The following is a 144179-nucleotide window of genomic DNA, read 5'->3' on the forward strand; positions in this document are numbered from 1 at the left end:
CTGGAACACCTCGCTATTCAACGATAAAGTGACAATAAGAGCTTTCAGCTCATCTACACAGTGCTTATTAATGTTAAATTTTCAATTCAACTTCTCGCTTACGGCATACATTTCTGCTTGAGACACGTATGCCATTTTCAGACCGGGCCAGACAGATCGAACCTATACAATCTCTATTCGAACAGAGAGGATATCATTTCTAAAACAGGAAGATTTCTAATTTACATTTGAAGCGAATTTGCTTGTTCAGCTCAAGTGCGCATTTTATTGAAAGACCGTGTATGTTTCCACTACACTTGCGACTTCTGGACTTTTTTGGGGATGACTCTCTCTCCGTAATCCATTCTGCATTTTATTTCGCAACTGACGAATTACGATTAGAGCAAATGTTCGCGAGCTGAATGTTTTCCTCACCTCGCCGATACCCTAATTGGGTTTAGACGCCGGATACAGCTCGTGATCACAGAAGCTGAATGATAAGACCTTCTTCATAGACAATGAGGCGGGAGCGGGACAGACGGCAGAACTTTCGAGTACATGTGTTAGCCGTCACTGCAGCGGTAACAGCTGACTCCCATTCTCATGATCTTTTTTTCTGTCGGGACATTCTTATTTCGAATAAGGGTCAGCACGTTTTCGAGCAGGCCCAGGTGTGCAATATAAGTATCCTTCTATGTATATTGGTTGTTTACTGCTGCTACCGTGCGGCCTTTTCGATCAACGGGCCTTCGATAACGATGGTTTAGGTAGAGATGTCATCAACGATGGTGGCGGCGTCAGGAAAGCGCGCTCATAGAAATGCAAGCAGGTGTTTGATGAATACGTAGTCGTTCGAAAGGACTGCGAGGGGCTTAGCTATCAGCTCAGTGTCTAGGATTCCTTATAGTGCGGTCAACATTTTCCACTCGAGTTGGTTAGGTTTATTTTGTTCTGTTCTCGTACTGGTAGTTCAAGAAATCAATGTATAAAGAAATTATTTTTTCTCTGCTAATGTAAAAAATATTTGTCGATATTTAACTAGACAAATAAAGCATGCGGATAGAATCGGCCAGATATTGGCCGATGTTTAAAAATTGTTCCATGATTGAAAACCCTTTTCATTGCCGGACAAAACTCATTGGTGACAAAAGAATAACAATACGGTTTATTTCTCAGGAATAACGGACGACTCATGGGAAAAAGTCGACCTCGAAAAAAAGGCTGCTTGTATGAAGATTCAGGCAGCGATTGAAGCTGAGCTCCTAAAACGTAAGGAACAACAAGAGAATTCTGCCATAAGCAAAGCTGGCTCCAGCGACAGCAGCGCCACCCGTATAAACAATGCCGGTTGCTACAGCACCTCAACGGGATCGTCTGCTGCTGCGAAGATGGTAGGTACGAGCAGCGCGAACCATACCAAACGAGACCCCCAACAGCATCACAACAGGATTAGAAACAAGAATAGAATAGCGTCAAATTAGACGAAATGGCGCAAGACGCTAGGATAAATAAAGGAAAAACTCGCAGGCAGGCAAAGAGGTAAACGGATAGGGTCACTACGGAGGATTGAAGAATACTCAGGCCTATAGGCAAAAAGCAAGGATCGTCAGGATTTCCTGTCCGTGAACAAAGAAGGCGCCAGCGGTTCTGTAAATCAAGGCCACACGTCGACTGTTGATCAGGACACTTTGTGTCAGCGTGATATCAAATACATACGTATGGCCCATCAGAGATAAAACGTTTGATAAGCTTAGTAGTGATGTAATACTGTTACATCAATAGAAATAATTACCAATCGAATCACTCTTGTGAATACTAACCCGATTTGGGTGGAAAGACGTGGTTAAATAAAACATAGTTTATGTATACATAGGATATATTTGCTAACTACTATTATTTAGAGGTATATAATACAATATTATATTATACATACAAATATAGTGTTTACTTACACGTCAGCAGCAAGTACATTACTTTTTTATTGTTCATATGTAGCGTCGCCTATATGCACTATAAACTATACATTCAACTTGTGATATAAATAAAGATATTCTACATTAGCCGGTGTGGACATGCGAATACAGACCCGCACCACATAGCTGTAGCAAGACGTGTTATTGAAGTACCAGGAGGTCCTAACAAGTTTGCTCATTTCTCATCGGGAGCGATGACTTCACTGCAAATTATCTGCGCGAACGAATGATGCTCTTCAAAAATGCCGTAGTGATGGGGAAGGTGCTTTTTCCGGTTACGAATCAAATAAGAAATTTCAGAAGATGGCTTCAACTTACGGTCCATGCCATAATTCAGATTTTTTTATCGTGGTATACGATATTTGGGCACTCAGGATAGATTCTGGTAATTAGATACTGTTTGTTGGCCATATACATACATAAGTTGGTAGAGACGAAGAATATTGCATGAGCATGAACGGGTTATAGTGGTTACCGATAATTTTTACGTTCTCTTATTTTTTTATGGTTCTTTAAGCAAAGGAAAACTACATTTGCTCTTGCCACTTCGATCCTTGTCGTAGGAGCGTTTTCTCATGCTGTACAACCGTATGTGCACGATATAAATCCGGTACGACCAAACGAGCAATGGGTTATAATCACTTATTAATGGGGTGAAGTACAAAAAAAAGTTTAGTTTACCTATAATAGAAACCATTTGTTCCCTATTACTACAGATGGCTATTAGGCCCAAATGCAAAATTCTAATAGGTTGCGCTTTATGTATCCTAGACAACGTTGAGAAATCGAATGATCCCTTTACAGTATATAAATTGAAACCTTGGCTGGTTACGATCCGTGATTTGTCCTGTAATCAATGTGAACAGCCTCAACTTTTACAAAGGATACTGGTTCACTTGCTACGCTGTGGGGAAGGAAATAAAATTGTTGTCTCAATGTTCCACCCGCTCAGTTCATAAGATGTATATATACTATGTAAATAAAGTTAATGATAAAAAAACAGCGTTGAAATACTCACATGACAACGTTATACGTGTTTTTACTATACTAGTTCTACAGAAATCAAGAAAGAAGACGGGTCTAGAGTGTGAAAGTTAAGTACCCAGTCAAAATGAACTCAATTTCAACTTAGAGGTATGCTGAACAATGCAGAATTATAGGCTGTGAGACGGCTGTAAACAAATTGAACTCACTTTTAGGATACGTAAAATATATTCGATGAAGTCTCTTGCCGTGGGATGATGTGCCTGTCCAGTTTCGTGAGGTAATGTTCTGGGTTCAAAACTGCGTGTAAATATATTTCGTTGAGCGCTGAATTACAGGCTAATCGTTCGGACCAATATTTAAGTAACATTTTAGATGCGATTTAAGCTCTCTCTCCTTCACTCTAATATATGTGTATATATATATATATTAGAGAGAGAGAGAGAGAGAGAAAATTGAATAAATAAAATAGCATAGTAACGATTAGCGTACCCGTTTGAGTTGCTGCACAGAATTTCAGCTCAGCAAATATTCATGCAATATAGCGTTGTCTAAAAAGTCAGATCGGTGCTTTTTACGCAGACTTTTCGGTCACCTTTTCTAAGCTGCTGCTACTAACCGGAAAGTCGAAGCGCGATTGCTTTTCCATATCGTTTTATTTCCAAGTCAAAAACGCTGTAACAGTAGTTACAGCACAGGTAACTATGTAAAGCTATTGCAAGTCAGTACAATAGAATAAATGAGAAAATATTGATGAAATCGAAATTTTAATTTATTAATATTCCCTACGGAAAGAAATTTATACAAAATTTACAATGGCTTCCAACTTATATTAATCGGAATGAAAATATGATTCAGTGAAGGTACCCTTTCTCGAGCTGCTAGAACCCCTGGCATATATTGTACTCAATTAACAAGTTATGGAAGCATTTAGAGTTTTTATAAAAATCTCCCATAGAAGCAGTCATATACACAGTCACGAACCAGCATTTTCTAGGTATAGTCGAATCTTTCGGTTTCGTCATAAAATGTAACGTTTTGTAATTCAATTAAAAGAGTGGCTTAAAGCCCTATGCTACCATCACCTCTAGAAGTGAGGTCCAATGACCGTAAACGGGATCTACACATCAAGCCCTTGTGAAAAAGTAACATTCTAATCAAAGGACTATTTGGGAATGCCTATTGCACATATGCCCACAAGGCGTTGTCTACAGTTTTAGGCATCCGTCCGGTTAACGACTGGCGAGATATTCGATTTGCAGCGTGTTTTCGATCTTCCACAGTTCCTCCTTATCCTTAACTAACTGAAATCTCTCGCATTCAGTGAATCATCTACTGTTTGTATTGTTCTATATTCCGAACATGCCCGAAACTTATGACAACTCAAAAATTATACGCTAACTAGAAACGTCACTGGCAGACACGTTTCGTTCGATGTTAATGGTGAACCTGGGCGAGCTGTATCTAATTGCGTGTAAGCCTTTTCATTGAAGATAGGTATGCCAAGACGCCGCTTGCGCGCTCCTAAAACGGAGAAGATATCATTATCGCGGTTACCGTGACCTGGTCCTATTAAGATCTACGCGTCCTTATCGCTTATCCTTATCGTTCCATATAAAAAAGTTACGCGTTGAAACTGTCGTAAGTAGACACTCAATTCGGGTATGAGCACACCCAATTACGAACCGCGAGCGGTCTGAACGGTTAACAGAAATGGGTCAAACGTCCTTGAGATAACGGGTATTGGTCTCTGTCAGATCGATAAATGTTGAATTGTTTTCTAAAACATAAGCCCATTATACTGGTTGTCTACATACGATTATAATGGTAATTTTACCTGATTTCGAATTCGGTACCATGTTCTAATAGATGTCCAACTGCCGATCGTATTGTAAGCTGCCTGTTGTAGACATGTTGTCGTCAACAGTTTCAATCATTGGGTACGAGACTGGTGGGGTGGCGCAGTCCCCACTGGGGTGCTAGTTCGTTCCTGCGCCATCTGACGGTACACAAGGCAATCGAACACTACCTGGAGGTGCGGATCTTGACTTAGCACACCGTGTAGCTCTTCGCGTCTCCAGATTAGTATGATCGTGCTGGTACATACCGCGGTCAAATGGACTTCTTGACTTTGGCTTAACTCTTTAATAGGTGCAGGAGCAAAGTACGATGAAGGGTTGATAAACTCATATTGATAGTACTCTTTAACCGGTTTTTTGTTGCTGATCATTGCGATTTGTCCGCGAATCACTAAGCAGACTGCATTGGCAAAATACGACAGCTCGAACAGTTCCCCTTCGTTAAAATAGATTACCTCCGTGGCGGCATTGTACACGGGCTTAAATTCTTCTTTTGAAACCTTCAGAGGGGCAAACAGCTTCTCGTGGAGTCGTTCGATAACTGGTATAAAGCGAATTTTCCTCGGGAGCATTTGGTACGCAAGGTATATTTGTACCGCGTTCATGACGGTGAAGATGGCATTCCACATAAACGTATCCAGGGCGCATAACACAAGCCAGCCCCATAGAGCAAAGAACAAGGAGGCGAAAAATAGAACTACACGAAGGTACAATAAGCCTTGTATATCCGAGGGGACAGCGTACGAAAGAAACAAACAGACGTTGGCAAAATGGAATAGAATGTGATTCGTAGGCAACCAGCCAGCTTGACACGGTAAATTGTCCATGAAAGCCATCTTGAATAACCTCGCTTAAATCTCGACAAGAGCTAGCAGTTGAAAGACTGGTGATCGATTTCGTATCCCTGATGTATCACCTCATCCAGTACAGTTTTCTAGTCTTGGAGGTACCGCATACACTACGTTCGACGGATAAACTGTACTACACCGTATCACCATCGACCTCTGCTAGAAAAGAATATTTTTAAAGTAAGCCCATATTGAACCTGGCTCTTGATAATAAAGCGTTAGCGTTTGAGAGTTGAGTAAGAGTCTGGCGTCGAGCGAGGCGAATGTCGTTAAAGAAGAGGCAGGTGTGCTCCGCTAGCAGGAAAATAACATTAAAAGGGAAACAAGCGGATGCTCCAACGGGATGCGTAATAGCTGCTTAAACATACACTTCTTCGATACGGTAGTGAGCTACCGAATGGATGCGGACGCCGGTAACTTTCATATCTAGCGGACATTGAAGAGAATCACTTTGTCTTCGTTTAATTGTTGGTATACGCAGTAATTAACATAAATCATTTTGGTCGACGCAGTCTGTTTGTGATACGAAAGCTACTATATTCATTTGTGTGTTTTCTGAGAAGATGGTCTATAGAATTTTTCAAAAGAAGGTCACTATTATATGAATAAGATTTTGGAGCATTCTGCCGATAATTGATTCGGATAACAATAAAATTAATTTCATTAAATTGCAGTGCGTTCGGGTGTAATATATTTTGAATATAATTGTGTGAATATAATTTGTAAGCATTTGCGGTATATTGCGCGTTTGTTCATAATGATTTTGATTCGTGTAGACTAAATATGGTAGAAAAATAGAGTAAGTTTAGGTTCATTAAGCCAATTGTTTTATATCACTGAAAAATTGCTTGAGTTTTCATAACTAGGCCATAACGCGACGTAAACCCAAACCGCTAGTTAAATTTCGTAAAAGAACTTCTTAAATGACCGTTTACACTTGGGTGTCCCAGAGACGTTTAGCAACGTCAGAGATTACCGGAGCAAAATGAAATGGGACTCAACAGTTTTGGATTGAGAACTTAACCCTGTTTTTGGATCTGTATGCTTTCCACTTGTAAATAGGTCCGGTCCGTTTAATCTTTGAAACAAAAACCAATTGCGGTTACAGTTTAGCGGAGCTCGCATTAACCAAGATTCGTTGACGCTGAAAACGGTCAGATCTACGAGATCGGATAAGGCAGATATTTATTTAAAAGCAAGATATGTTGATAATACTGTTTTTGTAGTAGATCGGTAACATCCTTAGAGTAACTTAAAAGCATAGGGAAAGGTGCACTTATCACACCTGTATTAATTAGTAAGCCATACAGATATAGGTACAACTTTCAAATTGTTCATTTGACAGACTTATGGATCAAATCAATTTGTTATTTATTGGTCGGGCCGTTTGCCTCCAAGCTGATTAACCCCTTTAGCCGGCACGTCTCAGGTACTGCCTTGTGCGTGGAAAATATAAATTTAATACTGTCTCACCCCTTTGTATGTTTTATATAGAATAGTTACACTGTACGAAAATATAAACGATGTTTATACTGCTAATTATTTTTAGAAAGAATTTTCTCATACATTCTGAATTCAGATTTTCTATATAGAAAATCACTCGAAGATAATAAGGTATAGCAGGTAACATATATTCAGCTAATTTAAAAGGTGCTGTTCATAATAATGTAATTTAAAAGGTAGCAGGCTCAGTGCAAATTGGAACCAAGTCCCCCGTTTCCTCTGACGGTTAAAGACAGTAGTTCGCTACTCGCATTCTATTTGAGTACGATAAAGGTGTTGTCATATGAAAACGATCACGAATATATTACTGCATTAGGACACAATAGGCACAGTTGTATTATGCTTCATTTTCGACCTAATGTTCCAGTTTTTCGAGATCATTAAAAGAATGAACCTTGTAAAATGTCCTAAAAGCGTAAAGGAAGAAACACATAGAGGCGCAAAGCTGTATGTAAATATACTAAAGCGCAACTATTGTTTTAGCTGACGTGCGGCACTGTAGTGTCTGAGAGGGATATGGAGCTAACGTAGCTACGTTCATATATCAGTCATTTTGAAATATTGTTATGAATTAAATAGACGCAGTAGGCGTTCGATGTAATAGCACCGTCTGCTGACGTGTGACGGTTTACGGCCGGTTTACTGATGAATACCTCCCAGCGCTCAAAGCTCGCGTATTCTAAATGTATATTATGGTAGTTTAATAATCGTACGGTAGGAGATATATATGAGGCCGATGCTCACTGAGTGAGATGCTAGATTTCCATAGAAAGTGTCAGGGATCGTCCGTGTAGCGTTAGCTATAGGGAATCAGCATATAAACAGAAAATAGTATGTAAGCATGCCAAATGGCCAGATTGTTATTGTCAATTAAAGCAATACCGAAACAGTTTCAAGGCTTTACATTCTGACCTAGGGACATACGCGCCCTTAGTACTGGGAAGTGGCTCACCATACCCGGTTTTCAAGAGCGCATTAGCACGCTCGCGGCCACTCTCGTTGGAAATGGAAAGAAAAAAGCATAGCTGAATTGTTGCTTTTAAGGTAACAACTAATCTTAGCTAAGGCAAAACATTTGTACATAGATACAACTGGCCTAATCTGAAAGTTTCTTTCGTGTGTGGGCTGAATGCTAAATATACATGGTACTTTCATTCTCCATCCTTAAAGCAAGCAAAAAATTCCGAACATAGCAAATTAACACAAGTCGATGTAAACAATATTTTTTATTTATACAAATTGAGTGGCACTTATGTCTTCAGCGGGACTCAAAACAGCGACCCTGTCTTTATTCTATGACCAAATGTATATATAGTTCTGTCGATACTGTGGCTTGAAATGTCAAACCTCCTGCTGAAAGAGGTTAGGGCTCGCTGCGTCAAGCCCCGATAACGACACAGAACTAAACGATTCGTGTAAATGAAGACAGCTTATATATACACCTTAGTAGAAAAGTTAAAGCGAGATTTTTATGTGACCAGGACCCTTTGCAGCAAAAATGCATTTTTTAATATAACGTCACAATATGGCCTTCACTCTACGATTCTTGCATACTTCGTCTATTTTTTCAGCGCAGTTTATCCCGCCCGGTTAGGTTATTAAAGCAAATAAAAATTATCAACTGGCTACGAGCTCATGAAATTCGTATACTAACGCTATGGAATACGTTAACAATCACCTATACTCCAAAATCTCGAATACTTATCGCACAAAAAATGACTTTTCTAAAAAATTGAAAGTCCACGCTAATCTATTATTAATCTTTTATTCTCTGGACAGTCACAGTTTGAAGTGGGTTGTTGACTGTATCACTAATTGCTCAAATGCCGAGAGTGACTTGGCCTATTCATGGTAAACCGGCTCGACACAAACGAACGCTTACTTTCTTACCAGACCTAATGAAATATTTCCATTGATACGGTAACGCCACGTTTTCTATATTAATGACATGAGCCTTATTAGTCTTTTGAAGGTAAGTAACAGGGGCTTCGTAACGAAAGCTTCTTCAGAAGACTGAATTTTGCTAGTGACTACAAGGGTGTGGCATCTTCTAAGAACTCAACGAGGTCCATGCCATTAGACAAATTGTCCCCGGTTATCATTTTGTTAAGTTGTAAATATCGAGTTCATTAATATCCGTTTGGCTGCGTCCACCCTATATATATATAAAGGTCATGTAACAGGAGAATACAGGACTACGCAGATGTTTGTTGTCATTCAGGCCATCATCAGCGCTTAACTGTTATTTCGGTGCCCGACTGAAAACTAAGGCGTTCTCGATCTTTCAACAGCATCCGTTTTCAAATTACTTAAATGTATATTCTTTTTGACTGTTTGCGTCCAATACACATTACGAAAATACCCTTTGATTTATAGCTAGGATGTAATGCATTTACGTTTTTACGGTTTAGTTCTCATGAAAGTTAGTTACGTGTTGTGAAAGAGACAGGATGACGTGTAACCGATACATAGTGAAAGTAGAATTACTTAGTGAAGGATCGAGGGGACTACAGGTCACCCGAAAGCCGTCATATTTGTGCATTTATGACAGGGCCTTTTCGATATTCCTGTGATGGCGTAGTGGTAACTTATTTGTCTATTAAACTCAGGGACACTTAAGAAGGTAGTTTAAAGTCGAAACCTGGCTTAAACAAGATTAGCTTTATGGTACGATACGGGGCAGCCGTCCGAAGTAAATTCTGTAGCATCGGACGCAACACTCAAAAGAACTCTCTCGTAGGCACCCGAAAATGTTTCCGACGAAATCCGGTCACTTCTGACTGCGCAGTTCACTTATTCAGTATACGAAAAAATACTGCACACACATAAATTTTGTCACGCTATGCTAAAATTTTTAGGCAAACAAGCAAACACACCAGAGATTTTCTTGTATATGGTGAAATTTATTAATTAAGTATAAAATTACCTTAAATTTATAATCGCTCTTACTGTACATATAGTTACAATATAAAATTCTTGTTCAGGTTGTTTTAGCATCATTATGGCAAAATTGCGGCGAAGAACGTTCTTTGTTCTTAGCGGCTTTCGGTTTCCATATTATGTCGCATCCTTCTCACCCAATCTAACAATACTGCACAAGCTATTTTGTCATACAATCGTTATACCTCGTTTATTTGCCTACTACGTCGCGCATACGTATATATATATGGACTAGTTTTCCAAAAATTAAATCCAACTTAAAAATACGTGTGTTCCCATATGTTTCTCTAGGGTAAATGACATCATAAGCGTGCGCTGCATGGCCACTGTTCCTTTAACAGAAGAAAAAATCAGGTAGTTTGTCATAGCAAAACGAACCGCTATGGGAAAAACATAATTTTAACAAATCAACTGCGTCGTCCAATCGACTTGTCCTGTTATAAATGTCTATAATCTCTTCATTTCGTCATGTCTATTTAAATTAGCTTCTTCGACCTAACTTCCCCGCATTCGTTAATCTATTTGTCAGTCAATAGATTTACAAGTAATCATCAATGTCCAGTAAGACTTTCCCAAACGCCTACTTTTACTAACCTTAGCATGTTTTCTTCTTTGGCTGTTGACGCTTGTTCTATGTTCAGTTCTTCGTTTGAGCTAGCACGACAAAAGGAACTTGACGTGAAAAATTCTACAGCTTCTGGAAGATTGTTTGCTACTTGTCCCAATGTGTTGTTTGCATTGGCAGAATATTATCTTGCCATAAAAAATGAATCTTCTATGTATAGTTCACCTAGATTGTAATTAACATCGATAAAGCGCATGTGTATGATATCACCAACTCCTATAGAATCTCAGCTGTAAGATAGATATAATATGACTGGAATCGCATGTACTCTCGGTCGGTCCTGGCCACGAAGGGGAAAATGCATCTGGCCAATTATCTGGTTTATGTTTGATCGCAAGCCGTCACTTTATTTAAGATGTCGTCTTACGTATGTATCAGTACAACGTTATACTTAATCGAAATCCTTACGTCGCGGTCTGCCGAAGCCAAAGCCGTTCGACAAACTAAATGACCCAAGAGGCGCTGTAATTTTCTCTTGTAAAGAAATCAGTATACATTCATCTCGACTTTTCAGCAGGTACGTATACCTGTATTCGCCATATACAGGATCTGCACAGTATTTTCGAGTACCCGCATGATGATGGGTTGATTGATATTGGCATAGACCGCTGGGTCATTTAACTATGATATACTTCTGCTAGATACTAGTTAAATCTAGCTCATCCCTAAAGGCCGTCGCCACACTAGAAAACTCAAGGTAGCCCAAGATCGATGGGCAATTCTGGGGGCGGCTAATACTTGTACGACTCAATTTAACAACTTGATTTCCTAGATTGTTTACAGCTTTGTTTATTAACCACTTATCTTAACCTGGCCGTGTTACGTTGACGATCTCAAACGTCCATGGTTGCGGCGTCTCGACTCTGAACTAGGTTAGGGTTGTCCAATTTCCGCCGCTGACTCCGGCGCACAGCATCTGCGCGCACATATGGCTCGTTTTTGAGGTTGAGTAAAATATCTTCAAGAGCACCGTTGTACACTTCGTCTTGTTTAAGTAGCTTTTTCTCTTTAATCTGTTTCGTGCGGGATTTGATCTCGTTGATGACAGCGTCCTGATTCCGTTTCGAATCCTGGACATTATTATTGTTCGACAACGACTTCTGGCGTTGGGCCTCTTCGAGCATGCGTCGGCGCTCATTTTCGGTTTCGGCTTGCTGTGAATGTCATAATGAAAGAGTTGTAACTAGAGAGTATAAGTGGAACTACGTGATACTGCAGTAGCAACGTGTTTGCCAACTAAAATAAGGAACCCTTGATAATGTGGTCTGGGTCAAAACTGGGTCTATACATACCCAGCCAGAAGTCTAACGTAATGCTGAACTAAGGCGATAGAACGGGACAGGAAATTCGAAATATTTCAGGTACGACCAACGGTGAGAAAAGTGCTCTTAACATTGGTTGTATTGACAGACCTTTAGATTTTTGAAAAAGCGATGCAGCGTAGAGAAGAACGCGTTCGTGGTGACGGTGCGAGCGCTCTCACCGTAGAAGCTCACACAGTCTGCATAGGCTTCCTTTGCGACAGCCATATCGCTGACCAGCTTACGAAGCTTTTCGTCGTTCTGGCACAGGAACTCCTGTAGGACTTGATCCTTCTCCTTGCGAAGCGCTAGCTCCCTCCGGCACAACTCCATTCCCTGATCAAACAAGTGTGGATATCGCATATTAATCATTCCTCTAGCTAAATATACTGTTCTGCGCTAATATGTCTTTGACATATTTTCAAAGGCCAAGAATACAACAACTTTGCAATAGAGTATAAAATTAACCACTAAGCACTAGCATATTTGCCCGCGCAGAAGGTGATAAATACAACAGTATTTTACCTACTGTTTTGTGTCAATAATTTTACGATTTCGTCTACTATGAGCCATATATGTCGAACACTCAAGCATAGTAGGATACCAACTGAAACAGGCAGTCTCTATTTATTTCGTACCTTCTCGAGTTCGGTTTGATCGGTAAGAAGGTTCTCAAGTGACACCTGAGCAGCTTTCTCGGTGATTCGCAGCTCCTGGTCGATGCTAGCTGCTTCGGGAAATTCTTCCTTGAGCACGTCAACGATGAAGTGCAGTAGCGAACATTTCTTGTCGGCCGATTTCAGGTCCGGCAGGATATCGAGGGATTGAAGTTTAAAGCCGTATGCAGCACCTCGTTTCGCCCCGTTCATCATGTTACCGATCATCAAAATGAGCTCGAGCATTTGGCTGACCTTTTTCGATGACTTGATTGTGCGGGCCGCGTGTGTAACCGAATGTACTTGCTGAAATGTCAATAGTTATGGCGTAATCCTGTGAAAACAAATTCTACACAGAATGACAAAAAGCTAGTCTTTAACTAGCCTAATTAACCAATATAATCTCGACAAGTGTTGGACAGTGCGCTTACCGGGCTGATCGTAGATACAGTTTCCTGAAAAGTGGACATGTAATGCATGATATTGAGCTTCTGCTGAAGCCGCTCGACTTTCGTTAGCTGAAGCAAGAATTTGTCTTCATCGGTGAGGCCGTCAATGTTTTTGTGATCCTTCTCGTACTGCTTGAGCGCCTTCGACTGGAATCAACAAAAATACAACCGCATTACGTTCATGGCAATAACATCATAAACATTCACCGCAGTAGCTGTGGTATTATGCTAAGTTATAAGCTTTAGCTTCTGACCCCTATCGGAGCCATCAAATTCATCTAATGATTTGAGTATCCAATAGACATGTAAATTTGAAAACATATCGCTAATGTACTAAATTAGAACTTACTTCAGCTTCATTGGGCACCATACGCATCAGTGTCTCGAGTTGGTCATGGGACATCGTCTTTAAGTCGAGATTGTTGACAAGGCGAACAACGGCATCGGTTGCCAGGTCAAGCTTTCGCCGACATATGGCCATATTACGAAGTCGATTATGATCCAGCTGGGAAACCTTTTCAGGTCCTCGAAATTTCTTAATCGTATCATCAGGACGATCTGTTTTATCTGTACCAACTCCTCCGTTGGCAGGACCTAATTTGAACTGTTCCTCAAACCTATCCAAGCGTAACCTGTTCAGTCGGTTGTAGAGCTTCTCGTCGTCCAGATTGCTAAAGACAGTTCCTAAGAATTTACAATCGAAAAAGATCCACGCATTACAGACGCGGTGGACATTAAAACTGGGAGTAGAAAAGACTTCTATCTGCTCCCGAGGCTTTTTCTTCCTTTATTACAAATTTACCTCTACCACGACTACCGAACGCAACTTTCATGACCCCTTAAACTCATTGTCGCTGAGGCACTGCACTCACTCGGAATACTAACTCTAATTATGCCATAACGATCAAAGAGACACAAACCTTAAAAATAAATGTATATTTTTTATGTACCATGTACCATTTTCGAAACAGCTCCCCTCATCCGCTATTGAAGTGAATTTGAACAATGAGCTCAATGCCCACAGACTATAGAATTTTCTATAAATGCTCTACGAATTAGTATCATTGGTTACACACTACAGTTATCAGATATATCAGCTTCAACCCTCAAGGGTACACTTCACCTGTTTGACGAAACAAGCCTAATAGGCCTCACATACCATTGACTTCGGTCGGTCTTAGCGCAATCCAGTTAAGCGTGGGGAGCTTGTACTTCGTCTTCATTTTAGGGTGCCGAATCGTCATGAGTCCTGCTACCGGAAGCGGGGGTCCACTTCGCTCTCCAGTCATCGGCATAACTCCCGGATTCATCGGAGGGGGAGGGGGCGGTGGGACCTCGCCAGAAATCTTTGTCGGCATCGGAGGAGGTGGTGGAGCCATGACGGCGCCTCCAGGGGGCATCGGCGGCGGAGGCGGTGGGGGTGGCGGTACAGGCGTCGACGACGTCGATGAACCTCCACTCACGCTACCGTTTTCCAGCTGTTGAAGTTTATTTTCTAGGAACGAAGCTCGCTGAGTGTACTCTTTGTCCTTATCGCTGATTTTCTTACGGAGGGTATTGATTTCCTCAGTGGACTTCTCGCGCATCTCCTGTCGATGGGCGAGTCAGTGTGGATATTGACGGGCGCAAGTGAAGTCAGTTGAATAGCAGAATTATGTCAGAAATGAAACGATAGTGAGATATCGTTTGGAAGTACTGATTAAAATGGTACTGGGTAATGAGGTAAGTATATATGGTGGTATCATTAAACTGATATATATTCCTAACTAGACAAATATAGTGTATTATTATTCATTATATTGTTAGTAGTCAAAACATGCAACTAGGCTGTAAATGGTAATTTATAAAAAAAAAACACACTTCGTACCCAAGCCTATTTTTTAATACATATGCCAAATACATCATATATAAAACATCTTATACTTAATAAAAACCAGTACGACTATTACCAATGCGATTATCGAATATCTGCATCTAATAGATTACTAGAAACGAGGATAGGCGCTACGTAGAAATAAAATGAACCGCATGTTAAAATTGTTTTTAACAGACCATAAGCTCCTCGTTCATTCGCTGCAGTTTCAGGTTTTCTGTTTCGAGTTCGACGATCTTGGCCATAATTTCGTTCTCGACTTCGTGGCAACGGCTTAATTCGTGGTCGAGTTCGTTAACCCGTTCCAAGGCCAAAGCCCTCGTTTCGCTATCCTCCATCAAAGACTGAACGTCAAAGAAGTTGTCCCAGTATGCACTGATTTGTACCTGCAGCTCGTCTGACTCAGTCTGGCCAATCTTGTCAAGATACGCTTCGAGCCCTAATTGGGTGAACTCATACTGCAGATAGACGCGGAAGTTCATATCCTCTACCGAATGGACAACGATGTTGATGAATTGCATACATGCCACCTGGACATGTCGAGAGGTCAATCGGTGTTACAACAGATATAATAAGGGGCATATGGCTATTTTTATTAGCATGTTAAACAAGACCAGTTTATATTAACTGATATTTTGCAGCGCATTGTATTATTCAAAATTTGATAAAGCATCCGTTCAGAATTTATATAAGTGTGCACAGTAAGCGCAATCCACCGTAGCATTTCGATCAATAATTATCATTTTATATTTAAGTATGCCACAAAATCTCACCATAAAGTCGATGTTGTACTCAGTGAGATCTTTGAAGTACTCCATAAGCGTGAGGAATCGATACTGCTCGCCGCATACCGCCTTGAAGTTGTCAAACGCGTTCAGGATAATTGGGTGTCCTCCTTTCACGAGACAGATCGCCGCCAGCAACTCAAGAACAAGAGCTTTTGTCCGAAGTGATTTATGATTGAGAGACAATGCAATGCAGTTGATCGCCTGCGTATGCTCGATCACCATATTAAAGCCATACTAACGATAGGCGTGAGTAGAAACAGGATTGCCAGAGAGCGTTTCCACAACAAACACATCAATTAATTGTAATTGGCATAGAGCTCGGCTGAAAAAGCATTTTTTCCGCCCTGTTTTGCTTGATAAGTACGTCGACCAACGTACTGCATCAACCACAGATGTTCCTTAGTTCAACTTGCATGGATTTGTTAGCTAAATGGCAAGGTAGATTACGATTCTATAACTATACAGTTTCTGAAACGTTAACTGTTTTAGGTAAAGAAAACTAAAGATATACAGATCCTGGATTATATTTCTATTTCGTTGCTATTCAGTACTTTATACCTGCTAATATCGTTATCCTTTGTTGCCATTTATATCAGTAATTACCTTATTATTCATGATGGCCCTTATGCACATAATGCAGACATGGATGTCGTCCTCGGCTTCACCCATATTCAGCCGACTGAGCTGTTTATGTGTAGGCCGACGTCTCAAGCGGGGGGTTCCTCCGGTTGTGCTAGATTAACAGGAAAACCATCAAATTACCCAGGGCCGCCGTAGCCATCCGCCGATAAACGGGATAATACGGGACGTTTTGAAAATCTATCTAATGTTTTTTTTGCTTTTCTTGGAATCGAAATCTCAATTGGAACTATATCAGATAAATTGTTTTCTATTGGTAAGATAAGCTGTGCGTAGGAAACGATTGACTAGGATAATCATTCACCACTAAATGAAAAATCTACTCTGAAACAAATACGGTTTGAGACGAAAATCGGAGGTATCTATAGAAATGTACAACGATTTTGCGATATTACGCCTGCTGACAGACATATAATATTTATAACCTATATATACTATTCCTTTTACCCTCGCTACTAGCTACGAACTTATGCGGTCAGAAATACAAATACCAATTATACGTTTATTTTTTCTAAAATTCATAAACATTACAATATATTAAAAAATCGGTGTACATTCTTTTAATATGTTACCAGTTAAGTTATTAATAAGCAGACGAAAACCGAACGTCAAGTTATAACACATACAAGCAAATTCAGATCGTTCATCATTCAGATGGTTATAGCTCGCCAAGCACGGACGACTGGCATGCAACGGGGCATAACAGGTAAAAGCAGTTCAGACCAGTAAGGAAAACTCCGTCGGTAAAAAAATGTCACCCCGAAGCCGACTACATACACCGGCCCGATCCTGTTTATACAATACATGCAGTAACAAGGACAGCATCAGGCTGAAGCAGGCTCATTCAGATTCTACTAGACAGGATGGATGAGATACGATGCATGACTAAACATTACCGATAGACAGGTTATATATGGGGCCATTTCACTAACGATAAAGGCTTGTTCTCAACCACCCTTATGCTGTAAAGTGTATCGTAATAACGAATTATTACATCCAGCAATTGCGGTTGTGCGTAATTAACAATGGCCGATAAAACGCTACAAACAACGGACGCGAACGGTTCTGTAGGGTAAAGTATCTTTTTGTGCGGCTGGATAGAACTCAATTGTTTATCTCTAGTGCGCTGTTTAGCTAAATCCTAATCTCTAATTAAAGAATTATCTATGTATATCGTTCAAATTTGTTGCACTTGATATTCAATTGAAACTTCGCAAGGAAACAATATAGTATGCTCTGGACATGTTCGGAACGACGGAAAACAGTGTGAAATATCCGATTTTTTTTGAGATAACTAACGTATTTTTTTTTACCTATAAAGCGCCTCTAATTTTATGACCTGTTATTAACCTACCCGTTGTTTACCCCAATAACGTCTAAAGCGAAACATCGTTCGATAGTATTTGTATTTCTTAGATACGGCTATCCCAATTAACGCCAGCACTGCCTAATTTTTAGCAAATGATCTTTTTTTGCATAGGGATGCGCCCGGTAAGTGTCTAAGCGCATACATACGTTTAGTTTTATTCTAAACTATTCGTATAATCGTTATTCCAGGCTGATCGGAAGCCATTCAATGGCCAGATTGCACAAAAGCCAAACGAAAGCCAACCATTGTTAGCATACGCCAAAGCACGAAAACAGGACGAACGTCTGCTCAAAAATACCTTCGATAACCTCGCTGACTACGGCGATACGAGCGTCGCATTGTAGAGTTCCTCGAATCCTCAACCTCGCTCGACCTATGCTCATCACTTTGTGTTAATGAAGATGCAGTTGTACGGCAAAATCTATTCGACATTTGGCTCAAATGTGCTTTAGTATTGATTGAGTCAACAACACGAGAACTACACACTCTCGGCAAAAGAAAAAGCGGATCTTTCATTTCTTGCAGCATTGTTTTTCTATGTTTGATAGATCTAAACAGACAGTATATATGATTTTGTTCAGAAACGCCGGAGCACTGTCGTCAAAATGTGCCAGGTACCATCTGGAAGCTTCGCTTAAACTTTGCTGACTTTATTTAGCTTACAGAGCTATCGAAGTGGCCTTAGCTATGCAGCTTTATATAATTAGAAAACATTTTCGTTGAAACAAAGTACGTCACTAGAAACGGCGGACGTAATTTTCAGCAGGCGCCTCATCCCATATGAAGCATATTGGTTTGGCATGAACAGTTAAGACGATCGAGAAACTGGTGGGGCTACTATCCTCCCTGCGAAGGTAAGATCAGGGGGTCGAAAAGCGAACTATTTTTGCAGTATGCATTTTCATGTAAGTGTCGCACTATTTTCGTAGAGCAGACAGAAACCCGAGTTTGGCACTCGACGCGCTTGATTTGTAACGGTTTTCTAATAAAGCGCTGAAATCAACGCTAGCTAATCGCGGCATACGCTGAGGCCCGTACATTTTGTTGCTGCTATGAATACATGGGTTGCAGATATTATTAACAGATACTATACCCAACACCGTGTTACTTCTGCACCGATCCCAAAAACTGTTAATCATGCTGAGGAAAGTCCTACGCGTATTCATCGTTTACGGTCTATGTACATACGTATGTACAAGTAACATATATGTATATATATATATATATATACACACATATATATATCCACTATACACGACATCTACAATATTAGAACGTCCGAAGTTCCGATTGTAACACAGCCACGTATATTCATCAATGACAATCACCATGCATGCTACAAGTTGATGACACTTATTTCGGTTTCAACACTTGAGCAGGTAGCGTCTAGTCATGACGCCAACAGACTATAGATAGGTATTTAATATTGAAAACGCTCGACCGACACGTACAAACAAATAGCACTGAGAAATACAAGTTAAACAAAAATCCCAACGACCCAGGTAATTTAAGTTCAATAGGCATTGCACATACCAGTGAGTGTTTCAACTTATACCTCTGTCAAAAATCATTAAATCGTCAAGTTCGAACATCGAAGTTATTATGCATCTGCTCGTATTTAGTTATCATTATATCGGTAAAGGCAAAGAGGCTCGGTGCCGGAGAAACCTCATGAACAAGCATGCGTCTGTCTTGTCGTGTACAGTTGAGAATCTTACTCTGCAGGCATTCACGAGCAACGTGAAGCGATGCGCTAAGTTCCTATGACAAATGTTGAATAATGGAACTACTAACGTTCAAAAAAATCGAACCATCGCCCAGCTTTATTTGTTGGATAGATTACGCTTTTTTAACGTGGTTTGTGTTATTGCGATCTATTTGGACTCAGACGCTGACCAATGTGCCCCTTCTACAATAGCCAATACCTCCAAATATCGCGTGTGTGTGTGTGCATGACGTTATTAGTTATCTATGTCCACATGTGCGTGTTCTTATCAGTGTATGTATGCGCCTGTGTTTGTGTTTACCGATGACTCAGACGTCGTGATATTGATTTACCCGTCATAAGGCCCCAGTGACTTGGTTCTCTGGAGCATTGGCGCGCTGTTCTGCGAGGTGATCACGGCTGGAGATGAATACACAAGCGAGTGACCTCCACTGCTACCAATCCCGATCTGTTCATCTGCTAATCCTGTCCCGGAACCTACAGCATTGGGGCCGTCTATACAGCTTTTGCCTAACTCGAACCTATACAGAGATGATTCGTGAAAAAATATTGGCTTCAATATCTTGATCTGTATGGCTACCATTGACTAACGCCTAATCGAAATACTGCGATAGGGGAATGAGATGGCAAAGCGGGTACAGACTTCCTGTCGTATCTGCATAGAAACGGGTAAAAGGGTGCAAGAACCATCTTTGTAGAGCGACTGGCCAGACGTATACGTCGTTGCAGCTGATCTGGCTTTACTCGAACTTTAACCGGTTTGATATGGAAGCGCAGTCTACCAGTAGCACTAAGTTGCTAACGTGCGAGAGAGAGAGAGAGAGGGAAAGAGCCTTTGATCATCAGGCTGCCAACAAAAATGAACTTCCGGTCAGCGTCACATAAAACAGCCATCACCTGACAGCCAGTGTTACGCAGTATGCCTTGACCGTGGATTGTTAGCTAGGAGGACACTGTTCGATGCAGGCTGAAGGAGTACACTGCAAGATATGATTCTTTCTTATTGAGCTAACATCTAACTTGGTATATTCGATTTATGAGAGATATACGTTCTACAAATAGCCGCTGTCCCATGTTAGGTAATATGATTATACATACGGTACAGCTGCTTGACCGAATTACCTAGAGCACAGGCTCTTCATACCATTAAGACGGGTTCTAACAGATTAGTCCATTATTCATTATAATTGTCAAGTGAGTACATATGTGTACTACTAAGTAGTTCAAAAACAATGGACAATGTGCACAAATAAGAAAAAAAATCATAATGAATTTAGGTTAGGTATGAACGTCAAAGCAATCACGTCCTATTCACGCCAAACTGCCTAACTTCAGTTAGGTTAAAATTCATGCGGACAAACAACCCATCATCCTAAGTGGCTTCAAAATACTTGTTTCAGCTTTGTATAAGCTACACACAATGTAAGATTTATTTATAAATACCATGTCGGGCAAAAGATTGATGTTAGATTCAAGCCCGCTGTAGCGTTCACTTAGGATGTTGGGAACGATCTGATCACGACCAGATTCAAGCGATCGAATCCAAAATGCTGATAGGTCCTTGCGATATGTATATATATATATATATATATATATATATATATATATATATATATTCTCTTGGAAAGTAATCAAAAGAATAACAGTACAACCTACCGAAGCGGTGCAGTATTATCATTCGCTCCTTGTTGTCGACGAATTTAATGACAACAAAAGCAAATTATTATGCAACTGCTATTATATGATCAATCAGGTGTTGTTACTCACATGCCCGACATAAATAAACCTTTGGGTTTTCGGCATGCTGTGTGTCGCTTCGCATCATCCAAGTTGACAAAAGATTGATCTGAGTGCTAAATACTGATTGCGTCTTTAATCAATGTCGTCGACAATACTCAATCCTGACTATACGTAACACTACATGTAAAATATATAGGGGTCGCCCTTGTCAATACATCAGTACACAACGACACTGTACATGAGCGAGAACTTGCTAAAAGTCTACGACGCATTTATTATAACTGACGCAGCCTTATAACTGCCACCATTCGCAGACGCATGTTAAGATTAAAAGAGTAAAATACGCGCTATTGATGATGCATCAGCAGAAGCCTTACTCAAATATAACCCTGTAAGGTGAACCCATCATCCGCATTTTTGGATCGTTTGATTTAGGGCAGGCCTTTAGAAAAATGGTACTACATCGCTGAACAATTGTGAAATAATCCAATGACCCATTGAAAAGCAGTTTAAGGCAAATACGTAGAAAGAATATGAGTCGGCTCAGAATAAGGAAATAGCAGAGAGGTAGAGGTTTCAATTTACTAGAAACGAAAGAAGACAACGAGTAATGATAGTCTTGATGGCTTACTTGAGAATCTCGAGTTGAAAACTCAGGTACTCGATCAGAACTTCCAGGCCCTTGTTTTCTTCGTTAAGGAACTCGCGAACCCATCTGAAATATGCATGCGTTACCCGGTGGCTTTTTGATATTATTTGCATTTATTCATGTCTTATGTATTCGTATATCAAAAACATCCACAGTGGTCACAGGCCCAATTTGGAAAAATTGTCATAAATAGTCATATTTTTATATACTAATTAGGCGTTACTCTAACGACGCTGTATGGTCATGTCCCTCCCAGGTCACAGATCAATATCCTTTTTCGAGCAGTAACAACTAGGAGACAACGATAGCTAAATATTATGGAAGTCTAAAGGATACTGCGCGTATGCTTACTAATGAATATAACAGTCAAATTGATTTTAATATTATTCACTGTATAGCAAATGTAAACTATGGATGTTGAATCAGTGATAAATTAAAGACAATAAAATGTGCCCGTTCTTACTCTATGTTATTTGTCCGAAGTGAGATCTCCAAATCCCGAAGGACCTGTGTGGACTTCGAATTACCCAGTGTTCTCCGTCGCTAGAACGCGTTATAGAAAAATCGAAAAAAAAAAAAACACATTTTTAATAATAAATAATTCCTTTCTAGAAACTTGGAACTTCTTAGACCTAAACCTTGCACCTGTAGGTAGCTGCCGCTCGATGGCGAAAGAGCGCGATCGGTTTAACCTCTACCTGTTATTAGTATGCCTATCAAATACGCCAAACACCCTTTACAGATAGAAACACATTCCTACTTCCCATTAGCTCCATTAACTTAGACCATTCAATAGAGTAAAGCCTAGCCGTGAATCGCATACCCATTGCAAGCATAGAGAGACAAGCAAAAACGCGCAGGCAGGCAGACAGACAGGCAGGCAGGCAGACTTCGAAGAGAAGGACAACGTAAAAGGGAAAAGCAGGTTTAGGTTTAGCAGAAGTTGACCAAACTGTTGGGATCATCACGCAAACGATATGGATAAATAGGCATTGAAGTCCGGGAAAAGCATGGCATATACTCGGGCTTAGGCAACGCGGTCTTTGCAAATTGTTTACTTCGTTACTCAATCAGACACATTTTCAGGTGATTAGATACATAAACGAAAACGATCGCTATTGCACGACAGAAAATCATCCTTGTGCAGATCGTTCTCAAAGGCGGTATTGCACCTCCAGTACAAATAGATGGCGCTACCGGTACTGCAGCCACGAGCTGTAGATTCAATGGACTCGTTAATGCAACGGGAACTATTCAGTTGAATTATCATTGGAGAACTAGATCGAGTATTGGGATGATATTCAACTAGGGCCCAGAAATTTCATTAGAAATGTTTATTTGCCAGTCATATATTCAAGCCCTAAGGAGTTATGCCTCACCGCAATGATCATCCGTAGCGTTATATATAAAAAGCAGTTCGCAATCGAACTCAAAGAGTGCGTAGGAAACAAAAGCTAAAAGCAATTAATTCACTACGACCCAAAGGTAAACCATTGAAATTATTTCATTGTTAGTTAACCACTTATTGTTACTAAGTTATTCCGTAAACATTTTATGGGAGCTAAACACGTTACGAAAATGACCCAGTTATGAATTTACCGAAAAAAGACGATTCAATTGAGGAAAAAGAGCAATTAAAATCCCAGTGATATTTTATAGACCCATTTTAGCACACGTGCTAGTTATCTCACAGCCATTCAACTTGTTCAAATGACAAAGGTCGATCGCAGAAGTTCAGATAAGGTAAGAGAAGCAAGTGCAAGCCAATTGTGGCATATTCGGCAAGACATTGCGGATACGCCACCTTAGGTATCATTCGATGGGATTTTTAGCGTATTTTTTACACACTCAGATGAGTCGAATCAAAATCAGCAGGCCAGCAGCGAAGTACCTGCCATTTTATCTTACCAGATTTTCCGGTGCGAACTGCATCATGGGTACAAAGCATTCATTGCCTAAAGTGTAGTACATGGTTCGGTACTGGTAAGATCAGGGATATGCGTGGATCGTCGATTAGAAGCATCAAATAAATCGAATCAGTATCCGATTGGACAGAGTCGAATTAGCGATCCGACCAATCAGTCGGTGATTGAGGACGTCCAGTGGCGTAGCGTGCGAAAAAATCAGCCGCTTGTGAGTTATTTTTAGCGTCTTCCCGAAAAACTACGATTTGGTTAATGAATGTGTATCACTAACTGCTCACAGCAGATATTTGACGTTACGGACACATTAATTGTTTATCCGTAATTGTAATGGCATGTGTTTATAGGAGGGAACGGTTTAATTCAAACGGTTAGTGCTACTGCCAAAAGACAAGCCATGATAAGATAAATTCAACAGAACTGCGTCATCCTGTTTGCTGTTTCCGAAATTAACAGATGAATAGATGCCCCTCAGTGCTACAGTCACAATCATTGTTCTTTTTCGCTAATTTCCCACTGATCATCAAATGTCTGATGGGGAAACGTTTACCGAAATTCTTGATTCTGCTACTCTGATCTTCGTGTGGTTAACATAGTCGTGTGAGTCAAAGGACAGGACTGAAGCGAGGAAGAGGCTTATACCTGAGCGTGGAAAAAAGAGTAGAAAGCATCGGCGAAGGGTGCGGCCATTGAAGAGTCGAGACAGCCACTCCCCGAGTTACCCCCTGAGCAACTTGGGCCATCGGAACAGGAGCCAGATGACCCTGAATTTGAGCTTGATGTTACCTTAGTTGAGCGTGGCGCCTTTGGATCAAGATAGGTCGAGAGCTTCGAAAGGTAGAATGACGGGGCCTGTTTGGCGCTCATTTTCTCCTACGGAAATTCATAAACGTACCTTAGAGCTCTACAGGAAGATAGTGTAAATTGAGAAAAAATTATATATATATATATGTATTCAGAGGATCTTGTGAACCATCCGGTTGTACAGGTTAGCCATTTGTGAGCTGGAGAGCCTTTACCTATTTCTATGTTCACTATATCAAAAACCGCTGTTCTTTCAAGTGACTTTTTGCAGACTGCCAAAAGATCTACTCCCACCATGTGCATAAGCCCGGATAAAGGTTCGGCGTGTTTGATAAGTTAAATTGATTGCAAGGATGAGCTAAAATGATCACAGAAGTCTCTCCTGTTGCTGCTCCTTTTCCATAAGGCGTATAAGGAATGTTTGGTTACGGTATGTCGTATGAAACTGCAGAGCCCTTCTCAGTCTTGGTGAAACCAACCACTATTTAATTATAATAGCAATGTAAACTAAGTGGCATTAATTGGGGAATAGTTTCAGTGGCCTATTTCTTAGGTGGGTAATTCATCTAAAAATGTTAGGTTCATTTAATGGAATATTTACAATCTTATGTACTATAATCTAGATCCACCATAGCTTTTCTTTTTAACCTTTTGCGTCATTTATTCAAATGAACACCCTTTATTCTTAATGTTAAATTGTCCTTTGTATATATTTGTACGGTTGTAGCTTTGAGCTCGTGCTCATTTAAACTTCAGCAAAAATTTGTCCTTTTCATTCAGCGATGGCAAATAGTGGCCCTTAACGCCAAGCTGCATTTACTATATCGGTGGCTAAAAAATCATAAGTTTTTCTCGGAATGAAATCTTGGAATCGCAGTCAACTTGCCGGCGTGGACCAAGACACTTTAATAATCGGAGTTATATAGTTGGAATTAACGAATGTAAATAATATGACACTAACCTGATCACAAACGATTTCCCATTTCTTTTGATGATCGTAACTCCTCAGGAGCTTTGCTTTATCTGGCGGTAGATCCATCAAATTCTGTAAACAGAGACGGAAAGTACCGCATTAGCTACACAATAGATGCTGCCTTCACAGAACAAAGATACAACTGCGTAAAAGAATCGCGATCCACAAGGGCATCCCTTCAAAGGAATACACGAAATTCGCTATTTTACTATATGCGTTAGACTAAGCCCGTTACTAAAGAAGTTTTTTGTTTTCTTTGACAATTTAATACCAAGAAAGTTTTGAGCAAATATTTGAAATGAATTGACACAAATAAGACTCTATAATACATGCACGGTCGTTATAATTATATAAAATAGCCCCCCATTTTATATCTTTTATCTGTTTAAATTTGTTCCTTACCATAATCCTGTAAATACAACAAGCGAAAATCACTACTTCTCTCTATTCAGTTTGTTCTAGTATCACGAAAACAATATAATGTGGTTCAGACGTTGCCAGTCGTCGTAGACAACTATATAAAATATACTTCGGGACGACCGTCGTCCCTTCGCTTTCTCAAGCTTTCTTATTAATATATATTCCCAGAATTAATAAGAAATCAAAAAGACTCGGTGTTTTTATTAGACACTATCTATTTCGCCGTATCAGACCGGTTGAAAAAACGCTAACGATAAGACGCATCAAAAACGCGAAGAGTTTCAAGTTAAGCTAAGTTAGCGGGCTGCGAGACCCATGCATTTTGCAATAACATTTCATATGTCCAACGGCTGTTATAAACTGTCAGCGGGAGAAATGTCAAACTATTACAATAATGACAGCAAACAGCGTCTGCTCACAATCTGAATATAAGCAGTAACTTCTCTGCGCGTCTAATTGGTTCTGCTTTCGACGTCTGGCTGGCTTTTTAACCAAACGAGGACATACAAAGGGCCGTACAACTCTCTTGTTTTGAAAGCTTGCAAAGGTAAAACATTAGATACAAATTGACGGTCGATTTGCCGTGCTTTCTTTATTCAATTTAGGTTAATCATTCTCGGTCAGTTCGTGCGAGAAAGCTAAAGGATTTGACCACAGTTAGAATATAAACTTTATTTTTTTCTTACTGCTCCAATAAGTCAGAAGGTCCTGACGTTTCGTGAGACTTGAACAACCAAAATACAGTCTCGTATAACACAGCCGAATATAGGCAGCTGTCACTTCTGATACGAAGTGGGGCCACTTGATCATATCGGTTGTAACGGAGACATTTATTGTTTAATTATTAATTTACTAACATTTACTTAATAGTTGAATTTTATTTGAGACTGACTAGATGCCAAAAACTTGTCTCCCCTCAAATGGATAACCTCCCTCAATATTCTGTTTGCTTAAACCAAATTCTGAATTATCACTTAAACGCGTTCCGCTGTTTGCTGTATTACCCGGTACGGTATTTTTATTGGTTATTAACGGTTTTTATTGGTTATTAATAACTAACTGAGTACCCATACGAACCATTTAAATCAATTTAAACTCGGTAAAAGCTCTCAGTTACCGATAGACTGGATCCAAATTCTTTAAGGCAAACTTTTCAATTTTCCATCGTTTCGAACTAATACCTAATCACTAACTACGAAATAAAATAGAAAGCATCCAGACCCATATATATTTTCCTATGACAACTACAGTGCTCTGAGAAATATACGTGGTGTCATTTTCAGGTAACGAATCTGTGTGAGTACAATGGCTGCCGCCGATGCCACAAGAAGGTCGATAGAAGCGCTGCTTTAGGCGCGATTTTTTTTTTTTGGCAATTGTCATCTAGATAAAGAAAGGAGGCGGTTACCCTGCTTCACCTCTTTGTATAGTATGACGCATTTCTCTGCTCTTCATGCCTTATAGACGTCGCTTTAGGACCTTGATTGCGTCTATGAGCTGCAGGTCATCCGAGCATACATTGGCTGAGTACCTATAGGTTTAATCAGTGATAGGCATAAAAACTGATATTCTCGTGATGGCACAGTGGGTAATGTGTTCAACTGATAGACGCGAGAGACACGTCATGGTCTGGGCTTGAATCCGCGTGGACAGGACGACTGAGAAGCGTCAGCAGTACCTCATCAAAGAGTCCATTAGCAAGATGGCAGCACCGACAGCAACGGTATATGACGCAACATCAATATTGAGCATAGATTAAATTAGCCAAAGAAAATGCATGTTTGTACAATTACGAAAATCTATAAGAGATCATCTGCAGCAGTACCAGTCAAGGCAACAACGACAATGTGAGTTAAGAACAACGTCCCAAGACATGGGAACATCTGGATATCTCATATCCAAGCGATAGTGACTATCAAGTACCTGCACCAATCACTGACCAGCAAATGCAGCAACATTGACATGATTCTTACTGGCCGGGTGCAGTTGGCCAATAATGCCTTTCCTCTCTACCCTTATCTAAGCGTTGGCAGAGAGACTAAAGGTATTTATATACTGTGTAGGTAGCCAGCCAGTTTGGTAGTCAGTAAATTGTCGAGCGTTCTGTTAGCCGCGCAAATTCAAACTTCATAGGTATTAAACAACCATAAAGGAACGTACAGCAGACACGCCGACAGGGAAACATCAGTATGCAAATTCGCACCCGACTTCATTACAAAATTTCTTGCCGCTGAGAAAGACTACTCGCGGTTATCCGGCCAGGTGAACGAGAGTGCGCGAACGGTCTTATGATGGAAGAAGGCATTGGATGGATGAAGGAAGAGCCGGTTTATTATCAACTAGAAACGCCACTGCTAAATCCATTTGGCGACAATAGATGGTAGGCCGCTGCTGTGGATCCTGGTGGTGGTCGCAACCTTAAAAGTCCATAAAGGCTTAGTACAAAAAAGAGAACATAACCAGGCAGTGTTCAAAGAGACACCAAAAGGAAGAAACGGCTCAAATCAGATGAGTCGTACGCGTCCCATTAGCTCATATTGATTCCGCTCATACTGCCATAGATAACCCGCTGATATCATAAGTCATCTACGGAACTACCACTGATGCTTCTAAGCTTACCTCATCCTTCACCAGCCTGTTGCAGCTTTTTTACTCTTGCAGGCAGTCTACTTTTTAGCAACCAGAGATCACACAATGTCTCTGATGTATATACTTACCTTTTCCACTTGCTAATTGTATGCCAAATATTAGACAGGCAGGAGGTTGCCGATTCAAATTGGCCAATGGCCCACATTACTCGACAGATGTTATGAGATAAAAAAAAAAAACACAATGTACATTATGCATATTATAAATATTCGAAATAGTTCTACACTCTTAAACACGAAAATACATTTTCTCAAATGCAGGGTTTTTTAGTCAGCGGGTTTACTAGAATGATCAAAATCTGTTTTGTCACCTGCGGGATTATCTTAGACTGACACACTTACGGGGTGGAGAAAAGCTACGCTTGCAAAGTATACACGTATAGGTCTAGATATAGGAAAAAGGAAGATTCGCATTAGAAAATAGGTTTCCAGTTGATACGGCTATTGCAGACCTGTTTTTTTTTTCAACTGCAGTTTTAATATCTTCCTATTTGTATGTTTCAGTTGTGTTTAACCTTGAAGCTACGTTTACCCCATTCTGTGTATAGTCCTTAATTAATGTATATAACATAACTGCATAATCCCTGTCTCATATGCCAGCCCCATTTGTGCAAATAAAAATATTAGTAAATATTCAATTCAATATATATATAAACTTTTTTTAGCATTTTCTACATCGATTCCAGCCAGTCCGCTTTCAGTTTTAATGTTCTGTTTGGAATGTGAATAGTTTGTTTTTGCCAATCGCCGACACAGTACGTTCGAGTACGCGCTATAGCAATGGTCTTAGAGGAATATGATATTTAGTGTAGCAGTTATAACATAAAGATTTTACGGATATCCCCGTTGCAAATATTATGACTGGGTTCATGCTAGCTTAAACGGGTCCGGTTTAGTATGTTGGGGCTGCCCGATCGGTATAACTGACAGTCTCACGTTATAGATTTCATAGACGAGGAAAAATCCACCGGCACAAAAAAGATCACGCCCTTATATGGGCGTGATCTTTTTTTTTGTTGTCTACTTTGTACCCTTTCACGTTCTAAAGAAGCATCGTTCACTATGCCCCCACTAAGAAGCCACATTTGCGAGATCGCCTCGCCACTAGCTCATATAGTTAATATACAGGATATCATAAATAACGGCAAAAACAGATGGTGTAGTATACCTGTAGATTTGAGCAATTAGCAATAATAAACAGTCAACTTTTGTAATAATCCCACTAAATTGCTATTCCATGTACCACAGATATAATATATAATTCTTAGTATACTAGGTCGGTAGGACTGCATAGTAAATTAAACATTTCATGTACTACTGAGTTTCCTTCTCTAAATATACTCCCCTTCCACGCTTTTATCTCGTATCCTGCACGTGATTTATATACACGGGAAGGTCTCCATGAGATATGCTATTCTTCATTTGGATTTTATAATAGTGGTACATCCCTCTATTATAGTGTACCTTGCGAATTGCATTGAATATGCACCAGTTACTAGACAGAGTTACATACAGTGAACAGATAGTTCGCTACGACCCTGCCCATTGACCATTAACGATAACTCCTAAAAACGTGAAAAATAAGATGAACATCATCTTTTTGTCCGTTTACACCTCATCACCGATAAACGCAATGACCCTTAATGCTATCCGCACACCAATAAACATCACTAACAATAATAGTAGTCAACTTCAAGCCCCCAGCAGCAACATTCCGTCCTCTTTCTCTACGAACATTTCAGAATGACTATATTAATAACAGCTCATAGAACTCCCGCAGCAATACTATAAAAATGCGTTCATGCTCACGATGAACGTCTGTTATGCAAGGTAACAAGTAGCGTACGTGCACATATTAATGGAAGCATGTCGTCTAGTTATCCGTTTAAGCGGACAGCTAATCTCTCTCTGCTCAATGGGCACTATAACACTTCGCAGTCACTGCATACGAACTGCGTAGGCGTATATGTAAAATGGCGATGGGCCAGACGTATTCTGGTGATCCACGGTTGGCTGATTGGCGTGATCCGACTATCAATGAAAATAAATGGCCGCTGAAGATAAACGCACGCGAGAGAAATAAAGAAAGCGAGAATGTGTGTGTGTGTGTATGAGGGAGAGAGAATGAGAACGTACTTTATTAGAGACGTTACGGGATGCACATTGTAACGTCGGCACGTTCCAAGCTGGCTGAATACGCTTCATGAAGTGGTCGACTGAGGGGTATTCCGTACTATGGATGAATATGTATATGGATACGCAAGAAACTGTTGGTTCGTTTAGTTTGCTGGTGAGTGAACGGCAAATTACCTAATCTGGGCAATGAAAGGCAATATAATAAATCGATATACGTATATATAGATGAGATAATCTAATATTACGGCCTTAGAAAGTACAGTTAAATAACATGTCACGTAAAAATTAAAAAAAAATATTTTACTATGAGTACAAGATGAATAATTCCAAGTAGAAAAACAGAGTCATAAATATAAACTGTAAATGAATCGTAAACATCGATTTTCAGCATTTATCGCTTGAAAACTGGCATCTCCGATTTACTCGCTCAGACATATGAAGCTGTTCGTACCTTGTCTTGTCGAGTAGCATTAACTGTGATTCGGAGGTTGACAAGGTAAGACACAACGCAATCTAGATACGGATTAAGCCGAATATTCCCGTAGAATCTGACCACTTAACTATTTAGCTGCGATCCACAAAAGAGAGAGAGAGAGAGAGATATATACAGGGTCTTTATCATATAGGAGTGTTCCAGAGGCTCTTGCCAAAACTCTTTCTCCCTCAGTTTCGCCCGCAGGCCTCGGGGATTTATTTAGATCGCTTATTTCAGTCTATTAATGGTAATAGCACCTCGTCGACCACAGCTCGTGACTGTGAGTCCCACTGCGTCCCATAGCAACAGTAACAGTTATGCGTTCTCTATTCACGCCGTCTGGACTAATTTTTAGATACAGGGTGATCATAACTGACGATTAGGGCACAAGCAAGCTTATTTATACCTGTTCGTTAGACATATGTCTAAGTTGTAATAGATTTTCTTTTAAATATTAAAAATGTATAGTAATATAAAAATAGTAATGATATATATAAGGGGTTCGGGTTAAAAAGAATCGCAGATAAACCTGAAAATGAAGATACAACCCACTGTCGGACATAATTAGTTTTAATAAATATATTAGGGAATGTGATTGGCCCAAACGAACCATAGGGGCAACAGGGTAGCCTGACCTTAGCACAAGTTATTGCGTAGACTTGGCTGTAATAACTAACGATATGTGAATGAGGCAAATCGTTTGAATACAGGTTACAGCTGGATTAGTACATTGTATTTAGCTACCCCAGCCATATATCTCTTCAATGGCCTACAACGACTGCCTTATTTGTTAAGGCTTATAATTTACAAAGAATACACTGAAAGCGCTTATGTTGGATTCGCTTATTTCAATCGCCATAAAATTACTTGATTGATTACTGCTAAAAAGGGGTTACATAAACATCTGCACAGATCTAATTAAAGCACGGGTGCCACGCGGTTCTGTCTGAGATTCAAAAATTTGTGATAAACATTTCGTGGGCGCACCGCCATTCAAATAGGCAAAAAAAAAACACTGGTGTTTATATTTTCTGTGTCAATCATGGAGCCTTAACTCAATATACTAATAATAATAAACCGACGCTCAATTGTCTCCCTAAGGGCCGTTATATCAGTACAATGCAATCAGGAATCTAAATGAAAAAAATCAGTCTTGATCTGGTGTGCGTAAACACAATTACGTAAGTCTTCAACATGTTTATAAAAATCAAGGGCAAAATAAAGGCAGTTGATTTTATTAATAGCTAACATTGTCAGGTGTATGCATTCGCATTATATGCCTGCTTTCCATACTATATTTTTGCTTTTTTCCAACGCTATACGAGGTGATCTGCTGAGGATCTCGAATTTCGTAGCGTTTTCTTCTTCTAATCTAATGATTTAACTCATGATTGCAAAACTCATGTTATTATAACTATTCTGATCATTAGTAGTGTTATAAAAATCAAAATACTGTAATCTATAATAATAATAATAATAATATTATAATCAATAATAATAAAAAAGACACAAAAAGTCATGTTTTTAGTTTATGGTATATTATATCTGTACCGTAGCTCGTGTGACGTAAGAACATGTTCTTTCCTTTCGAGGAGATGGCTGTAACAATCGTTGAAACGATAACGCTCCGGTCCAGCAATGGTTACTAGTAAACAATTACATGTAATCCTCTCTAATAAAATGTCTGTTTGCCTGTTAATATATATTATATATGAATAGAATATATGGAATGACCTTTGATCCAAATCTCACCGCCATGAGGCAAAACGCTATTCATCTTGTGACGCTAACGACGATAAGGCGTACCTTTTCCGTGTTCTTTTTTTGCATGTAAACACACAAACATTCAACATGCATGCATGCATGTAGAAACAGATGTGTCACAATGAAAGCGAGGAGTGATCGTTGAAAGGTGGCTAAAAACTGAGTTATGATCAGGATCCTGCAACAGTAAATAGCTTCGACCTGGTGGCGTCCTCGTCGACGTTATCATCATGGCGATAATCATTAGCGTCGTCTGTTGTAATCGAAGAAACAACACCAGCTCCAAGTCCAAATTAGCGGACTTGGACGGAGTCCTACCAAGCGAAATCTATTGTTTTGTTGCAACAAATATAAAATTTGTTAGGTGGTTAGTAAATGATGGCTAGTGATAGTGTAACCGTTACACAATCGTATTTACAGAACAATAAACATTATGGGATAGAAACAGCGTACCAATAAGGGCCAAGCTAATAGTTAGTCATCCCTTCCCACCAAAAGTTACGTGACTGATTGTACTTACGAACATGTTGAAACGCGACGACGATACTAAATCACGATAATAGCACTAAATATCGTATCAAAGCTGCAGCAAGAAATATTGGATTAATTGCATCGTTACAAAACGGTAATGTTGTAGAAATACCATTTCAGCCACCGTCGTCAATGCGCAACGACGAAAATATCGCCCCTGGCCATGCTAAACTAGTAGCACGTTTTTGGGCTTCAAGTTGCCTTAACAGTTAGGACATCAGGACTGTCATTACGAGATTAGTTATTTTGGTTGCTTTGAATTTTTATTGATTCCATCAGTTTATTTCTGTAGAATAACGGCTAGCTAGGTAAACAAAAAATGAAAAAAAAACCAAGTCCATTCCTGTTTGTACCTCCTTTTTCTAATCATCCCCTAAGGTTTGTCGGCCAACCACCTTTGACTCGTTTTCTGCCTCAAATTTATGTGACGAAGACGTAAACCAAAGGAACTGGCGGGTCAAGTTTACCACCCCCCATGTGCCGAGACTCTTCTTTTACCAGTGCCTTACGAAAGGGAATCGATGCCAGCCATCAAGAAGTAGCTATTATAGTGTATTGCTGGGTCGTTTGCGGTATTCCTTCTTAGTTCTATGGTTAAAGCTTGACCTCCGCCAAATCCGCGTACTCCCACTACCGCCCATCCCCCGTTCCATAACGGCGCTAACCGGTGTTCTTCGGGAACGTAGCCTGGCAGCGAAACGGCATTTTGGTTGCCTGCAGCGCGCCAGCATGTCATCCATGAATGGCGACCTTGGCACAGCAAAATATTGATCATTTTTACTGGTTCGCTGTAGGAAAAACCAAGGAGCCGCTGTTGGTGCAGACGACAGCAGCAACAGTAATAACCAACAGTAATAATAGTTAGCTAAGAACAGTTAATCAAATATCCTACAAGAGCGGATACTTACCAAAGCGGAGAATTGTCATTGCTATAGCGAATTATCGCCAGCGTTTCAAGCACCCCCGAGCGAAATAATGCCGAAATGATATAGGCGGTCATTGCAAGTTGGCCAGTCAATTGATAAAGCAATAATCAAACATGTTCCATATAAACATTGTACTTTTTTGACTTCAGTTGGCTTTCAGGGGGGTTGGACATTACCAGCATGGCGCTTTGCTATGTTGTTATTATACTTCGGCGTCTGGCAGCAGACGAAACAAAAATAATAATAAGAACTATTATTATAAAGGTAGACAGGCGTATAGCGAAGGCGCAAGTAACGAAGATAACATCAAGCTTGCAGCAATGCTATTGTTGATCGTCTTGTTCGATCGACATTGCAAAAAAAACAACCCTATGGAGACCGAACTTTAATTGGACGCATTGTTAATCGGCAAGCGCTTCACGGAAAGCTACTGTACTGCGGTTGTGCTCGAAAAAGTTTCACACAAATGTAAACAAATGTGGATCCTTGCTGGCTTCATGTGTCGTGCTTCATGACATCGTAAATAGAATTACGAGGTATCTAGGCTCAGGATGCAGTTATCCACAGGTGACAGCCCTCACTTGGGGTTGTTAGGGAGCTTCGCGAGAAACTGCAGTAATTCCGAATATATCAATTCGAAATATCAAACGAATACATTCACTTGTCAAGCAGAATCCATTACGCTAGAAGGACATCGGCAATAACGGACAACGACGCTGAGCATCTTCGGCAAAACACCGTGACGCCTCAGATGTAAAATAAATAAGTGCATTGAATATTTGAAATAGAAATCGCAAAACAAAAAACACCTATTTCTTTGGTGTTATTTGGTGTGTGCCGTAAAGCTGCCGAGTAAGCCTGCGTAAAAGTAGAGGCTCCCTATAGCTCGACTGTTGACACATATAATGGGGGGGTTTGCCGAGTCGACCTCGTTAAAGTTTCAACAATTCTGTCTAATCAGATTATTTCGATTCAGCTGTAGACTTTTTGCCATACCTCCTGTAGAAATGGACGACCATACGTTAAAATACAATCGTCTCACCAAACATTGCAAGCTGGAAACGATACCATAACTTTAATAGTTTAACAAATTTCTTATATTTAATTTTTAATCGGTAGAGATGTTATTAATTTATAGCCGACCGCTGCCAGAACAGCCGATAACGACCTCGACAGAAAGCTGATTCGACAATACAACGATTGCTTACAAAAGAATCTTGCGATACTTGCGGACATTATGCCATAGCAATGCACTCGCAGTTGGAACTCATACCACGAGATCTCAACAGAAGAGCTGGCCACTGTGGCAAGCCCCTGCTTGCAAGCGGCTTCTACTCATTGTCTACTGGGCCAAGTGATCCCGCAGAGGGGTGATAATCTCATACCGATGAAAAACTGAAAAATGCTATTGAGATTGCTATAGACACAAAGATAACATCCCAATCTGACGCTTGACAATCTGGAAGGTAGCGTCGGGTCCGGGACAATGGAAAAGATCCGCAAAATGGATACTGTACGTTTCACAAATTTTCGAATTAATGCTTATACTAACGTTGAGCAGTTCCGCTGAACACTGATCATAGGAAAAGTCTGATCCATAGAGGATGTAGGATAATCCAATACGGGCCAATATTATATTATTTGTAAATCTAATTGAGCTCTTAATTAGTAATGAGCGTACAACTACGTACCTTTCATCCATGCTTTCGGATTTTTACGAAATTTTCCGAGACTTACGAAAATACGTAATGAGCCTAATAAAATATAATTAATATCCAAGAAAAATATGATAAGTAAATAGACTCGATGAAAGCACGCTGGAACCTAACCCATTAGGCGGTCCTATATTCACGCAATGATAACAGTGCAGTTTTCTTTGTGAAAAAGGATGACCTGATCAGGATTTAAGGATGCAGCAGTCAGCCATTGTCACTGTCAAACCGCGGAGAAAAAACATGTTTCGAAGCTTCTTCGCTTCTGCTTTCATCAAAAAATCATCAACGCCACCATGGCGATACCACGTACGACTAATTCAAGGGAAGCTACAATGAGCTACTACTTGATGTCTCTGAGTTGCGTCCATCGACATTCGTATATTCAATTCTAATGTTCCATACGAATTTGGGCTTCGCAAAAGAACGGAGTGGAGGGGAGAGTGCTAAATGAACATTGCAGCCAGAACCGCTCTTCTTGTGACGAAAGATTCCTGCTATGACACCGAGAAGTATCCTCAGACCGACAGGCACACACCCATATATATATATGGATAAGCTTCATAAGCGTATAAAGAGACTTATGGACTTGATAACATTTTTATTCCATCAAGATGACTTCTTCGCAAAGCGAAGTAACGATCGCAATTATATAATAATAATAATATCATCATAGTAATATAATGAGGTAGAAATGAAGATCTCGCAGATGACTTTGGTGCTCTGCTTATAGTGATGGTGCTCTGCGTATAGTGATGCTCAATGGGAGAAATGGCGACCCGCAATGATCAGAAGCTGGCTGCAAATGTTTCCACACAGCTATTGCTATCTTCATTATTATAATGCTTTGACAACAATTCATCGGACAATCGAATGGTGTCATGTTTTGTTTTGTTTTGTTTCTCTAGTTTATACCTAAATATAGTGAACATTTAACTACGGTTCGAATATGTTTTTATAAAATGCGCTAAATCGCTCTTTTAGCTGAGGCAGGTAGGCGGGAGGAAGAAACATACGGCTACCTATCATGATGAACATGGCTGAGTTCGATTTCCGATCGGCAGCGAACGAACTAATCTTTTTTTTCATCTCAACTTGTTACATACGAAGCTCTCTTCCAGCTACTCTAAAGCTCTGCGTTGTTGGGCCTCTTCAAGTCATTGTCCCATCTGCCGCCTGTTGTACCCGACAATCGGGCTGTTATTCGAACGAGTGCGATGAAGCTTTACTTGGCGCCGTGTCGCCTGGTCATCAGCTCGAGGGTCAACCGTCGATTGCACCGTATGCTGGCCACCTTGCCGGCAATCGTTTTGCTGATATCGGCACAACTTCGGACGAACTCTTCGGCACGGTTGAGGTTTTCAGCCACCCAAAAATACTGAGATCGACACCTGCTGTTGTGTGCGCGGCATTCGTCCGCTCACTACGCTGAAGCAGGAGCCACGAAACGACCATTTAACGATTATGTGAATTTAACCCAGTTAGCCAATCGAGTTAAACACGTATTCCCATAAAATACAGTGAATAGTATAATATCTGCATACGAATACCAAAAAGTTGGTGGTTTGCTCGGAAAAAATCGGTGGAAAAGCTCGGTTACACTCCACATAATTTCCTAACAGAGCGAACACTTTTGTCAGCATTGCCACCTCTAACGGTACGAGCTCAAACTACAGCAGCAACTGGTTATTCTACATAGTACCATGTACATATAGTATTAGAAACAAAAACACTCTACGAATCATTCTTCGTGCTTTGTGTGCCCACCTAACGTGATCTAAAGACGGATCAATTAGAATCTTGAAAAAGTCAACAACGTTCTACGAGGCGCAAATATAAACAGCGAGGCACAAAGAAGAAGGCTGTTATCCAGAGCTACTCGATGACTAGAAGCAGTAGAAGACACTTTAGGCAAATCACAATGATGAACAACATTATCATGATGATCAGGCAGCGGTTGACTTTAACATCGACGCCACGCAGCCTACTCACGACTGCGTCTTCATACCAATTCTAATATACGGCGACGGCCCTTGACGTCAAGTTCTGCCGCTATCTAGGCATCCAAATGTCCGTTAGCCCCTTTTTTGGTGGGACTAGGATGGTCATCAGGCATTATACCCTTTAGTTCGTGAACGCAATCGAGTAACGCGCCCGCAACAGGCCCTACTGCATCTACTGCCCTTCAATATGGTTGCTGCTCTAGTAAATAATCGAGAAGATTTAGGAGTGACAGCAGCTATGGTCACACAGACTACGAGAACAACGACGGTATCAACACCCAACAAAACAAAGGCTAGCGGTTACGGTCAGTCTGGGCTGCAACAGGAATCAAAACTAGCACTGACAGGAAGGCTGAGCCCAGTCCCATCGTCATAAATATGAACCTGGCCTGGTCAAAATGGCCGAAATTGGAAGGTTATGGTCAATGCTCATTCTACATCTACGACAGAAGTTGTTGATTAGAGATAGATGTATCAAGTATATGTAGCATATAAGTATTAGATAGAGATAGATTAACAACGGACCACATGTTCACATTAACAGTGGCGTTAGTGGTTTGTAGTAGTAGTTGATTTGGAACAGAAAAAGGTGTCGATTGCGATGAAACTATGAATTCGAAGAGACACAACCAAATGGCGGAATAAATTTCTAGCGGGAAAACGCAGGCAGAAGGAAGTCAGCCTAGGTGACCGGCAGCAGCCGCATTAACAAAAACAACGAATCTTAATCAAGACTAGGACATCTCTAACCAAAGGACAGTTCGATTAGAGCTGGCAGATAAATGATCCTTTCGACTAACTTAGAAGTGTACGGTGGCTGATGAATGTGAATAGGCCGTTTTGTACTATGAGAAAGATTAGTGCATACCTTGCGCTTAGGTATATAAATGTTCGCTACTTATTGCAGTAAAAAACTGCCGTACAATAGAAACAAATAACGATAAGCATTTATTGAACGCACTGGAAAAGCTGTTCTTATTTGCTACGATAGAAGCCTCCTCATTTCAATCTGTACTTATAATCGTAGTTTAGCAGTAATGAAATGAGAAAGAAATATATTATAAACGCAACGTAGCTGGCTTTATCAACCTGACGAAACCAACGACTTCATGGTAGGTATGGCATCCAAACACTGTCCTGATTAAGTAACTGAGTTAGATTTGTGTGTGAAGTGAAACATGTCCTGTTATGTTGGTAGAAACATAAAATATCACAGTTTCAATTGCATCCTACTATACTGTGTCTTTGCCTTGTGTCTTGATCATTCAACCGAGCAGATGAAGTCGGGCTAATTCAAATTTGAGTTTCACTTCCTTCACTTTACATCTCGTAAATTCCGATAGCGCTCCGTTTCCCTGAACCAGAATTTACTGCGCCTGACCTGTCTCTGAGTGCTATCGTATAACATGATGTGATCACTGTTGGCGCCGTCATGTTTGAAAAACCAGAGCTGACGGGAGGTGTCAAAAGGAATAACGTCATAACGGAACACATACCTAAATTTACATGTTTATCATATGCGCTTTATGTTTTAACATAGACGCTCGAATTTGTCACATCTATTCGGATAGCAGAAATCTGTCTTGTGGAACGATGTAACGGGTAACGCAGACTGTGGTGTAGTTTGAAGTCGCCGATTCGTTTCTATGCTCCGTCAGTGACTCAAAGATCAACCCATAGTGTGCGACACATAGCACATAACCGTGTCTGGAACACTCCCCATTCCACTGAGAAGCGATCACAAATGTCAATGAAAATGCAGGCGAAGACCACTTTCGTGATGCGTTTCCAGCGTAGCCTGTTTTGCTGTTGCTGCTGCTACTGTAGGGTTGTGTCGATCTTACTACTAGATCTGAGAGCACCGACTGAGCAAGACACTCTTTTCAACGAGTCCCACTTGATTCCCGTGTTATCGGCCGCCAGGTTGCTAACGAAACGAGTAGGTAGCAGAAACAGGCCGACGATTTTACGCAAAAGAAGATAGAACAACCCCGAAAAAAAGACGACGAAGTCGTCCGATGGCATCGCAAGTTACATCCCATTCGACTTCAAACGGCTGTAGACCCCCTATAACTTTAAGCAAGCAGTCAGAGTCAACCACTTTCTGCAAATACGTCTAGTGGTGGATAGAAGCTAGCTTGTAGATTGTTTTGTTGCGGCCGCGCCAATAATGGCGAGGAGAGATTTGCGGTTATGGTACGGCTATGCGCACTTCCTCTTCTTCAGGACACGTTTTCTTCGAGCGGCGAAGCGGCTCCGGGCGCGCAGATATATATACGCGCGACGGATGAGGCGGATTCTTTAGCGCTAGCGCCGTTGCTAAGGCCGACGCCGCCACCAAGTTCATCATTACGCCTCTTCATCGCTCAAGAAAATCGACATTTCGGCGGCTCGCTGGCAGCACCGCTGTTCGCTCGTCTTCTGCCCAAGTCGAAGTGGATAGTGCACTCGCTTAGCTTTCCTTTTTTCATTCTCTCTCGTTTCGTTAATCGTTCACGAATTCGTAATTTTCCGAAATTTGTCAACGCAGTTGCAACAATTCGTCATTTGCTAAGTTCCTTACTAGTCGTCTTCCAATAACTGGGTGCCTACTCCATCTCATCTCAACTATTATTATGGTAGGGATATGGTCGCCTACGACGAGTGAGGCACAGATACTCAACCACTCAGGAACGTATCTGTCTGTCCGTCCGTCAGCTACCCCCAAACATTTTACAAATACACAAATATATATATATATATATATAGAAAGGGGTACGATAATAATTGAAAAAATAACTAAATTTCGGCGCGACCAGCGACGCGACCCTCGCCCATTACGACGACGACTGAAAGAGTGGGCACGAAAAAAAGGGAAAATAAATCGATAAACAGCGCCACGGACGTATTCCAACGGAAATATAACATCTATATCATTTTAGTAGACCTCTTGTCTATCAACAGAGAGACGGTGGCGCTGTTGTCGCGTGTTTGTGGCCGCACGGAACGCAGCGAGAGGCAATAACAATAGTAAAAGTAAACGCCTGTCTCTGTTTACGCACTAATGTCACTAACCGACGGGAAAGCAAACAGCAGAGTGGAAAAAAAAACGTTCGCACTGCTTCTGGCGCACCACGCTAACCAATGGACGTTGTATGTACGGATGTGTGATAACATGTGAGCGAGCTTTAGCGCGTTATAGATCCTTTTATATTTGAACGATTACAATTAATTCAAAAGTTGAATAAAGTTGTGTTTGTTATATGCGCTCATATAATCGTTTATGCTAGAGAATCGCTTTCTTAGATATTTGCGTATGTATTGAAATGATCTCGCTCGATGCGCATGGAAACGGTGGTTTTCGTCGGCTTGAGAGTATAGGTAACTAGAAGTGGGCGATAACCGTCTGATCGTGTTCACCAAGACATATTTAAATTAACCAACGATCAGCTGGAAAATGCCCAAAATGAAAATAAGCAAGCTAATGCAGAAACGTTTTCAAGCTCGCAACAACAATCTTAGTTTGAAAGAAGCTCGTAAGTCTTAAGAAAATAATTGGCATTTATCGAGTTCGGGGCGCTAGTTATCTGAGCCATTGTCCTCATCACATACCCCGTATGTTACCTGCCAATAATCCAAGGAATCGCCAGTATATTGTACCATATTACTATATAAAACATATCAGAACTAACATGGTCGCTCCCGAAAAACACGGACTCTTTAAATAAGGAAAAACAACTTACAATGACGTTACCAGTCAGATATGACATTATCTTCAAACTGTGATAGATCGTAGTATAGCTTGATTCATTCTATTGCATAATGAAATGGTATTAAGAGGCACGTTCGAAAGGAGTCTACACCAGCACCCATTATTTCGGCGCCTCCGTGTTTGTGGCATTGCATTTTTTTTTTTTTTTTTTTTATCAAGAACTCGGCTTTAGGCGCTTGATAACAGTTTCGCTCGCAGCCAATGTACGCTTCGACCAACAACTCGCTCTGAAAGCCATCGCACTTACGCTATGGCTACTGGTGCTAGCGACTCGCGCATGTCCGGAAAATGGACTACGTTATTTTAATAATAGCATACGCTTTCGGGCTCCCAATGATCAACTGGCAAGAAGGTTGAGAAATGACCGTCGTCGCTACGAAGTTCAGTACGACTGTGCCTCGAACGACGTAATATTTCGAATGTCTCAGATCATGGTATCTTTGCCATGGACGAATGCTGGCGTCATCGTCTTGACGTGTGGTGCACAGTCACTATCCTGTACTGGCCATCCTATCCGAGAATTTCTAAGCCGCTGGCTATGAAAAAAAAGTTACTTTTACTTTTACAGGAAGAAGTCCAATGCACTTTTGGCTATAGACGAGAAACGACTGATTAGAGATTTATCGAACGCTCAATCCGACGACAACGACAGTTGATTACGACCGCGAATGTATAGAAATAGAAACACGGAAAGCCAGACGATCGGAAAATTGCGACGGAGAGAATGCCGAGTGATGTTTCTCTAAATGTTGTATGAAACGTGCCAGTAAATAAATTTAAACTTTCACGGGGCATGAAATATAGTGGCTATCGCGAATACTACATATAGGCAACCGGAACATGGATTGGATCTACTCCCCGATGAACCAATGGGTTCCATCAGGTGCATAATGGTGGTGGACGTACAATAGTTAATCGATGCCAAAAGTATGAAGGCAGATAGATTTCGCTAGCACGTGCTTTAATGTTTCCAGTTTGGTATTAGTTTTAAGAAAATCAAAGAAGATAATAGAGCGTTTAGCAAAGAATATGTTGCGACTCTGTTGAAAAATGAGATGAAACGATGTGTGTTCAAAGTGTACGATCACGGCTTCTGTTTCTGGTATTCTTGGTATATACGTCAGCGGTTGACGGAAAAGTGGGAAGAAACAGCGTATCTTTATTACGCAACACCAATGTACAGGTTATGACGAACAGCGTGACTAGTTTCGATATTAAGAGAGTTGATTCAGAAAAAAAACAACTCAGAAGTTAAAGTAATAGCTTCTGACTTGTTGTTTCTCCAGTTCCCACACAGATAGGAAAAAATGAGGAAAGTATTCCAAGGGTGGACGTTTATCTGCAGTGACCGGGCGTAGTCGGCCGACAGCAACAACATGATCCGATCGAAACTAAAATCAGCTTCAATAGCTTTTTTTGAATAAACAATATAAAAGTAAGGTTTTGAACCTTATACCATAATACGTGCTTAATCCCTGATTGCTTTTATATACACAGAGTGTCAAGATAGAATCTTCTTATGTAGTCCACTATTTTATTCTATTTACGATAACAAATACGTATAACGCCGTAAACGTAGCCGTGTCCGACAAGCAAGCCGAACAGCCTAAACAAAATACCCACTCAAATCGCGCCATCTCAAGTTTTCGATGAGTCGCAACTGGAGTCGCTGGTAACGAGGTGCAAATTTTTGCCTAGTCAACTGGCAAATCCGGCAATCACGGATGGCACAAATGCTGATGTCTATCGTCGTACTGAATAGTTCCATACATAGATCAACCGGCTCGGGTAAATTCAGGGTCGCCAGTTATATTAGAAAAGATTTTTTTGTTGTCTGTTCTTACACCTGACAAACAACGACCTCGAAAAAGTACTTTGTCGACGACAGTTGAACCAATTTTCTTCAATGAAAAATTGTTCTTCCGTCTTGTCGAGAATTCAAATTCGGCGAAAAGCTTCAACGAACAATGTAGATAGTGGTGGTAACGGCGCAAAGAACGAGTTGACACTTCGCAAAGGCTTCTAGAAATATTTACTGATGTGAAATAGCTGTACGTCCGTAGAATAGCAGAAGATATAATGACATCGTAAACGATAATAGGACGCTATGCACAGCATTTCGGTTAAACAGTAAAATAGCTATTTATATATATATATATATATATATATTCCTCTCCTATTTAAAAAAATATGTGAACATGCAGGGCCTACTAACAGTGCTTGTAAAGGCACAGATACGATTTGTCCATCTTCCTTACCGCTCTATGTAGCCGGTAATTAGAACAGTTACGAGACGTCGTCACCCCTGAATCATACTACAAATAGTATTAATAATATGAACTATAAGCTGTAATGTTAGTTATCGTTATAAAGGGGTATGTGCTACCGATACACAGTAACAATAAACTCTAATGTATTTTGCTTTTATAGTGAGTCATGTCGAATGCGTCTGCCTCGTGTACGGTTGTGCTTTTGGTCATAGCTGTTAAGCAAACGCTTTTTTTATCCGAACGTCCAACTTGCTCCTTCGATCGGGACGGAACATAAATGTCTACGGCTAGCCTTAACCGATCATACCGCTTGGTTGAAAAAATTAACAGTCAATCGTGTATGGCCTAACAGTAATGAAAATAGTTCCTTGTTCAGAACTTAGTCACCCATGGGAGTTTATAGCGTGCGTACTTTTAAGTCTATGTCTAATATGCAACGTCTGGACTCCATATATTTTATGATTTAGCAGTGAACGTCCGTAGTTAGTCGGCCTGATGTATATAGCTGTGTTCGTTTTCGGAAACTATCGTCCAAATTTATTTATCTTTTTTCTGCGTTAAAAATTAAATTTGTTTTTAGCATCCCTCTTCCGTTCTAACCTCTAACGTAGGTTCTCAATCACCCTCAAAGAATTGCAAATTTACCGGGTCAGCACAAACGTTGACCCAACCTAACCGGCCATTAATTGCTTGTTTAAGTAAATTCCCTATGTTAACAACGTCAATAACTATTATCGTGACGACAATTATTGATATAGGTAGAAAACAGTGATCGACTCGATCATTTCTGAGAAAGAAGCGCTGCGTTTATGGAGATTCGGCGAGTGTTGAAAAAACTTAGGGGTTAGCGTCGTTTCCTCACGCTGCCCTTGCTGGATTAGGAACACTCGCGATTGGAAACAGCACTGCCACCATCAACGCGCAAATCGATTTCGGAAACGTTAACGGGACGGAGTTTCCGGAGAAATTCATCACAGGTTTCGATTGTTCCGGGCATGGCCAAAAAAAGATAGATCGCCGGCCGGTGCAAAAAAAAGGTAACAACTTTCAGTGATCGATAGTAACAGCTCCCGTCTAAAACCGATGGCTTGTCGTGTTTGAGGGGCAACTGAGTGATTGAAAAGTTATCGCTCGCAAAATCAATGTTTCTAGTTCTAAGTTACCGAGTGACTCATTGTTCCAGACGGCTAGCTCTTTTCAGTTCCAGATCTAGCGTACACAGACGAACCGTCTGGGTACGCTAGGTCTGGAACCTAGACTTCGCCAGAACACCAGCTGCTTTAACTAGTTTGGTAAGCACACACGTTACCACTGCATCGTCACGTCGGGGACCTTACCCACGCGCGAATCGTCCTAACCATAGACAACAGGTAAAATCGCGTGAATTAAACGAAAATTTGTCCGCTAATCATGGTAGTTCTGGATTCGAAGCTACCAAAGAAATAGCCTTGTTTTATGCCTGAACTTACCCCTCACATTCCCCGTTACCCATAACCCTTCGTTAACCTGTTCACGACTCGTATCAGTGCCCTGCGATTAGTCCTGGCATCTTTGGCGGCGTCCACAGAACTCAATCTGACAGTAATCAGTATCCATCATACACATAGTGCAATAGATATGCCTGTTCGGTAACAGTTCGTTGTGTTCCTTTGAGCCGAGCAGTTCTACTAGCTTCGGTTTGTTTATCTGTTGCTTGCCATTTTTGTATACTTTTTCTGGCACATTTTCGTTTTACTTCGTTCGATCTTCCGCCTGTTCCCCGCCGCGCTCGCTATATTTAACTACCATCATCACTATATATACGTTTTCCGAACGTATATAGAACCTAAAAAGTAGATTTGTGGATTGCTTAGCCAACTACCCGAATTGACCTAGTCGCCCAGTTAGCTACATGGAAAGCACGCCAGTACACCTGCAAGCTACGGGCAGTACGTTGGATCGATCTAAGACTGCAGAACACCGAAATATCAATAGCGGTACTATGGACACATCCGTTTATGTACCGGAGTTAATGGATTCTGTTAGCAATGGCCGGATTTATGTCGAGAGCGGACGCGTGCGCGTAGTAAAAAAAGGGTCCAATGCTACAGTAGCTGTAACATAGCTGTAGTAACATGTCCGCAAGTAATGAACGTTCTTTTAGACAGACCCAGCAGCCGAATTCTATCGGGCAAACAACAACATCATCAGTCCTGACGACTCGCCCAAGGTTATAGAGTTGTGTATTTCTAGCTCAAGAACAAAAAAAAAAAAAGCCAGGTTTTGATTCGCTAATATTTCATCCAACTGCTCTATGGACGACATGACAACCTGATGGTGGTCGGGGAGGTCTGAAAACGGGTGTCGCTGCTCCGTCGTCCGAAGCTTATTCCTTCAGAGTTGCAGTTAAGCTAGATTAGTAGTGTCTGTTAGTAGTCAGCTTTCGAAAATTATTATATGATTAAAGTAAGATCGATTCCTCCACAGCACACTCAACGTGTTTATTATGGGAATTTGCGTTCTGCCAATAACAAACAAGAGACTTTTTTGTTACTGGATATGCTGTGTACATTAAAGTGCTTTTCTGGGCTGCACTTTGATCTCAAAGTAGTTATAAATACCCATGGATTGACACAGTTAAACACAAACCATTTTGCCGAGCTATCTATTTAAAGACAATAAAAACACATACAATTTTCTCCATACGTTTTATATTTCGTCTTACTAGAAGACATCAGTCTAGACAACATCTTCAATTCAGTTGAGATCTATATATTAGTATACAACTATCAAAATCCTCTACCTATTACATGTGTTGTACATTATGGTTGGTCTTGTACCAGCGTTAAGCAGTGTTTTTGCCTTGGACACGGGTCGACATATGCGCAGAGCGAGACCGTCCCAATGATTAACCTTCAGACCAAAACATCATTTCGACCATTTAACAAAAGCTACAAATACTGGTGATATACTGATAGAACAGTACATATAAGGATTTTTTTTGATAGCTACAGATTGAAGCTGCGGTTAGTGTTTTAACTGTAAGGAATTAGGTAACGCTAGTAATTTTTGAACGATTCTAGAGTAGTCACGAGGCATATTTTGAAGCCAAGGGCTTTACTATACCTGACTGCAGACTCCAAATACTCCAGCCGATAGTAAATATTAAATGCCACCCTCTCCACTCGACAGGGCTGAAAAAACCCAGGCGAACGTGAGCGAAATATTGCTATATCAGACTCCAAACTTTATTTTTACTTCAGCCAGGAATTAAGCCAAATAAGGTGAACAACAGAATAGGATTGGCATAAGCTTATCAAGTTGCATATTAAACTTTCGAGCTTGCGAAGGTTTCAAGAGTACCTTCAAATTTTATTCAATTTTTTGACGAATGTTTCGCTTAGCTAAACAAATGTTCATCTTCGCAGCTTCGTGCTTAGGTTAACCCCTTTCGATTTACCACCCCAAATTGTGCTGGGGCGCGTTAAAGCATCTCAAGTTGTTCTCAAATCTCCCACTCACACAATAGTTGAATCCTACTAACGACAAGTTCTACAATTTTTATTGAATCGTTATCACAAAGTACTCAGTGGAGCGCATCACTCTTACCTACTATAACAGAACATTACCGGCATATGTATAAACCGCTCTCTATCGTCTAATATTTATATAGCATTGTTCGTCGTGTGCAAGGTGTTGAAAAGCCCCCTTGGCGGTAGGTGTCATCGATCCATCTATAAACTTGGTTTCCCGCTGCCACAAGCGTCACCACGGTGTATATGTCGCCGGTTGCGCAGGCCAAACAAAAATCATGACAGCTATAAACGTACTGCTACCGTGACTCAGCGCCTTCTCACCGTCATTCCATTTACCTTCATCTTGTTGGGTGCAACAAAGTACTGAACCAAAAATATCTTAAATACTTATATTATTCGCTCAGAAGTGGCTGTTATGAAAGCATCGACATAGTTACGCGGCTAATAGAGGCCGTGGTAGCAGCGGTACTCGTGTCTATGCACCTATGGCGCGTACGCCTCAGACTAGTGCGCGTTTTGCTCGCCGGCGTTCTTTGGAGATAATAAAAACGACAAAAGAAACGAAATTACCCCCTTTATTCCTCCTCATTCGTTTTTTTGCCTATTGCTTCTCGAGCTTCCTTCTGCGGCAGTTTACTTCACCCGCGTAGGATCACACTGGCATTAAAAGACTGCGATAGTTTGATTAATCTATACGCCAGCTAATCATTAAGTAGCAACTATTGCTGCGTGACAGTTTACAGTGTACTAACAAACATGAATAAACGAAAGACTAAGGGGGCAGCATAAATATTTGATGAATTCCTGGTCCAAAGTACAGCAGTGGGGTTAGCCCTGTCTAAATTGGGCATACCGTTGACTGTTGATTAAGTGTTGCCAATGTTCAACGAACTGGGTATATACCAGAGGAGAAAAATGTCTAATAAAAACTAAGAGTTGTGGGTAGTAGCAGGTGGCGTTCGATAATGAGGTATGGAGAAATGATGGCTGGCGAGGAGTTTGGCGAGGTTTTGCTACGGCGAACGAAGTATAGACAGCATTTCTCATTCGATTTTGCATTTGTTGCGGAATACTTAGGTTCTGCGGCAGGTTCTGCTATTGCTTGGAGATTGTCGTTAGAAGACCGTGAGATAGACGTGCACTAACAAATACAGCTCTATATGTATTTCTGTCAGTCATCCGTTCAGTGATTGTTCTTCCCCTCTTCTCCTAATTCTTTTTTTGCCACCGCTTGACGCAGCGGAGTGATGTAACTTGAAGGCAAATTTCCCCACGACTTTTACGGTTAATTCAGTTCTATTTCTGCAAGTCGTTGAAAATCTCTTAGTCGTCGCTTTTCTCTTTCCTAGATACAAAGTAACCGGTAGAATCGTATATTATAAGGACCGCTCTCCATTTTTGGCTACTCTTCTTTACTAGTCCTTTCAATGCTATGCTTATTAACAGAATAAAATCACCGCGCATTTATCACAATATCTTCAACCGCTATGAATATTTCACGAATCAGCAATTTATTACCATCCTAAACGTCCGAGTTTGCGATGTGCTCTAGCACCTAGCTGCCTAGTAGTTGGTCCTTGTACACCTATGAAAGACTCACCAGCGTACGTAAATGTAGCTGTTCGTACGTAATCGCTGCCCTAAAAAAACGAAGCCCACTAAGCTCTATTAGCTGAATGTCCTGATCCGCATAAAGCTTTGCCCGTTCACTTTGCTGAAAAAAATCATAGTGTTCCTGCGATATATTACGAAGGCGCTTAATTACTGCTTTCTGTATCCACCCTCTTCTACACCCATGCGCACAAACACAAGCACTCCCATACACATACACGTACGACATGCCACAACCTCGTCCGCAGTTCAGCCACAAAAACAAACTCTTCATATCCTCTCTATGATCCATTACGCGCGGCTAAGGAGCCGTCCGCGATTGTTAATGAACTCCACAACGATTCAGTTATCACCTAACGCGTGACCAATTTCGAAAACAATATTGCCACGTAACCAATGTCACAGCGATCGCTCGCTGTGCCGACGCCATTGGTAAATGCCTCACTTACCACCATGAGTTCTTCGTTTTTTTTTCTAGTTAGTTAGCTAGCTAGCGTTCAATGACGGCATTTGCTACAGAACCAATGAACTAGCTAAGACTTCGACAGTCCACCTTTCCCCAACTATCAGCTACAATTGCGTTTTGTTTGTTTGTCTGAGGGCGATGGGGGCGACGATGGCGAAATTACCGGGCATAGTGACTCCAGGTTCATTGTAGCAACTTTTTCCGGTGATTTTTGCCTGTCGTAATGGGGATTCTGATGGTGACAGAAGTTTTCCCCCTGATGCTTCTAGCCGCTAATCCTTATTGGCTGTGCGTTTTGTACTCGTGACCGTTTGGTTGCACAGACTCGCTTTTTATTGTATCACTTTCGCTGGCGCTGCAGTTCGTTGCTGTTGTTAGCGCTACAACTTGTCGGGGCCTGCGGCAGAACAGGGCTTATAGTTAGAGCAGTGCGCCTACTGCGTGACACCGCAGTCAACGATAGTTAGCCGTCTAGTCGCTGCCAAAAACATTGTCACAGATCTACGTGCCGCTCTAATCGCTTTTGATTTTCTCCGACATACTGTTGCTGCTGCCGACTGCTTCTGCGAACAAAATGGCTTGCGACCTGTGCTTCTTCCGCGATAATACCCCGTCTCCTTTCGTTACTTTACCTACTAGCTATACAGCGCCAAGCAGTGGCAGGTCGCGGTACACACGGCCGAATCGCTTCACTGCTATGCCACACACAAACTGCGGCATTAGCAGCATCAGAAAATTTATTGCTGATGATCGGAGTGATAAACAGCGTCAGGCTGAGCTCGAGTTACCGTTGCAAGAGCGACAAAGCTATATGAGCTGTCATCAGAGCCAAAGACCGCTAACTCCTCCCGATTCGTTTAAAAGGATTGTGTATTTCTATGTTTGTACGCGTCTGGACGCGAACGTGTGCCGCATGCAACAGTAATCTGTTTCTTTCGTCTGTAGTCTGGTTCTATTGTATTTCAGCTGCCGCTGTCGATTGTTGAAATCGTTTGCGTTTGTCGTCTCGTGGTTGACTTGTTGGCTTGTTACGTTAGCTCGCCCGACGTCGTTCTCCCGCGTGCTTTCTCCCGCAGATAGTCCCGAAGTTGCTTGCCGCCCTTGCAACCATTGGACGAACAAGCTGATTGAGACAAACACACAAAAACGTAGACACAGAGAGATATAAACAGATAGGCGACCTGCGCATAGATGGAAAGAAATGACGGCGGACGCCGACGGAACAACTCGTACCGCGAAGTATATACGACTATTACCGCTGCTGTCACCGCAACAAAATCAACGAACTGTCGCTACATCAAACTACTCAGCGTCAGGCGACCGTCGATGCAATGGTAATGCGACGATGCTCGGCGCAACGTGAGAATCATTTCATTTAAAGCGCGCGCCTGCCTGCGCTTGCGACAGAATTGCTCTTGAAACGCAAGCGAAGCCGTTGAGAAATCAAAAGAATAGGACGTCAGTTGGCCGTTCGGTATTTGTTGATTCAGTAACGCTAATATAATATATTTATTTTCAACTAAATAGATACACTCACAATTAAGATGAGTGCGCGTATTAAATGTATGTCTGTCTACCCAACAGGGTACCTAATTTAAGACGAACTTTGCCGTGTTGCTGGCCGTAATGGGCATGTGTTCATACGCTGTTTCTTCCAAACCAATGAGCTCGTCATGGCTAATAACAATGTGTCGTGTTCAATATTTGGGCGAAGATCAACTGTCTTGCCTTTCCACGTTAAACGAACCCCTAAAATTACAAAAATTACTTTCTTTCGAAGTCGATGCTTTACGTTATTTCTAATTTTCACGCGGAAAGACTTAGGAGGCAGATAGGAAAGGTTGAGTTCATATTTGAAGTGCTCAAAATGCATCCAAGCTGCTCAAAAACCATTTTGATATACCCAGATTTTGCTTTAGGAATTAACAAATTCAGAATTTGGGATTTTTCGCCTGTTATCAGCCTAGATATCATTTGAAGCATGGTTACGATTAGAAAATTATTTGCTGATAAAAGAAGGAATATTTTGAGAACGGCTAGCTAGCAGTTCGGGTCCCGAATCGAATTTGGATTCCTACTGGATAATGTTTATATTAAATAAACGTGACCCCCCACGAATGGTACTTCCAGACACAGGCGGACGTTCACTTTGGTAATCCATAGGGAAGGTGCTATAGATTTGAAACGTTTAGTTACGTATTATATCAAATTCGGTAAATAAACTTTTGTGCTGCGAAATTATAGTTCACTCTTGGAACGGAGACAAATATTTTCATTCCACTTGATTGTTAGTTAGACCTTTAAGAAGGCGTCGGTTAAAGGCTTTCCCTTCTTGCCTTGACGCCCTCATAGATCACCTAAGAGCTGCGCGCAGACACCGAAATACTGTCTTTCACAAACCTGTCGATTCTACAGAGCCACTTTAACAACGCGTTTGGACCTATCTAATAAAAGAGACCTAATGTAAAAGAGAATAGTTGCTCAGCCTTGTCAAAGGTACAAGAGAGCAGGCAACGGATAGTGGCCCGAGTGCGCACTCTGTCCACAGACTGCATACGTATCACGAAGGAACGATGTCTTCCTTTTTCCACCAACAAGCACGAGTGTCTTAGGCACAATCTCAAGTACCACAATTAGGCATATTAAATTTGCATGATTCAGTCTACCACTAGAAAGTAAGCCTTATCATGGGTAACCAGAAATGGATTTCTTGAAGTTGATATGTTAGAGCCTCGCCGTTAAAATAATCATATGGGTTTTGAAAATTGACTAACAGAAGCAGTACACGAACGTGGGCGCCTTGGAACCTTAGCGATAATAAGCGGCGCTGTTCTAACGGTGACTTCTTAGAAAATCTGTGACAATTTGTCCATCTACCGCCGAGCAGGTTAGAATTATGCGGCAACTATAGAATAGACGTTTTGAGTGTTACGTTTACTGTTTTCGTGGTATGGGTTCGAAATTGGGCGTAGACATACCACCAAGGGCGCTGGAAGAAGTCAGCCTTGTGAAGTATTGGTTGAAAAGACTTTTGATAAAGACGGCCAATCAGTGATCTTTTTTTTCTTTTCTAATTCAATTAATGTGCGCTAAAAATAAGTTCTTCTTTCAACCATTTCACCAACATGTTTCAGGGTAACGATGACGATCATAAAGGGATGTGGATAGGCAGGTACAGCTGAGCTAACTCTACGGAGTAGAGGTACGTACAATCTTCCATCAACGAGGCATCGTTGCAAAAAGTGGTAAACAAGTAAGTAGTAATCAGACCCCAACGCACACAATGTTAACGCCTTATTTTCTTGACAAAATGAATACAATCGTAGGATATTCGAAAACCTTTCAACTGTTTCTCTGTCGGAATTAGATTCGCAGCTGTCTTGCCTTTCTCCTGAAGCTCGTTTCTGTGTGATTTGGCGCCAATTTTAACTAGAGGACAATTCAATGGCGCTTTGAAAGTTTCGCTTTTTCATCAAACGAACCAACAATCTCTATGATAGCATGACTTTATCACAGCCCATGTCGGCATAGACACATCCGGGCATCGCTGTTTTGCCCGCCTGATATATTACTCGCTTGCCAACTTGTACAAACAGCATGGCGCGCCTATTCATAGAACGCTTATTTAATAGAGGAGACAGGTTCCTCTTGATATCATAAATTGTTCATCTGTGTTCACGGTCAACATTATTGCTTATTGTTGTGATTCTAACTAATTAGGTCGAATAACAGGGCTAGTAGCAGGTCGACAGTGATCCTAATACGAACTTTGTTATACAACAACAAAAATAGTGAGATGAGCAACATCGACTGGTGACAGCAAAAAGATCTACAAAATGAAAAGATCTTTTCGTCACCGTAAACCAAACGCAGAGGTATACAAGGTGCAACAATGACCAGCTATTGCTTTTCTTCGCAACTAGATAAATATACACAATAAATTCACCGATTTCCGATAACTCCATTGACTAGTAGTAAATTAGCCATCTGTGTCAGTTGGTTGTGAGTTAGCCATTGGACACCCGGTCAAAAGCACAGCTGATCGATCGTGTACTTGTTTTCATATGTATATAAAGAGATGGATAGAAAGAGAGGCCTATATCTATTTTCTATTTAAGATTTAATTTATCTAAGAGGAGATATCTATTTTTTCGCATTCAATTAAACTTTCGTTGAACGACAGAGATAAAATAAGCAGCTCGTTATTCTGCCACAGTTCTGGCTGCCCCAGAGCTGCATTTTCAAAGGCAAACTGAAAGCAGGTTACGTTTAAAAGTTAATACATTGGATTATATTACATGATCACCCCGGTGGTTACATGAGACAGGGTCAAGTGGAGCTAGATGGGCCACCGCATTTCGAGCATATATAAAATCCGATGCAGATTACAGAGAAACTGAAAGATCTTTGAAGTACAACTTGGTTTAGAAAAAAATACGTATGTATGTGCGTATGCTGCGTCGCGTATAGTCGTTGTTAACGGCGCGTCACATGCGATTGCTTTTTAGGAAAATTTTGCATCGTTTGGACAAAACGACGCGATCACAATATGCACCATATGTCGAATAATCAGAATCATCGATCGGAATTTACCATCGGTAATTAACTATACGTAAATTGACATGCGCGTACAGTTACTGAGTCCCCTCAGTTCTTTGTAAATGTACCAGTACGTGCGTAGCAAAACCTCACGGGATCCTATGCTAGATAAATCATCATTTCCTTAACTTCTCTAACTCTGCAGCAAATTGTTATGAAACATCGGCTTCTCTGGCGGGAACCACAGCTCTTTCTGGGAAGAAAAATATTTTATCTTTATTTTTATGGAATGAGTAGTTTGTTTGCAGAAAATCATTAGTGGCACATATAATTCCACCTTTTTAGCCGCATATAAATGTAGTTGAGGCTATATGGCCAAAATTTGCTTGGTGCTATCGTTGAAAACCGCTGGTGGCACGGAAAAGAAAAGAATTTGACAGGGTGCATCCGTCAGCGAGTTTTCTACTACGTAACCGAAATGAGTTCATTGCAACTCACCCATTGCCAAGAAGATATGGATTAGAAGCATCTATTCCGTTGACCCATATAGTTCCACGAGCTACTGTTATGTGGATTACTAATGAGCTTGTGTGAAGAATTCGACGGACCTAAAGGAAAAATGCTTTTCTTTCTAGAAAAAATGGTGACCACGATTAAATAGGCCGGTGCTTTTTAATAAACGTCATTGAACGTGGGTTCACTTGGAATTCTGTCGTGCAGCATCCTCTGAGTGGTCCAGGTACTGACACATCCAAAGGCTGAATTGGTTCAAACAGCGGTGGGCGTAGTAATAGCTTCATTAAACTCTAGCCCATGTAACGTGATTCCGTATGATTCTATTATAATGAATTAAACACAGTACGTTCTAATCGACGATCATGACCGTTTCCAATAAGACGCATATTGTTATTTGGTTCGAATAATGTATTATATCAATAGGGTCGCTCATAAGTTTCGTTCAAACGCAGTCGCGTATGCCATGCCGTTGACGACGACGACGACGACATCTGGTGTGAGAAATACGAAACAACGATACGTTCGTCCGGTTTCCCATACACCCACATATACGCATATACGCATACTAAATTACACTGTACTCTAAAGTAGTTTATCATCATTGCATACGGTTTTATATAGGATCGAATTGCGCTGGCTTATATATAGAGCTTCGCTTCATTCAAGCTCATATAGCTGACATGCTTTCAGCTTGCCTTTGAAAATGTAGCTTTGGAAGAGGCAAAACTGCGGTAGAGACGTCAGGTGGTTGTTTGACTTTCCTATCGTTCGGTAAAATGCGGACAATATTTACAAATGACTTTTTCTTTTAGAATAGGAACATTTAGTATTGCATATTACATTGAACTTATTATCTGTATTTCTGCAAAATGTTCAATGTTCAATGGGATTAAAATTTCGAATTACCATTTCTTTACTAGGAAAAACAAACCAAATGGTCCATAGAGCCTCTACCCCATACAATGCCACTTTCTCCCATAAGCGAAATGGAACAAAGGTCAACTAACAGTTTCAATATCCTCCTTTTAGGTAGTAAAATTAGGAGGTAGTAAAAAGAATTAATTAACTAAGGATTCTTGAACTGTCAGGACTTTTCCTCCACCCTGGCGTATTCTCAATTTCGGCAGTTGTTTATTATATAATACTATTCTGTGGGAGTAATACTGACCAGAACCTGATTGAAGCGATGTTCCACCGTTGATGCGTCCGGCATTGGCTGCTTAACATCGTTCTTCCAGCGATCACCGCCACCGGCCTGTTGGCCGTGACTTGCACCGTGACCCATCGTGACGAGGGCCGGCGTTGTTAACTGCTGAAGAAAGGATTACGAACCGATCTCAAACCTTACCGGGATCTCCGCGGGTGGGAGCAGGCAAGATACCGTCGCGGACGCTTTACTTCTCGTTTTTTTTTCACCCAATTCGTTTTCGGTGTCGACTGCTTCTTCGCTTTTTTCATTTACAGAAAAAGAACGATCAATTCCAGAAGTGCAGCGTGGAGATGCTGAACTGGTCACTTCTATTCGCTTGGCTGGGTCATTTAATTTGGCGACAGCAACGCTGCCGTCTGTTTCACGAACAGCTGCGACTAGAACACGGTCGCCAATCAACACTTTTCCTTCTCTCGGCGACAACCGCGCGTCCGCATGCGCTCCTGCGTGAATCAGCTACGCGGGGAGACGGATCTTACAAAAAAATTTAATTGTAACACACCCATCTTACCGCTGCTCCAAAGTGATTAGCTGGGTACCGCGTGCTTCTAGCGCACTTCAAGTCGAGACCGTTTCTACGAGTGTATTACGTAAATGACTCGTATACGTCTAAAGAAATTTCTGTACAAGTTTACGTTGCCGGAGCATTGGTACGCCTTTTAGAGTTGCTGTATTCTTTCTCTCGTTGTAGTAGTAAACGCTTGCTGTTACGTTCCTGATTGCCGTCACAGAATCCAGTTACGCTTGAAATAAAATTTTCTAATGATTTCGGCGATTTCAGTTCTAAAGTATCGTGTATGTATCCAGTATATCGCTTAGGTACTGACATCACCCTACGCGACTGTCGTCTACGTTGACTACAACAACAATAACAACAACATCATCCTTGGAGGTCGCCGCATCGATTTTCACTTTCACATCAACACACGGCGCACGGTAATTCCAATTACGACTTTGCATGACATGGTCGTTCAAAAGCCTGATCTAACCCACATTGTATGCTTGCTGAAGTTACGACAGTCATAGGATACATTGGAAAGCGTCCTGTGTCATCATTGAAAATCTCCTGTTCGGGCTGTTCAGCAACTTCTGCACCAACCGTAGAAACAGTAGCTATGGCAGTCTCTCTTGTCAGAGGGGTTTTGCGTATTCTCGCTACAAGTTCAACCGCTGCTTATGAGAGCTGCTGTCATCAGTACTCCGGGTATAGACAATAACGACCATCTTCCCGCTCAGAACTAACTTTGCACTGTCAAATCGCCACCAGCCATAACAAGACTGGCGCGTTACCTGGGCACTGCCATCATTGATGGCCCTGTTTCTGCTGCTCCACTGCTGTTGCTGTGTTGTTTTTACTGCTGCTATTATTATAGCCGTACGTTTTCACGATTTCAACGCCTCAGTACTGGCTCAAACTGCCAGGATGATGTTGCTATAGTTCACAGCAGTGGCAAGTAGCGTTCAGACGAACTACTATCTTTTACTACTGACGTTACCGCTCGAACGGCTAGTGAATGGCGCAACCGCAAATACGATCACGATCTTCGCCACCTCCAGCGTTCGCTCGGAGCGCTGTCACCTTCACAATAGGGCGTTGCAGAGATGGCGATACTGTTCACTGTGAGGAAATACGGGCTCATGGATTCGGCGCGACGAACTAGCCGGCCGCCACCGGCTACAGGTTTCGCTTGAGCGCCGCCGCGGCTGTCACAGACTATGATGCCCCCACCTATAAAATATTATTCTCTGCTTTAACGACATGCTGTAGCGACAATAAGAGCTGATAGAGGTGAGTTGGAGGAACAGCACAACGAGACGGAGGCGGCTGATGCGAAGAGCAGGCGATGTGAAGACAACACTCTTCCACTACTTGGCTAGCTGAGTGTATGAGCAGCAAACAACACTGTTATGGACAGCAGCACAGGGCAGCAACAACAATGACGAATATCCGAGGAAAAGAAAACACCATTTACCATTTATAGCAGCTGCTATTAAGTTCCACCTGCGTTAACAGACATTACCATAGCCGGTGTTCAATGGAGCTCAGCAACCGCAGAGCCGCGCCTGCGTCCTTCTAGTAGACCGTATGCGCGTCGCTCGCGCCGCCGCGCGCTTCACCGCTAGAGGGCGCACGCTGTCAGCGAAGAGCGATCTTGGGCATCATCAGCTACTCGGCCCCAGCGACTGGTACAATCACCAGAGAGCTAAGCTCCGCCTACCAGCAGTGCCGGAAACTAGCAACAGAACGCTGGGCCCGCGAAAATTTGAATGAACAAACGGAAGCAAAAGTAGATTTTCTTCGTGAATATGGAGCAGGAACGTATTATAACGTAAACGGAGCTGGCGTACCGTAACTATCGAAGACAGACGCTGGCCAGTTGTGTAGCAATCAGCGGAATCGATTGAGTTAGTAGCGCTGGAAATGAACAATGCACCTTGAACGAGAATACAAGGCGGTTTTGCGATGAAAAGAATGATATTTCATGGAAGAGACAGCGGATGAGTCATACATTATTTACACGGAAACGCTGTTAGCGTCTATAATAAAACAGTCGCCATTGATTAACATCTAATGTGAGAGACAATAGAGTACGCATCGAATTGAGGGTTGACACGATTCTTGAGTATTTGCCACGCGATGAACACCAAATTTCACTCATAAAACTACACAAAAAATCAGTAAAACATGTTACAAGATAAACGCCTTCCCGGGCGTACCACAAGCTGTTCCTCGCCTGGTATTTTCGTCGCATATTTGAACTCCAATTAGTTTTAATTATTATAATAAATATTATGTTATTTAGGTTAAGTGAATTAAAGAAAATAGCTACAATCTGATCTATATTGGAAGAAGTAAAGGATCTCAAGCTCCCTTCTGGCACCGCCGCTGGTACACTCTTGATACCCTAGACAGCAACATGGCGCGGCGCCATCTTGCATAATTCTTTTCTCGCGGCCACGCAATATGGGTTAGTGGTTGTGCTGCAGTTTCTAGTAAATATTTCAACAAAGTTCATTTTATTTCTGCGCTTAATGCTGTGCATAGTTGGCCGAAATCGCTGTGGCCACCTTGGATACGTCTGTTGATTGAGAAAAGTGTTGTTAACGAGGATATTGCGAGATATTCAAATCGAGTGACCGGCACGTGTTTGTGCCGAAACATTTTGCCATCATATAGTATTGAGCTTAGTATTTTCGTTTTACCACCACTGTATATCAGTGGATGTTCGTTGTTTGGTTAAAGCCTATTCACTGATGGCGTGTAACATCGTGTTGTGAATGCGTTGTGACCTGGTTCGACAATAGTAGTTTTACCGGCCGTAAATGTGTTTACCGGGCTAGCAAATAATATACAAAAATATATGTTTTTTTCTAGGAAGTCGGTATAGCGCGGGTTTTTGGGGTTAATATCGCCGACTCTTATTTCAACGTTCCTACCGTGATGCGCATATATACGAACAGTGTTTCTCTTACTAATGTATATTGATTGTTGTCTATTTTTCTTCACAAAAAAACATGTCTCTATAGGAAAGCCACGTGGAATTCGAACTGCGCACAAGCACAAGAATCACCGTCGCGACCAGCGATGGCACGACAAAGATTATAAGAAGGCTCATCTGGGAACCCGTTGGAAGGCTAATCCTTTCGGAGGGGCATCACACGCTAAAGGCATCGTACTTGAAAAGGTGGGCATAGACGACAGGAAGGACAATTGTCATGTAAACAAGCGTGTTGATTTTGTCGGTTAATTTTTTTGTTGACGTTCGACACAGGGGCAAAAAAAGTCTATTCTAGTACATTATAGAATTATATTATAGGCTACAGCCATATGAATAGACTACAGCCATGATGGTCTACTGTTTATTTAATACCGGCAAAACCCTGATCAATAGTTATTTTTGTCATTGTGCTTCTTATTCTTGTTCTGTTGAGTTTGAAGTGACTGTTTCGTGTGAGGTATACATGTATATGTGTGTGCGCCGAAAAAAAGTTAGGCTGATATTTATCTCAGTAATATATCTTTTCGCTAAAAATGTGTCAGTGATTCGACTAACAAGGTGCGTCAAGTGAAGTTCAAAATTACACTCAATGAGTGGTGTGGCTTATTAAGTTTTTGTCTAACCATATGTCCAGCACAGGGCGTCCCATCCGTAGACAACTGTAAGGTCATAAGAGCAACTTCGAATTACTAAGCACTATTCTACAGAAAACTTGTATCGGCAGCAATAAACACTACGTTCAATAATCCGAGTTATGCATATGGTAAATAACGTACTCGACCCACTCGAGCTGCTTGCTATATGCACCTAATGTTAATGTTATGATGTGCGTGTGGTATTTTTTCGTTGTATCTAGGTTGGTGTCGAAGCTAAGCAGCCGAATTCTGCTATCCGTAAGTGTGTGAGGGTGCAATTGATCAAGAACGGTAAGAAAATCACAGCATTCGTACCCAATGACGGATGCCTCAACTACATTGAAGAGAACGACGAAGTTTTGGTTGCCGGTTTCGGTCGTAAAGGTCATGCTGTCGGAGATATCCCCGGTGTACGTTTCAAGGTTGTAAAAGTGGCGAATGTCTCCCTGCTGGCCCTGTACAAAGAAAAGAAAGAAAGACCGAGGTCTTAAGTAGACGACCAATAGCAGAAGATTAGGCAGGAACGCACGATGGGTGGAGGCAACAACGGGACAACCGACACCCTTGTGTCGAATCGTCGAACCGGCCTAACGAATTGCATAAACCATCGTCAATAAACGAGGCCGGTTTTATGGACCACGGAAAAGTATTGCGTGTATTAGCTTTTTAGAGAATGTTACTCTAATAGTTTTGTCTTGTTTTTGTCCTTTATTATTAATTGAAATTGCAAACATTGAGGGTTCCTAGAGAAAAGAAATCAGTTAAAAAAGTAGCATCGCGGAAGGTAGATAGATAAAACAATGTGACAGACGCAGCGATCTCTGGGTCACTAAGTTCTGAGGAAGCATTCGATTTGACGGTTCGGTTTGTGGGTAATAGTTTTGTCTGATATTTATCCGGTACACTAAGGATGGAAAATGTGTGGTAAGACTGCACAAATTACTGTGCAACTGCGAGCTTCGCGGATACCCGAAGGTAAAGCGTATCGTCATATACCAATACTGCTATATTGAGGTTGAAATTTGGCCTAATATCGATTCAGAGGAATTTTATTGTGGGCTGTTGGTTGCCGAAAGTCAGATTGGAGATTTGCCATTTGAGAAATATGTTTAAACGAAGTTCTTGCCAGCTGTTAAATTACATGCAAACTGTGTAGTACATACTTTGTGCGCAGTACGTAACGTAGATTTTCGTGACAGGATTTTAGAAGTTATAGTAACACGCAGTAATTTGAAAGTGAAAGCATATCTTAGGACTACACTCCGCCGATTATTAAATGCCGGGGGGGGACTCTATTGCGTGGATGACTTTTAAACTGAATTTTTGTTGGCATATTGCTTGACCACTCCGAGTACGAGGTCTACTAATAGCAGTGCCCGATCGACATACTTCATGTAAGGGAAATGTCGCCTTGAGCTAACGTGATACAAAATCTAGGTTTAGAAAAACTGCGATCAGGTAGATTGATTGGATGCCCTGAGTCGTAATGAAGGCGATCGAACCAATCGACGAAATTGTTTCGATACAGAACAGCAACAAGCTTTCCATATTAGGCTGCCTCTATGTCTCGGAATGGGGAAAAGGCTTCGTTTTTAATATAGGTATCGATACTTTAAGCAAATCCCATTACCTACTCCTTCCCGTACTATTCATTCTTATTATCGGTTGTTTTTTGTTTTTTGTATGTATTTATTTCTAGCAAAATTTGAAAAGATAAAATCAAAAATTTTTTAGCCTTTGCTGCTTGAAAAAGTCAAAAGCAAGATTGATAGAGCAGCGGTACAAGAAAAGAAGATCAAAAGAAATTTTGCACTAATTGGCCAAGTCAAATTAATGAGTATTATTAACAGTGGAACTATAGGGATTGACCACGTCTGTTTCTCAACATTGACAACCTGGCGACAAATGCGATTCTGTAAAAATCTGCCTTCAACAAGCCTGGACCCATGGTGCGCTTTAATTTAGTACCTTTCATTAACTTCATATGATGTCGTCCACTGGACGATAGGATAGGACTGGAACGACTGGCATGGTAAAGTTCAGTGGTTATACGTAGAAATCTATTTTAAGTGCGTGAGGTGATTTTTGAGCTTTCGTAAGCCCTGCACTCCAGAGGTAAAGATCCCTATTTTGTGATTATTAGAAAAAAAAAGTTACAAGCATATTTTCGGTTTTTATCCTTAGTCGATACATGAGTCTTACCTCATGCAGGTTTCACGGAATAACTGTCTTCTTCGCTGTCGATTTCGATACTATGTAGTATCTGGAAAAATTTCACTCCAAGGCATAAGAATTGAAATGTGCTCTCGATTAAGAAGATTGTGACGATAAGTCTAGAGACTTTTTACTCCTTTGGGCCAGAACCACTCATTTTGAAGCGGTAGAGAAACAGGGAGAGCTACATTCGAGAGAAAAATAACGTTTGCAAAGTTCTTACTTGTTCTTCTTACTAACAACATTCTAGCTAATAAGCCAGCCCTTGTGATTCTTACTAGCCTGTCATCGTCTCAGAAACTCTAATAGCAGCGCGCACAAGTCTCTTTCTTATCATCTATGTTTATGCCCGGCTGCCTCCGTGAAGCGACACCTCCCGGCCTCTGTGTTTCTTTGATCACAGATAAGGTCTGCGATGAAAGCTTAGATAGACAATAACGGTGAAGAAGGTTTTAGGACGTTGTAGCTTTACTAGACGTTTCTGTAAAGAAAAAGTTGTAGCTGTACATAAAATCTCCAAAGGTAAACGTTAAATATCTTCGGAAAATAATGCCTATACAAAGGCAAACCATAGTCAAACTTGAATTTCGTGTTCCTTGGGCACGCAAAATTTTCTTGAGGGCTCTTTCGCAAAATTTACAAACTGGCGAAAAAGGATTTTTTGAAACGTCTCTTGTAAGAGCTAAAAGTAAATCTCAGTTTTCAATATGGGATAGAAAATGTCCTTTAAGGAAAATTAATTTCTTCTTTGTCAGCAGCACGTTGTAAGGTAGTCATTAAAAAATATCTAGACTTAACTCTTCTAAGGTATAGTGCGATTGCTGAGCCTTTGCCTTTTCAGTGCTTCTGGTGCATAGGAGCGGAATAGTTGCGATAAACTCTTGGTTGCAAGGCTGTCCTGACACTGCAGTGGCGTTAATCAAAGTCAATTTGAGTTACTCGCTGTCCTTACATCTAGCATGCATTAGATCTAGGTTATGCGTGTACCAAAGGCTAATGGTACTTTTCATTCTACGTGCGTAATCTGGTTAGTTTGAACCCAACTGAACTTTTGCAGACTTACTTGCCAAATAGATAAGAGTCATTTTCTTGAAATACTAACTCTCTCAGATATTTTCAGGTTGAATAGGCGCGGTGGGGAAATTTCGAACCGTCATTGTCAGTTAATGTGGTTGTCTGGCTGACCTGTAACGCCATGCTAACGCCACCAATAGTCTGTCTCAGTTTCTCTGCAGCTTATAACTCGATACGGAGAAATCTGCTTCTAGAGGATCTGGCATTCCTGAACCGTCCCAAATTACTATTAAGTTACAGTTTTCAACCTTGTTGCTCTCCAACCAAAGATTGCTCTCTTTTGTGTGTGTGTGTATAAAAGGCTATGGATCATCTTGCTTTTCTTAGCAAACGGAGCCATGTTGATGACATCTTTCTACTTATAGAAAAGTATTACAACTACAATGGAACAAGCCAGCGACACTTGTTTCTAGCATAACTGCGAAAGTTGCGGTCCAAATACTATCTCCAACGAACACATGCAAATGCCCTTCTATTCCCCAGAAGTTTAGGTAAACGTTAAAGCGTCTTTTTGTACAGGCATAGTGCGCTAACAGGGAGTCGCTTTGGACATACTGAAAATGTCCAAAACGCCCGATTGCTTTTCAGACAACCTATTTTATCACACTTTTTCTTGAGATTCGATTTCCATCCATTGGTAATTCGGAAGTTGTGGTATAACCGACGCCTCGTTGCTTTGGCTCTGCGGGCTTACTTTATAAGACACTCTATTATAACCTGAATGGGTCTGTCTTGAAGGAATAAACCACGTTTTTACGACGGCGACTGCAGCGGCACTGCTAATATTAAAGTCGTTTACAGACCTGTGAGGCTTACGTCAAATCAAAAGGGGCAAATTCCGTTAGCCAACCGTGGTTTGTTTAAGGTGTGGGATCTAAGATAAGGGATGGTCTAGGGATTGTCTTATGGTGGCCTACTTAGCTTTGTCCCCCTCCTACTGAAATGGGATGCTAAGGAAATTTATTGGCCCTTATGACTTGAGAGATTTGACCCTCTTGAATCTCTGACTAATAGTGTGTTGAAAAATTATGTTTGGCTCAATGAGACACGAAAATTTGACGCTCTTGTTGAACTGTTTTTAACTTAACCTGGTACAGAAATCGGAGGTCTGCGACAACATGACAGCTTCTGGCAAGGTAACAGGAGGTCTGGATGCATGTATTGGTGTACGACTAATGTGTGGTCCGCTTTTTCAAACTGCGCTTCGTCGGCTACTACTACTACTAGGGCTAAATTAACTACTTCCGATGTCCAAAGACACCTTCGAGACATTTTCCATACATGGGTGCAACTGTGGTGATCCGTTGTACTTGTTACTCGTGCTTCGTGAGGCGCAAGCCAAGGACATAGTTCTTTTTCGTAAAGCTTAACTAGGTGTACGCAGTTCAACGATTCGAGTTTGAGTCCGGTACCTCCGTTCGACATTCTATCAGACGTCTGGCTCTCAGTACGAAACAAACTGCGTCTGTGCCCGTGTTTGAACTTAGACCACAACTTGTCCCTAAGATTAGTATTGAAATACGTTACGCATTAAGCGATCACCGACACAGCCATCTGCAACTACTAGAAAACAAGTGTACTTATGTTTTGCGAAGCTGGAAACACGGTACGCTTCCAATTGCTAGTCATCCCTGCAAGCTCTTGTTATAATATTAGAACCAGCTCCGAACTAAAATCCGGGGGTATGTGGTCTAGACGTTAGTAGACCAGAGCCCACGTCACCAAGTCGATACGTTAACAATCCTAAAGCCTTGCCTGCATAATGCATCTGCCCTTAATCACTTAGGAACGTATACTTGGCTTGAACCTTTGGTCATGTAGGGACCATTTTAAGATCGCAAACTGACGAGACAAGTAAAATCAGCTTTCAAAATCCCCTTACCAGAAGCGTGCTTCCATGAGACCCTTTTCTGGAACTTTCATACTTTTACAGCTAACGGAATAGACTATCGGGCCTTTGTGATACACAGCTGGAAGGGACTGATAAAAATGCACCATTATAGTAGGCAACCATGACCAAAAATTTCAACTCATTTGCCCTTTTTTCTCTATCAGGGTAGCTGTTGTTATGTTTCTAAATAAATTTAAAATAATATGTTGCCTCTAAGATAATAATTATAAGACTTCTCACAGAGCCTTGCAGCACGTTTAATAAACCGATTATTTGTATTTGGCAGTTGTCTAAAAGATTGCTCTTTTAGGGTCGTTAAAAGCAGAAAGCTTTAGACCGCAGCTTTCGGGATCCCCGTTAGGGTCCCTGCTGGGGCGAAACTCATATTTCCTTTGGAAACTTAGTTAAAAGTTGGAACTTGACAATTTAAGGGGATTTGCTTACTTTGTATGTAATTTGTGCGCTACTAGATGAGAAAATAATTGAGCTTCGTTTATTTGCTGAATTGAATTTTAATTTACGTGTGATTTGAACAGGTAAGTAAGTTTGATTGCGTAGGGGAAGGTGTCGCATAGGCTTGACTTTGAGAGACCATATTCGAGTGTCTCTAATTTCGGGAACCAACGCAACCCTGCGGCAGAAGTACGTCATGCCAATTTTAGGTATGAAAAAAAATATCTTCAATTGAAGGTTCGATTTCTCAAAAGCAGGACCGGAGGTACGCTTTCAGACGGCATTTGCTAATCGTATCATGTGTGTTGCCGCTTGGATGGCAATGATCGTTGGTCTGCGAGGTTGTAAGCTAAGGCTACATGTGTAATAGATCAGCAAGGACATCGTTCACTGTGGATTTCTTAAATCTAGCAGGCACAATGCGGGGAAAATCTACCCCGTACAGCTGGAATGGGCGAGACAGAACACCGAAACCACGAAAGGTATTGCTCCTCGGACACAGAGGGGAAGCCAAATCACCATGCCGCAACGATGGTGACGGAAATCTTTACTGCACCGTTATGCATGTATAGAGTATAAAAACCGATCGATTAAGATCGTTTAAATACCAGCTAAACGTTTGAACATTGAATGGCTTAGTGGTATCAAAGGAAATCCTTATTATTATTTAGATATTACCAAACAGTTTGAACAATAATGAAATCATACTGTCTGTATGACAGAAAAATAAATAACACGTTGTTTTTATTTTCTATCTGTATTATTATATTATTGGTTAATTTCACTAATTTTAAATAGTTTTAGTTATAAATAAATAGAAATTTTAAAAATTCTATAAAAGTAGAAGCGGTTATGTATATGACTCTAGAAAGATGTAATATTTTAATAATAATGCGTTTGTTGACTTATTTGCGTAATACTTAGACTAACAATTAATAAGGGTGTAGTAATTACTTATAAGTGTGACATGAGGGTCATAAAAGAGGTGGATATATTATCTTGAATTTGCAATCGAATCGCCCGTTTGAATAAAGTAGTACCTTACTTGATTGTGAAAGCCACGGTTGAAATTTTTGGTTAAATCTGTTATAAGAAAGTATAGTTTTCTTTAATAAACGTACGCACTCTGAGCAAACTAATGAAAGTACATATATTTTTTAAAATGATAGTTACTCTGAAGCTTTCACACAGACGCCGTGTAGAATCAAGTAGCTTTGAATATTGCAAGCCCGTACTTAAGCTCTATGGGCTCTAACCTGAAAAGGGCTCCGAAAATGCTCAGAGAGAAGGTAACTTCTAATGGTAATTCACCCGAAATCCGTAAAAAAACCATAATATCGGCCACATGGTCTTTATTACGACTCGGCCACATTCCACTAATCCTAAAAAAAAAACACATATACGTTAATATGCGTTCATAATTCGAAATGCATTATTGATATTAATGTAGTGTCTGTTTCTGCCTTCATTCAGCCGAATAACGGCGTTGACCTGCCCGATTCAGTTGACCAGAGATGTAAAATATTAACAGTGACCTTTTCCGTCCTTGGCAGAATTTAGGCCTACCACCAATTTTTGCGTAATCGACAGCAAGACACATTCACAGTCAGACATAAAGGTCTACAGACCAATAAACCTTGAAGCCCCAAATGGAAACTGCTTTCTTACCTTCTTTAGCGAAAAGCCATTATAACGGATTTCTTGAAGGGTTCCAGCCGACTTCTCGTTACTAGCTCTTGCCTCTGCGTGTCTCGGCGTGACAGAGGCTACAAAAGGAAAATGTCGAAAGAAAACAGATTAGATCAGGTTGTGTCTCTTAGGAATTGCTAGAAAGGAGTCGCTTGCCCATAGTCTCCTGACAGTCACTGGCTTCCCTTCATCTCACTTCTGACCTACTTCTATCCCGAAGAAACAATCAAAAACGAAGACAGCAATGTCCGCATGGATTACGGACTTACGCAAAGCTCTATGATCCTCTCCCTCCTTCTCTTTTTCTGCCTCGCTTTTGTGCCTTTTCTTTCTCTCTATGCGCTCTCTCCTCTTCTCCTTTTCTATTTTCTTCTGTCTATATGAAGCCTGTTGCTGGTGTTGCCTGTTCCCTCGAGTGCTATCATCGATGACGCCATCACTGGCAGTCTTCTTTAGGCCCTCTAGTCTTTAGTGCTCAGTGGAGAAGGGGCCACTTTTTTCTGTAGCGCATGATCATCTTCACCGCCTCCCCTCAATCATCTCGCATCGTTTAGAGTTGAAACGCACACCGGTGTGCTGTGAAAGAAATACGGCGTTTTAGATCCCTACTATATGCATTTAAGAATAAGAAGTTTTCACTACATTTTTTCATAAGCTGAATTTGAAAAGACAAAGAAAGACGTCAAATCGTATGGACAAAAAGGAATACTTCACCTTTAGGTAGGTATGGGTGGGTTGCTTTGTCGATACAGTAAACGATATACGTTTATTTTTCGAATCACTTATGCTAAATTATATCCCATTTCATATGGGTGAAGGACATGGTATCACACTACGCTATCGATATTGGTAACTGCCTGCTGACTACACGCCTCTATGAATATTAAAAACAGCTATACCAGACGAAAAGTTAACTATTATGTTTCGTAGCGTTATATCCCAAAGACACCCATAAGCTACAGGGTTCAGTAGATATTCAGTTATGGTACATAAAAAATCGATATACTGAATAATCATACTGTAGTATCATAAATATTGCATTAGTCTATAAAAGATACAACATGGAGAAGCATAGTCGTCATGTATTTGTGCTCACTGTCAATTACTTTTGCGCGCCATTTGTTTCAAAAAGTCCAAACGATTAGTCACTATATAGAATGACATGCATTGATACACCCTGATTTCCTGAGCGGGTCGTTATTTCTAGCAGTGGACGCCGTTCTCTTAACAATCTGCTAACACGGGGACATAAAGGTAGCAGCCAATTATTGAAAAAAATATATTTTTACAATTCAATCAGATACTACTTAGAATATAATCGGTGCCTGTCTTTACTTAACTGTGAGTCTATTTTATTTTCATTGTTCCCTTTTAGTAATCCTATACCTACATCAACTCCTTTCGGCTCATCAAAAGCTAAAATGGTGGTTGCGATGCTTTCGTCCTAATGCCCAGGCGAGTCGAAATAATTGTCACGCAGTACAGGTTGTAAGGTCGCTGATGCTCTAACAAAGGTGCTGGCGATTCAGTTAAAGGCAAAGGCAGCACTTCTGGTTGGTGGATATAAATACGCAGTTTGGGCACGTTTAGTTAAAATGCGGCCTTGAAAGGTATGTTAGTTGAAATAATAAATACGACAGTACTATTGTAGTATGAAATTTTCTGGGTTTTATATTCGGTACCGCCGTTAGGTATCCCATCAGACGACTGTCTCCTGCCAAAATAAATGAACTGTGTTCGGATCAAGGCCAGGACAAATGTCTTTAAATTTAGTACACATATATTTTACCCACATGGAGACACTGCTATAGCATCGTATTCTGTAATATTGCAAGTGCCTTTACGAAGTGAAATAAAACAAACGGTGAGGAAAAAAATTCCTCTTGATTGTGAGTTCCCTTTGTGTTTTAGTTCCAGTTATATAATTGAAGATCCGAAATTTATATCTGTGAAAGTGGTCTTCTTTGCGTTAGCCGCTATAGGTTCGCTAGTATATTAGGTCCATAAGACATATATCGAGATATAGCTGTCTCTACGTTGATGTAATGTAATTTTAGGCAAACAATGTCCAACAGTCTACATTTTTGAAAATAGCCTAAGTAATAGACATTTTCTGGCCGGTCTTGGATGGCTCGTAAATCATCTCGGTTAAAGAAATAGGCGACATTTATTCTTAGGTTGAAGAGGCGGCATGCTTAATTATTCGTCTAGTCAAATGCCTTTGTGTGGTAGGCGAAAAGAGAGGGTCCAAAAACTCCTATCTCGGGCGCCAGGTGACTTGCACAGTACGTTTTTTGAGCCACTGAATTTAGCAGATCATTGCTTGACATTGTTTTCATTAAGTAAAATGTACGCCCAGCATGGTTGAATGATTTTTACTGTTTACGTTTACCTCCCTCACAGAAGATGGCGGTACCTACAATTGAAATGGTGACCTCAAGCTTTTGGACATTGTAAGGTTTTGCAATGCTGCAAACTTATAACAGATTATTTGGTAAACAGTATTCTACTTTCGAGTGTTTTCTTCGTCCGCCCTGTCGTCAAATGGACTACTGAAAAAAAGCGAGCAGCTACTAAATCGTATTACCTTTAATCTCAATTTTCTGATCTTCAAGATATGGCGATTTCACGTGCACAAATGCTCTTCTTGTCTATTATTCCTTGTTCCTGCTTTAATGAAAGTTTGACGGAGTCCACTTGCAGTCCGACATTCACCGGTGTTCCACCGACCCCACGGCATAAAATAAAATCTACATACGGAGTTCTGTCGAGTCCGTTCGTGTATGCACCAACATAGCTAAGATTCTCGCCTACATCGTCTACTTTTCAGGTGGCAGAATGCTTTCTTAGTTCGCGCAAAGGTAAAGGGACCGGGAAGATAGAGAGTAACTCGCAAGTTTTACGAGCCTGACACACTACAAAATCTACAAGTCTAGGTGATGTAAGATGCTGTTGCTTTTGAGAAGAAAAAAGATTTGGAAGACAAGGCTAGGTCTCTAAGAATTCTCCGCTGGGGTACGCTGCTTGTTGATGATTGGAAAAGCATGCTTGTAACAGAATATCAGACGACAAGGGCGGCATGTTAGACAAAGAACGGCAACACAGAATAATACATTGGTATGATCGACCCCTTATATGGGCTCTGGTCAAATATTTACAAAATATATGGTAAAAAAATAGTTATTCTAAGTCATTACCTCTATGACAAACATCTCCATTGGCGTCCATATACCGGCCCTATGTCGGGCCACGGCTAATTATCATGACTACCGGGAGATTTGAAGAAGAAGACAGTGAGGTAGACCTTGCGGTAGGGAACAGCTATGCTACAGAATAGCAGGAAGGCTGCTAGAATTTTTTGCTTGTAATAAAATAAATTCTGTCTATTCTGTAGTGCCGCGTTGTCCTTTAAATCAAGGCATAAATACCTTAAAGGACTAAAAAAAGGTTTAGGAAGCTGACAATGAGAGGTACTATCGACGATGAATGTTCGTTGGGTATTGAAAATTGGCAATTCTTGAAAACTCAGTTTGCACAGTCACAGCAAGCTGTTGGCTATGGAATGCTATGATTAGTATCTGTAAATTTACGTGCAACCGCTATTTGCGTATCTTCGCAGGAATCGTGAGGATATTCCAGCAAAAATAAGGACGGGCTTACGATAAAGCTAATCAAACTAGTGCTTGTCGATTATAACTTTGACGCAGTTTTTTTCAGTTGAGCGACGTTAAATAATGCACTATAGGACCTGCTTGGGAAAACTTTAGTCGTATGATTATATTTTTGCTAGCTGACTATAATATTAAAGACGTGACTAAGGATAGCTAAAGTGTTTTAGAAGGTCTTCAAATACATGAGGAGACATAGTTTGAGAAAATGCTCTTATCTTAAAATGTTTTGTGTCTGACTTGTTCAAACAAGTCTATAACGGAAGTGAATAAATTATTTTGACTACGTGTCAAGTTTGATAGATTAGATCTAGTACAAAACATATTGGAGATAGGTTGTTGGTAGTAATAAACGCGGATGCCAAATTCATACTATTTGTTTGAACTTTTTACATTTTATTGTAACAAAATTTATGTAAAACAAAATCGTGCTTTCCTTGAGACCCTCATCTGATAGGCGACAGTGATTGCTTAGTAAATCGTTGAGGTATTTCTGTTCAGGCATTTAATTCTTTCCTTATGTGATATATATTTTGGTATATATCTGATATATGTATGATAGATGATATATATATATATGTATATATATATTTTTTGTTATTTTATAGTAGAACGGTTACAGTGGATGAATCAGTTGGGTGAGCAGAGTACGTTCAATGCGGATATACATTATTAGGTGCAAAGATTCATCTAAACACTGATATCTCTCCAGGAGGCCATGTTGGAAAAGCATCTTCACACAGAGCTCGGCCCTACAGTTGGCCTACTAATTTCAATTTAAATAAACTTCCGAACTGTACAACCATCAGGTGCTGGTTCCGAACCTATATTTCACGTCGTTTAGTAATAGGCAAAGACCTTATTCGTATAGCCACCAATGCATGTCTTATAAATCTGTTCTCGGAATATACTATAATTTTTGTACGCATAACGAATGAATCGTTAATTAATTAATTAGGTGTAGAATAAGGTCTTTCACTTAAGATGACTTGTCAGAAATAGATTTATATTCAAAACAAGAAAGCATTGCCTATGGCACAGTGCATGCAAACGTAAACTGAGTAATTTTGCCAGGTTTGTATCTCAAATAACAATTTCATTGATGACAATATTAGAGACGATAAAAGTATAGTCGTATTTGCATGTAGAAGGATCGATGTGGCCGAAATATGAGGCCTTTGTGAACGGAGAGGCCTGACTTCAACGTGATGTCATGATAGAAGCTAGGTTGTTCAACGCCACGAGATAAACTAAGGGAAAAACTATTTCCATGACGTTTTTGGGCTAAGTTTATTTTCCGTGGAAGATTCAGATATACTACATAAAGTCTGTCAGATTAGGTCGAGAGACGTAAAGAGAAGTTAAATGCCGCGAGATAATAGCCTGGTCAAAAATGGAGGACACGACAAACGCGTGGAGAGCGACCTTTTTGTCTACAACATTGCAGTTTGCCTGAAATATAATGTGTCACTATTAAGCCATAGCAGATAGATCTAAATTGTCTTTGCAAGCATGTTTCGGCCAAGCAGACCATGAGAAGAAGCCGATCTTGTTTGAAATTCATGCAACGGAGAGCGAAAGGTAAGTCTCTAAGTTAACTGGACAGAAGCGCTTACTAACTTAATTAAAATGCCCACAAGACTAATAACAATGCGAGCACTTCGTATCTAATTGGCTTACTGGCAACGTGATGTAGAACATTTATTCGTTGGATTGCTTGCCTGAGGCGGTAATCGTATTTCTACATTGTTTTCACACATCCAACCTCAAGGCCATGCGATTTGAGCAAAAAAAATCAGGCTAGCCTCTCTATCTATTAGATATGTCTATGTAGAATAGACATATCTTGCTTTCCTGTTATCACCAAGGTGCCACAGTATCGTTTTCGCTAACCGCTTTTACATTTTGTGACTATTGAATTGAGCTTCTTTCTGTCGTATCACATACAGAATGCAGTCTATGGCTTTATTTAATAGACAATTGTCGTTTCCATCCGTTATTTGTCTTTTGTCTTTCATTATGCTGATAGCCGATCGCCTAAATTGTAGTATCGGTTTATTGTAGTTCACGAGCTCCATTAATGAAAGTCATGAATGTTCATTATGTTTGATGGTTGCACTGCGTCCGACAATACATTGAATGTCATCTGTTCAGTAGTTTCTCTCATAATTGAAGAAGGTATATATATATATATATATATATATATATATACAACCGACCCTGAGGATTTAACTTTAGCGCATAAGTCTAATACATTCTGACGCAACTGAGACAAGGATTAGTGTTAATTTCTTAGATAAGTTAGCTTAGAATTCCATCAATGCTCGTAGCTTGGTACAAAATCTTTTATAGGCCTTATGCGACCTTCACGGCATACATGGTCCTTCAAATGTAGAAGTTGAATGTATAATACATTTGGAGGAGGAGATTTGGAGAGAAAGTATTAAAAGGAATGTATACTCTTGTTAGTATATATATATATATACAAAGGAAAGATGGAGAAATTGCCGCTAAGTTGATCTTCAACCTGTAAGAAAAGAGCTCCTTTTCGCTTTCTCTTATTCCTCATATTTAGTTTTCGTTTTTTTTTAGCCAGTTACAGCCTTTCAAGCCCAAGTCATCACCGAAACACGACACATTTTTGAACATTTCATTTTATGCTGGAAAGAGCTAGCCTTCTCAAGCAAGACTCAACGACAGCATAGAAGCTTGAAGCATTTGTTTATTATTAGCTTAGTAGTGAATATCGCCATTTTATTTCATATGGCGAAAACGAAGTACCGAACGACTTTAGGTCGTTCTGCATGTAAAACTGATGCATAATCTATCTATTTGATTATTACACAATTGCCGGATAAAGTCTTCGTCATCATAAAAGGTTAAAGGTAGAATACTTAGTAGAGCTCATGTAAAAAGCCCTATTTTCAATTTTTACTAAGTATAGTACAGAAATGTTCTAGTTTATAGCAAGTACCTTTTTTTATCTTATTTTTATCTGCAAACACAAAAATCAAATCAGCTTTAGCCCTGATGAAGTAATTCTACTGTGCTTGATCAAACCTACTGCGTCTTGAGGTTTACGTCCACTTCACCGTTTAAGCCGAAGATTGGTATATCAGCCAAGAATTTACTGCGCCATATACAATGTTGCTTTTTCAAATGTTCTCTGCTAACTTATTCCCTTCTTTTTCGTAAATACACAACAATTTAGAGGGCCGTTGATGTTTTATCTGGCTACATTGCGTATGCCTCCCTCTCGAACACCCCAGTATTCGCCAAACACTTCGTACCAGACGCAGCGTTACCACTCACCGCGACACGAGGGCGGGACAGCTCTTGACATCAAAGTCACTCACTCAGTGAGTTTACATGTCTGTTCCTATCATGAGCAGCATCGTCTTCGCGCTGCTGCCAGTACCTATATTCTTTATTATTTAGTGTTCACGTTAGTCTACCGTGCGTAAAACAGAACGCCCATCAGTCCGCTTAGTTTAGCCATCCATTTCCTCCCGCGCACCCCGGCAGCATTCACAAGGGTTACCGAAGGAAAATTTCTTGTCGATCTACCTACCTTCCACTTCGGCTGCCTTTCGCTCTTCTTTTTTCTGTAGCAATTACTGAGCCAACAGGAAAGCGACAGAACATGAACAGGAAATAGCACTGGGTTGCTTGCGAAGTCTGCGGAGCATGGTGGAAAAATGAAACACAGCGGAATCAAAGAAGCTTAAGACGAATAGCTTTTCCGTTGTAGAAGCAATATGAGCAAGAACAATAATTCGAGGTTTCCGGCAGGCAAATGGAGTACTCTCTCTGCGGAGACCTTGGACTGATCCCGATTGATAAACTGGTTGGCTCCTAATCAGGGAACACCGCTACAAAGGCAAAAGCCCTTGGAACTTGAAAGCCTTAGAAATCCCGGCTTTTATAGGAAGACAGTTCAGAAATGAGCTCGACGGGGAGCATTTTGGGGTGAGATAGAGAATAGGTTGAACTGAGTGTCAGTTGATCGGCTTTTAGAGCAGGACAATACCAGCTACTAGCTGGCGGGTCTGTAGATACGGGTCAAACTAGGACCAAATTCAATGCAAAGAGCCTAACGCATAGGGGAGAAGGAACGCTGAAGAAGCCTAGTTTCGCCTGTACTGGCTTAGGTACTTTTTCCCCCATTTCCTTACACTTTCTCCAGTATTTCGGTATATCGCAGCTGCTCCGAGCTTTTTTAGATTCTCCGCCAGTTTGCGCCGCTGGAACTCGATGCTAGTGCAACTGTGAGCGCTGAAGGGCTTTGCAAGGTTCGTTGTTGGGCTATCTGACGGTAAGCGCTCAGTCAGAGAGTCAGGGATCTGACAAAGCATTGCAGCTTTTCGGGCAGAGATTTACAAAAGAGGGACTAGCCGCAGCGTAATGAGTGAGCGAGCGACGACTGGAAGTGACAGGAGAGATTCAAAGTAAAGGGTAGTGACCGTTCCGCCTTAGTCTGTCAGATGGCCACTGCTTTGTACAGAACCCCTGTTGTTTGAAAAAAGCCGCGGTTCGTGTTTGTAGCTCTAACTATCTCTTCTGTCAGATGGCAAAGAATTTATGTAGATTTATGTCCTTTCGCACAATTCATTGGGGGGAATTCTCAAGGAACAGCCATGCACACAGTTCTGTCAGTAGTTATCACGGTACTGAGGGGCAACGATAGGGTGTGCTACAAACTGTCGATGTCAGCGCAAGGAGCTTTTCTCTCTGTTTGGAAAACAAGTCGAGGAAAATCTGCGAACGTAGAATAAGTACGGACATGAAAGAAGCAGATGGCCAGACACCCACACATATATACAGATAGAAATCTTATTACTCTTCTAGACGAAAGGAGAGACGATAATCATTTCCACACAAGTCACAATCCATTGGGCGAATTTTCAAAGAACAGCCAAGTACACAGTTCTGTCAATAGTTGTCACGGCACTGAGGAGCAAAGAGAGGACGTGCCACAAACTGTCGATGTCAGCACAAGGAGCTTTCCCGCCCCTTTGGAAAACAATTCGAAGGGAATCTGCGAACGTAGAATAGCAAGGACACGAGTGGCGCAGATGGCCAGACACCCATACATATACAGATACACATCTTACTATTCTTTCAGTTGAAAGGGGAGGCGATCAGCATTTCTGAAATGGTACGAGGAACAATTTAAAGTCTATAGAGATTGCTGTTTCTTCGGACATCTGTTCGGGGCGGGCGTACAGATTCCTAAGACAGTCCTAGTTATCACTTTTGCACCGTAGGACCGTCCTCTTTTGTACCGTTTCCGACTGCCTTAAAAAGACGAACTATTTATGAGTTAAGCAAATGTTTATGGGGGAGGCTTTACAAGGATACGCAGTCGTGTGTTTAGACATTGTAGAACAAGATGCCTTTTTGCTCTGGAAGAGCCAGTTGTTGAATACTTGGAAGCGTGCTTTCCTATAGTTGAGTGCTATAAACAAAACCTATTTCTATCACTCAACTTCAGAATGATGTGCTATTCTGTGATTATTTCTATCCCTGCCATTTCTCGTCTTTTGATTTGCTCGCATTGTCACTGAACTTAAAACGTCTCGGTCTCCACGACCTCGCTAAAAGGCCTATTTCCCGTAGCCCGCGAAATTGTAAGAAAAAGCGAACCTCAGATACATTCATTTCCTGATCGGGCTTGCTTTGATCTTTCTACGAGAGTTCCATTTCGGACGGAATCAAGACAAAGATCACGTCGAGATATCGACACACGATTTCAGTATATTCGGTAGAGGTTGGCTGGCAGGAGCAGGCTGTTTTCTGCTCAAGCGATGCTAATCTAAGACGCTTATTTTACTCCACATTTTGGCGAACGGACTAAAACTGTGGCATCGCACAAGTGGAAGTAGAAATGACAGACTTACCCTGTTTCTACAGATGTCACCCGTTGCAAAGCCAGCTGTCGATACTGACTGAATCTGCTACTTCACTCGCTGTTTACTTGTTATGCGATAATGCCCTTACGACCAAGTCAAGTAGTACTTGAGTAGGTTTGTAGCAGCCTATTTTTACGCTGTCATTTTGCTTTATGGACGATATCGGTCGAATGTCAGTGAAAAGCTCGTTGGGCCTGATAATAACACTGATATAGAAGAACGATTCGGCTAAACTGTACCTTATATAACGTGATGTACGACGAACTATGTGCATTATAGCGACAAGATCGAGTGTTATCAGTATATGGCGCCATTAGATTGTTCATTGGTTAAAACACGAAGCCTACTGAGAAGCGTTTACCTTTTCATGTTAATTAATTTTTTTAGCGATAACGTTTGACCAAAGCTTCTGTATTTGTTAAACGGTTCAAAACTAACAGCTTTCTTCCAATGTGATTCCTTTAAAACGCAACGTATTTTCTTTATTATCGTCCAGCCTCATGATGGAAATGTTCACGCAGGTGCGAAACATGGAAGACCGCAGAGGGACTCACAAAATGCAAAGTCAGTATGACGCAGCATAAGCTAATTTTGGGTACACGTATATAAGACACGCATAAGGTAGTACCGTACAGATATCTCCAAGCGCATTTGTACGATTTGCCAAAAAAAGGCAGCGCAAGATGCTTGCTAGATCACAAGCAGCACCCCCAGGGACGGACGCAGGATATAATATACTAAATGAAAGTGATCTATAGAGACAAGTATATTCGCTGTGTAGTACCTGATCGATCCGTAAGTTCATTAGAGCCTTTCGCGTAGTCTGATTACTGTAACAAAAGAGTGTTTGCAATGCGGCCTGTTCCGCAGTGCTCTCAAATATGTTGTTTTATTATGTAGGTTATTTTAGTGTTTGGTTGATGTCAATTGTTGGCGTCTTTTGTGCGCACAATATTATACAATGTTCTTTTTCTTGTTCATTTAGACACAGTCAATGTTCACACAAAATACAGGTTCTTTAGATAATTAGTTATTTTTGTTTTCGATTAAGCGACAAAAGAATGAATAACTTGGTATCGTCTTTGGGAAACACAGCGGGATTAGTATTCAAAAGATAACAATTGTTTTTTTACTTTTTAAGCAATAAATCGATCGTTGTACAGATAAAAATGATTAAATTCCACGAAGTGTTCACTCCAGCCATGTAACAAACAATTGCGAAAGGAATAAAATGTCTACGATACAAAATACCACGTGTTCGCATTCTGCGTTGCTTTTTCAGAAAAATAGAAATAATTTTCAATTATATTTCGTTATTTCTTATTCATATCTCGTTTTACTTATGTATTTAAAATCGATCGAAATTTCAGATCGCATATGCCGAGCTCTTTTGAACTTATCTACATTGCTATTACAATATTAATAGGAGTAAAACACACGCGGACGAATGCAATTAAAGTTTAAAAGGGCACAGGTTTCATCCCAACCTCAAGCATTCTGTTTTTATTCTTGAATAATTAAATTCTTATCGAATTGCTTTAAATCTAATGATAATACTCAGCACATTATCTCGACAAGTTATTGATCTTTAGCAATGAAAATGGCAAAACAGAAGCCACCTCTTTTGGCCAGTAAAATAAGCGGTCACCGTCGCTTACTTACTGCTTGAGCTTTGACTTCTAAAAAGCCTCTTTGTTCTTCCTGTCTCCCTATTTTTCCGCTTCCTTTAGCTTGCACTAGTCGCTACAACTTTGAGCTTCGTTTAGCCCCCTTTCACGCCCTCTTAGAAGACTGCGTCACTTCGCGCCCCGACAATGGTTTGAACTCCGCTTCAGATTGCGAAACTAGGAAGTTTCTAGCTTGGTAAATAATTAACCAACGGCTAAAACTGAAGTACCCTTTCTATTCGTGAGCGAACCCCAAACCTTAAACAGAGCCCCAACTTGGGCTGGTTTAGTGACACTGGCGACGGCGCCATGATTCCGTGTACATGACTTATTCGCCCCGTTCATATCAATACTAACGTCGTTTATAGCACAGGGTTCAACTGAGGCTCGTTCGAGGGATTGATATCTTACATTCCGTGATGAGAACGTATACCGATTTTAAAACTGGCGCGGTCGGTGGGGCTGGCTAGAAGCACTTAAAAATACACAAATAAAAGCGCCGTTAGATGGCGCTAGATTGAGACCAATAATCTTTGCCCTGGGTATGTTTAACATGCGCTACAACATTCGACTAGTAGAGGGTTAAGAGCCTAAGATAAATCCGGCCGTATATTAGGTGTTAATAGCAATCCATATATATACTTCCATTTTAAAGAAAAACATTATATCAATTAATAATTTTTCTATGGTAAGCTCGAACTAGATTCACCTAGTAATATTTCAATGCAACTTGCCTCAACATATTGGCATGTTGTGAATGTAAAAGGTTATACCGGAAAACGTTTACCAACATTTGATACCCATTGTAATAATGGCTTTGTATCGACGAACGATTAGTTTAGGAGACATCGATAGCAGTCCAGTGGTGGTATAAGCGTGTCGCTATCTTAACTTCTGTTAAATTGTCGTTGGAAGCAAACGCAGTAATACAATGATGATGATGATTATTGTCATTATTTTATCGTAGTCATTATCATAGCATCCTGAATTGACTTTTCTACAAAGATTTCCATCGCTATACCTACACAAACCGGGATAATATGTTTATTTTTCATGCAAGCGTTACTCTTGAGTACTTACGCAGTTTCAGGTAACTCAACCACTCGCCCGCTGTCCGCTGATTTCCGAAGTTGACGCGTAATCAGTGCCTTTATATAATTATGTAACATTTGGGGTTTGAAAACACCTACTCTGCTATATAATACATCGCACCAATAATTTACTGCTAAAAAACTCCAACCAGCATCACCACTTCCATTCATAAATGACCCGTTATACGTATAATAGCTTTTTCTTGGGGCCAGAAACCTCAGAGATGAGCCATAGATCAGCTTGACGATCACTACATCATGTTTTTACTTCGGACGTCCTACCGTTCATTTACTTCTATCAAGCCGCCGCACGTCCTACAACCTTTTGTGCGGTTGCTGCGCAGCACGGCGCAGCTTTATACTTCGTGAACAAAGCAACTCGCTCCCTCTGTTTTTTTTTTCTCTTTCTCCTGATAGCTTTCATATCACCGCGACGCTAACTTGTTTCCAGTGCTCCTAATGGCCGTTTCAAGTTTCATGAAACGGGCAGGCAGGCAGGCCCGCCACATTTATCTCTTGGCCACGTCTGGCACCCAGGGTTGACAGGAGCCTGATAACAAACCTCCAAGACCCACACTTATAAAACAGTTCTAAATCTGCTATATATAGTATATCTGGCTACACTGTCCTGCACAGGACATCGTTGATAGAACCTGTGTATTAAGGATTGCCGATGATCACCCGGGGGCCTGCAGTTTTTCATCAGATAGATTCCGAGCATCGATGTACTCTGCGCGGATGTCATGCAACATCTTTATCTTGCATGTAAAGGCTATCCGATAGTAATCATAATCATGATAAGAATAATATCAGTGGGTTAAGCTTTATGAGGAGCTTCGAGCTGATGGGCTTGTTATTAATACGTTATCGTAATCACGGTCAATGCAACAGTGACCTGCTTCTGACACTGAAAAGCGATAATTCGTCGCGACGGGCGAACAAATCAGAGCTGTGAGTATATAGCTGGCATTTTTCCCTATGGAAGAATCTAGAGAACCAACTGACCAACTTGGTTACCCTTGAATTCCTAGTTTAAGTACTTTTTTATTTGTTTTCTTTACTTCAAATGCGATACTTGCCGGTACCGCTTCTGAAGCCGCAGGTAACAATATAGCTAATTCTATTATCTCGACTGCAACTGCTCACACGGCTTCTTGGCACCGTGCCACGACTATTAAATTCAACACAATTCCACTGCTTAATTCGCGTCTGCTCGAGTCGGCCGTAATTGTCTTAGAGACAAAATGGGGGAATAGACGAAGAGATTCGCTGACTGTATTGAGAAACACCCCAGCAGAAGCCTTTCCAAAACCGGTCTCGACTGCCAACTGTGTCCTGTGAAACTTTCAATTTCTGATGTCATACTACATCCTGCAGTGGTTGCATTGGATCTAACATCACCGCGCTACTTAATTCAATAGCGTCCCAAGCCCTTCACGGAGTTGTACGAGTCTATTCGCTTCTTTCCCATCAAGTCGCGGGACTTGTAGCCAGGTCCGCTACAGGTTTATGTTTTGAAGTTAGAGGTTTACGTGAAGTAGGCACCCGACAAAGGCGCTACACCTCCTGACTTTCTCATCTCATACGCCGACACTCCTACTTACCTTTCTGGTCTGAAAGGGCACTTGACCGAAGATGCGGATTAGTCATCCGCACAGCAAAGAAATTCGCTTCTCGCACGTGCATGGGCATATAGTGCTTACCAAATACGCCTTTTTTTCAACATCTTTATGATTAGTAAATCCCGAGCCACACATCATAACAGTACATGGCCACGACTGCCTGACATCACCCAAATCACTAATGGGGTGCTTTCAACGGTTTCAACTTGGTTTCCACTACCTGACACTTCGAGGTCGAAGTGTTGGTCGGGTTTTCGCAAAAAGAAACACTGCCTACATTTCACGCTGACAGGTGGCGTGAGCAAAACAATGCAAAGACGCACACACATTGATAACAATAATAGCCGCTAACGACGAGCTATACAAGCAGCTACACAAAGAGAGGTTTGCTCAGTGACCGGGCTGAGTCACTGGCGCGAAGACCGTCCGGTGCCGTAACATCTCTCGGTGGGGTTGTTCCAAATATAGGGCTGTTCCAAACCATACTGCATTATGTGTTCTCCTGTGTTGGACTTCCTGACTCGGGAACCATATCTGCGAAAAAGCTAACTTGAAGAAGCACCTTTTTTCTCTCGAAGAGGGATTGTGGTTTTCGTCATTTACGACGTAAATGAGTTATCGGCCCGAGGAACGTTGTTACTATTACGTAATTACCGACAACGTATAGGTTTGGCGGATACCAATTCACCGGCTATATGGCATCATTATTTGGTAATCTGGTACAAAGGATGAAAATCCGATACGATAAGCAGGTGACGGCAAACAATGCTGCGATACTTTTGGCTGTGGAAACCGTCAATGTCCTCCTCGCCCTTTCAATAAGCCAACGTATCATTCTTACCCCACACAGCTGTAAACACCATTATAGCAAGTGCTATAATGCACAAGACAAGTTATTACACAATAGAAACAGCAGTGAAGGATATAAATAGAACCCATAGTGTCCGAATAATAGCTCTCCTCATGACTCACGAAAAATGTCTTATTAAGACGAAAAACCCCTTAGACATAGACTCTCCTTTATGCATTTAGCGAGCAAATAGTTAGCCTCGCTGAATGTCTACCTTCAACTTAGCCTCATCAACTGACACTCCCATTAAAAAAAATGTCGCTTCAAAAAGCAAGCTTCCTTCAAACATTTCATAACCCAACAAGCGAATCGTACGCAACTACATATATCCTCCTCTTTTTCTATTGTTTTGGTATCAATAGCAAGGTCTATTATCTAGCCAGAGACGTTTGACCCCATTCTACTGTGCCCATTTCAGAACTAGAGTACACATCTCTGCTTGCTTTCATAAGTCTGCTATTGTTGAAGAATATTGCTGTTATATTATACATTATCGTGCAAAGAAAGATAGCATAATAGCCTGCAAATATGACTTCGGATCAAAAATAAAAACCGGGCTGAGGTGTCACAACCTTCGTTTCGTGACTGAGAAAGATGGTCTATGTCATTCTCGGAGCAAGGTACATGTGAGTACAGGTTCTGTCCTTTTTGTGGACCTACGGTACAGCAGGACTTCGAAAGACATTACTGTCCTTTACAAACTAGGTAGGGTTCAAACGGAACCCGACACAGATAATGTGGGCACTTTTATTATTATTAATTATTAAAATACCCACATTATCTCTGTCTGGTTTCGTTTAAACCTTATCTAGTTTGTATAATAGAATGACATAGGCCACTTTTCTCGATCACGAAACTAAGGTTATGACATCTCAGCCCGGCTTTTATTTTTCTTTTTATTTATTTTTATATTTTATTATAATAATTATAGAAATGTTACAGCTCAAATATTCGATCTTGTAGCGCCGTTGAGTCACCGTCATTGAGCGATTAAAGAGGGTTTTACGTCTACATAAACTGTTTACAACCTGTTAATGGTATATGCAACCAGAAATGTATCAATGTAAAAAAACTGGCCGCAGAGCACGCGAAAGCCCTCCTAAAATGCATAACTACGACTTTTTTCGGGCTGCAGTATATAAGTGGAAAACGTACACACTCACAGGTAACAAATACCAACGCCAACCTAGACTAAAGGCCCAGACCCATTTGCCTTTTGACGAGTATTATTTTACAGAAACCGGCGTCCTTCAGAGCGCCAACACAAAACGTAACATGTAGAGAATCAAAAACAACATAACGTGCCCAGTGGTCAATGGCTACCTGAAAAAACCTCACTCATACACAAATAGCTAAATAAGCTTTTTAAATTCTATCTGTTGCCGTTGGTCTGGGCAAGAATTATTTGCTACTAATCTCTTGGCTAAAAGTAGTGAACTAAGCCTGTTTATTTTCGTGCTTCTCAACGCACCTACCTATGCCTGAGTTCTTATCCCATCTGAGTCGTGTTTCTACTAACGTTTCTGTGGATGTACCCGACAAATTAGTCCCCGCTACAAGCACTTGTCACAAAGATGAGAAAATTATGGTTCATCCTCTCTGTTTGAAAGGACTCGTTTTTTTTTTAGTCGCATTTAGTCAATCAGCTTGGTGAGGGTGGTGAAGCGTGTCCTGTATTTGGTCATTCGATCAGAAATAATCAAAGGTCACGAACGAGGAAGTCGGAACTAGCAGCTTCGAGCGTTTTTTCGGGAAAGGCAAAAATAACAACAATACATTTTACAAATTAAAATATTTCGTCTCAGTTGTTTGAAGTGAATTCGATGTTAAGCTTCATCTTCCCTGTTTTCTATTGTCAAGGTTTTTTCGACAGATCCCGCAACGAATAAGGCCAGTAATATCAAAACCATCGATAGGAGCGTAAACAACACCAGTAATAAAAACTGCAACATCAGCAGCTTTAGCAACAGTAGCTTCAGTAGGAACAACCGCACATATTACGCCAACATACATCGACTGCAACGGAATCATAAAATCGGTCCAAACTTAGCCTTCTCCTCAGCGTAATCACTGTCGTAGCCCCGTTGCTTGAGATCTGAGGTTGCTTAAACGAGTTGCTCAGGCTCCATCACAAGAGCCCTCTGAAAGTATACTGCTGGGCCGTGTAAAGCTTCATGTCGCCCCATGTGCTCACGAGTATTCCAGGGCATTTATATATATACGCCGAGCCTATGTCGGTTGGAATAATTCACAGAGGTTGTCGTAACAGCACCCGACTAAAGCTGCGGGCCGTTGCCTGCCGCAGTCCTATCGTTTAGCCATCCTGAGGAAAGCCTGCTTCTGGAACGGGAGATTTTGAATAGTACAGAGAACCAACCGGGAATCCAAGAGAGTGTGTCATGTAGCAGAACGTGAAATGAACGCGATAAAGGCTGTAGCAAAGGGCGTTGCTTCTAGGCATGTGGAAGTGAACAGAGGACGAGGTGAGTTCGCGTAGAGTTAGCCCGCAGCTCACAACCGTCTCAGGATTTTATATCAGCATTACTGCCACAAGCACGGCTCTTTCTACTATTACTATCAATATAGGCAAGTACACATACGTGGACCCTTGATGCCTGGTTCTTCTGTTTAGGTGTTCTCGTATGAGAGGCATAGAGAAGGCTCTGCGCAATCGAAGGTCTATATTACGTCGCCATCGCTAACGCGAGGTTAGGCTTGCTGGACCACATTACTCTTGGCGGTTACTATCATTATCACTACTACATAGACCACTGTAATCTGTTGTACTTCGTCCGCCATCCGGCCAGCCTGCGACGTATACACAGATAAATGCGTTACATTCGCAGATACTTACAGGATTCAACGCAATCGTCCTCACGACCAACAAAGCCTAAACGGCAATATGCCTTCCCTGCGTAGATCTATATGCGCAGAAGGAAAAAGTAAAAAATAGACTTAGTACGTGCTGCTGGGAGTTTCTGTAGCCTCGCTCACTCATTGGTTCAGCCCATACGTAAGGGAATTCAGCCTACGGTAGTTGTGTGGCTGGTGCTAGTGGGTGCCAAGCTGCTTGCTGATCATCAAGCACTACGACGACATAAGTCGCATCTTAGTGGAAGGAGAACGCCTACTTTGTCCAGGGCACACAAGGCGCTTGTGTTTTACCGAGGGCGGATAGAAGAACACAGATGTGACAGTTAGGTGTCGAGTGTCCTCCTGTCCTCTAACCAAAACAGAAGACGAGGGAATGAATGAGAGCGTAGGCAGATGGGAAGGAAAGATAAACCGAAATCAGCAACTAGGAAACTCAATGGGAGCAGGGCGGCTCCATCGGTAAACAGAAGGCAGCTGGGACCGACTAGGTCGAGTATGGCCCGAAACGAGAAACTCTGTAAATGGATCGGTCTTCATTAAGAGGACAGCGCACCGACCCTCGGCTCTTGTCACGTTTTCGCAGTGTCTGCATTTAGATTTAGTTGTGTGGTAGAGCCTGAGGTAAGAGGAAACACGAGGCCTGGACTGGACCAGGGAATTAAATCCCCACTAGAAGGTAGCTTCACAGATGCTTTTAGTTTTTCCGTCCAAGCAGCAAAGGAAGTTCAGTAGGAAAAGAAGGTATTGCTCATTACGGCCTGGTTGTTCTTGCTTAGCATTGATGTGTTTTTGGTGCTTATTTGCGTTAACGGGGCCGAACGGAGAGACTTTTGGTGGCGATGGCCAATCTATTGACGCGACTAGAAGAAGCAGGAGGAGACTATAAGAGGGTTTAGCTTAGAGAACATTATCAGGTTAAATCGTAGTCAGTTCGTATAGCAGCGGTGCATTTGTTAACCATTATCTAAGAAGCTGAGCAAGTCAGCAACCCGTAGCTACTTGCAAATAGAGGATTCTTACCTCAGACCGCTTTATGTTATTAATGAACGCCACTGTATATAACTGCATGTGTTGCCCCTCAGGCTTCTTGAGGCACGTATTCATTTGCTGTTGTGCGTGGCCTAATATCGTGTTAATAGGAGAAAATCAATGCTTCCTTTCGTCCAAACTATTCCAAACGACAAGAGGAATTGCTGTTCAATCGAAAAAGCGCTAGATACACCGTACAAATTCGCAGCCTAACTGTAATGACATTGATGGACACTGTGTGATTTTGGATAAAATGATCGCAAACAAACAGAGTGACATCTTTTGCACTTCTGTCCCAGTTATTGCGAGTATCTTTCATTCTTCAAGTATATATATATATATATATATATATGCTTTCTTTAGCTCAATGGACTTCCTTTAGCTTATTAGTAGGTTCCTGCACGCTATGTATTTACATGTACACAGGCATCACAGCCAAAAGTCACTTGTTTGTTTGGCTGCTAGCTGGCTTTCCCGCCTTCTACTTTTTACATTAGCTCATCGCCAGATGGTCATTGTTTCACTGGAAACGTGGCTCCTTCCGCCAAGCTAATCAGGCGCTACGGAACGACTTTCGTCTGACACCCGAGCTAACTTCCGCATTTACGCTGTTCTAATATCCGTCTCGTCTTTGGTCAGCAAAAATGGGCTAGAAATCGAACAGTAGGATAGTGACTACCATCCAGCCGCCACTAACCAACCAAAGGTCATTGGAACTCACCCCAAAAGTATATACGTTCCAGAAGTATATTCGTACCTGTCATACGCCGTACGGACACGATCTTAGAATGTGACCTGCGTAGGTCCGTCAATGTCCACATGTGAGATGAGGACTGCGGACAACCAGGTAGCTAAGAGGGTATACAGAATAGCGAAACCTATACGTTCTTATTTGGGAAATATGCTTTTAGAGGATGGCTAAATAGCGCTATTGAGAACTGCTGCCGTTGCTACCGCCAATGCTTTAACCACAGCTGCTGTATTTGGCACCGGTTCTTTACCGCCATTTCTCTATTGACCTCAATAGGATCTAACCCACAACAGACGTCGAGCAGACGAGCCGAAGTCGCGAAATCTAATATGGCAGCCAAATACAAATACAGAGAAAGGGCGAATGAGGATATAAGAAGCAAAACTGACCTCCATAGCGAGGTCTGCTTTTGTGACGGCTGGTTTAGTGGCTGATGCAAGTGAGTTAAGCTAATTAAGTGTGAACAAAGACGAAACCTAGGGGCTTAAGAAGGTTAGTGGATAAAATGATAGGGTTTGTTTTCTTTTGACGAAAAAGCATAGGGGTTAAAGGCGAGGCGCGAATGTGGCACAAGGATTTTTTCCGATGTCCATATTACATGTAATGTAATTGTGCCTCTGTCGGCAAAAAGAACGGTCGGAATTTTAAGTTTACCAGATCAAGAGCTTTATTCGGGCTGGGGAAATCAGAAGTTGCACTGAATTAAACATCGAGAGGGCAAGAAGAGCAGATGGCATTGTCGTGTGTATGATACAAGAGGACAAAAACATTCGATTGCGTAAACGACGTTCTCATATAAAAAGCCTGTAGCCCCAAACCATTTGCTGGATGGTTATTATTTTCATATCCTGTCTTCAAAATAACTCAGGGGAGGCGCGATTTATTTTCGCATGCGCCCTTTGGCTTTTTTAATTTTGTGTTCATATGGCAACGACTCGTAACACCGTGACTCCGCACAAGTGGGTTGCGTATGTAGATGTAGGTCGAAGTTGGAAGAAAAAATACTAACAGCTGTTAGTAACAACTCCAGGCAAGCCCAACAACTATGCGTTGGTCTTGGGTTGAGTTGACTAGAGCTAGCAGGCGCATATATAATAATGAAAAACGTTAAAGAAGTTTCGCCTTTATAATTAGTAGCTAGCAAAAAAAAACGTTTCCAGTCATGTGTTCGGTACTGCTGCTGAAAAAGGCTGCAGACGGCTGGCTTATACCATGTCAAACGCGAGACATTTTAGGACCTAAAATAGGCTTGGAAGTTCTTCGCAATCTCTGCACTCTTCTTCTGGTGTCATAACACACAAAACGGACCAGTCCACGACTTAATTAATAAGTATCGTGTATCAAGTAAGTACAATTAATGTACTTACTTGATACACGATACAAACCTAATTGCACGGTGTTATATTTCCAACTATCCAATTTTCCAACAGTTAAACAGGAGCACCATTTCCGGACGCCGCTTACAGCATGAACGGGTAGACATCCAGATTTCACCAATGCAGGGACGCATGTTCTCAAATGCGTATGAGGTTGGATTAGATCCTCAATATATCATAACTAATGCCCAGAAGAATATAAACGGGTAAGCTTCGAACATTATTCGCAATTATCGCAATAGTAATTCGTAAACGTCACAATTTCAAAAACGAAGCCAACTGAACCTTTGAACTTCTTTCTATTATTACATAATCAAAGGTCAATTGTAGCCAGAACTTTCATTCCAAAGAAAGTTCTCAATTTCATAATCGTTATTCAAAACTTCAGTTTACTATTATAGATCATTTCACTTGGCTCAGTCACGCCCTCAACCACACCCATATTGTATACGTAACTTGTACCCAGCTTAAAACATTAATCGATGCTTTGTTGCTATTCCACCGCCTAGCGGCGCCACCGCCGCTTACAATAGGAGTTAGTTATAGTAGCGCAAACAGGTGAATCGGTCTCAGAGAGGAAAGGTCACGTGTTAAGAAAGTAGATCGAATCCAACGGGGACGACTCTGCGATGGAGGAAAAACATACTCTCGAAATAAATTGCACTCTTTGCTCTCATTAGGAGAAAGGACTCGGGTAGAACTTATTGCCCCTGAAAGCCCAGATACCGAAGAACGAAGACGTCAAACATACCGGGTAAGGCAGAAGTGATTCGATTGGTTTTGTGTTCACTATATATATATATAAGCTAAACCATTTTTCTTAGACTTGCCAGTCTAAGTCTCTTGGCAGAGACATCAACCTTGTCTTGTATGTCTCTCTCTCTGGTCCAGAAGCTTACAGCTAAAAATCGTAATAGGCTTTTCTTATTGAAAAATATTTTGGCTTCGTTCACAGTCGGCGCTTTTGTCTCTGTATGAATCGTCGCTATGATATGAAATAGCATATAAAGTCTGCAAATATGTATCATATAAATATGATACATGCACTAGATAAAGGAAAGAGCCGGGGACAGGCATATAAAAATATTGTTTATGTAGCGTCAATCTATAAGAATCTAGAACTTTGCAAACTGATTAAACCGCTATGGCGGTTGTAGCCGGGAGCCACAAATACTACAGACACTGATCGGCTACAACGAAAAGTTTGCTTTGTTTATAGTTTTCACTTATTTACCGCGGCCGAGTTTAGTCAGTCAATAGAACCTAATAAAGTGGCCATTTTACTTCGTATCATCGACTCTAACAGGACAACGGGACCTAGGAGATCAGGGCTTCCTTCTAAACAGTGCAGAGACTCGTTTCGATTTAGCTCAGCTTGATTTTACACAAAACGCTTAGTTTAGACATGAGGCAATTAGTTTCAACAACAAAAACAAGTACCTTTGTTTTACTTATCCGGCGTTTGGTGTGAGTGCGTTGCAGCCTTAGGTTATGAAGTATTTTAGAGACTGCTAAAGAAAACTTCAGATCTGGACCCGTAGCTAGCCAGTCTCCAAGCTTATAACAAGTACTTATTCGACCAGCACCTGTCAATAAGCTTTGTAATACATAGCGTGTGTTTAAGGATTGCTTTAGGCTGATCGATAAAACGACGTCGTGAAGTGTGATAAAGGCAGGTCTAAATTAAGTGGTTGATCGGGCAACCGAAAAGATCGCTTTTGTCTATTAAGTACTACTGTTCAGCCCACATGCTTATGTAGATAATACGTACGACAACGTGAAACGATGCGCTATATGCCATCTGTCTCTGATCATAACCAATACTCCATCGCTCCTCTATTATATCGGCCGGTTATTGACTCTTCTGTGACAGACAGTTCAGATCTAATTTATCATAACACGCATGCAGGGTTTCCAATAAATATACACCACCAATGGCCAAACCGTTTCTAGGCCATATTGTGAACTTGCTCACACATTCGCCAGAGTAGTTCCAATCGACGACAACTGCTGCTTCTCTGATTACCTATCAGCACACGTATCACGACAGTCGAAGTTTGAGTAGGAAGCATAAAGTGTAATATTATGTACACGCACTCGCTACGTATCTACATTTATTAAGTAATTAAAGTGTTACTGTTTTAATTAGAGATATACCAATATATGCAATCCTACCAAGTGAACATCGATACAAAGTCACTTGGTAGGATTCATACAAATCTATATACATATTGTCCAATAAACACAGTAAATCGATTTTGCATAGAGAGGATTTTACTAGAGGACTACCCAAATTCGCAATGGATTACAATTTGTATCAATTACGTCATCTATTTTCGCGTTCGGTGGCTCTGAACAGTATTTTGATGTATGCGAAAAGTTCCGGATTGGCTAACGGAGACCGAAACTTTTAAAAACACACAGTCCAATTGTATTTTTTTTCCCCGCAGACAATCGTGAACCTTACGATGAAAAATATGACATTGTCTTAAAAACATCAACACAATTCTATCAGATAAAGTTTCTCCTGTTTTATCCTTGAAGCTGTTAGTAAACGGGATAATGTTTTTCTTTTGGCTGCGTAAGTTCTGTAATTTATTCGCCGCAAGCTAGTCTATTGCGGCTTGTGATGAACGCACCAAATGTGAAACTTCCGTTACTGGCCAAAACGTTCGATGACCGATTAACAGAACGCCATGTGCGTTGCCAGGGGAGTTCTGAAAATGACATGAAAAGTAGCTTCATCGTCACGTGATACAGCCAAAGTAATAACGCTGTGGCATAATTTTCAACATATGGACAGCCTCCTCAAAGGCGAAGTTGGAATTCCATGAGACCTACAGGCGGTACGTTCACGCTACCCGAAATGGGAAGTTTGACAATTTAAAGACCAACTATTTGAAACCACGGAACTGGGTCGCTGCAGTCGCAGCTAGGGGAACCGCTGAGAATTAACCTCGCGTTTTTTGAATTTATGCAAAAGAAAGGAACAAAACGGACAAACATCTACTGGACATGTGCATTGTTGGCAGGCAGGACTTGAAGTAGCGAGCCCGGTTTTTTTTCAGCCAGAGGTTGCCTGTACTTATAACATTAAAAACCGAAACCAAGTGTACTACAGAAAAGTTTTCTAATTGACAAGCAGATGGGTTAACGAGAGAGTGAGATCGATCCTTCCGGAATGTCAAGTATTAAAGGCCATTCATCGAGTTTGCTGCGAAGATATCACCGCTGTTTGCATTATCAGTATATTTGTATAGTGTGCAATCGTTACATGTTAAGCATATAAAAGAGGGCTTCTGATTAGGCTAACCGCGATACGACATTATCATGGAACGTTTTTGCCGTTGAAACTGCTGTCTAAGAATTAATAAATAACAAGCAAAACTGATCCACTTTTATACCCAATGGTTAGCTTTGTAGATACTTTTTTAATTTCTTGTTTTTTTTTTTTTTTTTTTTTGGAAAACAATGCACCCAAATTTACGAACGATGACATGTTTCTTGACGTTTACTTCTCTCGATGGTTACAGTGCTCAGTGTTGTGTACATACATTTTTATTACTATCTATCTACTACTATACTAGCAAACCTTTTGATGGAATTTGATGAAGCCCTTGTTAACATATGTAGATTTGATTTCAAAAAAGCAGCTACCAAGCTAGCCTGACGATTGCGTAATTATGTATGCACCTATTTGTACATATCTAATTTTTACGAATGAATTTAATGAACAAACTAATAATTGAACGGGCGTGGCGCCTATTGCTCGACGTCTTTTCCTTCTGTCTCGTATGGAGGCATTCCTAAATGGTTCGCGGCCTCTTCTCGCCAACCTCAATCTCCTACGAGTCTCTCCATAGAGAGTGACAGTAACTGTGTATATGTACACGAGGATACCCCCGTCGCGTATGTACGGACAGGCAGAACCCCATCCAAGGCCATTTGTCGATGCACTGCTTACGCGATTGTGTATACCGCATTAAAATATGGTTTCGATGATGACGCGAAAATAGTTGTCTGAAATGGATACAAAGGAAATTGTAAAGGGCGGTACCTATTATAGGACCTTAATGTAGTCAACCTAAATGAGCAGGCCATGATTATCACTGCCATTATCAGTAGATGTTGCAATGTCTCAACAACAGTAACGGAGATAAAATTCGAGAAACTGATTTCAGTATAACTGTATACGCTAGGTACGACGCAATTCGGGGTAATAAGCACCACGTTTAGGCATGGACAGTGGTCATGGATGAGAAATACTCGTATGTTTGAGGAAGGGTCTGTACGAGGGTAGAGGCAGTAATCGTTATATTGAAGAAGACTGGCGCTGCAGACAGATAGATTGTTCGATGCTCTGAAAAACATCATCTGTGTGGTTTATATAGACGCAGTATTAAGTTATCAATGTATGGGGACAAGGCAAGCTTTTACGAAGACCAAACCATAACTAAAAAAAAAAATATACTGCTCTATATACTTTAGTTTCCAGAATTGCTATTCAACTGAAGTATGCAACATCAAAAAAACCCAATTTTGTGTTCTTTAAGTGGCGTTTTATGGACGAAACGGACCACAGTGGTCAGTATTGATTCTATTGAGACGCAAAATTGAATGCCCCGCGTAATTCACTTGTCGTTCTATGCACCAGGTTGCAAAGCCGTGGGGATGGACTCGAGGCGAATAATACCTGTGTACTTCTGTTGTGAGATTACATTGTCCAACATACCATATGTGGGGTTCCGATTCGATCGAACAGATAACAATATGCAAAATGTTAAATTGTTCGTTCCGAACGAACACAACCAACCCCCCCCCCCCCCCACTATACAAAAAAGACAAAAGTTCTTCCTACGTATTGTTCAACCTTATATTACGTACTATACCGTAATATTTGCACACTTTCAACATCGTACACATATCCTCACCTGGTAATGTAGTAGATTCTAACCAATAGATACTTTATACCAGAGCAACTACATGGTCGTACCATTGTACTGAATAGTCTGTCTATTGGACTGAACAAACATGCTTTCGCCAGAGCCTCCTTCGTGTCGCGTTGAATCTCGTCTATTTCGGCAGCCTTGCACTATCGTCTGTCTGTTTGATAGCCAAACGAATACTGCTTGCCCCGGATGTTAACGACACCATCCCGCCCGTAACATCAAGCTGCACTAGCAGTGTCCTGTGTCCGGGGCGTTCGATCGCGTTTTCCCGCTCTTCTTTCCCAAAGCCTAATAATTGCCATCGACGACACCGTAACTCGTTACAGATAAGTGTATTAAAAGCTTGGGGATGTGAAGCATGCATGCGGCAGTGATCGGAAAGGTTCAATTAGGATGACAACGAATAGAAAAGCTCGGGTGTGTTGATCTCACCGTGCGCACGTAGGACACGCAGAGTTTAATCTTTTTGCCTTTCTCTACGTGTCACCTTTTGCCGCTTTCCTTTCGCTGGCCAATCATGGAGTCTTTGATTACGGTAGAAAACACCACCCGTTTTACACCTTACCCAAGTTGTTAAGGTCCTTTCAGTTATTTAGCTCTCGTTCGATGTCGTTGACTTTTCTTAAATTTGGGTGGACTGAGGCTGTCTGCATGAGCGTGTGTAGATTTAATATCCGCTGCATCCTCCTATCAAACTCAGTGGAAGTTTAGGGCTTGTTAGAAGTGTCGTTCTTCCATCAAGTTTCAAAGCAGAAGTTGCACTCCAGTATCGTTGTGTAGCTCACATCAAATGATTTCCAAGGAAAGAGCGGCTTTTCACTTTCAACTTCCCCAATCGAGGCGGAAGCAAAGTCTAAGAACCTTCAAGAAAATCACCAGTGTCCGACAACTGAAAGAAGAGACCTTTCCGTGTAGAAATGAGCCGGAAGAGACACGTCAACGGAATTGGATTTATCCCGAAAAGACCTATCCAGCTTTTTCTAGACACTGGCCCTGCTATCGCAGTTTACAAGGTTGCCTTGAAAGCTAGTTCGACTCGAATCGGCTTTAGCTTATGGTGGTTTTCCTTAGTTAGCTTAACCCGGTACTATTCTCAAGTTGAACGAATGAAGTTGTAGTGAAACGACATTTGATAACTTCAATTTTCAAGGGCTCCGGCTAGCGGGCGCGGTGCCGGTTAGATTTCGTACTACTGCAGCTCAGCCATTCGTGACGATCGTTTTCCCAAGAGGACTGCCAGTTTAGATTGATATCGTGGAGAAATACCTGGCAAACGAAATGAGCCGAATAAGATAGTGACCCTAACTTATGTCGACTTGGCTCGAGCCGGGTTGAGCTTCATGAGTCGAAAGTCGAGTCGGTTTTAGCGACCCAAATGACGAGTGAGGACATTAACGGGCGATACGATACGTATGTCCCTTGTCCGATATTGTGAAAATTCGACAGTACTTATCCCGTAGATACCGTGCTCGAATTGATCTCAATGCGTACACATTGCGTGAATAAAGTGCCACGTTCCGATTCACAAATTTCAGTAAGCACTTGAGAAGAGAGCACATGTGTCTTTAGATCTACTCAAGCCTTAACTTGTCATCATACACATGTCTGAAACGATTCACGGGGCTATCCACGTATTTGTATCTGTGGTGATACGTCCGTAAACAAATTTAATGGCACGACGCATATTCTTACATTCGTTATGTCTTGTTGGCTTTAGCGGTTGAAGAGATTGACTTCTCAATGCTGTGTATGTGTATACAGATATATACATCCAACGGGGTAAATGGAAAACAATTGTAAATGGTTCTTTAAACTATTCTGACAGTCGTGTGTCTTACTTGTTAAAACGGCCGAAGAGACTAAGCCGTAGAAGTAAGCAGACAGCCACAACGACCTATAATTACGATTAATGTAGCTTTAAACATATACAGAGTGCTAACATTGGCATAAGAGCCAAGTCGATTCTGTCGAGAAAGATCAGGCACGAATTTTTTTCTCAAGCGAATATCTGAAATAGTCACTTCAGGAAAGTACGTGTTGATATACTATATTACTGCAGCAATGTTGCGCTTGAGGCCCGGGGGTGATGGAGCTTCTAAAGTTTATCTTCATGCAATCGATTAGCCTTCCTTGATTTCATTTGGCAGCTAGAATTATGAGTATAATAATAGGAGTCGACTAACCGGTGCCATTCGTTGAAGAACGATCCCCCATTCGTGCTAGCTCATGCCCTTGGGCGGCAATGATGAACGTCGTTGGTCCACTATAATTATATTCTTTTGGTATCTCTTATATACTACATACACAGTCAGTAAATCGCTGCAAGATTATACCGTAAAGCTCTATTATTATCATAAACTTCGTTATTTATGTTAGGATGACAATTTCCTAAATCTCACGTGTTAAGCGCGACACTCTTTCGCCAACTGAAACACAGCCTCTACATTTTACCTGCTATCGACATTGGTATATACTTAAATATATTCCAAAAGCTGCACATACAGGAACGCCACGTAACTGTACAGCACACTCAACCTTATTACATGGAATTACATAGTATATAAATGAATATAGAAACACAACAGAGACCTGGCTGTTAATAGCATTCCCATGACCATTTCGAACGTTACCGACGGTTCCACTGCCTTCTTAATGTTACCGACGGTTCCACTGCCTTCTTTGAGCATTGCTTCACACGGCTTCACTCAGCACAAATACCCACACTATGCACAATACATATGACGCGTATTAACTGTTCGACCTCACTGAAAACCTAATATAGACAGTGCCAGATTGAACTAGAGGATAAAATTCAATATGAGAGTTATACCCATATAGCACATGATTTCATAAAATACTATGCGGTCCCAATGACGGCGTGGTCGGCAGCATATTTTTCTGATAAATTCTGGTGGTGTGGGCTGGATACTTAGCGTTCTGGAAGCCATTCGTATAATGCCCAACTGCGGTACCGAGCATAAATTCGAAAAATTTAATATACACAAATCTATTATGTACAAACCATTTGAACGCGAAGGCGAGCATTGTTAGACACATAGACCGACTACAGATGTGAGCCGTTGCAGCTCATCTTATAGCAGCCATATATGTCAGCTTGTCATAACGCAGAGCGACACGCTTGAACTCTTATGATATAGGTTATATGGTCAATTTCAAGTAAAATCGCTTAGTCGCTTCATATTTGGGCGCTTTTTCCGGTTTACCGTCTAGCGCACTCTGTTCCAGCTCGTTTGCGTAAGTTTCAAACCGTATCCGACTAGAGATAGTTGTCTGATGTGTTATGCTGAAATAAAACCTGTTTGGTTAAAGGTCAAATTTCCAAATTTGACCCTCCATTTATTTATTCCAATAATATTTATATAAGAACAAAAAGTCTTCAGCCACCCTTTATTCTCAGCTTGAGCTCAGAGGATAGCTTGAGGCTTATTACGATGCCCTTGGCTGGGTATGAAAGTATACCTTATACATAAGGCGCAGGCATAAATTAAACTTGAGCCTTAATTGACACAACCAAAGTCGTTATGTATTACTGCTTTTTAAACTCAAAACGTTCCACGGAAGCCGAAGCTTCTCGCACCCGACTTTAGAGTTCTCTCTATGATGTCGAGCGCGATACGGCTGCTAATAGAGTTCGACCTATGCTGCACTAGTTGACTGCGAACCTTATAATTCAGCAGCACATCACACTCTCGCATGATATCAGTATACAGGCCTCCGATCGTATATTAGTTGTTAATTGAATTTTTAACATTAAACAAAAAAGTTTCCTATTGCATTGAAAGTTATGCATAACTTCATCAAATCAATTACTCTCTCATTTTTTCTAGCTGTTCATGAGTCTGTGCTCTCACAACTTTGCCCTTACTTACCGCCAGCCTGTAAATGCGCGAATGGCGGATAGCATGGCGAATAAATTTACCACCATGTTTTTGCAAAGTCATTTTCAATCGGAGATACTTAGCGTCCTCCTAGTAACTATAGTCGTTTGACATGAGAACATTCGAGACAACGATGTTCTTCTCTACTCGGTTAAAAACCAGTGTCATTTGTTCTTCGAAAGCGTTCTTCTAAAAGCATTACGATTTTCTTTTTGTTACCGCTTCTGACTGGCCAATAGCCTGACCTGAGGCATCAAACACTATCTTCTAGAACCCTTCATTATTTTTGGGTAACTGCTTGTATATGCGCACAAAGTAATAAAAATAGCAGAAAAGTGACGAAAGCTCGAGCCGGAGCAACTCGCAGTGGGGCAACTATAACGAGCAATGTGTCGACAGGGTTCGTCATTTAATCGAGCTTTGTCATCTAAAATAGGCAGACTAGATTCCTTCTGACACCGAGCTCACCTAGTGTGTAAGACGCCCGTGTTATAGAAATCACAGAAAGTGTTAGCCTAAAAGACGCCAACTGGCGGCTCACGGTAGTAGAGTCACCTATCTCTAAAAGAAAGTAAAGTATGCACATTTTCCACGTTGCTTTCCCCTTATATTCCCCTTAGTGGATGTAATATATATATATATATATATATATATATATATATATATGGGTATAATATTGGGTAAAATGCTTAAATCCTATTTGAATTGCAAAAGCAACGTTCGAGTTGGCCATCAAAGAAATACTGTTTTATATCACTAAGCATCTGAACGACCCAGTTAATTTGTCCCACAGTGAACCGAATTCGCTTTTCGGATACGAAATTAGTATTTCATTATTTTGTGATGACAATCAGAGAGTACTTTTTGGTAAACAAGAATACTTTTTTTAAACTAATTGAAGAAGGATCCGCTATTTTCTGTAGCTTCCTTAGGAGTAGGTTTCCAGGTTGTTTTGCAATCTCTGCTATTAAATACAAGTTGTATATCAGGCACTAATTTGAACTCTGCTTAACAGTAGTTAGGATACCTTAATCTATATAATATATTAATATACAATATATGGTGTTCTCAATTCTGCTTTTGTTACGCGTTCCTTGTTGTGACATTTAAATTCGAACTCATGCTAAATGATGCAAATACAGAAATTAGGCAGTCAAACTAATAGTGAAAGTTTTTACACGTAGAAATGATACTTGCCGGACATCGAGTAGGTGTATAAATTTCCCTGAAATCCAAAGCGTTTTCATATGATACATACAGATAGTTGTTTCTGCATCATATGAGAACAATATTTTTGCAGACTTTGTAAACGTTCATACTAGGCTCTTCTTTGATGTATTTACTTAATTCAACTTATCTTCACCTTTCCTGATTTTTATCGAATGCGAACCTACCGATAAGCGCACATTATTTTCTAGAACGCTAATCTGCCTATCCTTTTCTAGCTTCCAAGCTTACATAGTCTACTAAATTTTATAACTAATTAGATAAGCCTACACGAAACTATCTAGCACAGAACTCGTCAGACAGAACTATGAATCTTTCGTGAATCGCAATTAACAGAGTCATTACAGTATAATTATATCTCTATTATTGTATATTATTTACTAGAAGAAATATGTAGAGATAACTCTATGCAAATGAAAATAATTATAATAGTAAGATAACAGCAAATATTGAACGTGACTGCAAATTCATTCTAAGCCACAATCAACACAGCCACTGCTATCTGCAATATAAAACAAAAGCTACATTATCCACAACGTTATCTACTATGTTCAAAACTACCTTAAGATTACCTCATGCGGCTGACCTTTAAAAAAAAGCGTGTCCATTTTAAGGTTTAAACCGTAAAACTCACGTCTTTTTAGCTAAACAGGCAGGCATCGTTATCAGCTTACTATGGTGGCAGGATTACGTTGCTTATTATCTGCATATGCTATATATAGGTACAGTAAAAACACACAAGTTTATTTTTTGGATAAAACGCCATCGGCATTTATTTTGATTTAAAATCGAAGGTTTTTGTCTTTTCAATTTCGTTTCAAGTTATTCCTGCTCTGTTTTTATCGGTCGTAAATGACGTTCTTGCTGGTGCTGTTATTATTGTCACCGTCATCATCATCTTATTATTGTTAAGAAGATTTGACGTAGCTTTGTCTTATTATTATTATTATTAATAATATTATTATTATCATCACTGTATCCATCAGCATTAGCCTTTCCTCTCTTCAGTATAGGGCTTGAGATTATTGGAGTTTTAGTTATTTTTACCTCGTCATGAACGTATTCATTTCTATTATCGTCATCACTGTTATGACCTCTTTGTCACACATTACCCCTTTTATCTTCCATGATCCTCTAATGAACAAACTTTCTCTTCATATAGTTTTATCCACCTGTTCATACTGCAGGTTGCTGCTGTTGTCGTCCGTTTCTTTTCTCTCTGCCGCGTTCCCTTGTCCAATTTCTTCCTCGGCCAAACTACGAAATCCCATCAATCTCTACTGCTGTCACTGCGTTGTGTATATGGCATTCATATTATTACTATTATTATTGTTGTTGATGTGATTGTTGGAGATGTCGTCTGCTAATTTTGATGTTGCTGTTAATGCTGCTTATGATCATGACTGTTAACGGACTTCGGTGTCTTACTTTCTGTTGTGCGTAGGCCCCTATAACTTACCGCTCGTCTGTGTACAACAAGTACCAGTACTGTAGTTTTATCATTTCGCCAGTTACCGCGCGCGTCAAGGGCACCAGTTGGCTGCCTCTAACGGAATCGATTAAGTGATCCGATAACTGTAGCAGACGACAAATGTGATGTCGTTGTAAGCCTAATCAAACCCGTTTAACCCTAACGAATCTTCAGCGGAGGCCTTTCGCCGTTATATATTCCGTATACTTGTCAATAGATGTCTGTCATATGTTTCTGGCGATGCCTAGTTTGTTTTCGTAGTATTTTTACTTGAGCGCTTTGCGTTGCTGGTTTATAAGCTTAGACTTATGTGAATAGAGCAACAGATGTAGGTATGCGGATCTGGAGCTCACATTGTATATCGAACAATATAATGGCGGTGACAGTTGGCGATTACTTGCTTCTTTTAACCAATTTCGGACTTAATTTATTTTCCCGAGGCTTTTTGTTCCTGAAACCTGCCAGCATCTTCGAACCAGTCACTAATTTTTCTTTTCTGGTAAGATATATCGATGTACGCCAACCTGGTTGTAACGTAAATTATTATTATATGCTTTATTGTAGGGGCATAGAAGACGTTATCTTACTTTTATGATCAATATGTTATTGTATCATTTGCTTATACATTAGGAGGGGGTAATCTAATGCGTGTATTTCTTTCGAAAATTGTCGTTTTACTGTTGTAATTATAACTATCATCGTCATATTTGGTATCGTATATCGACCATTTCTTACTTTTTTTTATTTAATATGGCGTCACAAATTTTCCTATATTAACATATAAATATTAAACGTGTATTTATCTATGTCAGGTTCTAACAATTATTGGCAGAGGAATTTACGATCAAGGAAGGCTCCTAATCTATTTGTTATACTAAGTGATCTGTTTTTTAGTGTTTTTGGCGAAATTCATTTAAGTCGTTGTGGAATCATATGGGACAATAGTTGTGACACCTCTCACGGACTAGCTACAATATGGCATTGGCCTTGTAGAGAGTGAAATCGCAAAATACGTCTAATTTTGGCTGGTTAGGTCAGGAGTCTTCTATGTGTATTTATACTGTGTTGTAGTGTACGTAAGCTTTCATGTAGCCCACCCGAATGGTTCTTAGCCACGGGTGAGAGTTCGCAACGTGTAAGTCATCATCGAGCTAAGGTTACTAGATGTAGATGTCTTTTAGGGTGTTTATGGGCCTCAGGGGTCTTGTTGTGTAAGGGTGTGGCGCACCCGTCGTCTGTGTATGCATGTGTGTGTGTGTCTATATGTCGATTTTTGCGTATGAGTCGTAATGTCTTTCTTTGCATTATCCGTATGTTTGTGAGGAGAGAAATGTACGGATTCATAGAATAAATACTGAAAAAGATACATCTAAAGATTTATTTGCAGCAGTAGCATTGTAATACAATGGAAAATAGTTACATACGATGTCGACATTGGAGGCCGTCGATCCCATAAATCGTATATTCGTTTGCTGTCATATCTTATCGCTTGTTTCGATGAATTGATAATATCATTGTATTATTAATAATGTCATAGGCTGACATATCTCTGTATGTATTTATATATGCAGTCAGCATACTGCCGCTGTCAAGGGTTTTCTGCTCACCTGTCAATGTTGTTGTCGTCTAACACTGCTCCCCATATGAAAACTCAACCTGCAACACAACTTCTACAGCCTTTTCATGGCTTTAGGTACTTTACACATTGGATCGTGCCGCGCCTGACTATTAGCATCGTCCAATTCATCCTTGTCCTCTACAGCGGCTCCTCCCGAACTCAATCCTGATACTTGCAGTTGTCCGTAAACACGAATGCATCAATAAAACTGTCTAGAGGCCATGTTATATAACGTTTTTTCTTTCTAATATATATATATATATATGTATATATATATATATATATGTATATATATATATGTGTGCTTAGCTAGCCATTGCCGGAGCAGAAAATGATACCGCTTTTGGTGGGGGAGTCGTCGACAACGTTGACCTGCTTTGTAGCGTATAGCATAAACATTTAGGCATTATTTTCCATATGGCACTCGAATCACGTCCAACCATTCTGCAAGTATTGGCTGCAGATGGTCGGCAAACTGTTGTTACGCTGCTGTGAAAGAACTGGCATTCGACTCGCTGGACGATGAATGGAACACCAATGGTGATTGGAATCAATTTCTATCACATTATGTTATCGCTGATAGGTCATTGTATGTCTATGCGTGTGTGTGACACCTGAACCAATTCAAATTTAGCCGAAGTAAAACAACGGCATCGTACAGCCTTAGAGATGATATTGTTAATTCGACGACAAAAAACGTTGTTTCAGCACATGGTATATAGATGTTTGTTCGGCAGTTCTTCCACAGTTCGCATGATTTAACCCACAAACCTCTGCATTCTATCAGCCGTAACTGCATTTTTCTCCATAACGGCCTTTCTTCATCATTATGGCATTGTTTTAGTTTCGCCCGGCTATCTTCCTTTCGAAGCCTCCGATTCGTCCATGACAGTGGCAGATAACTGCGTGAGTTCAGCGGCGAAGCTGCTGTGCGGCATGGCAAAATCACTTATGATTATTAGTATTTGGAATATTTTTATTTTTTGTATATTGCCTTCAGCAATGACATGAGACCAACCATCAGTTCAATGGAGACGTGGCCTATGTCCTGAATGGCCTATGTACAGCGCCGTGGATTCGATCTTTGAAAGCCGGGTGTTGCCTGTTGAAAACTTAATCAAAAGGTTTTGTTATCGTATATTGATACGATAATTCTAAATCGCAACAGTGGCTCAGACCGAATCCAACGAAAGAATGGACTATCAGATTTGCTTTAAGTAGGAACATGATTTGTTTGAGAGTAATATTAATAATAATAATACTATTAATATTATTCATTCTGTTGTTTCCTGCGTTTGCACTCTTGTATACCGACAAACCCGAGATCAGCGCGTCCTTACCGAGAAGTATAATTAGCATAACGTAAATGAATATACACTGCGTCATGCAAGAATGCTGCTTTCAATATAATATTGACGTTTGCAAAAGTCATGCTACGTTTTAATGCTAAAGTAATGGGTCTCCCTTAAGGTGGAGCTCTTTAGGAAGTTTCGTTTGCGAGCGCGTTTCTTATCAATGCGTTCATATCCGTTCCGTATTCAAAACCTCTCAGTCTCGAGTTAGTCTTAATATTCAGTGACAGGAGACATGGTTAAGCAGAGTTCCAACGTGATCTCGTCCTCAGCCCTTAGTATCGTAACACTCGCGTTTTCCGATTGTTCGGCCAGGCTATTCGTTCCAGGCGTATTGCATGCTCGGGGAAAGCTGACAATCCCGAGTTTGTTTTCGACGCCAGAGGTGCGTGCGTAGAGGAAACTGCCTTTATTATGGATCAAACGAGGTTCTCGTACGGTACTTCTCCGCGGTTCTCGCAGTTTGAATTGGAGCGTTGAAAATTACCACGAGCTTCTTCACTCTGCGTTGGTTTCTAACAGTTTCACAGTATGAACCTATCGCTTCAACACTAGCAGACGACGTGGCAAATAGGTCTTACGGCTTTATCGGCTTGCTGCTGTTGTTATCTGTTAGCTAATAGTACGTGTACTCTAATTACATAATAACTCCTCTTCTCATCATTAGCATTCTTGTCCCATGTATCATATCATCGCCAATATGTTCGTTCTGTATTAGTCGTCGGGAATGGATATACCAAGTCGCCAGGAAATACTGCCTGAACGAAAAAAGACGATTTTGCGTATGGAGCCCGATTGCTTTGGGACGGCTAATCTCTGACCTGAGTGTTACTTCTTCTTTCGTATAGAACGTATTTCAGTCTGACGTAAACAACGGTCTGTGAATGTGGTTACTCATTACCATCGTACTCGTTGTTCTCTCTGTTACACGGCTCTTAGCTCGCTTATCATACATGCCGAATTTTTCTTGTTCGGTACCACCAGGTTGTAGTAGTTGCCTGTATACTTTCGAGTGAAGGCGCTGTTATCGATCGGAACTCGATGATTTGACGGTGATGCACGTCCGTCTATTCAAGTGATTTCTGGCTTGCTCGGCCATCGCTATCTTCTTCGCCTTCCAGTAGTGTGTTATACAGACTCTGTTCTACTTCAGTCTGCTTGCAAAACACCCCGCGCGACGAAACATGGGTTATAGTTAGTAATAACCCAACGTTTCTCTAAATATGTTAGGTATTGATCTGATGAACGTTTATAGCACAATTTCGCTTTCTCAAATCAATCGCATGTCTCGTTCGCTAAGCAGTATTGTTAATTAGCTGCAATGCAAGCATCAAAATCCCTTTGATATGGGAGCTACAGATAAAGTACGATCAACGTCACCGAAATATAATATTACGGTATTCATCACACTATTTAGTTTATTCTCAGCGAGGTGATAAAAACACATTATGCTAATTGTAATTATAAAAGTAATAATTCTGAAATACATCCATTCTAAGCCAACCACTCTTTGCTAGAAGAATATGCCTCGTATGGAATCGGGACTGTTTACTGCTTCGCCATGATATTTGTCTACGTGTCTACCGCTTGACAATATTATATTGTATAGATATCTCTACTTTTGCCGTATTATCCATATATGCGGCAAGGTTAAACAAGGCATAGATATCGCTTGCCGTTCCGCTCCCCGTTGTTATCGTTACATATTACTGTCGCCATTATTCGTTGCCCTACATCGCCATCACCTTTATCACTGTTTTATTGATATTACTTTTATTATCATGTTTATTGGTACTGCGTATTTGTTGTCTTGTTCCTTTCCACCCTCACTTTTCCTCCTAATATCCTTATCGGCCTATCGTATTCGTTGTCGTCGCATGATGAATCTATTGTTGTATAATTTACTGCGTTTATTACTCCTTGTTTTTCTTGTTTTATAATAATACCAGGCCTCTAATGGCTGTCCCTGCTATAGCTATGGTAGTCGCTCGTATTTATCGCTGTTACCGCCGTCGTAGTTGTGGTTGTTATCGTTGAACTCGTCCTGATACACTTCCCCAGGCCTTTTTCGATGTCCTGCAACAGCGGCCGCTGTACGGTCTACTGTATGGTCGTCATAAGGTTGTCATCACCCGTCGCTTGCCTGCACGTCTGTTCCCTGTGTCTCGAAAAAGAAAATACTGCGATACCACAACCTGCCAGGTTACTAGCCAGATAGACCAACCGAAACAATGTGTCGTTGCGTAGAAAAGCCATCGAAGGCAGAAAATGAGGTCTTACAACGAAAGCGTTCTCGTCTACGATGAAGCCGATAGCTGTGGGAATCGGTTTCTCATCAAGAGGTAAAACGAAGCTATAGAAAATTTGCCCCTTTTTATTTGGCCTGCTCGGTTCATTCCGATATACCTGGTTGTGTGTATGCGTGTGTGCCTATGAATATATTCTGGAGCCATTGCTGCGGATGCCTCTATTGGTGTTTTTGTACATTGGTAGGTGGGTGGATGGGTGTATGTACTCCTTTCTATGTCAATCTGTCTTAATCGATTTTGTTTTCCCTTGAAAGCTTTGCAATGTTCCTATTTTTTTTCTCTCTCGAGTGTGTATAGTCTCTCGGTTATGACCGGGCGGACAATGCGTTTATCGCACAACATTGAAGTGTTTGTATACACAAAATTATCTACATAGAGCGTTATTTGGAAAAGACATTGTGTGCACGGCGAATAGCCACAGGACAAAATTTTCACTCAGTATCGTCACTTGGAGGAAATAATAATAATAAAGTAATAGCTTTAAAATCATATGAAGATATTGATAATAATATAAATCAACACACATGCGCACACATGAAATAATACTACCTGTGTCAGTTGTACAGACCGGTAGAGATGTATATATATGTATGCATATATATATATATATCTAAAAAGGGATATAACGAAACGTAGTTGGCAATAATAATAACAATGATAAAATAATATAATGCACTCACATGCGCGTGGATCGTCTAAGAATATACAGATATGGCTATATTCCGCTATATATATGTATATATATAAACAGAAATGATATAAATTAGGAATCATCCACCAATTTCAGATCGTTATCCTCCTCTCACCGCTTGATAGCTAGGAATTAGGGATCAGTGCAGTATCATCACTGGTCTGAGCTCGTTTTTGGCTTCGTATTCAACTGCAGGCAATTGGATAGCCCATGGCAACTGTAATGCCAACACAAAAGACTAATTTTCTCTCTTCTTTCCTCGCTATCTCTGTTAATTTTTGTGTTTGTATCCTTAACGAAAACTTACTTAACGAAAATGATACAATCAATGTACATAAAAGAAGAGGTCGTAGGTTTTAATGGCAAGCGATAAGCGCGCCACCCTTCATCGAAGCGTCTGCTCAAAGTCAGACTTAGTCATTGCACGAAGTCCATGTTGTTTTGCTTTTGCGTCACTTAATTTTCACTGATTTGTTTTCATCAGTTGTCCCTTGAGTAGGTAGCAAATATTTACTTCTTGTTTACTAGTTCAGGAGGGCTCCGTTTAGAACTATTTACTTCATTAACCGACTTCTATTGTTATATCCCCGGTGTGGTTTTTTGCGATGTGTAATATAATAAAGGACTGAATTTCTGTGTGTGTGTGTGTACGTATTTTTGTATGCACGTGTGATCTTTCTGTTTTTGTCGAAGGCGGAAGCTTTTGTGTCTGAGTGTCAACCATATTACAGCGTTACACTTTATACCGACTTCATTGAGTTTTGATAAATACGGTGCGAGTTTTTCGGTTTCATTAAGCGGTTCCATTGACAATTATGGATTGTGTTGAGTTACGATGCCAACTCAACAGAGCTGATGTTGCAGCTGCCGCAGGTCAGAGTTTTTCAAGCTTTTCATGCGCTTCTCCTGATCTTCGATTTCGAATCACAGTTTGCGCTGGGAATGACGATCTGACCCTATCGACACTCAAGCTCAGTCTCAACCCGCAGTCTTCAAGCGCGTCACTATTATCATTCAATTGCAGTTGAATTATTGTCCCTATTGTATACTTTTTTCATAATCGATATAAATAAATCTTTTATCGGGTATCTAGACTATGCGACATCGATCCACCTTTAGTGCCGTTGCGGGTTCCTGGCCTATTCCTTATTTTGTGTACTGGTTCGGCCCAGTTTATAACCCGCATCCGTGTTCACACATAATTTTACTATATATTTTTTACTCTTGTATTTGTTATTGCGGCCGCCGATGCACTCTTGTCTCGTGTGGAGAATAGCCTTTCCTTGGCGTTTGCCTACTCGTTGACATAGTTACTAACACCGGCTAGCACAGGACAAGCGGCCTAAAGTTTTCCTTCAGTTGCGGTTTCTACTCATCGTATCGTCGCACTACTCTACTATATTTACCATTGCAATTGTGGCTAAATATAATGGGCTGTCGGTGTAGATTAAGGTCAACGGGTGTACTAATAAGCCATATTGAGAAGCGGTTGCTAAAATTGGTCACCTGTGGTCAGCTATTTGTTCAAAATAAGCGGGTCATCCGGAGCAGGCGTCAAGGTTTTCCTTTCTTTATGCCATGGAACATAATGGGGGTTGGAATCTGTATGCGTTGCTTTACTATTTATGTGCATCACCTTGTATTTGTACAATAGTCGGATATTGCATTGGTGAGTTTAGGAACAAGAGAAGTTCCTGCTGCTCCTTAATAATTAGTGTCATCAAGTATTATTTTCGGTCAACGTACATCTTTTTCCTCTGAGTTTTATCGCCATTTCCGGTGCTTCTCCCTCGCGCGCCCTCTGCTCGTTGAAGATTCATTGACTATTGATTACTATCGTCGATAGGATGACTCTCGCTGCCGCAGAGAAGTATAAAGGAACTATTATTGTACAATTAATGTTATCGTATCCACGAAAGAACGCATATTGTAATAATGACGTGATGGCAGCTCATCATCGTCAGGGTCATCATCACCATGGCTGGTGATCGATTTTCTGTGTTAATTGGTGTGTAATGTGGTTAGTGCTGGTATGAGTGTGGCAATACGCACTACCTCTTGTGATAACGGGTTGAACCGTTATGTTATTTACTTTCGAATCTTCGGTTCCTTTATTCGTTTCTCTTTTTTAACATGTTCCTCAGTATTTTCCGTTGAAGTTTCCTATTCGGTGACTTCGATTAGATAGCTTCTGTTAGCAAGCTTCTGACCGTTTTTTCGCTCGCCACTTTGCTCATTACCTTTTCTCCATTCGTCGCCCTTTCCCTCCCTAGGCGATCGACTCCTGCAATGAATCGAGGTACTCCGCCAGCTTCTTACGATTGTTATTGTACTGTCTCTCCAGGCGCCTCCAGTTCAGCGTATCACTATTGTTGACATTGTTATTGTTGTTGTTTGTCGTTGGGTTGTTGTCGCCGCTGCAGCCGCTCGCGGTCCCGGTCTGACGGTGCGGGGGCACAGGGGGTGGTTCCAACTCAAAACCCTCAGCCAGTTCCTCTTCAATCGGATTTACGATGATGCTACGGGTGGCACAGCTTGATGGGGAGACGGCCTGCGACTCGGCCGCTGATCTCCCAGCGGACGGCGAGGCGCCTCCACTGCTGTTACTCCCATTTTCACTCGAGGACGACGTTGGTGATGAAGAGGTGGACAATGCAGACGACGCCGATAACACCGACGGGTTCGCTTTAGATCCAGCTGATGACTGGAGAGCAGACGAATCCAGTCGGTCCTCAACCTCCGCCAGAAGGTTCGGTCGTACAGTCAGCTCGCCGAGATCAAACAGCGTGTGCTGATGATGCTGTTGCTGTGGTGAATGCTGTCTCTGATTCTGATGATTGTGATGTTGTTGTTGGTCGTGCAGCAGACCACTGGCGCCCGCCGAGATCGATTGATCACCCGCTGGCGAGTTACGGTTGTGGCCACTCGCCACTCCGCTGTCCGTTGAGGAAGACAGAGCTTTTTCCACCCCGATGCCCTCCGCGCCGCCGCCGAAGATCTGGTTGAACGAGAGGTTATCGGCGTTTGCGATACTACCGTTGTAGTTGTTTCCGCTGTGAGAATGATTGTTGCTGTTGCTGTGGCTTTTATTGTTGCTGCTGGCAAGGGCAGGTGTTCGTCCGTCGGCAGCTGCTGCGGCTGCCATTTGCATAGCAGCTGCGTGCTGATTCATGTTGATGCTGATGTCGCTGTTGTTATTGTCAGCGGGAACATTATTATTTCGAACATCAATCGGTTCGCTGGGTAGAAGTCGTGTTCGGCCCGAAAGAATGCGCATCTCGGCCTGAGACGAAGACCCATTCTGCCGTTGCAGATTGTTGTGATGCTGGGCCGACGACGACGACGACGATGATGATGAGGAGGAAGCCAGGTGCTGTGCCTGCTGTTGTCGAAGCAAGTCGCCGTTCTGACAAATATTGGCGCCAAAACCATCGCTGCAGACAAAATTGCCCAGGTTACGGTTGTCGAGGTCCCCCATCGGGTTTACCACGATGTTAGCGAACTTTGACACGTTCTTTGGTCGCACAGCCTGCTCAAGTGTCTCCTTCGATAGCCAAACCCAATCCTGTGAGTTGTCTTTGCTGCTTTGCTGTCGAGTATTTTTGATGTGAACAGCGAATACACTGCATGAAGCTACGAATGCCAGTAGAGCCATGCAGAAGACACCGAACAAAGTGTACAGACCAACTTGAAGTGGGCTGCCGTTCAGATGGTTGAGGTGGTGCGCGGCCTGAGGATAGTGGGCGTTCTTGTGGATTTGCGGCTGTAGTTCGAATGTGACAGCGGCACTGTACTTCCGAGGAACCTGAGCGTCCTGGTAGAGATAGTTGTCCGGGTTGGTGAGCATACAGGAGACGTAAACCGCTGCGTCCTGGATGGCTCCACCACGCTTCACGCAGAGATCACTCGTCTCGAGGGTGACCGAGAGTAAATCACCAGAACCCTGGCCTACGCAGATGATTCGTGGATGCGCGCCAGTGTTGCCGATCTGGTTAGGTGCGACAACAATCACGTTGGAGTCCAACGACTCCACGCTTATGTTGTATTCTGACGGATTGAAATTTTCGAGTGGCATCTCGCTTCCATCGGAGAAACGCAATGTTACATCAAGAACAGCTTCCTGATATCGGGAAGTCAACTTTTCGTCAATGGAGACCTTAGCCAGATAGATAGCCCTTTCGGAATGACCGTTACTACTGTCTCTGCCGTTTAACGAGGCGCTTTCAGTGGCGTCTGAGCTCACGGCGAGGTTGAGTCCGGAAACGACTCTCGCATTGAGCGCCGTAATCACCTCCTTTTCGGCGGTGACCCTTACCGACCTTGTCGCGAGAATCTTACCGGTTGTCGGAGATACCACTTGGATGTCGGCCTTACCCGGGTGCACTCCGCTGAGAATGTTCGGCGTCACGAACGATGCGACGTGTGAGTTGGAACTGCGAATATGAACCATATCAGTTATATCGGCTATTAGGCGACGCTTCCCTAGCAAATAGTTTTCTCGGCCAGAGTTATGATTGATCGATACGAATCGTGTGTACACCTTGACAATCGATTGCTGGAAGCGAAGTTTGCATTCGTCCTTCGGAAGAGCATTTCGGTGATAGCTGTGCGGAGCGGTCGCTGGCGCATGCCATTGCTTGATATGGCTAAGCTTCTCATCAGAGACGCTAATCGTGAACGGCGTTTCGGGTGTCCATACAGTGAAATGACTTTCACTCATATGTCCCGAGTACTTGACGTGAATGGAAACATTAGCCGATGAACGTATTTCCGAGCCGTCGAGATACACTGATGTGCAAGACGGGGATACCTTCAGGACGGACTCGTCGCTTGAATGGCAGGCCGCTTTATGGGTAACGTCGCTCATTTGACCGGCCTCAGAGATCATGATTAGCTTGACAAGCTGTGACACCTGACTTCCTGTGATAATGGCCGTGTTAATTAGATCTCGGGTTTTCGTGATCATTAGAATATTCTGCACTTTATCCTTCTGCACGTTGAGCTGCGACAGTGCCTCGACGCGCTCATTAACAACCCACTCGATTGTCTGATCAGTGCTCACATCTGGCTCAGGATCGACGCGGAGCAGTACGTCAAAAACATGCTCCGCTTGGCCTGACGATGAGATCGTATCCATCGGATTGTCAATACGGCTGCACGAGATGCGGATCCGTTTGTTTGCAGTAGTCTCAATGGCTACTTTCCACACATGTTTCGCTACAGGTTCCAATCGCTCAACTTGTAAGCCGCCGACCAGGTTAGCACCAATCGAGAACTGTCGCACGCCCTGGCGAACAAAAACGGGCGCATACACAACGTTATTAGGGTAAAACGGCGTTTCTGGGAGGAACACCTCGACAGGGGACTCTTTCAGGGTGATCTTCTCATACGTCGCATGTATAGGACTTAGGGGCAGGCGTGCAATATGCTTCGGTGGAGATTCCTTGGCTGCATTAGCTTTTAGCTCAGAATTAAGCCCGCCCATCTGACAGTTCAAATCATCGGACGTCGCATAGCTAAGCTCAATATGTGGCTTACTTTTCTTTCCCATTTTATGATTGCCAGTGCTACTGCTGCTGCCACCCCCGTAGGCGCCTCCGCTGCTGGATCCTCCGTTGCCACTTTCCAACCACGCGGCTGGCCACCAGTCCGCAGGAACGATTAGCTCGGCCATGCACGCAGAATTTTCCTTGACGGGCTGGCATTTAGCCAGAAGCGAGGCTTTCTTCGAGTCGGCCAGCTGTCCGTAGAGCGTAATACATAGCGAACGGAAATCCCGTTGGTTAGCATGGAACACGACGCGTACCTGCGGACTGTGGCGGTAGACCACGCTGTGCACGACGTGTGCGGAAACGTCGGCATCCGAACGGTTATGGTAAACCGTCTGGCTGGACGAATACGGACCAAGGGTGGCCCTCACTGTGGCGCGATTCGATGAGATCAGCGCAAAGCGTACCTGCGACGGATCGACGGTGTCGTTGGGCACCGTTGAAAGGAGTATCTCGCCTTGATCCACTTGCACCCGTTGGGCTGAAACTCCGTAGACCGTTACGAGGCTAAGCAGCAGAACGAGTGCGTTCATCGTTGTGACGTTTTGGGGGTTCGACGTATTTTTAATACAACGAATGTCAAGTGGCTTGTAGGCTTTTTGCGACGCCTTTTCGCCCTCAAGCAGCTGATTATAGCATAGAAAAATGTAAAGGCTTACTGGCAAAGCTACACCGCCTGGGTTTTAGATCTGTAGGTATCCTTGGGAAACAACACCTCTACGTCGTACCAGTCCAGTCGATGGTCGTAGGTAACAATACAAGTTGTTCACTATAAAATGTATCTTGATATTCGTTATCCGGTAGGAAATGCACACATATCAAGTCGTTTGTTTCGATCTGACTTCTAGGTTTAGGGCCGTTGCGTCAACGTCGTCACGTTGCTTAGCGGTGGTAGAACCCACGTCGCTATGCCTGCTACACTTAGCTAGGTTCTTAGCGAACGTAGCTTGGCCTTTCTGTCATTGGTGGTGGCGAGGCGACTGACTCGTCGCTCACTGCGGAGTCCGCCGATGCGAGCACAATTGCAAATGGAGACGCAAACTGAGACTATCCTTAGGTTCACAATTGCAGTTTTCACGTTTGTCAAGTTTCACGTTGAAAATCAGGAACGACACTCTCCACTTCAGAAGTCGAAGTGTGTCAGCTTTCACACACTTAAAAATGCACTGGCGTTTTTGTCCTTTTCTTCCTCGGTGGCGGCTGTCTCTCTTCCTGTTTCTCCTTGGATTTCTTTCTGTGCGTTCTCCTGTAATAACACACACAAACCACCAGCACGATTATAAGCTTAGTAAGGTTTACGAATAATAAGCAACCTAGAGACTGTCCCACACACCGTTAAAGTTTCGATTATTACGGGTCGAAAGGTGGTTCCGGAACGTACGTTGCCGCCGTCTCTACAGCGCAGTCCCTCTGCGGTAGTACACGGTACGAGTCGTGCTCGATCCCCGACCCAAAACCAGCAAGCACGACCACCTAACCGCTAGTCGCCCACCACGAACTGGGTTTGTCGCCAAGGACAGGCACCAAGCGCCCGTTCACTCAACCCGAATTAGCGGATCACCCGTGGAACGGCCTACTCAAGACTATATTGTGAAGGAAGGACCCTTCGACAGCGAGCCGCGGCACAAATTTAGCTGCTGCTGCTGCTGCGCTAGCGATGCTCTCCGAAAGAGAGATCACAGTGTGGCCATATTGGCTCTCTTCATTAGCTGCCGTTGGCTCGTTGTCGCTGCTTTAGTCGCTACCGCTGACGGTGCTGCTATCTGCCAATTCGCCCGCAGCTCACACTCAACGCACTGCGTTCTTTCATGGCACTCAGCCGGTCTTCCTGCTTGGGTAGAAGGTTCCTGTTCGCTCAGTGCTCTCTGAAATGCTAACCCCTAGCGATGGCGGAGGTCTGCAGCAACTGCCGCTGCCTCTCACACAACCGCACACCCTCACGGCAGCTAGAGCTTATTACACAGTCACAGCAGCACTGCTACCGGAGATTTGGGTAGGAGCGCAGCATTGTATTCGCTCGCACAGAGACATGTACTCACAGGCAGATCTTCTGTTCATTGCAGCACCAGCAGCCGGAGCGCCAGTAGGGTTTAGTAGCAGCAGCTCTTTAACCAGCGGAGTAGGGTGAGGGCTTGTCTGAGGGAGGGTTTGCGCCGGAGTCCGCTCTGTGACCACCGGCGAGTTCGCAGACCGCAGCTTGAGACGGTGCCCAGCAACACCGCGTAGCCGACAGAGTCAAAAACCACGAAGTAGTTAGATACGACTTGCGTAGGAATCCTCTTCTCTTTTTCGCGCTCACTCTCTCGCCGTACGTTCATCCGAGAATACATTTGGAGCTATGGTGCGGACACAATCAGACACTCGTGGAGTTTTTCAACTCCGGTTGGTAAACGCGGGCTTTCGCGTTCGTTTACAACCGCCGTTAGCAACTCACAACTGGGCTAGGCAACGCATACGAATTTCGGATCTATTCAAATATCATCAACTTTGAGAGCTGTCTGGCAGCGATGAGTTCTTTTTAGTACCGGTAATCTTGTCATTGATTTCTAAATATGTCTCCTATTCAGTAGCCCATTTTCGTTGAGATAGTTTTGGCAGGACTCGATCGAAGTTGTACGTCAAGGCCTCATTAGAAGGTCCTTTTTAGAACCTCATTCATCGTTCTGCTCTTTATCTTATTTTAGGCTAGTACTTGTCGCTGCTATGAAACGATGGGAAAGAAAAAGAGTGTCCCGGCAATTCGCACTTTCGTTTGAGAGAAGGCCGCCTGTCATTTACTGGCACACGGGTCGTCCCTTCGTTTATGTCGGCGTGTATCTTTGATTTCTTTATTATCTCGATATTTAAGTTTTAGCAGAACAATCGAACAATGACCTTTTGATTAAAATTAGCTCTATTTCGATTGAAACCATTTTTGGTTAAACCACCCGTACGCAGGAACTAACTCTCAAGAAACTTAAGAAACTTCAGTTCTTTACGCGCGCATCACACAGCCCGTCCAATAGTGGCAGTATTGGTACACGACACAACAACTCTAGATAGTTGGGTGATTCTATTAATAACCTAGCATCTATTCGTGTAGCTCGCAGCCAAAACCGGTAGCAGCGTTTTGACGACGTATATCCATCGATCTCGTTAGCGTATGACCGAGCCCCAGCCAGCATACCATCAGTGGCAGCAGTCGGTTAGGAAGTATCTATAGGTTGTATTAAATAATGCAAATATAAAGCGTCTGTGCCCACACTCTTTTTGTATTATTTGTGCTAAAGCTGTGGTTTGCCGCTGTACGTGTATCTGGTTCCGACTAATGCTACTGTGGCCTGTATTGTCACTGTTGCTGCTACGCTTTTTCGAAGTGAACTTTACGGCCGTAAAATCCATTCTCTAAATAAGCACACTCAAATTGTATATACTGCTTTCTACGCGTCAGCTATTCCCTGTCGTCTTTATCGTCATCACGAAGTATTTACTCAACAATCACTAATGCCATCACCGAAAATGCCGACTTATTTCTACCAGTCCTTCCACACACGCTTAGCTACCAATCGTTCCGCCATCATATCGACTCGTTACTGCGTTGTGCTCTTCCACCAAAAGACAGATTCACATAGACTTCGATCGACACTTCTATTGACCGACGCCGCCAAATACTCAGTCACGGCGTTGACTTACCAGCGCCGCGCCAGACACATTTCGACGGTCGCCACGAAGAGACGAAAGGGGATGGCCCAGCACTGGCCTAAATTGCCAGCTACTTACCTATATATTTAATTAAACTAGCGCCTTCTAATGCTAGGCCAGAGCGTTTGGTACCGATTGGCTTCGCAGTTTGTTCACAGTACAGCAGTTCGTCAAACTAAACGAAGACTCTCATAAGTTAGCAGTCGATAGAGACCTGGACGAGGTCAGCCGTACCCCTACGACCTGACTCTCATTCGCGGCTGGATTATAGCCGCTGAACAGTTTTACATTCGACCGCTTTATCTGCGAAATAACTCGAATCGACTTTTAAACATAAAAAACGATGACCAGAGTCTAACGAAGCAAGACAGGAGCTGGCCGGCATAGCATCAAGCGCTACCTACCGGAACCCCAGACAGTTTCGAGCACTGCAGCTTCGTTTATATGTTACTTCCGAAAACAGCAGTGATCGTCAAAGTAGATCCGCAAGAGTAGAGCAGATACTTTTGGCCTTGGTGCAAGGGCAACCGAGCAACTCGTATTCGCAGTCCGGATCAACTTGTCATGCATTTCTTAAATTTTTCCCTATTTTCTGTCCGCTTTTGGAAGCAGAGCCCCAAGGTCACTATCGGCTTGGGCATAAGCGCTCACTACAAAATCATAAAGAGCTCTAATACGCGTAGGTGATTCGATTTATGGGGGTATGGCAAGCTCATGCAGGCCTCACTAACTCCGTCGTTTTTGCCACTGTCGAGCATAGTTGCTGCAGCAGTCGAAACAAGGCGAGGCCGACGCTTGTCAACTTGCGGTGGTGACCTCGGCGGCGGGTCGCTTGCAGGAAAGACATTAGTAAGTGGCGAGGAGACTGCCTTCAGTAGCAGCTACTAAGGGAGTCTGAGGCCGGCTACGGACTTGAGGTGGGGGGGCGCCGACAAAGCTGAAATAGGGGAAGCAGAGACAAGCGGATAGAAACAGAGGAGGAGCCGGACTTTCGCTTCGCGCCGCGGCGACGTGTATAAGCGCGGGTGGACAGTAGCAATATGAAATGGACCACAGCACTAGCGGCGAAGAAACAGCCGCAGCGGAAGGTATGAAAAACAAATAGGGGAACTACCGCTGGTGCCAACGTCCAAACGAAACCAATCAAGCAAATGGCTAAGTCTCCAAATTCGAAAATCTGAGAGATTTTTCGAGGCGAGTAAATAAACGAACGCTAAAATAATTAAAACGGGTCGGTTGTGTGGAGTTATTACGTACTGCTCAGTTTCCGACTAAATAATAGCGCAGGAGAAACAACATGCCGTACTCTGAGAATAATTTACGCTAGTTCAAAGTTACCTATCGCTTCGGCTTTATTGAGAACAATATCTGGTATTTCGAAATTCTTAAGATCAGTGTTGTTAGTTACATCTCAAATGCCATGTATTACAGTGCTGACTTTCTGACGTGTTTGACTTCTGATCTGTAAGTGCCTTTCAAAATGTTCGTAGCCGACCTCGTCCGTCGTAACCTCCCACATCTGGGTAAACTCCCCTTCATTCATCAGTTTAATATTCGTATCGTAAACACGACTGGTTTAACGCACCAACAACTAAATGCCATATGCCCAACCTCGCTCAGGAATCGCTAACAGCATGTGACCGGTGGCTTGAAAATCTGCTCGGCATCATCCCGTTGCATCTGTCCGAGATGATAAACCCAGTAACAAAGCGCACTTCCGAGTAAAATGGGACGAAGTATAGAGTATCTCGGTAGGTAACAACACCGTTAGCAAAAAGGAATTGGATTCTGTGGCGGAGACTCTTTCAGTTTATTCTGTTTGTACTAACGAGTGTGTGAACTTGTCTCAGAACAGACTCAGTGTCGCCAGACGAGCAAACATTGACATGGTACCGCCGTATGCCTCTTCGGTATTGTCACTAGAGTGACAAGTGCTTCTGCGCAGTAAAGTCACATTCATATCTGCACTCTCCATTGAGTACTCATAAAAGACCAGTAAAGGAGCGACGCCAATAGACACAACGAGACAAAGAGAAAAACGAATAGAGCGTCATATTAGATAGGCACTAACACACACACACACACACACACACAACTTCCAGTTTTGTCGTTTTTTTGCCCCCGTTGGGCGACGCTATACGGTGTCGCGGAGGTGGGAGAGAATGGGTCGATCACGAATTGGGACACGTTTTGGTCAAGAGTATCTAAACGAGGGTGGTAGAGAAACTATTAGCTTCTCTCTAACCAATCCAAAAGCCGTTGTTTCGAAAGCAGGAGCAATCGGGAGTGAATATATGCTAAGAAAGTGGATCATCAGCTCAACAAGAATTGACTTGAGCTGAACAATCTTCACTGTTGTATTATAGCTATTACGTTCGCATAGCAGTATGTTAGCACCGTCGAACAAATAACGAATGGGTTTTGCGGGTAGTTGACGTTTGGCGAGTTTGTGACTTTTACACTAAACACTTCTAAACTTAACCCCGTGCCCCCATTAGATTTTGAATAGCAGCCCAAGCCAGGCTACATGATAAACGTTATTAAAAATTGAAGGTAAGACGGCGACGTACATAAATTCTAGTTGCGTGCGTTATTCGAGTCGTATAGCTATCTTCTTTGGACGGTCCTAAATGCTGTGAAGTCATGAGATAGTAACCATTGACTGCTGTCTTTAATTTTCCTTAGCAATCTTTTCTACATGTGGGGTACGATTTCATTCGCATTTTCAGACGGAATGCCGAGGCAAGCCATCAACAACGCCACCATAAAATGGGTGTCATTGATGGTCAGCCATTGACCTAGTCCATTCATCTCCTTCAACTTGATGGGCTAAGGTCTAGAATGGAAAGTTCTAGAGGAGCAGAGAGCAATTCCTTTCAGACGGCTCACTCTGTAGCGATCTTCAGTTTTTCTGCACTATTTGTCTTCCCCCCATAGAGTTAGGGTCAGCCCTTAATTATTGTTTTTTTTATCATTTCAACAATTCTTATATATTCATAACTTCTCTGGGACATTAATCCTTCAGCTGCAGCAATTAGTGGTGCCGCCTAAGCCGTTAATTAACAGTGTTCGAAAAGCCACTGTTCCCGCGGAGTATTCCATTAACATATTAGTTTTGATAATTATGAGGAGAAACTTGACCGCTTGCTATACAGCCCCTAGAATCGGATTTCCTAGAGCTGTGCAGGTACTCGAGCGCAAAACTATATTCCACTGTCCTTTGGTCTCATTGCTCCATTTCACAGATAAGACTTCATCACCAGACGGCGGAAAGCATGTTTTTTTGCACACGATACGGTCCTTGTTCGCGTAAAAAGTTGCAAGCTTTTTCTGCTAACTCACCGTCTTTTCAATGTAATATTAGCGCAGCTCCCACAGTAGTGGGCAATGTTAACACCGATCGCATGGTAAGTTAACTGGAACAGAATGGTGGGGGTGAACTCAATCAAATATGGTTCCTTTAGCTTTGTTTGCAAAAACGGAAAAACCAGTGGATAAACAAACGTAATTTTCCTTCACTGGTTGCTAATGCTCTGGTACCCTGACGACGTTGACGCGTTTCTTATCGAAGCACCACCTGCTGTTATTACTGCTGCTTCCTGGCTTCCAATCTCTTGAAACCACGTAGCTTTATAGGCTCGTATGGAAGAAATAGCGTTAGGTAAAAGTGGATGTCAGCTGGTGAAAAGCAAATGTATGGCAGAGAGAAATGAGGAAGTGAAGCGGTCTAGAAACGTCGCGGGGCGCCTCGAATAGATTCTGATACTCCAAGCCATGCGCCACCAGCGCCCCAAAGGTCTCCACGGAGCAATCAATGAAATCCACCGAGTTGTTTCCACTAGTATCGGAGCTAGCAAGAAGTAGGAGGTTGGAGTGTAGTTCGAAGGAGGAGTGCGATCTTCCAAGTCAACCTCCTGTTTGTCCTTCCTAAACCAGTTCGGCTTAATCTGTCGCACCAAACAAGGGCTCTCGATAACCGCCAGGCGGTAAATTGGCCCAAGCTTCGATCTGTCCCCATGAGGAACTGTCGTTCAGTTCAACCGCGCACCAAACGTCACGTTTTGAAAGCTCGGCTGCTTGCCAGTAACAACAAAGGTAATAACGACGATGCCAGCAATAGCATTACCATTCTCAGGCTGTCTTTCTCTCCATACATCTGTATTTGCCCTTTAAATTTACGGTGCATTTATCCAAGCAGCAACCGTTGGTAGTTTTGCAGAAGGTAGCCGTGATGCTTTGGAGAATCTCGCAAATGCAAGAGTCAGTGCTGAGCGAGTTTTCATTAATCTTACGCGTGCGCGTAGCGAAGCCTCCGTTGTGTGGATGAACGCGATACAGGGTGCACTTTACCATGCGTCGTAGTTCGCAATGGTTAGGCTGCCATGCAGCAATGATTCGAGGCACAGAAAAAGGCATTATAGGAGAAAACTTCGGCAGCTACAGCTCGAACCCACTAGAAACCAGTTGAATTTATCTCGGAAGCTGTACTTCAGGAAACGCGCACTTCGGGAGATCCAGCAATAACGAAGTGCGCGCCGTTACATCGCTTTGCGGCCCACTTGAAAACTAACCCCCGACCCACGTAATATATACATCTCTAGGTTGATCAACTGCATGGCATTTCGGCTTGACGCAAGCGCCGGGCAAACAGAGAAAGAGAAACAGATTCATTGAGTAAATAAATAGATAGCAGAGACCGGCAGGGTTGTATCTGATTTACGTTCAGTAGGTGCTCCGTGTCAATCATCTGTGAGGCGAATTTATCCGGAAAAGGTGTAGCAATTCATGAGACAATTTATATGTAAAAATAGACTCCGTGTGTAAAGGATTTACTGTTACCATAGATATTGCAAGGGTAAAGTAATATATACATATATATTTATCTGATGTTCTAGTAATGGCTTAGCTCTGAACTAACATTTGAAAATATTTAGCCACGCTGTGCTTGCGGTTCACATATGTAAGGGAACCTTTTTGAATTTACAATATAAATCTGGATTTATTATAATCTCTAGCTAATCTTCAGTCGTACGAATAGACTAGTATTTATCGTGCTATTTTCGTTGAACTTTTTCCATGGTGCCAATACTCCTGGCGTTAATGGTAGCATAATTCCGGCGATTCAATTGTATTGGAATGCTTGACGGGTGTGTTATTATGAATTTGGCCTTCCGTCACTACGAAACTGCGTCACGTACGCGCTTATTTTGGATCACCGAATTTTGCCGTACAATTGAGTTAAATAACATAAAAGCACTACAATGTTACGTGGATTTCGATTGTTTCTGCTGCTAGGGGTTCAGTCTATTATCGCTTGTGTTAGTTGAATCACACAGGGACGTCGTACATCAATTATATTTAAACTTATTAACACTGCAGCAACTACACAACCCATCACCTAACCACCTAGCAAACGCTGCTTTATCAGTTCCTGACGATAATCAAAACGGGTGTCCCGCAAACAGCTATCTGGCACAGATGTTTTCCTGCGTAGTGTTCCTATTTGGCGTAGGCTAGCGTCAACGTGTTATTTGTTTTCATGAACCTATCCTTCTACCCTCACCTTATCCACCCTCTGTTATATATATATATTCGTTACGTCAGTCCATTCCATATGTTCCTCAGGACCTGCAAGGTTCGTACAGGGCTATGATTTTTGCACGGTTTTAGTGATTACCACAGGGTCGGTTGGCAGATTTCTAAGGTGTATAAGACAGGCTGGCGGGTAACACTGTTGAATTGAGTACCGCCAGCGAATACTGTAAGCGTTCTTCTTGGTAGAAGCAAATACTATGGGAGGTTGTTTTGTAGTGCCCTTAATTCGAAACTCGTTGTCACTCAGAGTAGCCCCACGTACGTAGGACTTGTCGAATATTCTGTGTCTAGCATAACAATGGACGGGGCCATTTATGATGTGATCTGTCATTTAAATGGTGACTTAAGTTTGAAACTTGCTCGTAGATATCGTTTCGTTCTGGAATGGGCCAAGCGAGCGGAGCAATACTTAAATGCAAAACTGAACGTAAAATTTGAAATATTTTTCAAGTCCGAGGCTACCCCCAAAATCTACTAAATGTAACGATTGGAAAAGTTGGATTAGGACGACGTTGAATGCATTAACGCCTTTCAATGTGTTCTTCCACTAAACCAAGCTAGCAGGAAGAGGGTTCCACAAAAGCATTGTCGTTCGGGAAACAGCAATTGTTACAGGCATTCTCAGTGTCCAGCAGCAGTCGAAACATCTACCTAACCTCTCTTGGCCTAGAATAGTCCTTTGTCCTTCAACGAATTTGTTCTAGAACACCTGACGAATTCAGCTGCTTGGTTCAATTGATGGCTTTCGAATTATTTTCTTATCACTGACATTGACGTCGATCGAAGGATCCTTTCAGGGACACATTTGATATTGTGGAATAGCCTACATTAGGAGCGGGCGGCAATCAGCAATTCCGGAAACATCCGTCCATGAATCGGCTAACATCATCGGTAGGGGCGTCGCACCATTGATAATCAGGAGCTAGCCGCAATTTCGGGTCGAGTTTCTGGCCTTGACCGAATAAATCGCTGGAAGCCCCGGGGAGGCTTCGGTAATAGTGAGTTGTCACTTTGTATCAAGTCATGATCATTTAAGAGAATAAGGGATCAAATCGCGATCAGAGATGGGGAAGGCATAAGGTTTGTTTTCGGTAAAATTGATTCCTGTGAAATAGGTCAGTACCTTGACTGGCTGACAACGGCCTCTCGGCTTAGGCAATATAGACTTCATCTTCTATTCACCGCTGGCTTCTATTCACCGTATATAATACGCACGTGAGGCACCGTTTGACGTACAGTTATAGCATTTTGCTCCTCTGCTAATGAGAGCGAGATCGATTTACTTCCTGTAAATGATAACTCTTCTCTTGGCGTTCAGAACTTTAGGTGGCGACAATGAAATTGCGCTGACAGAAAAGTCTGCACAGTCTGATAGAAAAAAAAAAACGTACAACTTTTAATAGTCAGAAAAACGATTCTTTGACATGTTTGGCATATCGTACACGTACAGCTATTATGGCAAGAAAAGCTATGCGTAGTCGAAGTGATCCCCAGACATGAAAATAAGATAGCGCTACAACAGGGTTTCAAAAGGGGTTTAATTATCATTTCAATACTCGTATTCTTTGAGAGTTAAGATAAGCCTCAGGAATCATTAACTTATTCGAAAACGATGTCATTATTAATTATTTTAAATTAAATAAAAAAATTTTAAAAAAAATCATAATTAGATAAATCGATATTACTCTGTTCGGCACCGTTATATCAGTCACGCCCAGGTGAATAATAACTTCTAAGTTACTGAACAAAGTTAAATTAAAAAAGGGCCCTAGAATGGCAGAGACATGGGTGCGCTTAGTCTTAGCATGCTATCCCCTAATCCTGGCATGCATCAGCATCGCCTGAATAGCGTAAAAAGTCAACTTGCGTCAACAGTTGAGTGAAGGCAGGACATTGGAGAGGGAAGAAGTTCCGCAAGATGTACCCACGAGACGAATCGCAATTGTAAGAGTCACAAAATAGCCTACAAGTTCTGATCCGTTCTGCTCAGTGTTCATTCGACCCAAAAACAGTCAAATTGCTTTCCTTACTTAATCCGAAATTAGGATTAGACCTCTGTTATTAGGCGAGTAATTCCGCATTGGAAACTAGTGAGTCCTACGTATGATACAAATTACAAATATTCCCGCGGCTGTCCATGGAGTCTGGATTTCTAATCAAAGTAATGGCGGGCATTCTAAATTGTTCCAGTTCTGTGGACTGGAAACAAATCATTAGATTTCATTCACAGACACAATCCGATGAGGGGGAAATACGGTGCTTTTCTAAGTATATACTCTATAATAGGTAATGTCATTTTGGTCAATTCGAATGATATAAGGGTTTGCTGATTGACAGGCCGCAGGTGAACATTTTATCGTGCTTTATCAAACAAACGTGTCTTCGAGTGCGATGCAATAATCGAAAACTGCTATTGTGTTCTTTTTTTTTTAGGGTGATATCGCGGGCTCTAGGCCGTTTTTATGCAACGCATATTAGATTTACCATTAATATCTCTCTTTTAAACAATCGAAGTAAATTAGAATACATCTCGATTGTAGTGTCAGTCAAGGATCTTACGTGCCTTATCCAGAGTGAAAAAGTTAAAAGCGCGAGTCCGTTTGTATGATGTGATTATCAGACGTCATCAGGTAACTTATCTTAGCCATTTGATTCTTATCACGATTTTGTCATAGGTTTATTGTCTACGTTAGATCTTTGCAAGCGTGGCGAAAATTCAAGTAGTTTTGATCATTCTATATATACCTTATGTATGTGAACGTCGATGAGGCGCATATAATTATTCATAATAGTAAACATGTATTTTCTTTCCCCATAATTAATTTCTCTTATTGTAAATTTTTTTGCCACATTGATATTAGCATTAATGTATCGCCGTCCAGTTCCAACTCGTTTCCGACTGATAGTATTCATCTATCCAACAATTCGACGACCATAAGGTAAAGTTACATAAAATCCGGCAGTTTTTCTATGGTGACTCTTTGTGCAACAATTAAAATACAGGAATTATAACATATTCAGTGTTCTTGGATAAGTGCTACATTGAGACGGACGAAGGTCGTTTAAGGAAAATCCAAACAGCTTTATTAACATCGACTGGTACTGATTCTCTGATGTGTCGTTCGGGCAAACTAAATCAGCGACAATGTGAGCTACTTCATTAATTTTCGGGCATAGGCTCATACGTAGCTCCTTAGCAGACTGATGATGACGTTGATGTCACGAGCGAGGCAGGTGTTGCCGACAATTGCAATGCCAAAAGCTTCAGATTGTCTGTCTAGCAAGTCTAATGTCTGAGGCGTGTCGATCCGAGGATACCATCTAGCCCTATTGGGGATATCTTGAAAGACGATGATAGCCTGATTGTAAGCCACCTTTTATCAGTTGCTGTTAGAACAAAAAAAGAGGTGTGTATATATATCTATATATATCTACATATATGATACGTAGGAATGCAGATCATATATACGCCAATAAATAGATAAAATTTTAGTCCATCTGACAACGAATAGAATAGTATCTTTGCTGAACCTCGATATATTCCTGCTTCTATGTTTGGCTGTATCGGAAGGCATAATGCAAGAATGCGCAATAAAAAATCTGGTAATAACAGGTCTTATTATGTTGCTGTAACTTTATATTGTTATTAACACTGTAGCACGAGTGCAAGAGGTCACTTACTATACGACAACTTGCCTTGAATAATATAAGTATTCAGTTAACTCTCTTGGCCATTCGAAGTTACCACGAGCAATGCATATTTAAGTCAACAGCCCAGTTATCGACTCAACTTCAATGAACCGGCTGGTTGTTAACCAACAAACTTTACGGAACGGATTGCACACCATTATGTCTGTGATTACCTGCCATGCCATCGAGACGCAATTGTTCATTCCGTACCATATATAAACATGACCATATTAGAGTATAGTGTTATATAATATAAATATATAAAATATAAATAATATAGGAGTTAACAGTATTATAATTCTTAACTATATTATAATTCGAAAATATGGTTTGTTACATTTTACTATCTATAAAGTCAATCCATAAATTAGTTTCAAGCTTCAATACGTTATAGTAACGGTATGACTTTTACAGGCTACGTAAGTCTGTACATACGTATATGCATGATGTTAATTGCGACCAACGCATCATACGAAAAGGACATGGGGTACCAGAGGAAATGACTTGTTGCGTACATTCATCTCGCATCTGTTTCGGTTCAAGACAAAACCTAATAGCCCGGCAACAGGAAATGTCCAGGATATCAACTGAAGCTAAGAGCGAAAAAAGAGCAAGTATCCTGTGGAATCTGGCGTCGCTAAAATCTTCGCAACTGATTAGGTATCAACATTACGGTGGCAACGGTTCTACTAAATTACGCTTCTGTGAACCAAAGCTTTACGTTACTGCAAAAAAATTTGGTCTAAGGACTGCGCCATTTTGTAGCAAATAAATGCATGGGAGCGCTTGAAAAAATTAAAGGCTAAATTCACAGAGGGTCTCACTAAATGACTACATAATGGCAACGTAATGAACGTTGACATACAACTCGCACGAGTATTAATTGTTGGAAACAGCGTACATGTCTGGTAGATTTAACGAGTCCAGACGATTGGGCACAGTCATTTGATGGGCGGCCGTAATAAAGATGACAAAGTTGTTTTCATGCTAATTAATGCTTGTACCCGTCTAAAAAATAATCCCGTTGGGCCTTGATCCCGCAGGCGGCTCACGAAATGTTAGCGGCAGCAAAAGTAACGTTGCCAGCGATGAGAGTCTTCGAACATCATTTGTACGCACAATTGTATGAACAATTCCTGGGGATACCCGGTAATGACAGAGGGTTGAGATAATTAGCGCGCACATCTGTGCATGCATCAACATGGAACGTAGAAAAAATTGATCGATTATGAGACTCGTTCTGAGCACTTTTCGCTGGACCGCGCCCACAGAGCAATGCTTATGCGGGCCTTGAAGGACTCAGTGTCGATCGCTTATCGATTATTGTTTGTCTAATGAAATGTATGCATTCGCGTGCGTCGAATTCCGTCGTCCTGTCATCCGTCTGATAATGACGTACGTTTGCAAGACGTACACGTTGCCGCCTGGCCCACCCTAACAGGACATGCCGTACAGACGCTGGCCTACAGCTGATTTAAGCTCTGGCGGGACCAAACGAACCAGAGGATCCTTCAGTAACAGCCCTGACGCATACTGCACCTGAAATTTCGTTTACGATACTTGTTTACGGAAGAGCACATGACTTTATTTCAACCTGTATACGTATGCATGTCAACATAACGCCACAACTAAGTGTTTAACTTAGTCTACCATTGTGAATAGCAGTATTGCGGATGCCTCGAATCAATGTTTTAAGGCTATACAGTAAAAATACGGCCTGCCAGAACGACGCGTTTACTCTCCTATTACTATAGTTTAAGATGAGTAACTAGCCCATTGCTTTCAGATCAATCTTAGGTGAAGAGTTACGCTCACATACCAAGATATCTATTTATATACTTAGTTAGCTATCTGCTATTATCAGAATTACTACTATTACTGCTATCGTACGCAGTGAAGCAATATCGATAGATAAACATATGCTATGTATGGTACAGCATGGACTATGGGGAGGTAACAAAGATTGCGGCCATCTGCCAAAAGTGTTGTCCATAAGGCTTTATCAGTGTCTTTCTCTACTTTTCGCATATCCGTCTTTTGCGTGTTGCATGCTACATCGTGTCGCTATTGAACATGAAACACGACGCGGGCTATGAAGGCTAGTAGCACCTGGCGGACGCGACTGCAGCGGCGCTTCCCATTGCAGCGTGTTGTTAAATGTAAAATTTTATTCTGCATAGAACATATAATACAAATGGGAGCTAAATACTCCGCATTTCGAAAATACGCCATAGGCACCCAGCGCGATCTAAAGAGACAAGTGGATACGCCGTAGTATAATCACCATGGAGGCCAAAGGTGACTACGACATAGCGTCGAGGGGGGGTGAACAAATGTGAAGACTAAGTACATTGATTATTGAAAGAACTACGAAAAAACCGGTGTGTGACGAACGCAAGAAACATTTTCGAGAGGATCACGACACTCACGGTGAGGGAACATATCATAGACTGAAGGAAAGATGGCGAAATTTATTAAAGCGTTTCCAGATAAAGCGTAGCAAGGTCTCCTGTAGCGAGGCTTACGGAATTGGCTGTGGGTCTTAATTCTCATGTTCCACTTGCATTTTATACCTTACGGAGCGAAATAGTCATTTTGACTTTCTGTACATTGCGGAAGGAGCGCGGCACTATATAGCAGCTTCTGTTTACATAAAATACAAATGACTCGAGAGTTTTGTCGAGTACTTAAGCGTCTAGGCAGTGCTTCAGCTGGCTATCCTTTTTCATCAATTTCGGGGTCATTGAAAGTGTTTGCTGAACACCCTTCTGATTAAACTAATCGTCAGCTACAGAGATCATTGAAGAATGAATCGAGCGCGCAAGAATCCACGAACAGGTAACGATAGATGCGACGTAAAGTCAACATAATCTCCGTGACGCATCGGAAGTTCTCATATCAAATACAAGCGCGCCTAGGCTTCCTTTTTCGTTCCTATTGAATCAGGGACTTTCCGGGTCAGGAAAACCTTTTAACGATAACAACAACGCCAACGAAGTCTACAAATTCAGGTGGAAATTCGGTAATCTATTATAAGCCGTCTATAAGCGATTCCTTTCGAATTTTTGTATCGTGTAGGACCGATTTCAGTTCCGCCACGTGTTTACACGTACAGGATACGGGACAAACGTGGTACATCGGCATAGAAATCATATTATACTATAGAGTGCAATATCGAGATGTTGTTGTTATGCATAGTTAGGTGTTTTTGTCTAGACGTGTATATACGTTCTATACACTCAATCGCTCAACGCTATTTATTGTTATGAAAAGAATATAAAAGAAATTGTGCGTTTTATCAGTGCAACATTACGTCGGAACAGGAGCAACTGTTTTAGCGTTATAATTTATTATTCGTAGGTTGGAACGTCTGATCGATTTCTACAGCTCATTTCAGTTGTTGCCAATTGGTGGGAATCGCTTGCAAGTTTCCGGCACGCCTAGAAAAGACTAGAAGGGAAACAAGCCACTGCACGGTCATTCATGCATGAAGTTAGCTTGTTGCACCACGCACACATTGCACAGCCATTGGCTATTCGTAAAAATTATCACCGTCAGCATTTACCGCTGCTGCGGATCATTAGCAACTTGAATATTTCAGTAACTATCGTTTGGCTAGAGCAGGTCTTTAACAGAGGAGAAACTGCTACTGCCGTAACCGGATATGTGCATGTATTTCCTTTAGATTTTATTAAACATTAAAGCATAAAGGGAGCAGGGATGTGGTATCGTAGAGTAATTTTCGCTTTCATATACTCTAGGACGAGTTACGATTATTGAGAGCCTTAAGATTCAGCAAGTTAACCGTTTTCGCATACGTTATCTTTTTTCCTCTATAGGTGAAATAAGCACTGATAGGGGCTTCAAACGCATCACATGTTGTATTAGAACTACCCACTCTAATGCGTACCCTTATGACTAAGGACCCCTCAAAAGATATTTTGGGGACGGGCATCAGTTTATCGATTAGCACTACTAATTAGCCCCGCTGAGTTATTTAAAGTATTACTACTTGATCCTTCTTTTCTAAAATGACCTAACTTGGAATCGCTACATGGAGCTATCGTCTTTGATTGATGCATTTTCCCTTATTTTTCTTTCTATATATAAAGGCAACAAACGAAAAGGTAATCCTACTCTGTATCGTCGAAATGTGACAACGCCATTTTTTAAGTTGTTTGAAAAGAGCATTCTTCTTGTTCCTTGTGGAACTTCCGTACCGTTATACACCTTCTGGTTCATCTCTCATGACCACGACCTTCGTCCAATTTTCCCAACAGAGAGGTGATTGTACTAATAATGGCATTCTGATGAATATCTTTTTCCACATGAAGACTTCTATCGATGAGTAGTGCTAGTTGTTGTACAGTTATTTATTGAATAGACTAATTTCTTAAGAGTGTTTCCAATCTGTGGCCCGTTGGGCCGAAAAAGACCCTTGACTCCAGCTTACTTTCCCGCACATTTAAAGCTTCTACCTAGGTAATGCCTATCAGTATTTTAAAACCTGCGAAAAATATAACTACACAGGTTAAAACAAATAAATACTCTGTCGTTTAAGATGTTGAAAGAATAAACTTCTTTCCAACATGACTGGTTGAAATATTTTAGGTTATATAGGAAAATCTGAATTCCGCTCTCTAGCGTTCCGTGCAACCTCACGTAAAGTCACCCAAAGAATCTTATGTTTACGATATATCGAAAACAAAATACATTTCGAAAACTTCAAAACAAGGTTTCAATTGGGAAAGAATGGCTCCGATTATATAGATCTCAGTAATTGAATCTATTACAAATATCAACAAGCGGACAAGCTAAATCAATTTAAAAAAGGACCCTATTGGTAACCATCTCTAATCCGATTAACCGCATTTGCTAGCCAGATATATGGCGACCGGTTATTCTTAATACAGCAACTGTAGGACCCGACTCCAGCGTATTCTTTGTTGTGGTAGTTCATAGTGATAAATTTCATTGAATGCTTGAATTGTTTCAACCATTCATTCTTTCTTCATAGTAAAACATTACCCAACGTAAGCCGTCATGCTGAGCTAAACTTGCGCGGATTAGGTAACAGCAAGAAATACTTAGGCCGTTGATAACATCGCAGTAGTCAGTGACACAATCAGTCATCATGTTCGGAGAAGTGCAGAAATTGCCATACAGAACCTAACATTCACGATACGTGTCATTTCCCATTTCGTCTCTGCTTTTCAGGACTCTGTTGTCAAACCTAAACTTTTTGTCTGATGCCTAGCCCTGGCCACAAAGGAAATTCGACTCCCGCGGAAACACCTAGGTGTTCGGGGAACTACCCAACAGCTACACAGGCCACTCTAAACATAGACAAGTCAGTTTCAGAGCCTAACGAAGGAGAAGGTAGCAGAGGAAATTACAAACGAGAGGATAGAAAACCGAACGTATCTCCGTTATAACGAAACACTGCGTATTGATAGACGAAGATGAAAAATTGTGTCTGATTTAAAAAGGAGTCCTTCAGACGAACCGATATGCACTTAGCTCAGATCGACAGATCCAGGCTTATATTTGATTCCCGCCTCCAAAGCTGTCCGCACCACCTCGCAAAGCTGTCACCTTCATTGTTATTAGTGTCAGCAGTAGTAACTTGTTTTCTTTAAGCCCGAAACTCTTCGCTGTTCTATCCGAGCGTTCGCAGAACAGGCGCAACAGAGAGCGAACAACGAAGGTGTGGACGACTAGTTGAGAAAGAGGCTCAGAAAATAGAGCATTGCTTGCCCTGGAAACGGGTAGCATTGTCTAGTGGGCGTCAAGAGTAGCTACAAAACCAACAACAGCGAAAAGAGGAATGTCGACAATCTTGTGCTACCCTTCGATCTTGGAACAGCCCTTTTAGCTTAACCTGAACTGGATCGTTTTGGGGCCACGACAGAGTAATCAGACGGTGATCAGCGGTAACTGCATAAAAAAAAGAAGAAGAAGCCGTTCGTCAGCCTCTGCATGGGTCGCCACTAACCCTTTCTCGGAGAAGTTTCATAGCAACCGATCTCGTATCAGTACCCTAGCCATGTAGATTTGGGCAAAACCCTATTCCCGCTGTTCACAGGTGATTGGGTCGCGTAGAGACCTGGGCCCCACCACACACACGTACAGTGCACGTCGTTCAGCATCTTCCTGAAGCAGAGCACACTACATCCAAGCGAGCAAACTGAAAGGCGGGCATTTTCAAAATGGTACACCGTTCGCTCTCGTCCGACCCTAGCTTTTTGACTCTACACGATATAGATATCGAAGCGAATACTCTCTGATGTGTTGGCTTAAAGCCCCGTACCCAATCGCCCTTTTCGTATGGTAGCGAGAGTGTTACCTCTAGTCGCTGCTGGGTGCTGTAGTGTATCGCCGATGCAGCGGTTACGGTCCTAATCTTGTAACATCCACTGCCAGCAGGCGCAATCGAGTTGTGGAAACGGAGGTTAGAGACCTTAACGGAGGTTAAGGGCAACTGGAACTGCCAACGGATTGTCGCAAAAGTAATCTTTCTCAAACCGTCTTCATCAGCTGGCATTGTACCAAAGGCTTTCGTAGTAAGGCGCTGAAAAGGGCGAGAGTAATCAAATTGAATATTCAGATAAAAAGATAATGATTACGTCGATGAGGGCACGTAGATGACACAGTCGCCCGCCACGGGTGAGCTGCTTTTCTTTTTCGTCTGCTAGTCAGGCCATAGAGTATTAATGTCGACAGACGGGTCTGTATGCTGAATTAGTGCAGAAAAAGGCCGACAGAGTAACCTAATTCTATGGAAGAGGCAAAAGAATGCCGGCCGACTCACTCATTATTTCGTGCTTACAACTCACTGAATTATGCAGAAGAGTGAATTTGCCATTTGTGAAAGCATCTACTAGATCCCAACAATAACACAATATTTTCTTGAGTATAACGCTCCATAGAATTCTAGCCCAACCGAACTTTCAGCTATTTGGAACGGAAACTATTGTTATTATCACTATTTTTGTCTGCTGTTTTGTTTATTTATTGTTGCTCGTAGCCGTTGCGCAGTCTGTCTGACAGCGAGAGACGTGCATGGTTCGTAATGACCGAAAGTCGCCAAAACAAAGTCCTGAAAAATTATCGATTTCAAATCATGTCTAATTCTATAGCGGCTTATCTTCTATTCGACAAAACAAATGTACAGAACTGAAAGCTCAATATCCAACTTGGCAGGTTCTTTTCTAAGGGGTAGTAATTCTTCTGTTACGCCGGACGGCTTTCAAGATGGAATAATCTTAGAGTACTGACATTTTGTCAGACCCCTGTACCATATCGCAGAGACTGTCAACCGAAGCTAGAAAGGTGCTCCCCTAGAATTTTATCAGGTCTGAACAAATTATAAACTCAATTTCAAGTAATTCAGTTTGCTTTTTTTGGAGGTAAAGTGTTTTTCGCTTCAATGAACAGTGTCATGATATACTGAGCGAACCTCCAAGTACGGGCCAGACTATGCGGAGGTGACAGTGTAGAGAAAGTCTCGATTATAAGATTTTAGAGTATATCTGCGAATTGACTTTTTTACTACATACCAGTAGAGTTTAACTGCTAAGCTGTTACTTCAGCTAGTAATTTAGCTACCTGGATATAAGCAACTTACCCTCAAATATACGTGTATGTTTTAGCAGTTTGCCGCGTCTGCCGTGACATTTGTGCAAGCTGGAGCTAGACTCGAAGTGGTGACTTGGTTAATTACCACTGGTACTGCTATGTTTACTTTTTTAGTGTTTGAATATGGAAGATATGGGAACGCATAAGAAAAACCACGACGTAAGGCGTCGTTTTGTCGCTGAAGGACAACGCAATCTAATCTGACGATTAAAACGATTTCAAAGATCCCAGATTCGAACAAGAACTTATTTACTATTTAACAATTATCTGCAAAAACGAATTTCGATCTCCAGCAATGTCACCTGCCGTACGCACTAAGCCGATATACTATGATTTACTCAATTTGATCTAACAGAATTAATTAAAAAGCGTACGTTCGATGACCTTTCAGATGTTTTCAATACGTGCGTGCAATTGCCCTCTTCCCACTGCTTTGGATTTGTTTGCCCGTTCGCCAATTACATCGTGTGCGATACATTCCACGCCAGTCTCACTCAATGAGATTTTCCGCAAACATCAGTAAGTAAGAGCGATACAAATGTATACCGCGGTAGATGTGGGCGGGCCTTCGTACGTCACAGTTTCCGCCTTTGTCGATGTTGATCAAACAGTTGCTGCCAAGAGTCCCCCGAAGCACTCAACAGTTCTTCCCCAGTGAGCAAACCGAAACATTCAAAGCAGGACAGTTCTGCTTGTGGTATTATAGGGATACGAACGTATGAGGCAACTTTCGTATACGCGCGTAGAACCCTTTTTGAATAGAATCTGACTCGGGCGGTATAAATCCCACAAGCAGTAAATCCTCTATAAAATCCTGCCATTATCGCGCATTTTCAATGTCTAACGTTTGCCGAAGGACGCATACTCGCGAAGAAATATCTAGGTAGGTAAAATACGCTACATGAGGCATAGATGCTGCTTGACTGCGCCTTCGAACACGGATTCGTTTTCGGAGTACCGTTCAGGCTGTCTGCGATAGCTTTCTCCATGTTCATTGGTGGCTTAAAGCTGTTCGCGACCAGTTAAAGTTTCATGGTTAACATTGTGGTTGTTTCACCTTGAATGACTAAAAGCGCCGCCGCATCTGTCGTTGCATACGAAATTTAAAATTATCGCTATGAACTCTCCTGCCGTAACTAGTTTCTTTGAATTATTATTATTCGAATCCGTAGAGCCTACCAAGCAAATCACACAGGCAACGTTATAAATGGCACACACTTCCGTCATGTAATTCGTCATTTCGCAACAGACGCCGAACGGCCGAGCGGTACTTGCCATAGCCACGTTAGACAGACACCCATAGAGGTAGCGGCTGGACGGCTGTCTCGTAAAGCCCTGCGCTTTCCCAAGTACTACTCGCGTGAAATGGTTTTTCCTAGCCTACCTCATCATCTGTATCTTTCAACAAAGAAAAGAAACTACACGGGCGGATTCTGGAAGCGTTGCGGTTCGCAACCTCTCCGTTTGCTATTGCAATGGATCATTATAGGAAGTGAAGTGTTGTATTAGTAGACGATTTGGTCAGAATGTATGAACGGTGACCGATTTCCAGTAGGTTTCAGTAGCCACAGGATTTAGCTTCACTACACTGATGCTTTAGGCCTCAACCCTATAAAGTTTTACAGGGTCATACTTAAATTCAAGTGTGACCCTATCAGTTCTGCTGGCTCCGACGAATCCAGCGGTAAGAGAACAAACTAACTTAACATGATCCTCTATATTCCCGCTTACATTTAAGTAAAAGTGTTTTGCTTCTGCCCTTCGCCACGTTTTTTTATTACGTTATATTTTCTATTATTAGCCTTATGTTGAGCGCCCTGCTGTCGTTTCTCGAAAACCGATATTAATCTACATCTCTATGGATACCACAGTATTAAATAAGGGGAAGTTCAGCGTAAGTCGTCGAGCTACACGATGTGGTTTTTATAGAAGAATTGAAGCTCGTGACGCTGAGAGCAGCTTGATAAGGCGAGCGGTTGGAGAATTGTGTGCGCAGCGTTGGCTGGCCTCTAATCCAGGGCAAGATGTTTTTGATCAATTTGATTTTTTCCTTTTCCGGTAATCATCTGTGTACCCTGCAGATTCTTGATATATCGCCAGAAGATGACAGCTGAGGCTTTTATATCGATGACCGGTACGCCTTCACCGACCCTGTTAATAAGACGACCTATCAGCCATTCAACCAACACCTACCTCTAACCCTTTACCGAAACGGTCAGATCAGACAAAAGGCAACAATCATTTAATGATTGTTGTATGAACCTAAATTAAGTACGAATAATAGTTGGCCGACGTCTGCCAGACAATGGCAAAGTTTTGCAAAGCAATCGTGCTATCCTTTAGGCCCAATGCTGGATTTCAGCTTGACAACATATTAGTAGCAGTGAAAAAATTACAGTATCAATCATAATTGTAGCAATGATCCTCCTTTATATTTATGGCGAGTTCCATATAATCTTTCGTAATGTCTAATAGGTATTCGATTGCATTCCGTAAAACATGGCGAGCATGTGATTCTACTGTATTTTTTCTATAGCCAGAGAGTTCTAATAACATAGAGAGAATACTACTAGTAATAATATAATAGTATAATAAAATGATAGAGAGAAACAAACAGTTTACTCTGACGAGGTGCATTTTCCGTTTGCGGTTAAAAAATGGTCTCGCCAAAGCGGTAACCACTCAGCCCCGACGAAGGTCAAACGATAACTTCTCGCATAACCCCTAACCGGCCAACTATCTAATTGTTGGTGTTTTCGTTTTTTAAAGAAAACAAGATATCACATTATGGTTATATAGACGAACGACCATTTTCCCAGGCATGTTTCGGCAGTTTAATTATTAGGGTTGTCAGCTGGCCAAAGATTATATATTCTGGCTGTTCTTATAAAACGAATGCTCTCGACGATTATAAGGTATCCCGTCTTTCTGTATGTGGCGAACGTAACCTTTTTTCTAAAGATCAATATAACGCCAGTAAAACGCACGCGCGTCGCCGAGTTAATCGTCGAACTGGCCCTGTTATTCTGGGTCAACAGGTCAATTAGCCTGTTTTGCCATGCTAACAACGAATTTACCGCACGGTAATTCGTTCGTTAGAAGGACGCTCACCTGAGCCTTTTTCAAGGCTCAACAGATGTTCCAGGCTAATCTCTTTGACAAGTGGAAAAAAATAGCAAACGGTACGACCTGGAGAAAGTTTCCGTCTCACCGCCCTGTCTCGTTAACTTCAATTGAAGGATTAACATAAGCTACACATTAGATGCAGTGATTATTTTTCGACCACGAAAGCAGAGTGGCTAACCGACATGACCAGGAAAAGATAGGACTACTGAACATCGAAGAGTTCTCCATGCACGTAGCACATTATGCTTCTGGGACCTCGAATTAAACCACATAATCCTTGGGGTTAATATTACACATACAGACATGGTCGCCTATGCTCTAGATCCTAGGATACATGGCTAAGTATAATCAGAAATCTTTCTAGGAAGATCGAGGGCAACATTGGAACAGATTTGTTTTTTGCCGAAAGAGCCTTAACAGTTAACATTATTAGGTCCCTTATGAGCCTTCTATACAAAAGGAATAATTTTTCATCATAGCTTATTTACAAAGACGCATAAATAAAGTACATAAAATGATATAGTAATATTTTAAAATAGACATTACCTACCCATACAGCAGGCGTTATAATATAAACATAAGCTCAGCGTATCAATAAGTAGTTCCTCAATTCTTCGATCCAATTGACGGATTACTTTACATATATCTAACTCTCTTAGTTATCATTGTTGTTATTATTATCACTAATGACATAAAGGAGGAGCAAAATGACAAAAAAGAAAGAAGAGTTCTGAGAACTCTTACTGAGAACCCAATAGGGCAACATAGAGGAAACCAAACGCGATATATCGAGAAGACCGATAACTATAAACAGCGTACTCTCTTTTCATTCATTTAAATAACGTCGTCTAAAAGCGATGATTTTTTGATCATCATTCTATGGTGTAAGTCTATAAGAAACATGCCTAGCCATAAAGCTTTGTTAACTCTGTTCATAAATATGATCGATATCGAAGATTTGCTTTAACTAAACTTCAGCTCAAGTTGTCTTTCTGCTTATTGTGATACTGATAATCTTTTGGCCCTGAAGCAACTAAGAGTTTAGCGCAAAACAATTTATCTTCAGTACCCACTTTTAGTTAGTTTGTAGTTATGCTATATCTAAACTTGTACTAATTAGTCCACTTACCTCAAATGTGCACGTAAGTTACAGCCTGCGATAATTCCCAGTCCAAGTTTCTGAAATAGAGTTGTTTTTTGCTTTCTTATTGTATTCTAAAAACAGATATTTTTGCATTAGAGAGGAACGACACAAACATCATCGTGACTAACCGTAACTTAGTATCAATGTTACTTTAATCGAACAAAAACTTCTGTGGAAACTTAAATCACGACCTGATTTCAGAACCGAAACTTATCGTAAATTACCGCTAATCTCAAACAAAAAAAAACATAACGATTTCAAGGAGCATCCTGTAGCATTTTCAGTCAAGGCGATGCAGAAAAGGGTGGCTTCTTCTTCATGATCATTTCGACTAACTGTTTGCCCGAATTTTCACCTTCACACACATTCGTTTGCTGATTGGTCCTCGTTACTCTCTGATGGTTCTAACGAGGCGGCCATCTCTAACCAGCTTATAGCAACAGCGCGCCCATTGCGCCCGTTGCGAAAGCGGAGCTCCTGCCATATCAAATACATTTTTTCATCTTCACGCATGTGTGTGTCTGTGTGTCGAAGATAAATTTCTTTCTCACTTGGTTTTTTTTCGTTCTTTACGACCTTAATATGGACCAGCTAAGGCGGCGTTTATCTAGCTAACCTTCCCTGTCAGGTCCCGAATAGACAATTTAGTGCGAACGGAAAGCCTAGCACAGACCGCGAGGCGGAGGGAACTTCGCCTTTCCTGTTTTTGTTTCCCAGTGGAATCGAGGATGTTTTATGCGAGTTTTAGGACCGGCTAGGATTGTCTGCTGCGGAGACGACGATAAGGCGAAGGACGAAAGCAGAAATGGGAAATAGTTGCGGGAAAAAGGGGGTGCAAAGATATTAAACAATTTTCAAACCGCCGGCGACACGGAATGGCAACAAACTAAGGCCACGCAAAAAGCAGGACCGCGCACCTACACCACAATATGGTTTAGATTCGAATCCTAGCGCAGATACGCTTCGTTTCGCTGAGAGCCAGCCGTTTGATAGAATGCCGAACGGTAGTACCAAACGAAAAAAGCACAAATCGTAAGACTTGGATCTGTCCAGCGAAGCGGTAGCAAACAGCTCGCTAACGGTGCTCTAGCACAGGGAAGTTAATAGGCAGAACTTTTCCAGATGCAAGGAGAGAGGAAGGAAAAAGAGAGATATTTCATTTGCTGCGGAGCAGTTTGGGCAAACAGCTTTTGCGCTGTTAAGCCGTGCGGGTATATAACTATAATTAGAATTAAGCAGTAGGCGTTGTGATCGGTTTCAGGAGATGCTCTCCTGTCTAGAAATTTATTCGTTCCTTTTTAGAGATTTATTCATTATGACTCAACACATCTCAGTTTGACTGTTGTTAAAACCATTCGAAACTACCGAAGGTATCAGTATAGTCCAATATTATGTTTTATTTGATCAAAGCTTCCGTCAGTAAAATCAGTAATAAACCCGTTAAACTTTACTTCTGCACAGAACCACTATGTAAACTGCTATGCTCAACCGAACTTAATAGCTCGATAAAAACGGGGTAGGCGATTGCGACAAGACGGTGCGGTTAATGGGTAATCATTAAAAGACCTAAGTCCTCGATCTTATCCTTCCGTAGTCGCTCCATGGACTCACAACTCCTACCTCGTCCCAATTGAGGATGCAATTGGCCGCTGTCGACTACTAGCTGGTTCTGCAGCTGCTAGCCTACGTTCATAAGCTCAAAGCGTTCTTCAGGGAGTGCAAGATGCGCTGTGGCCAATCTGTAAACGACCTCGTCGAGGATCGCTTAACTCGTGTCAGCTGTTGCTTTTCGGTGCGATGAGTTAAGAAAGACGCCGTCGAAGGACAGCTGGTCGCAGGGTCCCGATTTCAATGTTATCTTGCGGACGTACTTTCGTAGCAATGAAAATGTAACGTTTGCTATCGACATCAAACGCTGTTAGGCTAACGAAATGATAACAAGACAAGGTACGTATTGGTCCTGTGGTTTAGAAAAATGCGCGGAGCAATACTCTGAACTGATACTAACTTGATTAGCAGCAGAGAGAACGTAACAGCAATTTGCATCATCGTGCCATATGATGTGTGTATGTTTGCCTGTACACGTCTAACAGGGATTTCAAGCAATTGATCGATGTCCTGGGATAGGACTTACTCGGCTTTCCAGACACGTGAATATTCAATAAACTAGCACCGTAATGACCGCAAAAATTACAGAATAGAGAAAAACAGTCGTAGATAGATAATAGGTACAAGAAAATACAAGCAATAAGCAATAGGTCGATATGAGTGGTCGCCATGATTAGTTCTAGGGAGCAGTGGTCCTTTCCGCGATCGAGTTGTGATTGAGTGCACCGTACGCATACCTATTAGATGCTTTTCTTCTGTTGATCCTCACGTAGACAGCGACCTATGCTGTCTTAAAAGTAACACCGGTTTAAGAAACGTCTTACAGTGACAAGTACGCTTCATATCGTACGTGTCGTTTCCGCTTGTTAACTCTTAACGGCCGACAACAAAACTGAAAATTTTATTTTTAGTTTTATTGGCAATTAGGTTGAACGTCTATTGATACAATATTTGGCAATACATAACTCAAATTACCAATTTTTGACGAGCAGTTGGACCACATTGGGACGAAGGGTTAATTAAACCTGCCAATTACAGCTCCCCTAGGAAAGCAATGCCTAAAATAATTATCTAGATAATTAAGAGAGAAATACCGTTAGCTTTAGCCGTTGACTAGTTAGCTGGTGCGAGGATGAAAAGAGGTTTTTTCTTTTAGAGCAGAACAAGCAGTAACTGGCAATCTGCATATAGTCGTGAGTAAAATTCAAAACGACATATCGTGTGCCGAATAAAAAATCTCCAAGGATAGGTTACGGGGGGAGATGCGTTGGGCGTTAGTTAGGTGATTTCAAGTGAATTTACAAAATGTAGAGGGATACCCGCCATTTTTCTAGTATAAATACGTTTGCTGTTTATTTTCAACGATAGCTGCCTTAATGGCAAGTATACTTCCATATGATAGATATATATCTATCATTCTGATCAGTACTACCTATGCCGAAAAGCCATATGATAGTTCACCCACGGATCAGAAGTGATCTCTAGAGAACATTGCATTTAGAATTTTGTCGTAAAGGGATTAAAATATTAGGTTGCAAACAGTTAGGATCAGTATAGTGAATCTATTTCTAAACCATCATAGCATTAAGGGTAAAATTAGCACGAATCTCCGCGGGAAGCTGGCTGACTTTGCGCAAAACTAACCAGCATCGTCACCAGCCCATCAAATGATCCGAAATTAGATCCTGATCGAGTGCGCCTGCTATCGTCTGGAACGCATTTTGGGTATAGCCACAGCAGAGCCTTCGATATATTTGCTATACAATATGTAACGGCATTGTATCTTGCATGGTCGTTATATACATAGGATTATAACGGAAATACTCCAGTCAAAAGCGACCAAAAACGCGCATTAAAAAGAAAAAAAAGTAACTGGCACTATGTCATAAGGATCATTCCAAATAATTTCAAATTTATTTACGATCAATTAAAAGTTTGAAAAATGCATCTAAACTTATGACTGGATCTACAATATGAAAACTGCTTTAGACCATGTATCATCCTGCATAGAAACTGGGTTTTACCAGCGACTATAATTTGATGACCTTCTTTCACCTCATGCAGTAGAAAACCTCATGCAGTAGAAATCATATGCCAAAGGGAAAGCTCTACGATCGTTTTCACTAAGTGACTTCTTCGTGCGTTTATCATGTTCTAACATATACATGGCCTTCGACATGGCACATATGTACGGCTCACGGCGGCTTTTGACAGTTTTAGAAATATTTCCTCAATGCTTAGTATTCTGTGGCTAGAAGGGCACTTTCTCTCTTAGCTCTGTCCCCCTTGTCGATCTCCGTTAGAGCGTAATATTGAGGTGTTTGCCTACTTGAACAAAGTGATGGAAGCAGTTTAGCTTTGAAACTGATGTCGGATAGATGCACTCTTTGTTTCATGCTGAAAGAAGCTAGTTTGCCGAGACGACGCTTAGCAGTAGTACTAGAATCGAAATTTAAAATATACATTTTACTCGATGTTCCGGCAAATCGGTCGTAAAACCTTACCGCGCACCTATAAATCTTATTAACAATAAGTTTCTAGAGATATTTTACGGTAATAATGATAATAGTAGTATTGTTTGTTCTCGTATAAAAATTTCACGGATTCATCCGTCCTTTCTATCCAAGGATTATTTTATGCCTGTTTTTTGAAGTGGCACAAGTTGCTATCGACACATGCATACACCTACGCAGTCGTAACACGACAGGATGTAGGCACCTCATCGGGATGGTTGCCATTCATTCACACAACCCTTCAACACAAGGGATATCATTAAAATTTGTTGACATTTTGAGCATGAACAACAGTGATGCTACACAGGATTGACAACGTTATCGTTGACCTTTTTCCTTAGCTGTCCATCGATATACGACGTAGAATCTCTAGATAATGGATCGGGCGCGGTACACCTGCGCCTCCACTGCCTCATCATCATTGTGTGGATAGGCGAAGATCAACAACGATGGTCATACAGCAGCACACACGAAGATACAACTATTCAATAATCGATGAGGTACCACAGAACATAGCCGAGCGCCAAAGGAAGCGAACAATCCGACAGTACACGTAGAATATGTACGGCGACTTCGACGAGACCCCGAGCGTAATTTAAGGCCCATAGTTCAAACTAGATTTCGATTTTAGTGCAAACAGCAGGGCAAGCGTATGAAATCGAAAATCACTCGCCAAAGCCAGATGTTCACGGGAGATGGCGCTGCGAATTGACGCTGGAAGACGAAACGGGCCCAGCGGGAAAAAGATTATCGGTGTCAGGACAATTAGGAGACAAAGCTTCGGTCAAAGATTGGCGGTAATATGTTGGCTGCTTTACAACGGTCGACGTTATTCATGCTCTCACCTTTGAGTCAAGCAAGAAGACTCTTTCTGCGACGGTGGCAGCAGGGTGAGTGGCTTAGGAGTCACTGCTGTCATCATGACGTTTCTTGATTAGGCCACTGAAGGACATCGGGGACGATAGTGGGAATCTCGTTAGTCGTCAGACGTGTGCACCGGCCGAAGTAATAATTTTACGCCTCACTAATAATCAACGTAAAAAAGAAGGGATAATATAATAACATCTTAGGGATTAATATATTCATTTTTCTGAGCAAAAAACGTTCGCTGCTGCATATCGTATTATATATAATAATCACGAGTCGTGACTTGTTTTTTCGACAACGATCACATCAACAACAACAACAACAACAGTAATAAAGTACCAATAAAATTATGCACAAAGCTAGCTTTAGTGTTGTAGCCAGTCGTTGCCCTAATGTCCTAATACCTGACCTCTTTGGCTATTTTTACAGCCGTGTTTTTGTTTTTTATATCCAGCACCCTCCATATCTCTAGTGAATGGCCGCAGTTAGCTAAATCTATTTAATGCTATCCTCTCGCAGGCCGCATGTCTCTCGAAGAACCGCTTTAGCATTCTTCATCTCTAGCATCTTTAGCATTCTAATAGAGAAGGCGAGGCAATGCCAGTTGCAGCAGTAGCAAAGAGTAAACGTACGCTGTTCCGTCATCATTGAGTTTGACGTCGATCTTTATTACGTTAATGATCCCATAGTCCCGATCTGCGTGTTAATTCAATGGCCGCGGTTATTTCCCATAATGACGGCAAAGGCTGCTGGCGAAACTGCGTCCTTTATCGTAGCCATTCTGGGTCGTCGGCACATTGAAACACCACTACCGCATAACGGGTTCACGCTGCCGAATCAGCCGTTGCCTTCATAATGTATTGCCGATTGACAGTGACGCTGATGGACCATTATTTTATAACGTACGTAGTACTACTGGCCAGAGCAGTTCGCCAGAGTGTCTGGGCTATCCATCAGAAATGAGTTTGTGCTAGCGGCCATCTGCTGCTGCTGCTGCTGCTGTTGCTGCTACAACGATTAGAGCAGCGAAAGTAGTAAAACTGTTTTTATTCATTAATTTTCTATCGTATCGTGTAAAGTACGAATAGACGCGTGTGTGTATGCGTGCTGATATATTGCTATAATATCTAGTATATATAATAAGCATTGATCGCGCTTAAATTATCAACAATATGACTATATGATGACGAACGTAGGTACGGAAGGGGACATTGTTGGTCAGCCAATTGTCTAGGCGTAGCGAGAGGATGCTTAGCTATATATGCTCGGTGGTACGCCAGAGTTAATCACGTAACCTGATGAGGTTTTTTTTTTTTTTTGCTCGGGGAAAAATGCTGTGTCGTCGTTTTTCATCGCAAGGAGTGACGGTCAAAAAAACAGTTTGCCTAAAAAATTGAACGAATATAAATTTAGTATATCGAATGATTGGTTGCTTTTTTACCCAAGGGAACGAAGCATTTAGAAAGATCAGAAGAAAAAAACAGTTTCCTGTTGTGTCAGTTACATGAGTAAGGCCGCGTTTCAAAACAACAAATGTGCATCGACGAATAATATTAGTATAGTAAAAATTTAAAAAAAAAAAATCTATCTATCTATAACAGAGAAAACAATTTAACTTAGACGTACGGATATTTGGATTAATAACAAGTCGGTAATGTATTAATACACACACGAAAACTGCTCAGAGGGAAAAGTTCCATGTTTCGTTTTTTGTGGCATGTTATTACTAGAAACACGTATAGTCAATTTTTCGCCGTCTGATTTTCTCTGCGAAGAACATCCCGCAAACGTTAGCAACATGAACTAGTTGTCGCCGATTGAGGACCCTATATATACACTTTTACACACCCCCACATAACCGTAGCCCACACGTGCCCCAGGCCGAGTACGTAAAATTCATACGGATCAAAATCATCAGACGTTACAGGCCACACGGCGAAGATTCATTATTGTGGATGTGTGATCGTTTGTCGATGCTCGTATCGACACGATCCCTACGGCCCAACATCCAATCGACCCGGGGTTGCTTATAAGGCGCGAGCGAAGCTGACACCACCGCGTGTGAAAAACGGGGCGAACCCCTTCTACACGACAATTAACCATTGACGGGTAGCATATTATTACAGGTCTGCAGCTATAAGGCGATTGAGTACGGTAGTACATAGCCAATCCACTAAACGGATACACCGCATGTGGCAAATCACGAAATATTCGTACGTAAATTACAAGCCCGTTTACATCTGTACCAGTGCTGGAAAACTGAAATATTGCAACTAACTTGATTGGAGAGAAGAACTGCAATAAAAGAAAAAGGCAGTGGCACAATCAGATTGTTCTTGTAGATAATAAACGATGCAGAATAAATTACACGCCAACCGATAACGAACAATAGGTTTGTTTTGACGTGTGAACGGTTCCGCTCCACTTTTTATACGAATATCGGGAGTGCTTCATAGAGTACTAGACTATCGTCACGGTTGGCGTGGTAAAGACCAGTCCGGTGGATGCCTGCGGGTAATAAATAAGTCTGTTCTCTGGCCGCAGAAATCAACTGAAGCATCTTCAACACCTAACACCTGTCAGTTTACTCCAAACTCTTTCAGCGGGTGATACCTACATCAGAAAGCATATTTTAGGTAAACACTCATTGGCGACATATAAAGATACATACGTGTTTTCATAAATAACCACTTGCAACATTTAATAAATACCTTAATATGCGCCCTCTGCTATATTTCGCGTGGCCCTTACCAGCAAGGAATCAAAAAAGTCATACAGCTTTAGAAAAGACGTAGCCTCTGCTGATATTTTTCGAAGCGATGACACAGGACGACATTGAGAGCGTAACCGCCTGTACGAATCG

At 41.6% G+C, this 144179-nt stretch overlaps 5 protein-coding genes and 3 long non-coding RNA genes across 19 annotated transcripts in view; 2 read left to right on the top strand and 6 right to left on the bottom strand.

The window, feature by feature from the left end:
* LOC111258877 (uncharacterized) overlaps window positions 1–2977 on the top strand; it is an 11016-nt gene extending 8039 nt beyond the window's left edge. The window contains exon 9 of the mRNA XM_022830432.2: window positions 1156–2977. Within this exon, the coding sequence (XP_022686167.1) occupies window positions 1156–1460 (305 nt within the window). The 3' untranslated portion in view covers window positions 1461–2977. The remainder of the gene's footprint in view (window positions 1–1155) is intronic.
* Window positions 2978–3686: 709 nt separating this feature from the next.
* LOC111258878 (popeye domain-containing protein 1) lies at window positions 3687–6270 on the bottom strand. Its single transcript, XM_022830433.1, has 2 exons — window positions 4774–6270; window positions 3687–4460 (listed from the first exon to the last, which is right to left on the bottom strand). Exon 1 carries the CDS (start codon window positions 5629–5631, stop codon window positions 4870–4872), a length of 762 nt encoding a protein of 253 aa, XP_022686168.1. The 5' UTR covers window positions 5632–6270; the 3' UTR covers window positions 3687–4460; window positions 4774–4869.
* A 3758-nt stretch (window positions 6271–10028) lies between these two features.
* Window positions 10029–58168, bottom strand: Frl (formin-like protein). 4 transcript variants are annotated; one of them, XM_022830413.2, is made up of 16 exons: window positions 56052–58168; window positions 25589–25672; window positions 24466–24696; window positions 22365–22444; window positions 21884–21967; window positions 19845–20033; window positions 18085–18159; window positions 16382–16511; window positions 15764–16012; window positions 15170–15520; window positions 14277–14706; window positions 13467–13801; window positions 13100–13264; window positions 12651–12974; window positions 12124–12348; window positions 10029–11865 (listed from the first exon to the last, which is right to left on the bottom strand). In XM_022830413.2, the coding sequence occupies exons 1-16, from the start codon at window positions 56166–56168 to the stop codon at window positions 11545–11547; spliced, it is 3390 nt and encodes a 1129-aa protein (XP_022686148.2). In that variant the 5' UTR covers window positions 56169–58168; the 3' UTR covers window positions 10029–11544. The 4 variants fall into 4 exon arrangements, with proteins under 4 accessions (XP_022686148.2, XP_022686145.1, XP_086823745.1 ...); XM_022830410.2 differs by having other exon boundaries at window positions 24610–24696; window positions 56052–58167; XM_086967619.1 differs by lacking the exon at window positions 18085–18159 and having other exon boundaries at window positions 56052–58167.
* Window positions 46910–52052, bottom strand: LOC147753721 (uncharacterized). 2 transcript variants are annotated; one of them, XR_015310330.1, is made up of 3 exons: window positions 49992–52052; window positions 47342–47409; window positions 46910–47128 (listed from the first exon to the last, which is right to left on the bottom strand). It is a non-coding gene; the product is annotated as an uncharacterized LOC147753721 (long non-coding RNA). The 2 variants fall into 2 exon arrangements; XR_015310331.1 differs by lacking the exon at window positions 49992–52052 and adding an exon at window positions 49352–49985 and having other exon boundaries at window positions 46910–47409.
* A 793-nt stretch (window positions 58169–58961) lies between the features above and the next one.
* RpS23 (ribosomal protein S23) lies at window positions 58962–60874 on the top strand. Its single transcript, XM_022830417.2, has 3 exons — window positions 58962–59062; window positions 59622–59779; window positions 60450–60874. The coding sequence occupies exons 1-3, from the start codon at window positions 59059–59061 to the stop codon at window positions 60717–60719; spliced, it is 432 nt and encodes a 143-aa protein (XP_022686152.1). The 5' UTR covers window positions 58962–59058; the 3' UTR covers window positions 60720–60874.
* LOC111258867 (uncharacterized) lies at window positions 60652–69442 on the bottom strand. Of its 2 annotated transcripts, XR_002679244.2 has the most exons (3): window positions 67819–69442; window positions 67529–67626; window positions 60652–67242 (listed from the first exon to the last, which is right to left on the bottom strand). It is a non-coding gene; the product is annotated as an uncharacterized LOC111258867 (long non-coding RNA). The 2 variants fall into 2 exon arrangements; XR_015310332.1 differs by having other exon boundaries at window positions 60652–67626.
* Window positions 69443–90693: 21251 nt separating this feature from the next.
* Window positions 90694–99155, bottom strand: LOC147753722 (uncharacterized). 7 transcript variants are annotated; one of them, XR_015310337.1, is made up of 4 exons: window positions 99099–99155; window positions 98435–98462; window positions 92129–92409; window positions 90694–91106 (listed from the first exon to the last, which is right to left on the bottom strand). It is a non-coding gene; the product is annotated as an uncharacterized LOC147753722 (long non-coding RNA). The 7 variants fall into 7 exon arrangements; XR_015310333.1 differs by lacking the exons at window positions 98435–98462; window positions 99099–99155 and adding an exon at window positions 95928–96124 and having other exon boundaries at window positions 92354–92409; XR_015310334.1 differs by lacking the exon at window positions 90694–91106 and having other exon boundaries at window positions 91125–92409.
* A 51-nt stretch (window positions 99156–99206) lies between these two features.
* On the bottom strand, window positions 99207–113464 carry dtn (transmembrane protein 132C dtn). The gene has a single exon (XM_022830418.2). It carries the CDS (start codon window positions 111985–111987, stop codon window positions 108175–108177), a length of 3813 nt encoding a protein of 1270 aa, XP_022686153.1. The 5' UTR covers window positions 111988–113464; the 3' UTR covers window positions 99207–108174.
* Between the last annotated feature and the right edge of the window lie 30715 nt (window positions 113465–144179).

Source organism: Varroa jacobsoni, unplaced genomic scaffold (genome assembly GCF_002532875.2).
Source record: "Varroa jacobsoni isolate VJ856 unplaced genomic scaffold, vjacob_1.0 scaffold_273, whole genome shotgun sequence".
In the NCBI taxonomy this organism is placed as follows: domain Eukaryota; kingdom Metazoa; phylum Arthropoda; class Arachnida; order Mesostigmata; family Varroidae; genus Varroa; species Varroa jacobsoni.

What these genes read in the sequence shown, in the direction of transcription:
- LOC111258878 (XM_022830433.1), bottom strand. Translation starts at nt 5,631, where the DNA reads ATGGCTTTCATGGACAATTTACCGTGTCAAGCTGGCTGGTTGCCTACG.
- Frl (XM_022830413.2), bottom strand. Translation starts at nt 56,168, where the DNA reads ATGGGTCACGGTGCAAGTCACGGCCAACAGGCCGGTGGCGGTGATCGC. An exon ending in TCACTGGGGCCTTATGACGG is followed by an intron (nt 18,160 to 19,844) that starts GTAAATCAATAT and finishes TGATGAGCATAG; the next exon opens with GTCGAGCGAGGTTGAGGATT. An exon ending in CTGTATCTACGATCAGCCCG is followed by an intron (nt 12,975 to 13,099) that starts GTAAGCGCACTG and finishes TTGACATTTCAG; the next exon opens with CAAGTACATTCGGTTACACA.
- RpS23 (XM_022830417.2), top strand. An exon ending in AAGGCATCGTACTTGAAAAG is followed by an intron (nt 59,780 to 60,449) that starts GTGGGCATAGAC and finishes CGTTGTATCTAG; the next exon opens with GTTGGTGTCGAAGCTAAGCA.
- dtn (XM_022830418.2), bottom strand. Translation starts at nt 111,987, where the DNA reads ATGAACGCACTCGTTCTGCTGCTTAGCCTCGTAACGGTCTACGGAGTT.